Source organism: Ruditapes philippinarum, unplaced genomic scaffold (assembly GCF_026571515.1).
Source record: "Ruditapes philippinarum isolate M1 unplaced genomic scaffold, ASM2657151v2 ctg2967_1_1_1_1, whole genome shotgun sequence".
Taxonomy (NCBI): Eukaryota; Metazoa; Mollusca; class Bivalvia; order Venerida; family Veneridae; genus Ruditapes; species Ruditapes philippinarum.
The window spans coordinates 3,685-147,863 of NW_026851970.1; the positions used below are offsets into that span (position 1 = coordinate 3,685).

Below are 144,179 nucleotides of genomic sequence, written 5' to 3' on the forward strand. Positions count from 1 at the left end.
GAAAAAAAGGCAAAAAAAACGGGGCAAAAAAATTTGGACTATTTTAATTAAACATCTGCAAGTGACATCTGCTTGAAATGAAATTAAAAATTTTCCCGGGAAAGATAAATTATAATTCCCCCGGGTTTTTTCTATAAAAAAAAAACAATTTTCCCCCCCAGGTCAAGGTAAATTCCCCTTTTAAAAATTTAAAAATGTATAATTTTCCCAAACCCTTGGGAATTTAAAATTGGGGGGGGGGGGAAGGGGGGGGGTTTTTTGGGAAGGGTTTTTTTGTTTTTTTTGGGTTTAAATTTTTTTTAAATTTTTATTTTTTTGTGGTTTTTTTTTTTGTTTTCTTTTTCGCTCTCACAGTTTTAGATTGATAGTGATGAGTTAATGGTATGACTTTAATGGTATAATATTAAAACTTCCTGATTCTCAGTTTCCATTTGAATATTTTGTATAAACGACCTTGACTTTGATACCAGATCCAATATAAGAAGGGTTATTTTTGTTATTAAAGTATGAGGGAACACAACATTTTTCAGTGCTCCATGTGGTAATGCATGAGTTTTGTTAGAACATCTATAAAACAGTCGCGGAATGCGGTTTTATGTAACGCAGAGCTTAATTTTGCTATTAAATCGAAACGAGCTCTTAATAAAGTCGGTGAGCAGAGTTTGGAAGCCACGTTTTGCAGATTTTCGAGTAAAAGTACAAAAACCATTGATGAAATAGTAGATGTTTAATATCTACGCTCTTATCTTACGAACAACATGGCAGCCTCTTAAAACATTCTCTCGAGGAATTTTGTAGGTTTTGTAAATGGCGTAAAAATTGGTTTTAATGAGATTTTCAGTGTTTAGTTGACCTAGCCGCTCAGTTTTTTGAGCTTCCCCTGATTGGTTTTTACATTAGTTATTTCATTTTATGGTTTTAGGTAATTTCCCTTGGTGCCAGGGAAATATATAGAAACAGATTACGCGGTGTGTAATTACAAATTCCCCTGCACTAATTGCCAGTTATAGGTATATCGTGGAAGATACATCATGATAAAATGATTTTTGCCAAAAAAAATTGTATTTTAAAAAATGAAAGGAAAAAAAAACAATCTGAAATATATGCTTTTTTTCCAAGTAAAAATAACAATCTTTAGATACCGTCATTTTTATTTGGTAATAAATTATGACATGCTGAGCATTATGTTACAAAAAGTGTCAAAATATTGATATTTATTATATCATTCTTGTTTTTGAAATTTTTCATTAGTTTGAGATATATACGAGTATATATATTTTATTCATGTGTTCAAATATAACATGCAGAAGTACATTTTAAAAGCATATGATGAAGTGTGTTTTGCAGATGGTAAAGGGGTTATAAATTGGTAAAATGGATGTTATATATCAATAAACGATTGTTAATATTAAAGAACTTCTGCCCGAGGACTTAATGAAGTTATAGATAAGCAAAAAACTTGATCATACGTTCTGCAGACAAACGTTGATATATCACATTACACTTGGTTTGATTAATTGTTTAATAAATCAATTTTCCAATTTTGACTTAATGTATAAGATTACCGAGTGTTTCCAATCAGATTACAAGTGTTTCCATTTAACTCCTTTGTCTTCTGGCGTCAACTGAATGTACTGCGACATTCGTCCTCTGCAGACCAAGATCAGCCTGCACATCTATGCCCTCTGATCATGGTCTGTCCATAATTCTTATTTCATTTACTGAAGTCCATTTATAAATGAATTTCATAAAGCCATGATAATTAAATAATTTTTATTTTCAATCACTGTTAACTTTCTTTAGTTCTTGATACTTTTCATAATATAAAATCAATTTTACATACAAACCATTCCAAAAAAAAAATTATGTTTCTAGGAGCAAATAATTAAAAAATTAAATTAATCCGGTGACCTAGCAACATTGACTGTAATTAGTCCTGGAGAAAAAGAACGAAGTGTACATGAGCATAAAAGTTAAAACAAACAGGAGAGGAAATCACAAATAGAGGGGATTAATTTGAGATCATTATAAATCATCAATTCTCCTAGCATTAACATTTGATCTTTATTAATGATTCGCTGGCTTTAAAAGCTTTAACATTGTCACTGGAGGCCACTGTAAAGCTGTTCATTTCTGGCAGAGATAAATGTGGTGTTTCTTTCGGTGGCCGTTTTTTGTACAGTTTTCAGGGGCCTGACACACAGACTTAAGCTGTATGACCTCCCCCTCTGGATTTAAACTGATGACTTGATCCCCAAACGTTTCAACCTTGCCTCTTTTTCGAAGAAAAAGTCATGGTCTTAAGATTGTTGCACTGTCGTGGTGCACCACAGTGTGGTGCAAAAACTTTCATTTCAAAAGGTATCAACATAAAACTTGGAATACTTAATATCATCACAAAATGTAGTTGTTAGGCATGGGGGATAATTCTGAAAGCAATATATTTGAGTTATGCCCTTTCTAACATTGGACATTTTAGAAGAATGAGGGGTAACACTACATGCGGTGCTCTTGTTTAAACTAAAAAAAACTTTCCTCACATGAAATGTGATATCTTCTTGACTGGCCCGTATTTTCCACATGTTACTGTGTATCTTCTGAACTGGCAAGATGTCCCTGACCAATTGCAGGATTCAAATCCCCAAGGATGCATTGATTCAAATGTGGGCTAGCTAGCAAGAGAGTCCCTTAAGTCCCTAGAGGTATTCATTCCAACAGAAGTATGAGCCAAGTGATATGACACTACCTTTACCTGTTGGCCACAGACACCTCCTTTATACCTGGTTCAAAGATTTTACAAAAGTTCAAAGGAAAAACTGAAACTTTTGCAGATGCTTTGGTTGATTTGATTTATGTTTTTGCGTGATATTGTTCTTGTTCTTTATGTTCTTTATGTTTGATTGTATACTATTGTTTTTTTTGTTAGATGACTGTGTCTATACAAAAGACAGGTATAAATCATGGACTCTAATAACGGTATAGAATAATACATAAACAATGTAGATCATTTTCTTGTAATTACACAGTTTCTCAAGGCAATGTCTAAATATTGACAATATTGCAGAGATTACTCCTCTACATCTACTCCCAACATGATGATTATGGATGGATGTTATTCCTTTCTTACAGAAGATTTATTTATATTCAACAATGTTTTGTTTTTTTCTTTCGTGTATAATGCAAGTTTTGCTATGTAACTAGGGAATGTTTTATATTGCTTTTCTGTGGCAGTTCTTTATATATTGTATTGGTTTTCATTTCTACAACAAGTACTTGAGCTGGTATTGTTAGATTTGTATGGAAATATAATGCAATTATTTCTGTGCTTTTGAATGAATGTAATAGTAATAATCTTTATATTAAACACTCTACTGTACTTAAACACTTCAGAGATTCATTATCAACATCTTTAGATGTTTATATAAATTGTCATTATGAAAATACTTCTTGAACTATGTTTATTAGATGAATGGTACTTAATTAGAGCTTCAAGCCTTCAAGCTTCAATACTTATAGTTAAAAATGGAATTATTTTAGAATAAGAAATGTAAGCACACTTATTATACTGATATAGTAAATGGTTATGTACAAATAACCTTAGCAAAGGGGTTTCGTGTTAAAGAAAGGCAGGTGTTCAATGCTTATATTTGATGAAGTGTGTTGCTTGTTTATTTCAACTCCTTTCTAAATGCAAAAACTATGTCCATAGTGGTCATACTAGTGTTTTTCTTCACTGTTCACCCTGTCCGTAAGATGAAGAACTTTAATAAAACTCATATTTGTTTTACACCAATACATCAGAGGTCATAAGGTAGTTTTCAAGCTTTACTTGAGGTGGAAAATCTCACATGCAATCTTGACTTGTGCATAATTTCAAGCACAAACAAGGAACCAGTTTCTTGGGTAGATATCTGTGATTGTGTTTCCATGTCAACCACTTCCATCAGTGTCATACACATTTTAATTTGAACATTGTTTCATTCTATGATGATAACTACAAGTTCACTCTTTATTCATCCCCTTTTCCCCAGTATTCTTTGCATCCATCTGTTGAGATCCTACAGACAAGGTGTCTCCATTGGTGTAAATGACAAATTCATCAAGGTAAAGGGTCATAGACCCTTGCATTATGTGTTGTAATATTTAATGATTTAAGATCACTGTATATTTTGTAACAAGTCTACTGCAATGGAAATGTCATGGTCAAAGACCAGTCTGTTATTTGTTACAGCATTATATTAATTAGATCAAAGTCCACTACATTTTAAGAATAACAAGTAGTATGGAAAAGGAAAAAAAAACAAGACTAATTAAAAGTGTTAAGGCCACATGACTCCTGTCCTATTTCTTGGGGCATTTCTTTAATCCTCTATATTTCATAACAAGTGTACATTGACAGTAAATTAACAGACTAGACATAAAATGTCCTTGCTGTTTAATGTTGTGTTTTGTGAGTGGGGAAAAAGCTAGTTAGTTCCATGATGATTAACAGAGAGGGCCTGTTTTATATCTCTCGACTCCCTGTACATGGTCTGGGTACGATTGGAACTTGTTGATTACTGTGGTAGACATATTGATTTGAGATCACATTTTCGCTTTCCTCCCGAGACCAATTCACAATTCTTAAAGTAGATTGTAGTGAGCTTGTCAGACCTCATGTTATTTGATACTATCAGAGAATGCTGGTTTTCATGCTAGTTAATTTCATAGATTCTAGAATATTCTTGTCAGGGAAAAAAAGTTCTCTCCCCCACTCTCTCTCTCCCTCTCTTGAAATGAGGAAAATTGAAGAAATAAGATGGAATTAACTTAGATTTTGATTCTTTTACTAGCTATTATTTTTTGGTGGTCATGTTGTAAATAGAATGTAAAAGGTAGAATCTGCTAGAAGATTTTAAAATTATTTCATTTAAAGCTTCACTGTTTAAAGTATAGCTAAGTTGAGAGCTAAGTTGTATTCATCCTGACATTGGTGTCACACTTTGTTTTAGTTTGTGTGTGCAATTTGATATCTCCACAACTACTGAAAGGAATGGATTTAAACTTATTTGAGAGCATAATAGGAGGTCACTGTCTAAGGCACATAACTTTGGCACGGATTTTGTCAGAGTTATGGCTCTTTTTTGAACTTACAAAAGTCTGCATTTTCAAGGCTCTTGTATTACTATCTCACAAGCACAGGAAATAGCCAAGCACTCAGTCCTACTGACATCTCTTGTTAAATTAAGTATAATGTGACTGTTAACATTAAATTTAAGTAATTTGGTTATTTTGTTGACAAAGATTTAAAACTTCTATATGTTTTTAGTGCAGCATATGTAAGAAGTATATAACAATTAAAGCTGAACTTTGAAAAATTTTGAGTATGACTAGCAACAAGTAGACAGACTTCAAACCAACCACTCTAGAAAATTAATCAACATAACTGCAACAGTATGAGCACTGTGACCACACAGAGCTCTTTATGGAGGAAAAAATCACAATGACTGCTTCCCACAAATGCAATTTTCATTTTCCATCATAAATACAGTCATATATTACTTTTATATGTGACATCTACTTTATTTATGTCTTTAATTGAAGTTTTTAGTGAAAGAGCATATTGTTTACTGTTGCAGAAATAATTTTGGATATTCATTTTGCAACAAGCTTTGATTAATATTGTTATAAGAGTGTCTTTGTACAGACCGATCTATGGGATATCACTCATTTCTACCATGTCCTAAAATTCTCTTTGATGAGAGTGATTATATTAGCAAGTTTGTTAGGCATAATTTGTTTACCATTAGATACAAGTTACAGCCTCATATTCATATTTTATGAGGCTGTCATTGAGACATTTTCATGTTTCCATAAAGAGGAAAGATGTGCTAAAGCTCATTTATAAAATCAGAAAATACAGTGTCTGACAAAAGTCATTACGTAAATTGAAAAGTGCTGTGATGCTTTAATAACTTTCCTTTGCAAAGCCGTTGGTCAGAAGGACTATTTGCACAGCCAATAAAAGCTGTCAATCATTAATCAGTATTAAGTAATACCCATATTGGTAGCAAATTGAAAATGTAAGTTAATATCATAAAAAGGACCACATAATTTTAAAACAAATTATGTTATATTCTTAGTGATATAAGAAACTGTATGAAAATTATTTTGAATACCAGTGCAGCTGTACCATAATTTGCAAGTTTAATGCATGTTAGTCTATTATTTTATGATGGCCATGATGTTTATCAAGTTTAATGTAATATTATATGAAACAATAGAAGAGTTTTTATTGGAGACAAAATCTTCTGAACATTCTTATGAATTTAATTCTTCCTCTTTAGAATGAGGCCAACATTATATTACAAAAAACTGGGAATTTTTATTTGTTAAATCAATGCTGTCGTTATAAATTTACAGGGAAATATTTGAAACCTGGAACCTTAGAATTTGAACCTATCATTTCCATTCAAATCAGTCTGTGGCAATTTTGACATGCCCAAACGGAAAAGATACAGCATTCATAGAAAATATTTCCAGGAAAGATTCCATGGGTACAGCTGAGACCTAATTGCATTGTCACTTTCAGATGGTTGAAGAATATTTCTCGATGCCACCTGGGGCCTTTACAAGTGCTTCAAATGAATGTTCAAAATGCATGGCACAAATTAAGGAATGTTTAAAAGTCAATCACAAGCTTTTAAAACTGGCGAGGAAATTGAATTTTTGAATCTGCTTCACATATGCGAGTCAGTACATGGCATACTGATGAGAAGTGGTTTTCTGTGAAGAAAAAAATGCTTTCATGAAGTGTTGGCTCTCTTTTAGAGGAATGGAATCACAAGAGGTTTAAAGGAAAAACATGTATTTCTAGTAACAAAATAACCAGTAGTAATTTTGATGGTAATATTTTTCCCTGACTTTTAATAAAAGCCTTGGAAATAATTGTCTGTATGTGTAGTAATATATTTTGATAATTAAAGCCTGTAGGGTTACTCTCAATAATATTTGTAATGGGCTTCTTATCCTGGTTCTCTGGTATAATAACAGTTCTTATCCTGGTTCTTTGGTATAATAACAGTAGTAATAATAATAATGATAAGACAAGAAATATTTTGGCTTTAAACTATATATTATTTTTGACATAGTTTGTTATAAGATTATTTAGTAAAAATTTGTCTTTGATTTTAGATCATTTATTAAAACAATTTATTGCCTTGGGGATGGTGTAACTTCTTGTTTTTTTCCCCTAATGAATACACTGAACAATTGGGTGACCCAAGAGAGAGAGAGAGAAGCTTAGCTAGATGTAATACTACTTCTGTCGGAGAATTAGATTGTAAACATTTGTATTAAGGAACTTGTTATGATGGAGCAAGAGTTTTTGTCACAGAATTAGATTGTTTAATGTTGCTTGTGCTAGTGACAGGCTTTGGAAATTGGTCTGCAAGACAAATTGATTTTGATAATGTCACGGCGGCCAAGTGTCTCGAGAGACTGGCTCTGTTAACTATCAATATTACGGATTTAACAAGAGCCGTGTCCTTAAACTGTGGAATTATCATGTCTTTTAATAGAACATTCTAAATGCAAGACTTTTTTATGTACACCGAGGACAGACTATTAACAAATTATAGTTATGCTGTATTCAAGATAGGAGACAACTACTTAAGTTTTAATGCAATCATGCTTTGATAATTTACATTGCGAACCAGGGATGGTAACATCCGGTAAAATTGTTGCAATTTTAAAAATTTTGCAATACAGGATGTTGCTTTATTCAACTGTTTATAATTTTGTACTTTTAATTAAGAAATGCATGGAGGTCTTCCTCTGTGACAAGTTTTATAAAAGGCTTTAAAGAGCATCATACGACATGTGCTTAAAAGGTAAAAAAGGACGTACATGTACATGCGATGAAGGTCGTATGGCACGCACCTGGTACATTGTTGGATGCCTGAAGTAGACTCATGTTGCCTGTCCCAAAAATTCATAGTTGTATCACATGCACAAACAAAGAATAATTATTCTAGTTTCATTACAGTTTCACCATGTAGGTTTTTTTGAATGTTTAATAATTAATTCACTGTTGCTAATTAGGATGCATATAAATAAGGTAGTTAGATTGTTGCGTAACATTTCACACATGTGACTGGTGCAGAAAATATCTCATGTCTTTATGAGGTATAATTAATTATAAGACTGTGTTCCTAGAATGGATTTGAATATACCATTATTCGCAGTTTGGATTCCATTTCTTTGTTTGGTAATTACTCAGAAAGGGGGAATAAACATAATACTTTATCAAAATAGTTTGCAAATAACTCTTTCATGCAGTAGGTTTTACAAAATGTAGGACAGTGGTGAATTTTCCATGAATGATATATACTAGGGGCAGAATTAAAATTATTTTTGCTACCTGGAGTCAAGTGCCCTGCAAGAATCTTTACTACCTGAAGTAAGGTGTCCTGGAAGAATCTTTGCTACCTGAAGTAAAGTGCCCTGTAAGAATCTTTGCAACCTGAAGTTAAGTACCCTGCAAGAATATTTGATACATGAAGTAAAGTACTCTGCAAGAATCATTCCTACATGATTTAAAGTGCCCTGCAAGAATCTTTTCTACATGAAGTAAAGTGCCCTGCAAGAATCTTTTCTACATAAAGTAAAGTGACTCACAAGATTTTCTTTGCTACCTGATGTAAATTGCCCTGCAGGAATCTTTGCTACATGAAGTACAGTGCCCTGCAACTAATTTGCTTGATTTGAGAGTGTTTAAATAGATTATAGATTCCAACACAAACAAACTAAAATCAATTTGTATAAACTAAGGCACTGTCACATGTGAGCAAGTGCATTGCATAGTTTCATTAAAAGTGTTCAATTTATATTACATTTTTGAAGATCAGAGACACCTTTTGCAAACTTTAAATTGGATTTTTTTCGATTTTAAAAGGCAAGTGGTTGCTACAGCTTGTGCCATAAAAAACCAGACTATATGTAAATTAAATGTATATTTGACAGATGGTGTGACTTTGTTACTTAGTGAAAGGAATTTATTCAAATGAAAAGTTGAAGTTGCATCTTTGTTTATCACCTGGTTTGAAAAATGTGGGATTTTTTACGTCAAGGTCTTAATTTCTTTTGTTTCTATATTTAGAATATTATTGTCACCTGTTTCTTGTGAGTCATTTGATGTAGATGTCCTTGAAATTGAAATTTGTTGTTTTGTTATAAGTCCTTCATTTTCACACCTTTTAAATGCAATACTTATATTGGAAAATTGTAACTTCTGCATACATGAGTTATTGCCCTTGTCCTAGTCAATAGAGTAACTCTGGAATAAAAAGTTTTGTTTTGAAATTTCCTTACAAATCTGGGGGTGCAAACAAACGCCATAAAGTTGTGTTGTTACACTTATCAGTGATAAAATAAATCAAAATTAAGCTTACTATTTTGAGTTGTGGTGCACTGTGAAGCTGTAATAGTTGAAGTTTGTATGTACCACCAGATTTAAGATGGGGGAAAAAAAACCCTTGTTTGTTGAGTTCAGGGTAACAACTGATAAGAACAAAATCATTTCCAATAATTAATCCCCGTTTTTCTGCATTCAGTATTCTAACCGTTGACTTGGTTCAGCTGCAATTAAAGAATTTAATCAGAAATACATGCAATTGAAAATCGTCACATATTTCATGGGATATAAATTGGGGTTTCGGAAAAGTTTTGGAACAGCGTATATTACATGCCTTTTTCAACAACGAAATGTGTGGTAAAATTGATTTTAGTGCTGTGCATTCTTAGAGACTGTTACATTTGAGATGTTGATTGACAATTTGCAAATAGACGAACTACAAGTCGGGGACCTTTGTTGAGTTACATTCGTTCCAGCGTAAATCCAATCAATGGCTGTGTCAATGTTATTACATGACAATTTCTGTTTATTTCATTGCATTAATTCCCCCCCCCCCCCAATGCTTATTTTTCCATTTTAATCCTTTTGCCCATTTGTATGTTGATAGGAGTATAAATTATAGACTGCTTGTGTAAAAGAAGTTTTTTTTGAACGAGAGGAAGTGTATTAGAGCTCTTTCAGATTGAATACATGGTCTTTTGTTTCAGTATGGAGGTCTTCCTAATATTGCATGGTCTTTGATGATTGCATGGCTGTCCTTGTGATTGCTCCATGTTAAATTTCAATGTGACCTTACTTCATTCCAGTCCTCGTAATGTGGTGTGTGGAAATCAGTATGGTCTCTTCTATTTCCCTCCCCCTATTTTTTTTTTCTGGTTATTCAGTCTGCCTCTTCTAGTAAGTTAGTGTATATAATTTTATGTGGTAATGCATGTACTTAAGTTTTGTTTTTTTTTACAAGTGAGACAGTGCATTGCCTGTGTCATGGTGACACTTCTACATACAGCTTCCCCCCCCACCCCACCCCGGCGGGTAACTTAATGCATCTTGTAATTGATCTACAGATCAGATAACCAGTCAGCTTCAAACTAAAAGCTTTAGGTGCGAAAAGAGTGAGAGCATTTGTGTGAGTCAGTCGCTCCTAGTCTGTCTGCAACTTTATATTCCTGTAGCATCCCTGATTAGAGTATCGCGCTGATTAAAGGAAAAAGGCGAGGACGGTAAAATTCAATTGTTAAAACTCTGGCGTTATTAACCTTGGAATTAAGATGGTATTTATAGCAATTAGTTTGGCAATACATTGTCATTTTCTTAATTCTTTGCTGTGAGTTGAATTGTTTTAAGAGTTAGTGTATTAGCCCTGGTGGAGCAATAAGTTCGCTACTTGTTTTGATATTGAGATTGCAGGTAAAATTAATTAGGCGATTTTTTTGTTCTTATTAGTGCAAAGGTTGTAATAAAATATCTTGGCGCATTTTGAAATTCGTATGAGCATCAGAAAAAAGGACACTTAGAGTTGAACACATTATTTTCAAGTTATGGGTAAAGAAATAATTGTCTCAGTCAGTAAATAAATTCAGAGAGAGAGAGGTCGTGCACAAAGTGTTCAAAAGTAAGGATTTTTTTCCCTAAAAGATGGATTGTTTGTTAAAAGTAAACTTTCAAAATAAGAGAAAAGACTGAGTCAAATATGATTTAGAATGATGGATGCGAGTCTGGAAAATTCCCGAGAAGTCAGAAATTACGATATATCCTTTCCACATGCCTGAAGTAAAGTTACGGAGAATTGTCATATATATGTGATTAGTTTGTGCAGGTGAGGCGTGCAGTAATCGATATTTTACGGCTTTCCGATATTTTACAGTTTTCCGTCTGGTCTTGTAAGCTAGTGATTCATATCATTCCACAAGAGATGCATTAAATCGTAATTTTTTTTACGTGTGAAAAACGAGTATGAGTGATTCAAAGGAAGCTGCTTCAAAGAATGAAATGACTGTACAGTGATCGGGAAGTTTGAGAGCTCGCTAGACTAAGGATCCAAGTGCATCTATACAGTGATAATATCAAGTAATTTATAAAGATTTAGTCACTGTATAAATTAGATTATTCAGGTTTCATTTAAAGTCATTAAAATTTAATCTTATCTTATTGAATGCTTTGTATGCGAGCTCGATGTCACAGTCACCATTTTGTGAAAAGGTTTTTTGTTCCTCAGATGGATTAGCTGAAGTAAATGAACTTTTCGGAAAAAAAAAAAAAAAAATTACGGACATTGAACAAACTTATGTGCACGATAGTTGTTTATGATCTAATCATAATTGGCTGCGAGATTGAGTGAGATCGTAAGTGAGATCGCGTCATCATTGTGTATGATCCAACTGAGAGTGAAATACGGAGCTCATACAAAGGACGCAAACAGCGGAGTCAGTCATGCGTGGTGAATGTATAAAATATAATCGTCATTGTGCTAAAAGGTTTCTGCATAGAAACTGCTAAGAATATGTAAATGAATTGAGAAAGCCACTGGTGTTAAAAAGTTGTTTTGGATGTATACAAAAGTCAAGTCTGTAAATATAGATAGGTTTCATGAATCTCATTATGTATTTTTGATATCATACTGTGAATAGAATATAGCGATCTGAAGATTTTAAACTTCATCTTTTTTTAATATTTATATAGCCGACTACGTGCATGCTATAAAGACTTTAGTAAATTGAGTTGTATGATTTAAGTGGATGGTCATGTGAACACATTGTGAAAGAGGGAAATTAAATTATTGAAAGTGAATCTCGTAGGATTTATTTCGAATTGGGCTACTTCCGTGTAACTGTTGTTTTGTTGAACATTATAAAATTAGAGGAGTAAACATTTGGATATTTATTTTTACTCTGTGTTTTAGTTTATAAAATTAGTTTGCAAACAGTGAGTATTATTTAAATTAAAAAGAAAACGTAAAAAATTGCTTCGCTAAAATTGTTGTGCGCATTTATTTTATTTAACAGAAAAAAGTTAATTACATCAGTTTGAATTTATATCAGTAGAAAATGGGTCTTTGTTCCATCTAAAAAAATGTTAAAAAAACAAATTTTACTCATAAATAAAAAGAATAAATTATTCCTTCTAAAAAATGTAAAAACATTTTTTACTCATAAATAAATAGAATAAATTGTTCGTTATAAAAAAAAGTAAAAAAATTTTTTTTTACTCATAAATAAGTAAAATAAATACTAACCCTACACTATTCAGCACGGCAGACTAGATTAAAAATTGAATAGGAAAAATATTATAGTATGGAAATGTACATTCTTCAAAATCCAATCAATATATTGGAATCTATACAAATTAAACAATGTTTTATAAATTATTCTTTGCATGCGTAATGTTTTATTTACAAATATTCAATATGCGATGTAAAAAGTCTTTTCACAGGGCAAAATGGGGCAATGAATAATTGAAGTCTTATCATGTAATTTATAATTTTACGTATTGATTTTGTGTAAAATCTGAAAGGTTTTTTTTCTTCCTTTCTATTTTTTTTTTCCGCTAAGTTCGTTCATTTTACGCATATTTATCATGTTATCCTATTACTCTAAATAATTTATTTATTTGTTAATCGCATTTATTTGTTGATCGCATAATCGCAAATTTTTTTTTTAACAAATCGTTGCATATATAGTATATAGCAACAAATGGACTATTGTGTAAAAAGTAAACAGTAAAGTTGTTGATCGGGATTCATATAAGTGTCGTAGAACGTTTGGATTTAAAAAAAAAATGAATAAATAAATTGTAATGAATGCTTTAATGTTCCGATTCAAAGCCTGAATAGCTGTAATACGGTACCTGCATGCATTACGACTTCAAGAACTAAAAGATTTTATTATAAATTCATTTGTTAGCGCCAAATTAAATTTTCATTTCTCATTTTGGATATAATTGAAATTATTTTTTTATGTGAATAAAATTTAGAAGAGAAAAAAAAAAGTTGACTTTATATAATTAACATTAAGAAACTGTCATCTTAAATTATGAGTGTATAGGATGTTAAAAAATACCCATGACGAAAAAAAAAAAAAATGATTTATTCAAAACTGAGGGATATCAAGTTTTTGACACGCAAAATAATCTATGTAAAATAAGCCAAAGCCTGGTTTTGTAAGGGAAGACTGCATTTTCACATATTTTCTGTTTACAGTTGTATAAATTGTTCAAGCAAATAACTGTGAGACATTAAGATTTAAGATCTTGAGAAAAGATATCTTATTTTTTAGGTGTTGTTTAGTGAAATTGTGTAAAATATTGTGATACAAGTTGATGTATTTATAAATTATGAAATGCGCGCCAATCGTGTAGTCTGACCTAGCCATTCATGTAGTCTGACCATGCCATTCGTGTAGTCTGACCAAGCCATTCATGTAGTCTGACCAAGCCATTCGTGTAGTCTGACCATGCCATTTGTTTAGTCTGACCAAGCCATTTTTGTAGTCTGACCATGTCATTTGTGTAGTCTGACCATGTCATTTGTGTAGTCTGACCAGGCTAATTGTGTAGTCTGATCAAGCCATTCGCGTAGTCTGACCATGTCATTTGTGTAGTCTGACCATGTCATTCATATAGTCTGACCAGACCCGCATGTTTTTTTACAATACTGTGAATATTTTATATATTGATTTTTTTTTGTAATTTCAAATCTAAAATACAACAATTCCATTAATATGGAGGTTTGGTGATAAAACTAAAATATCAACCATAATATAAACAATCTATATGATGGGATTATTGTAAAGTGAAATTTTATACCAACAATTTAATAAAGGTGTTAAGCCATTAGAATTTTGTATGGTATCATATGAAATAATACATTTTTGTTTAAATATCGCGTTTCAAGCACCATACTGCGATAATAAATCTGTTTTCTTATTAAAATTAAATTTTTAAAATTCAGCGCCTACTCGTTTTAAAGTATTTGTTTAAGGGATTGAAAGAAAATATTAAATTAAAAAAAAAAAATATTACGAAGCTTTGCACAGAAGTTCGTTCGGAAATGAGTCACTTTTGACGACATCATGTGCACAGTATGCAGGCTTTGATTATCATTATAAGGATAGTTGAAAATCTCCATAAATATCGCATATATTTGAAACGAGTCTATGCTACAGACATGTTACATAAATGTCATGTCGGCAATTTATACTGTCTAAGGTCGGGACAACTTTCAGATTACAAGATTGATTTAATATTTTAAAGAAAACTTCAACATTATTTATGGTTTTCTTTCTCTAGTTTCATATGTAAGTTTTCAACTTCATCTCGGAGTTATTCATCTAGAGCTTTCTAGTTTCACAACAATCATGTTAGTTTTCAACTTCAACTCGATGTTGTTCCTTTGTAGCTTAATAGAACCATTGATTCCAATACTGTTTAAACATTTTCAGCGCTAACAGGTCTAAAATGGACTTGTCCATGCTTTTAATCTGTACAAAACAAGTCATGAATTCAAATTTTAGAGAAAATTTCAAAGTTAACCTTGTCTGAATAGCGAACAGTGCAGGCAAATGATCTTGGATAGATTCTCCAGCTCAAACCGCTGTTGGTTCGAATCCTGACAGGGACTCTGGATTCCTTCATGTGAGAAAGTTAGCTTTCAGATCGTTATATCGTCCAGCCGCTAGCAGGCAGAGGATTTATAGTGTTGATACTTGATATATTATGATTAAAAAAGACAGTCACAGAGCTTTGTAGTCCTTAGAAATAAAAAATGTCATAACCTTGATTTGCAATAGGATTCCAAGAAATCTGAATACTAATGAAGTTGATACAATATAGGGGGTGTGAGAGACGATACATTTAAATCTTTACAATTGATTTCATATGGCCAGACTTGGTTAAACTAAGTCTGTAGTTTTGCACGTGTTTCTTTCTTCGTTGTCGTCTTTGCTTCTGGTCAATAATACTCGGTGACAAATTCTAATTTCATCATTTTAATTCTGAGGTGGAACTTTGAAATTTTAAATCCTGCACTATTATAAAGTCCTGGTAAAAACAGGGGCTAATGTTTTTTAATATGTCAAGATTTTGCCTTGAACTCTCATAAAATTTTGTCATCGTGTATTTATGGAAAGTCAAGTATTTTAATGGCTAACATGATTAAATGATGCATTCTCAGGTGAATTACATGTTTTTAGTATAAAATTTAGCATAAATGTCTGTTTTGAAGAGTGCAGATGATTACGGAGTTCTTAGAAATGAAAGTGAAGATTTGTTACTGTATACAGTGGAGGTTTCTAAATTCAAAATTTCACCATTATTGTGTTAAATGTTAAAGTCTGCTTCCGCAGGTGCTAGGGGTCATGGACGTTAGCTTGCAATCACCACTACTGACTGTCCTTGAACTGTGGCTCAATCAAAACCAGCATGTGGTATTTTCAGTTTTGTCATTCTGGACGTTCTGTAGGGATTCTCTGTTTTTGCCTATTTTAATAATTCTAAATTAGTTGAAACTCGGAACGAGATAATCTGATTCATATAAAATAGAGGTCCAAAATTTAATATTTAATATGGTTTGATATTGAGGAAAAAAAATTAATAGTATCGAGAAATAATAGTACAAAGTTAGAAATATGTATATGCTTCGTCCATCTGTTTGTTTTAATGCTGATTTTAACACATATTATTGTCATATCCCGGTTCGCAATCCTTCTTTTCACCGGCTTTCCTGGATATCTAACCAGTAATATAATAAATTACCCATTTCTTTCGCAACTTCTAATTCAAACTGATTTAAATATTTACCAGTATATAATGAATATCAAATACAATACTTTTAATGCATATTCCGCAGATATACTGTAATATTAATGAATGACACTTACTGGATTTGCATTACTTGCATTATAATTTAAAACCTAAAAAAAATCTCTTATAAAGGGGCACACAAAGTAAAGTGCATTATTTATAAGCGGATGTGGTCTTTGCTGTTTATATCCCTATAATTAAGAATGAAGCAAAAAGGACATGAAATTTAAGGCATAATGCATTAAAGATGTAAGAAAAATCCTTGAAATAAACTTAATGGCTTTTATAGGGTTTTGTAAAATTGTGCACAGAAAAATAAGTGATTTTTAATAAATTTAGATACTAAGTTGGATTTTTTTTTGTAATTTTGGCTCATTTTTTTTTCTTTCTTTGTATTTCATTTTGAACAAGTTTATCTGTAAGAAGAGTTATTATAATATGCAGGTAGGTTGCAGTCAGGTATTTTAATGTGTTTTTAAGTATGTTTCAGTTAAAAATAGATTTGCCAAGTACACTTGCCACTGATAGTTAAGTGTTACATTGCCAGTGCCAGTGTCTCTGTAAGATAAATAAGTAAACATAGACAATATGTGCTTTTTAATGTTTTTTTCCGACATTTTTTTCTGTCCATAGTTCTGATATATAGCATGTTTTGTGCTATTTTTCTTAATTCTGAAAACTTCAGAAGCCAATTTACCTGTAAATCCAATGTTTCTGTAATGAAGTCATGTGATTGCCATCACTCTTTTAAAACTTTTATAAATGCTGCCATGTAGAAATCGAGGGTTTGGTGCAAAATAGTTGTTACTCATATGACATTATGAACATTATGAAGGAGTTACCTCCATTTTGCACCGATCCATTGAAATGCTGCCTCGCTTTTGTAGTATATGTACTGAAATAGAGCCCGAAGTCCAGCTTTCATTATTGTGCAGTGTGATCAGACTTCAAACTGTGACCTGCTCAGATTAACTGTTAAACCAGATTGAACCGAAACTGATCTTTGCCACCAGTATAGGGTTGCCACACACCTGCCTGCATATCATTAAAACGATATTTCTTTGAATTTACATTACATACAAGATTAGCCTACTAGTATTAAACAATTCTGGGTGGAAGAGGGCAGGAAGTTTTTATCCTGCTTAGATTGTGTAACAAATTTGCCTCGCTTGGAATTTGGAACAGTTCGTTAAAAGTTTTAAATACCCAAAACAGAAAAAAAAATTGAGCCGCCAGCAGTATAGGGCATGGTCGAGACTACAGGGATGTGCAGGCTGGCCTGGCTCTGTACTGGTGGCAAATCGTTTTCGGTTCCAGCTGCTGAGGTTAAGTGTTCATCAACAGCTGAAAACATTGCGAGTTAAACGGGAAACTTTATCCTTATTGTTGGTGTAGCCAGTAATCACAAGTTTTCCTCATTGTCTGGCATGACATAAAAAAGTACTCTAATACACTGAGCTGTCATAAATAAATCGTAAACTGATAAACAGAAGTATTATTTGCTGGAACTGTAAGGAACTGTATGGTGCTGTATTAAAGCAGTTGATTATTGTGTGACGAGAGGTACTGGTTCAAGTAACCTGCCTTGTTCACAAACTTTCTTCGCTTTTTTTATCTTCATAGGTGAGTCATTTCTGACAAATTCAGGAAATTTTCGGCTTACTTCATGCCAACACTTAACTAAGTTAGTTTGACATTTGTGTTGGAAAAAACCTACAAACGTCTGTGATTGGATTTTGATGGATATCATTTTGTGTTGCAGTTAGCGTTGCACGTGCATTCTATACGTGCATTCGTTTATGTTCGTTTTCATGAGTTGTATTGTATAGTTTGGGGAAGAACTTTGGGGAAGAGGATTTGTCTGTTGAGGATTATTTGTGTACAGATCTTTAAGAAAAATGTTCGATAATTTTTTTCTCTCTTTCTTAAATGGTTATTGTGTGGTTTCTGGATTTCTTTTTTTCACTATCTGATTTTGATTTATTGTAGTTTTATTTCTTTTGTTATCTTTGCTAAGAATTTTTTGTTTTACTTTATTAAGATAAGTGCTTGAATTAAATATTCATTATAAAATTAAATCTGGTGATATTAAGATTGCGGAAGGCATCTTGCACAATATGAAATTTGCCACACTTGTAACATACGATTAATATGCGGAATAATATTAGTGAAATTCAAATTTTAGCTTAAAATAAGATTTGCATAATTTTCCAGATATTGTGCATTTAAGTGAAAAGGAGTGGATATAACGCATACGCACACCTGTCTAGTTTTTCATCTGTTTTCTTACATGCATTTATATTTACTTTTTTTTTCCGAGGATGCATTTTCGATGATTCTGAATTTTCTGTTTTTAAAGAGTAAACTTTAAAGTTGTGATGTAATTAAGTTTTGATGTGAATAGAGCAGCGTGAAATCTAATGTGATTTGTGCCTCTTCACATCAGATCGTTAGGAATATTGTTTATTATGCACGCTGAACAATTAATAAATCACAATATAGTATAATGTTGTTTACATGCAGTCAAATGAAATGCAAATTAATTTTATTTCTTCGTCACGGCTTTGTAACTGCGGCTTGTGGTTTATATCGATAGAAATTACGTTTTAAATTTATGATTATTTATAGGTGGTATTCATGTAAAGTCATGTGAACATTGAGTGAAATAAGATTTATTTTCTATTTTCAGACATACGAATTACAAGGGGAGATAATCAAGGATTTTGAAGATGACCACGTGAACATGATACACGCTAAAATAAAGACTTCCAGTCATCAAGCTATTTGTGGAAATATTTAGTGCTGCGCCATAGTTTTTTTTGTTGATTAGTTGATTTATTATTTTTTATTGAGAAAAAATATATCGCTCCGTCGAGGAAAGTTATTTTTTTTGTTAGTGTATACACATTAATTGTGTTCCATATTTAGTCAATACTTCCAAGTCTTTCATAATAACATTGTTATGGCCATGGTCAATCCGGCAGTACTGAATTTGGCCGCTGCTGCCAATGTAAAAGACTCGCGTTGGTTGACACTTGAAGTGTGCCGCGAGTTTCAGAGGAATAAATGTACACGGAGTGATACAGAATGCAAATTTGCACACCCTCCGCCTCACGTAGAAGTACAAAATGGCCGTGTAACAGCCTGCTTCGATTCTATAAAGGTACGTACAAAATGTTATTGTTAATATATAATAAACTTTTATTTGCATACCATAATGCTAGTAACAGTTTGAGTCTGTGTTTCCTTTCAAAGAATCAGCAACTTAATGTCGGCAGATTTGTTTATTTTCCCTTTCACAAAGATAATTTTTGTAAAAAATCACCTACTCGATGATGTCGAGTATTAAAATAAAATTTAATATAATTTTTTCAAATGACCATGTATAATAACATTAAAATAAAATTTGCATATTGCGTATGCGGATAAAGTTTTTTTTAAAAAAATTTCTTTTGCGATCATTGTGCATTTGGTCGGAAAAATCTTACAAGGATTTTTTGCAGCTATACCTAAAGTCTAGACCTAAAACTATAAATAAGATGCATAATTTACGAATAAATGGGTAAAACATATTATGCAGAACATTAATTTTACGAGTAAATATTCCCTTGTTGTACGCCATTAGTATAAATTGCTCGTTTACACTTTCATTTTATCATCGTATTTTCTGTGCTCATCCAAGTTTATTAATTACTATTATGTTAAATGTTATTGGAACTGTTCGGGCAATCTCTTAATGCATGAATATAAAGATGCATTTAGTATAGAGAAATTATTACTTAATGTGAACCGTCAAATTTAAATGATCCAGCAAAGTCTGAGGTTTTTTTGTGTCCATTTATAAGTGATTTCAATTCTCATTGTATTTGAAAAAAAATAAACAATGTTTTTTTTTTCATAATTCTAAATTTCGTGTTCAATTTTGAAAGTAAATTTTTCTCAATATTGGCATTCTATTTCATTTTTTCGTGAAAACATATTTTTTCTTTTCTGAATAAAATGAATATAATTTTTTCATCTTCGTTTTTTCAAAGATTTTTTCCACTATTGTTTTTAACAGAGGTGGGACATGTAGGGCCCATTCTAAACTCTTGCTCCTTGCTGATTTCTAAGTGTAATTGATAAAATGTAAGTGTAAAAACTTCATATTGTCATTACACTTAAATAATGATTTAAGTATATTGAAAGTGCCTATAAGAAATAGTATAATATAATCATCATCATTATACTTACTGTAAAGTATTTTGCTGATAAGCCCATTGTTAAATATTTCATTGCTTCTTAGTATTGTTGTTTTTTTGTTTTTTCAAAAAAAAATAAAGAAAAAGAAATGTTAGTACCCATTTTGAGTATCACTTATAAATACTAAATACTTGACAATTGGCATGTTTTATTATTTTGTTATAATATATTTTTTCCAGTGTTTACGAGCATTTATAATTTTTCTAGGTATAAGCAATAAAAAATATTTTTAAAGAAAGGTTTTTGAGCAATTTTAATAATATATGGGTATAATAACATAACCTTCTTTGAGAGAGTATAAAATGATATATATTATAATTATATTATATCTTATATATATTTAAGTTTTAAAAATAAAACATTTTTTTTAAATACTTTTTTTATGAATTTCATTATTGTGTTTGGGTATTTGGCACTATTTTGGAATACTGTTTTGATAAAAATTAAAAAAAAATGAGAACTATACATTCGTAAAATTGTACTGAACTTCATCTTTAAGCCGACAAGACGAAAAGGAAAAAATGTAAATTTATGTTAATCGAGTCAATTTAGCAGAAGTTGGGAGCCATTTACAATAAATATATACATGTAAAGCACATAATATATATGTATTCATTACAATATGAGACCTGTTGTTTTCTTATGGAATGAGAATTTTAACCAGATAATAGAGATAATGTGCAATGTTTGATAAAATGTAGGTCAAAATGGGATACAGAAAATATGGTCTGATATTCGGAACTTCCTTATGTTTTACAAGTAATATTTGCATGAGTTATGGATTTGAATGTAAATTTTTGGCACCGAAAGTAGTTCTTATGTCTGCTGGAAGGAAAGATCGCAAATTAAAAGAGAAAGCAACTATTTTGAACATGTCGGGTAAATTGGACTGCCAGCCATTTCTAGGCTCGTGATTGGAACTACGTATTTTCCCCCAAAAAGCTGCCATAGGGTTTTTTTAAATGCTGTTAATTTTCTGTTCAACTTGTTACTGAGAAAAAGTCTTCGGGGGTATGTAATTACACATCAAAGTTTTAATGATTATGCTTTACAGACTTCTCGTGACTATTTTGTACGAATCTTCCAAAGTTATGCGATTCTACTTACTACAAGTGTATAGCAAAACGTGATACGTTATGAGAACATGGTTTTCAAATCGGTTAATTTTTTCCACGTTTTTTTTTCTCCAATGCAATAAAGATTGGCTGTCAAAATATAAAAAATGTGGCAGTAAAATTGATGGCAGGGTAGTCTTTAACGAGCAGAATGAGTTTTTCTGAATGTTTTTTACGAAGCGCATAGAGAACTCATTTCTTAGGGGGTAGTTTTTACGACAACATGAAATGTGAGTTGTGTACTTCAAAGTTACAATGTATTATGCATTATGTCATCTTAAGAAGCTTGTTCTAGAAATGTGAAATAATCTTTATGATGCAGGGTTTAATATTCAAATTAATTCAATGGCAGTCCAATATGTAAAATGTTTTCATTCCTTGTAAAACACAATTTTTTTTATTTATTTTTTTCATTCTGACTGGCTGATGATAAGCCTATGCTTGATGGGTAAGCTCTGAGCAGGATCTCTGTGGGTCAATTAAAGGGGCTTATATTATTGATAAAGATATTGTTTACTGCAAAAAATCGTCATCAATCGTGTTAATGCTTCAGGCCATATATCTAAATTTGTTGTGCTGTAAAAATGAACTTTAACAGCTGCTAATTGTGCTTACGTTTAACAAATTTTTTTTACCTATGTTCATTAAAATTTACGTTTGTTAGATTTACTATAATATTTGTTGACTAGAAGATCGACTGAAAAATTGTCATTGTGCATAAAAGGAATTAGTAGCTCATGCCGCAAATGTTGTTTGGGAGATGCCAATACTTTCCAGTATAATTTAGTACTATGTCTGGCAGTTGATTTGGTCTGCAGAACGTAATTACATTAAATAATTGCATCTTCTATTACATAATCAAAGAGAATATGAAATACAACACTTTTACCTATATTAATTATAGTACATGATTCAGCACATCTGCGCTGTGTGCTGTTTCAAAGTTTTGGAATGCAATCTCTAGCCATCCCCCCTCACCCCCCCTCCCTTTTTTCTCTCTAAGTGGATTAATGCAAAGATATGTAAGCACAAAAATCATGCATTGATGAGTTGCAGATCAAACTGTGCACAAATTTAGCTGTTGTTTTTTTCTTCAGTGAAATAGGTTAACTTTATGAAGAGAAGTTAATTATTTGCCTGTGTAGGAATTCAATTCTAGTTGACTTCTGACTATATTTCATTTGTCAACAGTACTTAACCTTCTGGTTAACTCATCACTTCAGGCAACTTGTTCATTAGGCCTGTTAACTGGTTAACTTACGTGACATTCACCACACAGTGATTGCTGCAGATTAACTATTTGCAGTTTCTGGTTAAAATCTAGTAATTTCATAATCTGCAAACACTGAGTACATGTTCTGATTAAAAAGCATAAGTTAGGAGCTATAACTCTAGCAAGAAACATCACTGAATTATTTCCCTTTGTCAAATTCCAGTAAGGCCCTCGTTTATACTGTCAAGCACTTTAGAATAGTGGTCAGGTTATCTACCAATTAACTGGTTAATTTCCTAGCTTTTCGTTAAGTTTTTGCTTAATTTACAGTGCAAAGTTAAATACTAAGTTACTCAATGGATAAAATGGAATTAAGAGTACCATTCTAATCTGACATTTATGGATATTTGGACTGGTTTCCTACATTGTTAGATGGAGAATTTATAGCCCATAGAATAAAAGGAGAACCAGTCCTGATACTGTGATCATTGGCAAATAACCATAAAAAGGGTGACTGTAAGAATCAGGTGTGAAATAAATTTCCTATAAAATGCAATGGTATATGTATTGTTAATGGCTCCAGATGGCCCTATGTTTGGCATATTTTTCTTTTATCACAATATTTCTGTCTCATTCTGAAGGCAATCCAAAGTAATTCCCCACAATGGAATAGGTGTTTGAAGTCTTGTGTGCAAAAAAAAAAAAAAGAAAAAGAAAAGAATATTTAATTTTAACATTGTCAATTTGAAAATGGTGAAAAATTCAAAAAAGTAATTGAATGTTTTCATAGTTATGGTTTTTCTATTTACATTAGGACTTGCAACAAATATATTTTATTTCAAAACAAGTTTACTGTTCTAATTGCAATTAAGGCAAATGTAATGGCAGACTCGCCACATTTGGGGGTTGGGATGGACTTTGAGTTTTGCACTTTCAAATCCTTTTGGAAGGCCCTGCTTTGCGATGACAGGCGGAAGGTAAAATTCAATAAATGTCAATGCATTGCAAGTATTCACATAATTTCCTGGCTATTTTGGAGTTTAAAAACTCCACAGCACCAATCGTCAATTCAAGGACAGACAGTACATCAAAACATGGCTTTCTACTCTACCTGACCCCAACACTTCCCCAAGTTGGGGGTGGGGCACGGTTACAATTGATTTGTTACTTATTCTGCTATCTTGATTTTGAAATTGGTTAGCGTAAATTCATCCCCATCCTTATTGTTACCAAAGATCAAAATTTAGGTTTTTCAAATATTGTTACATAAATCAAACCTGCAGCAAAAGTGGTTGGCATTTTTCCCCCAGTAACAGGTTTTTCAATTTTTCAACAAGAACTTATGTTGAGAGAGTAATTACGCAAGCTTGAAAATACAGATTGTTTTTAAAAGACTCCAGACAAAACTTGCAGACATTGTGCAGAAGGCGGGACTTCCGTTTGTCAAACCTATCCCTTTACATATGGAAGGAATGAGTTCCACTTTAAAAGTTTTTAGATAACAGTGGGGAAGAAAAAGTGAAATACATAGTCTCGTAATCAGAAAACGTTATTTACAGATTGTTAGATTATGTGGGAACTTAGACAATGTTTATATAGAGGCACTTAAAATTTAAAACACATGTCACTTTGAGGGGGGAAAAGAAAAGAAAATGAAGGGAGAGAAAAAAAAGCGTTAGCGAAATTTGGAAAATTACCCAGTGAAATGGCTTCAAACACTTAAAACTATCATAATAGACAAGTTTATTTGAAGTGCACTATGTTTAGATAGCGGAAATTGCAATCATTGTCATGTATATTCATGTGTCATGTCTGTATTTAATTTTTTCTTCATGAAAATCACGCGATGTGATCACTTTTTGGCGGCTGAAAAAGTCGGCCTTGGAAACTGAAAATTGTTTTAGCCTCCAACATGTCAGGGGCTCTTAGTCATATTTTCTAATCTCTTACCCAGACCCTATTTAATTTATGCAGTTTGTCAGGCTCTAAATTTAGAATTGTTTATTGTTTAAATGAGCGATTTTGGTAACTTATTATTGAAATGGAGTATTAGAGAGTCTTGGGTTGTGTAAGGCTGATGTGGCGCTATATATAGTAGAAATGTCTGTTATTGTGGTTACTTAAAGCTTTCAGAAACTTAAAGAAATTTTGCATTGGTATTTTAACTGAGGTTTAAGAATAATTTTCGGTGTCAAATAACACACGGTATCCTTGTATTAAACAGTTTTAACTTGTATGATACAACAGTGTATCTCCAAGCCCTGGAATAATAAGTACATTGGCTTTTTGCTCCAAAGGTTGACTTTGGGCTCCAAACATTGACTTTGGGCTCCAAACATTGACCCTGACCTTGGACTCCAAACATGGACTCTTGGCTATAAAACATTGACTTTTGGCTACAAACATTGATTTAGGTCTTCCAAAATTGACTCTGGGCTCCCAACATTGACTCTTGGCTTTGGGCTGTAAACATTGAAAGTGGGCTCAAACTCATAACTCTCTTGGATATAGACAAGAGAGAAATTGGAAACTTTTACAGAGTTTCCAAGATATAATTATAAAAACAGTGTAAATAAAATTCCTGAATATTTGTAGCTGGGAGTCATTTTACTTTATGACATTTATATCTCAGCTAGTTTTATGAATACTATTAGTTTGTACTGGTGTTATTTATATCCCCCATTAATTTATTATAACAGAGAAAATTCTGTACAGCATCGCAGTCTGTTTCACTGCACGAGCATTATAACAAAAAACTCGGTAGCTAATTAGTCAAAACACGATGTTTTTGTCATCATACATTTAATTATACTAATTACAATAATGCTGTAAATGGCCCCCCTTAATCAATTATTAAATAGAATGAGGGAGAGGAATTATTACCTCATGTTGATTTTGTCTTATTTGCCATTTAATACAGGCTCGTTGATCTTGTATGGATTTAGCCGGGATTTATAGGGTTCTGATATTTGCATTTGAAGGTCATCTAATTTATTTGTTTGCATTGCCGTTTTGTTCAAATTAATGTTTTTCCCTCTCCATTGTGTATTGTTTTATTGCCTATGTTTCACTGATTAAACAACAAGCACACACACCTTTCACTCTTTTTCATTTCCTGGTTAAGATTCATTGATTTTTAGAGTATGTTTAATTTACGTCTTTCTGTCCCCAACAAAACATGTAAAGCTGAAGATTTTAAGTATTGCATAAGTTAAAATTATCACATAAACCAGGGGCATGAGTGTAATAAATTTATGAAATGGAAATGATATAAGTAAGTGTAATGTAACTATGCAATGGGGATGTCATTTGCGTTATACAAACAACATAAAATTGTGTTAAATGTTAGCATGACACTATAGGTGTGTTTATCATAAAATGATTCCGTTTTTTTCCAGTAACCAGTACTTATTTTCTCATGAATAGAATATTATATCTGTGTAGATTCATTACAATAAATTGATTGAACTCCTTGAATAATTTAATAATATGCTCGCCAAAAACTCGCATAATATAATTTGATTCAACTTCTGCGAAAAATAAGTATTGAACCTACACTTATTCATTATCATCTTATCTATTTATAGAAAAAACAAAACAAAAAAACACTTGACTTGATACATGTACATATACGTATATTATTTCATCAGAAGTTTTGATTGGAATAAAGAAAATCCCGTTTTAAAAAGCAGTACTTTTAATATAGGAGGAAAAAAGTGTGAGCTCTTCATTTTGGAGGAAAAGTACAAGTTAGCTCTTCATGTATGAGGAAAGAAAAGTTTCTGCTCTTCTTCCAGGAAGGAGGAAAAATAGAAGTAAAGAATTTATATAGAGGGAAGCGAGAGAGATGTCATTTTTCTGTAACAGATATATAAACACAAAAGGTGTATACCGCTGTTGCTTCTAAGGTTCCATTGAAACCGTTGTCAAGAGATGTGTGTTAGGCTGAAAAATAATACAGCATATTAATTTGTCTACAAAGTCCCTGGGGCTCATCTAAATGGCTACCTTCACATCCAATATGAATCCATTATATTTACGGTGATAGCCCATAGTGTTTGTTGCATAAAAACACATTAGCCGGGCATTATTAATTCATAGACTTGCCGTTACAGAAATAGCTAAAATATGTCAGAAACAAAAAACGTGTTCTGGTAGTGTATTGAAATGTCTGTCGTTTCCGTAGGAAATACATTTAAATGACATGATGCATGTTTCGTTCATTTCCTATATTGCATTTTATTGTTAGGTACGACAAAATGGGCTGTGAGAAGTTATTAGACTTCCAGCTAGATTTCACATAAATATTGCAGCAAAGGACAACCTTTTAAAATATAAAAGAGTTATATGTCATACTTTATCTAATTAATGCACCCTAGTGACTTACATATGTGCTTTATACGGAGAGTGCTCTGCCTTAATTAGTAACTTTACTGGAATAAGGTTATTCATAAGGTTGATTCTTCTTTGAAAAAAGTTGTAATCTAAAATTTGAATTATATGTATAAAATTTGTATTGATGTCTGAAATTTGTATTGATGTCTTAGATAATATATGGCCTATGTTTTGTGTTTTGTTTCTGATAGGCTAAAGTTGGTGGTTATTCTCATTAAATGATGCATAGAGGGGCACTTCAGGTATTCTCCTCCATCAGTGAAGCTTGGAAGTTACACTTATAATAATCCAACAAAAGCAATAACTTATTGTAGTGACATTAAGTTTTCAATTTACTTTAAGCAACAAATGAAATTTAAAATAAAAAAAAAAAATAAAAATAAAATGTCATGTTTGCTAAAAGTGCTTATCTTGCAATTTTTGTGGGTTTAGCGAGTCAAGTTTTGAGTGAAACCGGTGCCTAGCATTTCTATACATTATATTGATCGCAGGAAGCTTTGCATGGAGACAGGGTTTCATGTATAACTTTACCCCTACCCAGCAGACAAGCAAATATTGACTGTTTACCTAGTAAACAGCTTCTATTGGTCTAGAACATGACCTATGACCCTGTATTTCCTTTTACAGACTGGATCTAGTGATTATGCACTGATTTAATAAATCAGTTTTTTGTTGACAAAATGTTGAACAAGTCTGACAGCTCAACTGCTAATCAAACAAAGTTTTTTTTTATTGCGTTTTGGTGTGTGAAACTTAAAAACTTCAAGAAATTGATAATCATAAAGTACATAAAATTGTCATAGATAATTTTACCTGTTGGGGCTAAAATTTTATTATTGCAGTAAGTTTTAAAAAATTTCCTTGGCAGAATTGATAATTTCCTGTTAAAATGGTCAGGTCCTCTTGATTATAACATGGAAACTTGATTTAAGAACAATGTTCCCTGCAATTTGACACATTTATTATGTTTTGTATGTCAGTGACCTAAGAATAGAATAACTAATTATGGACATGAACAATTATAAATATACTTGTAGAAACATAATTGTTGTTTATAATGGGAAACAAATTATTTATCATGCAGAGAAGCCTCTTTCTTTAACAAGTGCTTTAAAAATTGTTTCATGCATTAAAAAGAATGATATATAATAATTATTGTCTGATTCAACTGTTCATAGCTCTTTATACATTTATTTCATGTTTGAATCCTAGCACCCATACAACCATTGCAAACCAAGATAGGCCGGCACATGACATCCGTATCGTCTGATCATAATCTGTACCGTCTGCTTTTCATACTTCAAATGAAATTTTCCCCTAAAAATGATGAATGGTCTTGTCCAGGTTGAAGGATGGACAAGTCCATTTAAGATATTTAGTGAAGTAAGGGTTAGTGTATGATAAATTATATAACACAGTTTAGATTTGCATTGATTTTGATTTAAAGCCATGTAAGCATTATCGATTCCAAATCGTTATTGTCAAAACGTTTCCCGATTTATCTTACAATTGTTTCAAACAGGACTGATGGATATTTTTGCTTAACTTTTTTGTTCTGTGGAGTTTTTTTGGTTTGGCGAGCATTAAATTTAAATCAACACTTTGTAGTGGTTTGACTATGAATCATCTATTGTATGTAATTAAACAATTTAAAACCCCTCGTGTTAATTGAATGGTTTTTATATCAATTATAATGAAGGTCGTTGTCTTAAGGTCTGATGATTTTAAAATATCGTATTGAATTAAGTTCGTAAATACTTACTAAACATTTTTCAGGTCATTTGCATGTTGGTGCAGTAGTTTTTATATTTTAAAGGTTAAATGATATTTTTATGATTACAAAATATGCAATGTTGATGTATATAAAATTATTAAATTGTATTCATTAGTTGTAGGAACGCTGTCCATTTTTTCGATATTCTATTATGATAAGAAGAAGGAAAAAATGAAAAAGAAAATGTTATTTATTGATAAACATTTACACTTATCTCATTGTGTACATGTATTTTTTAAATAATAATTATGGTAAAAGTCTTTTTTTGAGAGAATTACTAAAGCGAAACTATTACGTTTTAATATACCTTCGGTAAAGTACACAAGACTATGTAGTCGTAAACTTAAATAAAAAAATATGCCTTAGCCAGATTTGGGATAATTATTTAAAAAAACTATTTTCTTTCGTCTTTATGAGGGGAATGATTTATTTTCGACATTGCCTCATTTGGTGTCTGAAGCAGACGACACGTTTTTACCTGACGTTTACTGTACAACTTACATTGCTGGTAGACATACGGCACGGTGAACAATGTGGACATTAAAGACGTTACAGGACAGATGATGTTGTCTCGCTAATTAATTGCACACCATGTATATACACATACACACACATACAAATTAAAAAATGGCTGCCCAAAAAAATAAAATCCTAAATTATCATGCAGATTAGCAGTGTATTTATTTATAAATATCCGAGGGCTTTTATAATTTCTGCAACTTGTATAAACTTTGTTTATAAGATTGTAGGATTTAATTTAACTCATAAAATTGTGCAACGCACAATTTCTGTTTAATAATTTTGGTGATTTTTTTGTCAGTCTCGGACATTTTTCATTACTTTATATTAAAATGGACCCATTTATGATACAGCTTTTGCTTTAAAATGACATCCAGCTTGGTATGGAAATATTCAGTTTCTTGTTAGTTAACATTAGAAATGTACCTCGTAAACTTACATTAAAGAATCTTCATGTAGATTAAAGAAACCCTTTGATTGCCTGGCTACATTAATTTAATAATACTGTTTCAGAGAACAAAAAAATACTTTACTGCTCTTCCAAATCACAGCAGTATGTATATGAAATATCAAAAAGTAAAATAAAAAAGTACAATTTTTCTTTGTTTGATTTATTTGCCTATATTACTAACATGCTATAATTATTCTATATTATGATAGGTCATTGTCCACTATTAGTACAGGTCAATGACCACAATTGCATTTCCTTGTAGAAGCTAATGCAAGTAGATGTTAAATTATTGATAACGCTAGATAGAGATTTACCGTGACTTCTGATCAATGCCTGGAATTTTCTATACAGCATGGTCCGTCTTTTTTGGCAAGCTTTGTAATCCATATTCTTATTTTTGATCTCTTTGCTGGAAATAAACTTAATTGCTTAATTGTCTGACTATATATATAATATGCTAAATTTGCAAAACGCAACTTGATTTGTAACCATAGATTGTTGGTTTATGAGATATCAAAATCATAATTCTAAAATGTTATAGCAAATTATATAGAGTCCAAGTTGAATTTGGTCAGACTGCACTATTAAATGTTGGTCAGACTGTACTATCAAATGTTGAATGTGGTCAAACTGCACATATGTTGAATATCTTCAGACTACATCAATTTTGAATTTGGTCAGACTACAGCAATGTTAAATTTGGTCTTGTTCACTAATGTTAAGTCTTAAATTGTCAGGCTGCACCTATGTTATAAATTATGCTAAATTAAGAAGATAAGTTTGTTATTTCTTTCCAAACTATAAATATGATGAAAGTAATAAGGATCTAGCATTAGCAGTCAGTATAGGAGGTAAACATCTGGTCAATGAGGCTGCACTTTGTAGTCACCTTAACATCAAGTCAGGTATTCATCAAGTGTAGAATTCTTTTTATATGTTTAATAAGGACCACATGAAATATTTGTTGCTCTTGATGCATGTATCTTTTAATCAATCACTACCCCCCCCATTCCTCCCAACAAAAAACAGATAAATCTGCTGTCATTTTAATTTTTTGTAGCATCTTTACTTTTCACAAAGAAGAAATATCGTAATAAATTTCGCTACGTGTTTTTCGTCCTGTACAAGATCAAAGCTATCTTGAAGTACTTACATGTATCAATTATTTTTCCGCAAAACTGATAACTAAATGGGGTAGAACTTAAGACGACTGTATCACCGTAGCAACAGTTTCGTGACTGGTGTTTCAATCAGACAATTTATAAGGTTTCTTTCATTGAAGATTTATTAAAATATGACAGAAATCCCGATAATGAATTCAGCAGGCTGCGAAGAGTTTTGATGTAAAGTCGAAGGCGTAACAAACATCATATAAGGAGAAATTGACCTTACAAGCTGAAAATACATCAATATTAGCGATAAAAATCATTTTGTCGTATTTATTCTAATAGACGAGCTTGCTGCAATTTTTTAATGTGAAAGTTACGGATTGTAAATAACATTTACTTTTCTACTTCTTATCTCGAATTGTTCACTTTGAAAGATTTTCAAGAACATTTGAGTGCACAAGGCAGCAACGTCAGGTTCAAGGTCAGCATCAATTTTGAAGGTCAAGTCCTAAAAGCCCTATCCTTGAACAATGTAAGAAAAGTAATAATGTTTACAGTCGATGTAATGCTTTACATCTTATAATGTAAAAATATGGGTGAATTAATTATCTTCGTCATATTATTGCCCTGTTATTTACTGAATGAAAGGTCGTTGTTTTGCATAATTTTTACAATTTTTATGTTATTTATGTGGGTTAATTGTATAAGTGCCTTAATTATGCTTACTGAAATAAACTATGTTCATTCATTTTTTTTAGTATTTGAGAAACAATTTCTAAATTTTCATGAAAATTTACCAGTTTCGTAAGGCGCGCTATTTTTAAAGGAGATTCTGCATCAGAATTAGATGAAATCCGGTACAGATTTGGAATAGTCCTGGTAATATAGATCAAGATGATAATAGACGGACAGAAAAAAAATAGAGAGTTATATGTCTGTAGCATCAATCATATGATGTAATTGGAAATGTTCGGCTTTAGAAGTTACATTGCCTTTTTATAGCGGTGCAGTTGTTAGACTTGTTTTATGTGTAATTCGCTTCCAATCGTAATATCCCCAAAAGGACATGTTTTGTTGTTTCAGTGTAGCAATTGCACTTTCTATGGTACAGATTTATTTTTATTGACAAAAAAAAAAAGAAATAAAAAAATAGAAGACGGATGAAATATAATCATCATCATCATCGAAATTTGATATTTGATGAAAGAAAATTGTAGTTAATGATATTAAAACTTTAAAACCATACACATTTTAGGCAACTGAACATCAAAAATTTATTTTTGAAAAGGTTGTTTCTTTACATAATGATTATCTCCCCTTTGTTAAAGAAGGGTGAACAAATGACTTATTGTTAAAATTTTATTTCTGCGACACTTGTGTAAAGTATTGACATTTACATTATATATACTCATACTTAAGCATCATTCAATTTTAACTAAATTCAATGTCCATGGCCCTCCTTTTCAATGGAGAGTGGAGGCTGGATGCGGTGGCAATTAGGGGCTGCAATTAGAGGCTGCGGTTGTAATGAATCAGCCGTATATAGTATATAGAGCTGGAGAAAGAGAAAAAAATCATATAATTAACAGTTGTAAAGAACATCTGCCTGATTATTATTAAATCATATACAATTTAGTCTCAACAAGCATTTTTTATGTTCTTTGCTATTGAAGTACTTTATAAAGCCTTTGAGACCAATGAAATTCTTCTCCGATACAATTCTGCTCGCATGTTTGGATATTTCATTTTTTCCGTCTGCTTACTTATAATAAATACTTACATATTTAAAGGAAGCAGTTTGCGAATCAATTGATTCTTGCCCGTCTGCTAAGAAAACATTGAACAAATTTCTTCGTTTCGTCTTTTTAATCAAGTAGTCGGTTTTATCAGATTAATTTTTTTTTCTTATTAAATATACCGAAATATAATATTCTGTCTACATTTTACAGACAGACTAAAGTTATTTCTCTTGCTAAAGAGGTTTTTTGATTTATTTGTGACAATTTCTGCAGTTGAAAATGGTAGACAACTTTCTTGATGGTAGAAATTGTTAGAATAATAATTTCTTGTAAATTGGGTTTGTATTTGGGAGCTTTTTTATGCCCCCGCCATGTAATGGCCGGGGCATATAGTGTTACCCCTGTTCCGTCATTCCGTCATTCCGTCCTTCCGTCCTTCCGTCCTTCCGTCCTTCCATCCTTCCGTCCTTCCGTCCTTCCGTCATTCTGTCATTCCGTCATCATCAGTTTCCGTTCATTATCTTAAGAACGGTTGGGCACATTCAACTCAAATTTGACATATGGATATGTCATGAGAAAATACAGGTCAAGTTCGAATTTGGTCATGGTTTGATGATTTTTGGCAGAGTTATGCCCCTTTTACTTTGAAAATAATATGAAATTTCAGTTTCCGTTCATTATCTCAAGAACGGTTGGACACATTCAACTCAAACTTGACATATGGATATGTTATGAGAAGATACAGGTCAAGTTCGAATTTGGTTATGGTTCGATGATTTTTGGCAGAGTTATGCCCCTTTTACTTTGAAAATAATTTGAAATTTTCAGTTTCCGTTCATTATCTCCCCAACGGTACAACACAATCAACTCAAACTTGACATATGGATATGTCATGAGAAAATACAGGTCAAGTTCGAATTTGGTCATGGTTCGATGATTTTTGGCAGAGTTATGCCCCTTTCACTTTGAAAATAATATTAAATTTTCAGTTTCCGTTCATTATCTCCCTCAAGGTACAACACATTCAACTCAAGCGTGACATATTGATGCGTCAAAGGAATGCGCAGGTCAAGTTCAAATTTGGTCGTGGTTCGATGATTTTTGGCAGAGTTATGCCCCTTTTACTTTGAAAATAATATGAAATTTTCAGTTTCCGTTCATTATCTCCCTCAAGGTACAACACATTCAACTCAAACGTGACATATGGATGCGTCAATGGAATGCGCAGGTCAAGTTCAAATTTGGTCATGGTTCAACGATTTTTGGCAGAGTTATGCCCCTTTCACTTTGAAAGTAATATGAAATTTTCAGTTTCCGTTTATTATCTCCCCAATGGTACAACACATTCAACTCAAATTTGACATATGGATATGTTTTTGGAATGCCCAGGCCAAGTTCAAATTTGGTCATGGTTCAATGATTTTTGGCAGAGTAATGCCCCTTTCACTTTGAAAATAATATGAAATTTACAGTTTCTGTTCATTATCTACCTAACAGTGTTACATATTCAATTTTAATTTGACATATGGATATGTCAAAGGAATGGGCAGGTCAAGTTGGAATTTGGTCATGGTTTGATGGATTTTTGGCAGAGTTATGTCCCTTTCACTTTGAAAATAATATAGATACATCTTAGGAATAAGCAGTTTAAGTTTGAATTTGGTCGTGGTTCAATGATTTTGGACAAACTTATCTTTCCTGAATGTTGGAAAAATTTTGAACTTTCAGTTTCAGCACTCATTCTTTTAGCCATTATTTTGGCTACAAATATGCAATATGCTTTTTCTAAAGGTTAAGACTGAATAATTTCAGTGCCTTGAACGTTGTATGGAAATGGTTTGTGTTAACATTGAAAAGTTTTAAGGGCTTTGAACTTAAAATGAAAAAAAAAATTAATGCACCATCTGAAATTTTGGCTGCATGCGGGGGCATCCGTGGCATGATGACACATTTCTAGTTTTCAGAATATTTATATATTAAAGAAATATATCAAATGGGTTTCTTGCGAAAATTGATAATCTGCCGCCATCTCGTGTTCTTTTGGGAACCGGTCTAGGTCCCCCCAATTGGGAATATTTTGAGTCGTGAAATAAGATAAATTTGGAGAGAGGTGGAAAACGGCTTATGATTTGTTAAAATAATTTGGAATTTTTTTAGCAACTATCTAGCCCGCTGGCGGCAACTGATTTTACCCTTACAACCGGTGCAGACCAAGATCAGCTGGCGGCACATCTGTGCATGGTTTGCAATAGTCTGACTTATGGGTTAATAATTATTTTGAATTTTCCCTAAAAATGTTAAATGCTTTTGTCTTGATTAAAATTTAGTGGGGTGTGGGCTAGGAAAATGAAGTCATTAAAATTATTTTTCAAGACATGAGTAATCTTTGGACTTTAATGTCATCCAAATATAGAAAGCAGTATTCAAAACAAAATTACATGAAAATTGCAGACTCAGTTTGATTGAGTCTGTGCATAAGTTTTAATGAACAAATGCAACATCCCTCTTGCCCCAATAGAGCACCAGCTTGAGTGGTACTCAATTTTCAACACTTAAGGTGTCAGAACTAACAATCCCGAAGGACAAGAAAAACTGAAGGGAAACACCATGACAGACGTTTTTCTTAGCAAACTGATAACTATCATAATTCTACAATTTCAGAGATTTTCAAATTTCGGTCGTCATGGCCTTGAGGAATAATACTTGAAATTTAGGAGATTGTAAAATTTGAGGCTGATGTAATAAAATATTTTAAAAAATCACCTTCATTTATTACAGGAAAAAGGCCCTTGAACAAGCGTAATTGACATTTGAGATTAATGTTTTGATTAAATATTTAGTATAATGATCCATTGACGAAAATGTAAATAGTAAATATAAAATACACTGATAGTAGTGGATAGTTTATCAAGTGATATATATAGAGAGCTTTGCTAGTAGTGGATAGTTTATCAGTTTCTCATTTACAGTGATTGACAAAGTGAACAAAGAGTCTTTAAGACCTGTAGATATAATACCCTGCTTGATTTTCTGTCTTTGATTTTTGAAATATTGAACTGAGGCCCTAATAGTGGTTAGAATGGAGATATTTCTAGAGAAAAATAGTATATTACTGTATATACATGTAAATGACATGACTAAATGCAACTACATGTATTAAAATGTCAGCTACAAGCATTTGAAACAATGCGTATTGATATGAATCATATTTTAAATCATTTGTCGAATGTTAAATATAAGGCCAAAAGATTAAAGAAAAGAGAGATTTGTTTCTGGTCCCCCCAAAACATTAAAAAAATTTATTGATGGAGTTTTGGTATTTATTTAAATGTTGGTCATAAGTGCTTAAAAATGCAATAAATTTCTTAATCTAAGTAATAAAAATTGCAAAAAAAATATATAAAGATTAAAATATTCAAAAGGTTTTGTTTTTCAAAAACTAAGGTTTACTTTTACTAAAATGGCATAAACAGAAAATGCAGTAAAAGCATTACAACAGCGCAGATGTTAATTGTCTTAATCAATTATTCATTTCATCAAATAAGATATACCTTTTGATAGAAGTTTCATGGGAGAATATTATTTACGAGGGTTTGCGGCCTAATTTACAAAGATTTATTACAGTCCTATGCAATATATATAGAAATCTAAGGAATGGAAATTTTTTCCGTCAAATTTATATCTCTATTAGTTCAAGCAATATCGTTATTTTTCTGTACAATTATGTTTTTCTTCTGAGATGTATTTCGCGAAATTTATTCATGTGAATATTTAAAGTTTTCTGTACAGGTGCCGATATTTTGAATGTTTTGTTGATGAAGGCCCTCTGTTTGGTGTTATGATTACTAAAACGGTGTACTTTTCGGCACGAAAGAAAACTTGTGCCAAATCCTCGGAGCCTTGGGGAAGCTAAATGTAATAAAATATTACAATAAAGTATGAATTTATTTGAAAAACGTTGGATACTCTTGCCAGAAACGTCTTGAGTTTGCGTAAAAAAGTTATATAATGGAATGCCGCTGTCTGCCGTTTAATCATTACGGGCATTATTTATAAAACATGTTTGAAATTCTTTGTAATAGAAAGTCTATTTGTCTATTTTTTGTAGACTTAAATTGATGAGAAGCATTTGGTAATATTTATGAAGTTGCATCTATAATTACGGCGTTTTCTCCATTTAACTTTTTACTTTACTCGTTCTTTGTGGCATTCTTCTTTTGTTATATTTTGATAAATTACTTAAAAGGTGGGGGTTGGGGGATAAAATATAGCATTGAAGCAGTTTTGAAAAGCATCTTGTTGATTTGTTTTTGAAAATTTTAAGGTCGTCTTATTTTTCATATGCAGTTGTGAAAAAAAATTCAGTTTTGCGTAAAAATAAGTAAACTTTAATAGGCATTAAATTTGAACATCTTCAAATTTAAAAAAAGAAGAAAAAGGTTGAAAAGTTCCATCTTGTTACAATGAATCCACCTTTTTACCTTTATCCACTTCACACAGGCACAAGTCTATGAACTATTATAAATTTTTTAAACATGAAAATGAACCATTTAAGTGCCCCCTACTTTTGTCTGTTATTTATTTCACATACCCCTATCACCACCTAAGCCTGTATTGAAAGTAATCTCGAAATTTAGAAACTTTTGGGCACTGATAAAGTATTGCTGTATTAGATAGCATAGAGAGAATGTGTTTACCCAGGGTATTAGTTTATGATAAGCCATAGGGTACTTAGATAAGTATTACATGTGTAGAGAATGCCCCATATAAACATTATATAGCCCAAATTATTGGACACTGCGCTTTTATAGATGTTAGTGACCTATTAGCAAGTGGACATTTATATAATTTTAGGACAATTTTTTATTTTCTTGTCGAATATATTATTTCACGATGCAGGTACTTATTTTATTATTATATATTATATACACGAAGCTGTAAAGTTTTGGCTTTAGAAAGGAAATGTTTGTTGAATATTATCGTATGAATTGTTTTTTCATATTTGAAAATTTTAAATTCTTTGCAAAAGAGGCTTAAAATTAATTTCGGTACTAATTTTCCTTCATTTACCACAGAACGCTATTTTAATTTAATCTGTTTAGTTTCTATTGTATTCGGTGTCATATTTTTGTCAAAGCCCATAATTAAATACAATTACAATGTCTTTTATTTTCCTGTTTAGTTGACAGTTTTATGGGTTTGATTAAAAAGAAAAATATATTTCCTTTTAATTCCATTTGTGTAGATAAATTTCCTTGTGATGCCAGATTAAGAATTGTCAGGAAGGTCATTTGTAATAAATTTTTTATGTCCTGTTTCCTGGTATACATATTTTCATTAACCTTATAATAGCCGCATGACATTAAAGAACTGGCGTTTTCTTCCGTTCTTGTATATTAATATGAAGCTTACGATCAAAGCAAGATGTTCGTTCTCGTATGTTGTATGCAGTCTGCGCAAAACCTTCATTTTTGTTGCATATTAATAGTTCAATGAATGCAAGATGCCCGCAGTTTTGTATATTTTATGCTTTCAGCAGATTGATAATTATATTGCATATTTTATGCTATCAGCACAGTTTATAAATACAGTTATAATAATCGTTCTATAAGGGAAGGGGGCTAAGTTTGCTAATTGTTATAATCCGAGCAAAGACTGTTGCCGTCTTACGCTGAATCATGTACTTTAATGCCTCATTTATTATACAGTGTTAAAGTTTGTTTTAACATCTGCTTTCAAAAAAATATGGAAATCCTTTTATGGTCAATTAGAATATCGTGTTCTCCGGTATAAATTTCCCCCGTTCATGAGGCCTAATTCTGTTAAAAGCTTTAAAGCATGACCATGTTTAAAGGGTGTAGGAATATAAAAAACGGATTCACTCGCTTGCAATTGTTTCATGAGAAAATTGGTCGGCTGTATTTTGTATTGGCAGTAATCATGATAAAACGCTTTTGTTATTTTACAATTTTTGTCATGAAATAATGTCCCATGATGATTGTAGTTCTACGACGCTTGGGGTGATTTTGCTTAAGAAGACGCACCATCGCTTCGTTACAAAAGTGTTATTTTACAATGTTATTTCAGTTTTATTATATCTGTTTAGGAAAATAATGCCATCGTTTTTGACATTTATTGTTGAATTCGTAACATTCTAAAGGGAGATCATCAGACTGACGTGACTGAAAGCAATGTAAAAGTTCAGAAATAATTTCTTTTTTTTTCATTTTCAATTTATTCAAGAAATATAATATCGTTTGGAATCGTTTAGAATTGATGTAAATTGCTCTTGTTCATGCAGTCAGTGATATGTAAAAGTTTTTTTTTTTCCGCATTGCATGTTTGTTGATTAGATACGTGTATGATGAAAATAATTATCAAACGTCGTAGGAAACAATTTTAGTGGTAGAATGCACAGTCTGTAAGGAGTTGAACAGAGTAATCAAGTTGCAGGCTGCAGTCTTCAGGGAATCGTTCCTATCCCATCTTTACCAGAAAGGTTGATTACCCGTCTTCGCGTAGAACAAGCTTTCTGACAAGTAGGGCACATTCTTTCGCAAATTTGATCTATTCTGTAGGGGAATTATGACTAAAACGTCCGAATTTGAATCGGTTGAAAAATGATGAACTTGACAGAAACAAGTGTTCTTGTCATAATTTTTGAAAAGCATGAATAATGCAAATTGTAAATGATTCGAAAATTGAAGTATCGATGTAACTTATCCCCTGAGATTCGTTTTCACAACTTTATACTGGCAATTTACTGCTCAATTCAATAAGGAAACACAAAATATGTGATTCATTTATAGCTCCTTTAACTTCCTCTTGTAAAATATTCCACAGAAATCTTGTCATTGCAGGCAAATAGTTCGAGAAAATGTAATAAGATATTTGGATTATCTGTATAAAAACCCAAATAGAGAAAATGAGTACAATTTTGTTGATACTTTGTATATATATTGACTTTGTGGTCATATTTTTGCCAATAAATGCTCGGTGCAACTTGACGTTTATTGAATTCCATGGCAGACAATTCCAGAAAATCCAGACTGGTTCACCAGTAAATGGATTTTATTGACTTAGATTATGCATGATTAAAAACAGCATTTGTGTATCAGTCAAACCACCATAAGAATAACTTTCTTGTAATAATTATTCTTTTGTGTGACTTAATTACAGTAATAAGGGTTGCCCACACCTAAAATCACTGAATATGAAAATCAATTAATAGAGCTAGTATCCTTATGAATCATGTCATGAAAATTGATAAGAAACATTTTATTGGATTTATTATTGCCATTTGTAGAAATTATCTTTGCTATCTGCTAGACAAAATTGGAAATTGGGGGTAATAAACTTTATTGTAGTCACGGTGACAAATTGGGGGCATCATTTGAATAGTGTCCTATCTGTGTTCAAAATAATCAGGAACATAGAGTACTTTTGCAATGAGATAGGGAAATATATTGTGTACTTTGATAGTTTGAAGGTTTCGCTAGCAACAGATTTAATACCCTGTCAGTGATTACTTAATTGTGTAAATTTTGGCCAGTTTCAATGTCCTTGAATAACAAATGAAAATATGATGTCACAGAACTGAATAGAACAGTTTTACAAAATTTTCATCATTCACCAATTTTCTTTTTACACAAAAGATCACAGTTTTCATTTGTTTCATAGTAAAAGCTTCAAAATCAACTGGTCATTTCTTAAAAATTCAGATGTTATATTTCATTGTATTAGCAAATTTTTGTTGATTTAGACAGAAGTGTTCAAGATAATTCCTGAATTAAATTTCATAAAATAAATGTTTTCAATACTGTCTCACGGAACTACTGGACTTGATATATATATTACACATTCAGCAATTAATAACAAGATTATAAGATTGCAAATTCAAGCTGCTCCCAGTATTATGTATATCCTTCTTAGCTCGCCAGGCTACCCAGTAATGTAAAAAAATAGCTGACCGAAGTTGTGTCTGGCAGGAAAAATAGTTTTATGAGAGGAGATAGATGTAACAGGCAAACAGCTGCCGGGAACCGAATCTTCCATTTTGTCGGGTTATATCAGGACGATGAACCGATGCTTGCCAACACCAATATTATCATGGGCAACAATGCCGAGATGGTAATCTATATAATAGTAGTGTTGATAGTTATTGTTTCCTGTATGCAACAAAGACTCTAATGATTAAAAAACAACAAGACTCAAGATTTTTTTGTGAGGAAACGAAAAAGTTAAGGTTTAACGATATATCGAGAGAAAAATCTTGGAAGGTTTCATTTTGTACTCGGTATTCATGTATAATATTCAAATTTATTTAACTAATGGTTTGGAAAAAAACCTTCCCTCATTGCATGCATGTTAAGCCCGAATATTCGGCTCCCTCGTTAAAATTCCACATGTATTAAATGCAAATGATCGCGTTTTTTTTTCTTTTTTTGCGCAAAAGCATGAGTCACTGATATTAGCAAGTTTTTAAGTTATCATGTTAAAATACCAGAATAACGCTGTGCCGGAATGACTTTGAGATCGAGACTGCCTCGAAGGATTAGTGTTAAACAGGCACGATTATCACCACTGATGTCAATAGACCCGTCATATCTCCCATCATAATTCAATAACTTTACGAGATATAATTTAATTGACCAGTTTTCAGGAGAACTGTTTCATGAAAAACGAGAGCGTCTGGTCGACGATTTGATCTCCGCTACTGCAAATGTGATTTTTTTGACAAATACGTTTTTTGCTTTGGTATGAAAATAGGTCTCTGAGGCCTGGATAATATTTTTAGATGATCTAAGATAGTAGTACGAAAAGGCATATGTATTGAGAGTAACGTGGATAATAAACTTTAAGAGTAAATATCGTTATAATAGTGCTCGAAGTTCAGACGTCAATATTTAAGAATAATGTCTCTCTTATGATATTTGAAAGTTTAAATAACAGATTCTATGTAACTATGAAAAATTTTGTGTATTTTTGAAAATCAGACGATGGACACATCAATGAATTGTTTGCAGGCGGACAAATATGTGGAAACTGGGTCGAAATAAAGAAAAAACAACATATTTGGTTATGACATTATGTCTGTTTTGTTTTATAGCAGAAATATGAGCATTTAAAGTTATGATGAAACAATTGCGAAATCACTCGAACAAAATGTGGGTGGGACATTTTCTTAAAACAATAATAGAACAGTAACTAGACACTGCTAATGAGTTATAACAATTGTGTTACCGCCCAGTTATTTGAAGAAGCAAAACGGCAAGTTCAAAATATAGCCGGAGTGTATTTACTTTAAATTCCAGATTAAACACTAAAAGGAAATTGCTCAACATTATTTCCATGAGAAATCGATGATGTTGCTTTTAAATCATTCACTGTGTCATTTGCAGAAGTCTCAGCTTACTTTTGTGTCATTGCTTTCCATTAATTTTATTTCTTTGGGTTCCATTTCATTTTATTGTTCCTGAGATTATTCCACATGTTTTGATGCCGCGGATTGAAAAAGACGAAAATAAAGCGTAATTTAATCAAGTGAAGTAGGTCATAGAAAGGGAAAAAAACAGAAAGAAAAGTTACATCTGATTTAAAACTCCGTGAAATTGATGTTAGATGTTTTATCAGTGTTATAGGGAGGTATTGTAAGGGTATTATTATTATAATAAGAAGGATTGAGGATCGAGCATGGTGGCCCGAGTGAGTTGATGTAACTATATAAACGGCCATAAAGCAAAAGATAGATTTTGTTATATCTTCATATAATAACAGTTTGTTCTTTAATATAATATTTGCATTATCTGTAATTAATGAATGGTGTAAGATGCAGTGGTAATTTCTGTGTACATCAAGTATGTTATGAAATAAGTATCATTTTAGGTTCGCTCACCTGAACGCATCGAGCACGAAGGTGAGCTTTTATGAACATTAATGCAGCCTGTTGTCAGGCCTGATCTGTCTTGTCTTTTTTCTGCAAATATTTAAAAAAAAAGAAAAAAAGAAAAAAGAGTAGATTTTGACCAAACTTCACCGGAATAATCCTCCAAAGAAAAATGTTCTCCATTTGTTCTGGAAATAAATGGTTATTGAGCATACGTGGTTATTGAGCATGCATCAGGCTGCTCGGAAAAATCAAAACATTATCCAACACCTAAAAAGCTTAACCGAAACATCACACACAGAAAAATTCACTGCTTATTACACTCTGAGATGCCTCATACCAAACATTTCTTTTGATTATGCTAATAATTAATTTTCCTTGGGTGTGAGAGATGAAAAACTTGGTCTGTTTGGCACATTATCGTCATAGTTTTGTCTTGTTGCCGTATTCTTATACTTCTTTACTGTAGTTTACACCTACATTACAGAACATAGTAAAAACATAATTTACATACCAAAGACACGCAGAAAACTGGTCAACTATGCTTGAAAAACATTTACTAAAAGTGCATTAATATTTTTTACAAGGAAAAATAAACACAAGCGCCAAAAAAAAAAAAAAAAGTGAAAAAAAATTGCTTTCTGGAACTAGGCTAAGCAAAGCGTACTTATCAAATTATTGTGTGGAAGGGAGAAAAGTACATAATCATTTATTCTTATGTGAAAAAAGAAAAAAACAGAACAAACACAATTGGGTCGGGAAATCGAAAAAATCACTTTCAAACTAGATGAAAAAAAAAGTAGAAGCAAAGCCGTACTTATCTAGTTATCATGGGAGAAGGGAGAAAGGTACGTGTTAAATCACCTATCATCAGTGGTATGAACAGAGATAACCCTAGGAGGCTTATCAGTTGATTATTACCTCGCCACATAAAAACAACATACACACACTGGACGGAATCTGTAGCTGCAGTGATTATCAGGAGGCTAATATTTGTATAAAACATAATAAACATGGTGTAAATCAGTGTAAAAACATCCTCGCAGAATCTTTAGATGATACCCCATCTGCCCTGTTGAGCCAATTAAAAGCCAATTATCTGGTATACTGTGTTCTATATACATTTAATGATTGGCAGTCTATTGCCGACCTGAGGTCTCTAATGATTGGTTGTTAATTTGACTGGTTACCTGGTTCCTTAACTGTAACCTGGTTCCAGGGGTCTTGGTACTCTCATTGCCTGAAAGGGCAGATAGACCCTCATTAAGCCTGGGATAGGTAATAACCTGGTTCCCATTGAAATAATCCTGCTTGGTTCTTCATGGTTCCCATACATTTGTTGACCCACTTGTCCTGTACATTTTCTGTATATATTTGACTGGTTCCTTTGATAACTGACACAGTCTTGAATGTGATTAATTCACTGATTTTATCTATAATTGACTTAGATAACCAGTCTGATGATTGAATCACAATTTTAGGGGTCATAGAGAAACTAGTCTTATCATTTATCAAGATAACTGTAGACCCAGTATAGTTTGTATCAAGCCTTCAAATTGCAACAATGGTCACTAGAGAGCTATATTTAAAATTTCTAGTGTTTGAGATACACTACTAAATATCATTAGATGAGCTTTCCCATCTTTCAATCTAAACAAAAGCATATGGACAGAATAGCAAACAGTGCAGACCATGATCGGACGGCATGGGTGTGCAAGCTGATTTTGGTCTGCACTGGTTACATATATAGATTTCTGTAGTCGCCACTAGTCTATAGGTAAAGGTTATACTGTCTTTGAGATTACCTCAGACTACAATCAGAAGTCTCCATTTGTCTATATATTTCTGTTGAGAATGATGTAAAATTACACTTGAAATTGTTGTTATTGTAGCCTCTCTTTCATACCAGATAAATAATAGAGTCACATAGACATATTTCGTACCTAAGTAAGCTACTTAGCATGGTCATGATAAATACATTAGCATATATGTGACACTATGATGGAGGAGAACTGTTTTTGTTCAAAAGAGACCGGGCAAAAATTGAAAGATTTTCTTCTTTTTTTCGGGGAGGAAATTACAGCCCCACTGTGAAGCTGATTGATTAAGTCCGGGGTAACTTAAAGCTATTAGTCGACTAATATACATTTTAAAGTGACTGGGGTAGTCGTTTAAAGATAAATGAATAAAGGGCCGAATGGAAGCTGTGGGATGTTCATGAATAAACTGCTTACATTCATCATAAAGTGACTGTTGTATAGAAAACTTAGTCATAAAATAAGTCAAATTTCATTGTGTTTTTGCCATGATATTTTCATTTCATTATATTTATGATAATGATTGTTAATAATATTGGCAATGTTTGAGTGATTAATTTTTTTTCTGCCGTGATGAAAAGCTCTACCAGGAGGTCAATGATAGTTGATTAATAATGATGCTTGAGTAATAGTGCATTTGACTTATGACTTAAGTAATGGTGCATTGACTTATGACTTTAGTAATGGTGTATTGATGTATGACTTAAGTAATGGTGCATTGCCTTAGGACTTTAGTAATGGTGCATTGCCTTATGACTATAGTAATGGTGCATTGACTTATGACTTTAGTAATGGGGCATTGACTTATGACTTTAGTAATGGTGCATTGACTTATGACTTTAGTAATGGTGCATTGACTTATGACTTAAGTAATGGTGCATTGACTTATGACTTTAGTAATTGTGCATTGACTTATGACTTTAGTAATGGTGCATTGACTTATGACTTTAGTAATGGTGCATTGACTTATGACTTTAGTAATGGTGCATTGACTTATGACTTTAGTAATGGTGCATTGACTTATGACTTTAGTAATGGTGCATTGACTCATGACTTTAGTAATGGTGCATTGACTTATGGCTTAAGTAATGGTGCATCGACTTATGACTTTAGTAATTGCACATTGACTTATGACTTAAGTAATGATCCATTGACTTATGACTTTAGTTATAGTGCATTGACCTCATGACTTTAGTAATGGTGCATTGACTTATGACTTTAGTAATGGTGCATTGACTTATGACTTTAGTAATTGCACATTGACTTATGACTTTAGTAATGGTGCATTGACTTATGACTTTAGTAATGGTGCATTGACTCATGACTTTAGTAATTGCACATTGACTTATGACTTTAGTATTGGTGCATTGACTTATGACTTTAGTAATGGTGCATTCAGATCTTACCTCATCTGTATCTTTGGGATATGGTATTCAATTAACTTGGAAGCTTGGAAAGTACAGAATCTGGGACAATGTCAGCAGCGTTAATCATTATAAGATTAGTTTATTTAGGAAGCTGGTGTAATTATAGTAGAAAATGTAAATAGTGAGTTTACAAGGCTGTTTTAACAATTGACCTGAATTTGTTTTTATTAACTTCCGGATATTTGAGATCTCTGAAGATTCTAATCCGACCTTTTCTACCAGACATTTTTAGTGTTATTGTATCGTTTGTTTGCCTGATAGAAAATGTAGATATGTTAGTTTTTGTATTTGTCTTGAGAAAATCCGATTCCGTTTGTTTAACTGAGCAGAATAAAAACTGTTCTCAATTATCAAGGGATTACTAGGAGTATTGTAATTGTTTGGTTTCTTTTATGGTGTAATTTTCAAATTTCTTCAGAAAAGAGAGATCTGTATCTCGATAGGTGGATATAAATTACCGAGATTTAAATAAAGCGGTAGAGGTTGTTTGTTTTTTTTCCCGAAAATTATAAAGAGTTGATGAATATGTGTGTTATATTAGCTTACTTTATTTGATTTCAATTTGGTATGTCGATGCATATATAGAGGATATTGAATGAGTGTAAGTTCAATACTGAATTTATTGCACGAGTTGAATAAAATTATATTATGCGAGCCTCTGGCGAGCATAATATTATTTTATCCAACGAGTGCAATAAATTCAGTAATGAACGTACACGAATTTAATATTCTATTTATCACATACCCAAAATAAAGACCGTTTAAAGTGAAATACTAGTCATTTTTCATTGACGCGCCTATAGTTTAACGCTAACATTTAGCGCGTCTTCACACTATGTTTGTATAACGCTAATGACGTCACGTCAAAATATATGCACGGCCGTGCAATACCATATTTACGGAGTCGCAAAATCGGCACGGGTGTGTGATAAATTATCTTAATCAGTTGGAGAAATGAAAATGTTGTGCATATAATATTATTATGGTTTACTACATACAAAAATTCATAAAGAAATCTTTTTGTTTAACTGTAAACATCTCTATGTCATTTTGTTGAAAGTATTGTGTAATAAATTAACTTTTTTTTTTTTTCGGGGGGGGGGGATGGGGGGGGGGAGTTAACTATAAACAGAGATGTCACTGCTTTCCTGCCTTTCAAAGTCCGCGCATGAGATATTGTCTTGTATAAAGGTAACAAAACGTCACGTTTTCTCAGACTACATTAGTGACACAAGCCTTGATGTCACGATGACATTTTGACATAAATAATGCCGGAATTAGTGCAGAAGCACTTTTTTAAATGCAGGAAAATACAAATTAGATTGTACTGTTGCTTGTATGAACTATATGGTCTTAATTTTGAGGCAAATTACATTATTTTGTGAGGTCCTTAGAACGGATAGTGTGATGTTTGGTGCTTAATACTGAGGTCTTTATTAAACCAGTTTGATGTTTGTCATGTTTGAAACTGAGGTCCTCTTTTAAAACTGTGTTATGTTTGGTGCTTAAAACAGAGGTTCTTTATAAACAGACAGCTGAGGATCTTTATAGTGACTGATTTCTAAGGTTTCAAATTGAGGTCTTTTAAAGTGTGACGTCTATAAGGCTTAAAACTAAGTGATCCTGTGTAGTATAGAGAACTAAACATATCGTTCAATTTACTTGTCTGTTCTTTAATTTGGGTATTTATTATATGTTCTTTAATTTGGGTATTTATTATATGACCATCTGAGTATGTAAAATTCTGCTTCTTAGTATGAAAAAACTTTGGAATTTCGAGAGTTTCTTAATTCCACTCTTATCAGATAAGCAAAAAAACACAACATTAAAAGTGCATCAACCTCAAATGCGAAAAACATGCTACGACAGATGGTGAATAATAAGTGATAAAACCCAGGTTTTTTTATACATCCAAAGTGCACAAACAAGCCACAAGAAAATAAAATGAATGAAAGGAACACCCTGCTGCGATTTATAATTGATTCCCAACGGAGCATTTTTGCCTAGTTTTTGCAGCATAAATAATTCTTTGGTGTCTTTGAAGGAGGGATATCTGCTTAACTTGATGTTAGGATATTCAGAACAGTATCTTTCTGGTATTACAATGAAAAGTGACTTCATTACATGCTTGTTGTATGGTATCTTGTGCAAAACCAACAGCATTCTTTGGCAGTGATTAAAGCAGGTTGCTCGAAGGCCGTTGGAAGCCATGCAAATGCAAGAATTTCGTAATTAATAAGTTAGTTAGCATGAAAGGTGTATCTGATATAGTGCAAGAGATGGCGGGGGTTTTATTGCAATTTACTGTATCACAAAAAAATAAACATTGTAATGCATACTGTTTGTAGTTGCTAAAATCCCATTTCTTAAGTTACGCATAATATAATACACAAAAAGTCATGATTTAGATGTACTATATATAATCTAGTGACAAAACATAGCTAATATGTTATGACATTTGGTCAGGAGATCACACACTTCGCCAACCTGTGCACATGCCCCCTTCTAGGGTCTCTACCCCCATCCCCTTCCCCCTCATCATTCCCACCCAGACAAAAATATTTTGTTGCTTATTCATTTCACATTGCTTCAGAGTTTTTGTCCTTGAGGTCAACTTTCTGCTTATAGATAATTTTTACTTTTTAATGAACAACTAAGTAAATTAGTCTCTTATTATACAAATGTATATCCGAAAAATATGCATTATCCGAAATAATGTAAGTGTCCAGATTTTTTCCTCTATTTACTCGTTAATATTCATCCAGATTGCCAGGATTTTGCATGTTATAATAACCGTTGATGAATATTTTTTTGCTGTTTGAAGGTTACTCATTCTTCAGGTTCAACTTAAACTGTGCACACTCCCTCCCCAACACCCCCCTCATCCAGTAAAAACCAAATTAGAATTATATACAACCATATTTATGTTTGTATTATTGTCTAATTATGTTTAATTGCAAGTTGCCTCTAATAACGTTGCAATACAATGGATAAACAAGAAAATCATTGATGCAAAGCATCAAAGGGCGACGCCAAAAGAATTTGATCCAGATTTGCACCTAAATACTTAACAAAAGATGTGTACTTTATAGCAGTACCATTACATGTGACCTGGAGGCTAGGGCCAGTTTAAGTTGAAACTTAAACCAAAGAATAATAGACTCTGTCTTGCCAAGATGCAAAGACAATTTATAGTCAATTAAGCAATCTTATAAGACTTATGCTATAAGAAAGAATTTCTTCAGATTTATTTATGAGACACAAGGATTCCTGAGTCATCAGCATATAATCACTGACACGAGTATCGGACCTGGGAAGAAAAAATATGACCAGATGACCAGATTGATAAAAAAACTGTACCAAAACAAAAAATGTAAATAATGATCCCCTTTAAAAATATACTATCAACTTGAAGTATATTTTTAAAGGGGGTCATTATTTACATTTTATTTTGGTTGTTGACACGTACTTTTAAGATGAACACAGGTTTTTTTTATCAATCTGGCCATATTTTTTCTTCCAAGGTCTGATACTCGTGCCTGTGCATTATAATAAAAGCTTATTGCTTAGGGTTGAAGACATGTAATTGACATATATTAGACATAAAAGAGGACCTAAAATGAACATCAGGGGGACAGCATAGGTACTCCCAGAGCAGTAGTAGAATGAGTACCAGCCACATCAACCAGCTACTATCAGAGATAAGACTTAAACCATGTAAGAATGTCATTATATATGGCAGATGCTTGAAGTTTCATGAAGAAGAAGAAAAACAACTTCTTCATCCCAGATATGCAGTATAGTGTGTTCAACTGTATCAAATGCCCTTTGTAGATCTAAAAGTATCATGCAATACTGCCTTTGTCCATTTCAAATAATGCAATCTGTTAAATGAATCAAACATGTGTCAGTTGAAAAACCACTTCTAAACCCTGACTGAAACTGCCTGACCATGACTCGAACCCATGACTTTCAGAAGACCAACTGAGCTATCCGGCCTGCTACACATTTTCTCTTTAATAATGAAACAGTTCTAAACCACCACATATTTCCCCACTATATCGATTTGTGTTCGTGAATTTCTTATGTTACAGAGCATAGGAAATTGAACTCATGCTTATATGCAGTCACAGGATGAGAAAAACTTTGAGCTTGACCAGAACTCAAACCTGTGACCAACATAAGAAATTTTACGAAGGCTGATTTGTATTTTGCATCAAGGGCACCGGGCAAAAACATGAAAATGCAACAAACAAACCACTTTGTGGTAGATTGTATTTTCATGTTTTCATCTGGCGCCCAGTTACTTTTTATACTATGTTGGTTTTCATGTGGCACAAATCACCCACTATAAATTTAGTGCACAAATTTATTCAAGGGCAAGTAACAATCTACTCTATGTACAGTCTGTTGTCGGGTTGACTCAGGAGACCTGGAGGTTGAGACCGGTGTCTCTTCATTACAAATAGATAAGACAGAAGCTGTTTTTTTCAAACTATATGCACATGTTAGAAAAAAAATAGAATAACTATTCAGAATATGATTTTTTGAGACTTTATTAATTACATTGCTTGATCCAAGTTTAAGGACATTTTCAATCAATACATGTTTTATCATTTATAACTTTAAATGAAAGTCTCATCCCTTTAATAATAATGAAATAACTGTATCTCTTTAAATGCAGAAAAAATATAAGTCTCAACATATCAATATACTACTGTCTAAGATATACATGTATGCACATAACATTAATAATTCCCAGTTTATATTAAATAAATATGAAATCCTAACATTAACATTAACATGCTTTTGATGACCTTACAACTGGTGAATTATATACAACAAAAATAGTATTATAAGTAATACCTAAGATAGACAGAAAAGAACAAATAATTTAGTAAACATGAGTTACTTCCCTTAAAATAAAGAAAACCTGAAACCCAAAAGAACACCCTAAACAGCAAAATTATGAAATGCTGCAGGTTCAGTTTTATCAAGCCATGCAAATTAATGGTAAAGTATTCATAAAAAAATAGATGGACATGTGTCAGCAGTAATTGCAGAAAATCGGATAGCTTTCAACATCCGGATACTGGTACACTTTGTAAAAACAACCATTCTGCGCAACAGATAAATGTAATAAGGATAAAATCAATAGGATAATCGTTTACAACAGTTCCATTACCTATCCTTATACTCAATTGCAGGTGAACTTTCTTCTTGTAGGAAAATTTTGAAAATGTATAAATGAATGAATGAACTGATACGGCCTCAATCTAGACCACAACGATATTCGAAATCCGGGTTTTAGTATTGTCATTAAAACTAAGGGACAAGCTGTTAAACTTAACCTGAAATTTCGTGAAAATAATATCACAATGCACATGCTTTTTATAAAAAGTTATTAAATACAAATATAATAACACATTTGTTTACTTGATTTTTTACGAATCAAAATAAAACTAATTAACACAACATGAAATTAACTGCTAATAATAACAGCTCCTTCCATAGGCAAAAATAAAAAGCGTTCCATAATAGACGACGCCGCTCACCGGCGTCGCCAATAAATATTTATACACCATAACAAAAGTAGAACCGATATTGTATGAAGTGAATATTACCCAAGTTAAGTGATATAATCGTCTTGTATAAGGACTTTTAAATATTGTGGCATCTTGCAGTACTTAAACTGTCTACCCATGAAAGTTTATGTGCTGTGTAATAGATAATAAATCTATAATAATAAAAATATATATGCTTTTTATGACACTGTTAAAAGTCAAGAGGACTTATGCAATTTTTATATGTTTTGTTACTTCATGGCAAGTATAACCATTTTTCATTGTCCATGGTTTTGTGTAAATTTCTTAACCCAGAGATTTCTTCACCTATGATTTTCTTGAAGTTTTATAACCCATGGTTTTGTTGAAAATCATGACCCATGGTTTTGTTGAAATTTTGTAATCCATGGTTTTGTTGAAATTTCTTCACCTATGTTTTATTTGAAATTTCATAACCCATTGCTTTGTTGAATTTCTTCTCCTATGGGTTTGTTGAAATTCATAACCTATGGTTATGTTGAAATTTCTTCACCTATGGTTGTGACCCATGGTTATGTTTAAATTTCAATCTTCACCTATGGTTGTGTTGAAATTCATAACCCATGGTTTTGTTGAATTTTCTTCACCTATGGTTATGTTGAAATGTTCTTGAAAATGATGACATATATTTTCCTTGTCAGTATCTCTCGGCTCATGCTGGTACTAGGATGTTTGCCCGACTAGGATTGTTTGATCATGTGACCATGGAAGTCGATATAATTGTATTGAAAGCTTACAAAAGCTCAACAGTATTTGTTAACAATTGGGCCAAAAAGAAATATACCGAAAAATTCTAGTAGAAAAATAAGTAAAAATAATATTTGGAATATCTTCTTCAAATTCTTTTGTGCTTACTCAGAAAATTCTTGAAAAGACATTGGGTCTAGAGTTTCTCCAGTCTATGTTAAATATAAGTAAATTGGTGATTGAAGTATTGCTAGTTGCGATTATTGGTTCTGTAAATAAGTTTATCTTCTCTACATGTCAAATACTTAATGGATGCATTGTCAGGTGAAAAAGCTCGTCTGGAATGAATATTTATGGCGCAAATACAAAGCAGATGCACCATTTTATTTTAGCAAAAACACTTGCAGCGCATCACCATTTATTGTCAGATCTTATTTTGCAATAAAAACAAAGGAAAAGATGAAGAATACCCCCACCCACCATCAGTGAGTCAGCAGAAAGAATGTGTTTATCTTGTCCTAAGAATACATTTTCTACATTGTCTTTTGTTGTTAATAACATTAGGAAGAATATTTTTTAGTCACCAGAAAATCAGTTCATGAAATTGTCTCGGCATTGTTACCTTTCCGGGCTATTTTTCTATGATTTCCAAGGAAAATGTCTAGATGTGTCAAGAATGCATTTTAAATAGCTCCACTATTTGAAGAATTTGGAGAGCTATAATTGTACTTGCCCAGCCGTCTGTGTCACACTTTGATTATTTTTTTTGCATGCAAGTTGGTCATCTCTAAAACTACAGAAGGGCTTCACAATTATTTGAGAGACTTACCAAGGCCTATAACACAGAATTGGACAGAATTATGGCCCTTCTTGAACACATACATTTTCCAGGCCCTTCTCTGAGAATAGTCGAGCCTGATGTCCTACTCACAGTCAGGTCTTGTTACTCTTTCTTTTGAATTTTAATCCTTCAATTATGAGAGAAATGGCTTGCCACGTTTTTGAATTATTTGCAGGTTTCTAATTTATCCCATACGAAATTATGCCAATATAATTTAGAATTTCATATTTATGAATTTTTTATTTTATTTCTTGGCAGTTAGCAGGGACACTGGTCCAAATGGTGATGATCATGATTTAATCACTTAACATTGATTGGTTGTGGCAATTACTGAGTATTGCATTCTGATGCAGCCTTTTTTTGTGTGCCGTGATGAGTAAACATTGAAATCGATATGAGCCACGTCATGACAAAACCAACATAATGGGTTTGCGACCAGCATGGATCCAGACCAGCCTGCGCATCCGCTCACAAACCCTATAACAACTAGAGAAAGTGATAGCGAACAGCATGGATCCTGATCAGACTGCGCGGATGGGCAGGCTGGTCTGGATCATCCGCGCAGTCTGATCAGGATCCATGCTGGTCGCAAACCCATTATGTTGGTTTTGTCATGACGCGGCTCAATTATTTTCACTTTAGAATAGATATGATATTTAATATATTTAATTTGTGAAATGAATACCAATTAAATTCTAATGAAGGCAGCCATTTATTGATGTAATGTCAAACATTATCGGAGTAAAGAATAGGTTAACGTAATTTGTTTCCAGAAATGAGAAGTGACTGGATAGCTTAGTCATTACTTGGGTGATTGGTTTAAAAATGATTGTGAATAATCATAAATAATTCTGAATAATCAGGAATGATCTCAGATGAATAATTATTCCAATTTGAAGTGATTTATGTTTAGTAATACATCATGATATAAAAGAGTGAAATGTTTTGAATTGTTTACAGATCTATAAAATAAAAAAAACAAAAAAACATATAATGATTTGATTTGATTTAATGTCAATTTTAAAGTGAATTGGTCTATAATGGTTTGTAAAAAGAAAAATTTAACTGGTTGCCCTGACATTACAACAAACCATGAAATAATTATAATATATGGCTGTTGTTGGCAAGTGTGAGATATATGAAATGATATTACATATATTTATATAGCAGATAATAAAATGTTCTACAACCAAATATTATTATTCATCATAATAAATGTTCATATTAAATCACTTAGAACTATATCAACATTTTTGTTTTAAGTAATAAAATTAATAAAAATATGAGAGTAATACATTTCTATTGTTTTTTATCAGCATTTGAAATACTTAAGATGTAGACCAATTCACTTTAATCTAATACCTCTGGAAAATGATGTTGTATTGTAGACCAATCCACTTTAATCATTTAATGTTTGTGATGATAATGGCATATGATTGCCTCGATTAAGGAACCAGGCCAGCCTGTGCACTCCATGCAGTCTGACCAGGCTCTTTACTGCAGCCCAGCTTATATAAAATTCTTATCTTGATCTCCCCAAAACATGATAATGGACAGGTCTCTGAATGAAAACTGGGCAAGTCCATTTTAAAAACAGCAAAATCAAAGAACTAATCACAGAAAATGTATCAAGTTCCTTACAAAATGGAATCGTACTGACTCAATAAAATTTCTGTAGTTTTTATTGCCATTTTTCATGTTTAAAAACATATATAATAAGACAATAAAGAATTTTAAATGAGATTTTATTGTCCCTCGCATATCTCTGGTTACCGGAAAATTACGATATCAAATTATGCAGATTTTATTGGTTAGGAACCAGAGAGTTTTCAGAATAATTATGTTTTTAGGTACAATTTGAAGACCTAGCAATTCAGATTCAGATATTAAAATATTCATTATAGAGGCCAAAAAATCTAGTGATTTTGTATAATTTCCGAATAATTTCAATGAAGGATTGAGACATTTTGGCTAAATTTCAAGTCTGCCCAGTAGTTGCATGATAAATTATACATTATTTAAATGTGAAATGCATTATTAAATCAAAACTGCACACTTCTTAGAATAGCTGGATGCCATATAGGCCAATATGAAATATATTTGGTTATCAGTCGGTCCCTGGCTATTGTTACAGCACTTGTTTGATTGGTTATCTGTTGGTTCCCAGCTACTGTTACAGGGCTTGTTCTATTGGTAATCAGACGGTCCCCGGCTATTGTTACAGGGCTTGTTTGATTGGTTACTAGTCGGTCCCCGGCTACTGTTAAGGGCTTCTTCTGATTATTTTATGTATAATACAATCTGTTTAAATTTACCAAAGAAAATCAACTCTGAATTTCTCATGTTGTGAATTAATGTTAAGTTTTAAATATACATGAAAGGTTAAGAAATTTAATATACAGCATCATCCTGTTGAGCAACTTCCCTTTTGGGCGACAAAAGTTTTGGTTGTTTTTTCGAGGTGTTTCTCTAGAGAGGTTAAATTTACTTTTGGAAGAATTGAAGCGATTGTTGTATAGAGGTGTTTATAGAGGGGCTGCTTAGTGGAGGTTTCACTGTAAAATATTGTAATTTTATTGACTTATTATCATGATTTATTTCTTATGTAATATTATTGAAAAGGTAAGTTAACTTATGTTATTGAAAAATTAAATAATCAGGAACATAAATATGCCTTGCATGATACTAGCATCAAATTACAATAAAAATCTATTGATCAAGAAATAAATTTCTGCCAAGTTCTTGCCTTAATTGTTGTTTCTTATTAAATAGGAACCTAAAGTGAAATTTCGTTGCCTATAATGATGTTCTGCTATATGTATTTTCATGGTGCATTTTGCGCAGTTTAATCAAGATATAATGCTCCCATATTTACTTTAATGAGAATTTAATGACATTGCAAACAATGTACACTACATTCCCTGAAATTCAGAACCGTATGTAATTACTTTAGCATAAAATGCTTATTTTTCCAGAAAATTGAAAAAGTTAGTTTTTAGCTTTTAAATGAAGGAGTTAAAAAATTTATACCCAAACCAACATGAAGTGTACAAGTAATCTATTTGCCAGCTGAGAAGTAAAGTAAAACAATGTCTACAAGCAAAAAACATTCATTGCAATCATCCAGAGTACATGGAAAAAAAAATCAAGATTTCTTGTTTCCAATTTTCTGCAACATCACAACTAGGCATGTCAAAAACATATCATACATAGCAGAAATAATGGAGGTTAATTGGAATAATGGTGTAGACAGTAGTGAGATTAAAACATTGTTTTCTTGTTGGAAAAAAAGTGTAAAAAGGTTATCTCTTTCATTTGGTTTATTTACTGTTGAGTATTGTCAGTGTTGGTTGCCAGTATTGTTGTGCCTCTGAAGAGTAAGGTATTATTTCCGAAGTGTTGCATGGATGCAGCAGTTGCCCTGCTTAAGAGGTCGACCCAACCTTTGACATGTCCTGATGGAAAGTACTAATACATGGTACCTTGGCTCGTCCAAAGGGGGGGGGGGGTGAGATGGGGACCAAATCTGCAACCTTTGGATGACAAAACCAGCTGGGTCAATAGATGTTATCTCTTGTTCATTTGGCAGTTTATTTTCAACTAGAAACCAGTCAAGAAATGAAGCTCTCTCATTGGTCAATTTGAAATCTGTGTTCTTTAATAAACCAATCACATACCAGAATTAAAGGTTAATGACAATATGTTAACCAATCATATGCCAGAATTGTAAAAATAGTTTCTGAAGTATGTTAACTTCATGAAGAAAAAAAATGTTCACTGTGGAAGATAAATTACTGGTTTTATTATTGAATTAAGTTAATTTATTAACCATAGTGCTTAAATTTCATCAAGATTAAAGTGCAAAAAAAGTTGAAGACTTACTATAATAAGATTATGTGAAAATTCTTTGGTTTTGAAAGGTAATAACTTATAAATTCATGAAATAACACAGCTTAGATATTATTTTCTAATGTACAAAACAGATATTAATGGAAGACAAAAAACTGTTTGACATTATTTATTAAACAGTAAAATGAAAATAATAACTTATATTAATGAACAAGATAAACTAGAATGGAGAACAATGGGGGAAAATTGGGGTAACAAAGTTAGGGCCTCCAATAAAAAAAGGATAAATGAATAATAAAAAAATATATATATAAATCATAGACAAAAACTGTTTGACATTATTCATTAAACAGTAAAATGAAAATATTAACTTAATGAATAAGAATAAGATAAACAACAATGGAGAATTAAACAGGGAAAATAAACGCGTAACCCAGTTGGGGTCTCAAAAAAACAACAACAAAACACAAAAAAAAAGAGTAATAATAAAGAAAAAAAAATCGTAAACAAAAATGTTTGACATTATTTATTAAAGCGTATAATGAAAATAATAACTTGATGAATAAGATAATCAACAATGGAGAATAATTGTTGCCTATAATGTATACTTCTACTTAATAAAATAACATCTTAACAATCTGACATGTTTATTGTGTAATGAAAGTTTAATATGCCTATATTCATGATACACATAAGGAAATTATTAACAAAGTAGCGATATGTGGTATTTTTGGAAATTATTTTTGAAGACAAGTAAAGTTTTCATGAATTTATTCGAAACTTGATTGTTATAATTAAAACAGCCTTTGCTTTGGCTTAGATTTGTTGATGACTTTTTTTGTAACTGAGGGACTTTGTAACAGATATGTTTGTTTTGCTCCTAATTCTGCAGTTCAAGGTTTTCACATATATCCATTGATAACTGTCTTGCATATTTAGATGAAGAATCGAGGTCCATAGACTTAGGCCGTAATGCTGGTGTTATGTTATCCATTTTTGTTTAGGATTTATATTCAAAACAGAACCTCTTGGAATTACTTATACAGTGTAACTTCCGAATTCCGGAACTTCTGAAATCCGGAAACTTCTAAAAACCGAACAATTTTTTCGGTCCCGATTTTTTCCCTTCTATTTTCTATTTATATAATACTTTGAATTCCGGAACTTCTAAATTCTGAAATTCGGACAATTATTTTCCATAAAATTAGAGTCAAATCAATGCAATTTTACCTCTCAAAAAACGGAAATATCCAAAAGGTGTGAAATACATTGTAAACCCTGGAAGATTAATCTCCCTATCAAGTTGTTTACTAGTTAGCGGTGATCGTGTAATTTGACACGCGTAAAATCACAAACCTGTGAAATGGTATGTTGAAGTGATTGCGGTTAATTGAAGTTAATTAACGGCGGTCATGTTAATTTGATAGTGTTTATTAGCGGATAAAATGACAATTAATTGGACAATGTATGCATCAAAAAGTTTTAAGGATTTTATTGCATATTGATGTAATAGTTTATTAACTAGCATCGGACGATATGTAAGTTTATGCAATAAACAACAATTTCTACAAACTGATAAAAATGTCAAAAGCCATTTGCAAGTAAGATAAAATCATTCACAATTTTATCTTTGAATAAAAGACAAAACAGAACACTTTTCTTTGACATTTTATTGATATTAAGTGGTTAGTCTTTCCGCTTATATCCCCCTTGAATTCCGGAATCTAAAACCCAAACTTTTGAAAAGCCCCCATGGGTTTTGGGTTTTTTGGGAAGTTAACTGAAATTAAAAGAAAATATGAGGGAAGGTATCAAGAGAATTAAATAAATTTTATTATTTTTTTAAATTATTAAAATTAAAAATTTTGCCCTTTTGTGAGGTTTGTTATCTCCATTTTCATTGATTGTTTTAAAGTTAATAGAAATTTATTTTAGTGATTGTGATGGAAGCTATAAGCTTATTGAATCACTCTCGAATCCGTTCCTGGAACCAACCAGTACTTATAAGCAATGAATGTTAAGTTTCTTGCTCAAGGGACCTGACAGGGTTTGAACCCACGCAGTCAGCAATCGATAGATAACAAGTCTGATATGTTTACCACTCGGCCATGCCGCTACTTCTAAATAGGAAATGATTGCCGTATACCCAAAAATAATTGTTTGAAGAATTCGGGGAAAAAATGGCCTGAAATGATAAACCAATTCTTGTTGTTTCTTTCTCGAATCTGTGTCACGGATAAAAAACGTAGAGTATGTACAGCCAGTAAAATGTTCTAATTGTTGTCGGAAAAGTTGCCTGCAATTGCACTATTATATTACAACTTTTATAGTTGAATAAAATGCTCGAATTACTCCCTCGGTCCATATTTTTTTACTGTAATAAGCATAAAACCAGACTAGGCAATTATTCTTTATTACTGCATTATTTTAGCAAATTGGTTAAACTACCCATTTATTTTTGATGGAAATTTGATGTTTATTTTATTGATGTGTACCCATTTAGTGACAATAAAAACAAAGCGTAATTTTTTTGTATTTCTGGAGAGGAAAAAAAACAACAACAATTGTGAAAACTATACTTGTGAAGGGCGCTATTTATTTTCTTGGAAATAATATTCTATGAAAAGATTACGAGAAAATGTTAATGTCCTCGCATAATTGCATGTACAGCTCGCATGTTCTGGAATCGGAAACCCTGAATACAATTTTAATATTAACAAAATGTATACATTTTTAAGACGTTTTAAATTTCTTGCCAACCTGAAGTGAAGCATTTATGGCAATGTTCAAATCAAAAGCAAAATAATAAAACTAGCCGGGAAATATTTCTTCTTGTATAGTCTATAAATCCAAAGTAAAACTCATTTCATCAAATAATGCATTTTACTCTTCCACTGCTTGAATGGTATCTGTAGACACAGTCAGTTTAAGTTTATTTATACTCGGCGCCGGTATAACCATCTGTCCGAGAATTCAGCATCCGTGCCGGTCCACTAAGGTAGTCGCATCGGGGACGCCTTCTTCAAGCTGAGTCTTGTAGACACAATTCAACATTTTTACCATAATACTATCCATGTAAGCCAATCAAAGTGGAGCATTTAATACCATGTGACTTGATTTGTATTTATTTCCCATCTAAACTGGTAATGGTTGAGTATATTCGTTATTTACCTCCAATTTAGAAGAGCATGATCTTGATCATTATTACTGACACTATCTTTCGATTGATGTCATAGTCATCGAAATTCAGTTGATATACATGGCTTTATGGAAATCATTTCCTTTTTAGAAATGCAAATGCATGTTGTTACTTAATAACTCCAGAAGAAGAATAATGAAAAAAAAAAAAACATTTCCTATAGTCTCTACACCCCAAAGTAAAAAAAATAATCTCGGAACCAAAGTAGAACATTTATATATGTCATTACTCAGTAGATAAGCTTTATAGGAATGTGGTAATTACGGAGGGTGACATATTGTAGCAGATGCTCGGTAACTTCGTTATTTAGAAAATAACAACAAAAAACTTATCTTTCCTTTGAAATATAGATGGGTCATGTAATCAGCAACATATGCGTTATCACTTTCCCTGTCGTTTCTGATAAATGAAGTAATTCATGAAAAAGAAAACCAAAAAAAAAGAAAACCAAGAACGGAGGAATGGAATGATGCTGTTTTGTTTTCTGGAAGAAAATTTATTTTATACCCGTACAACATAATGATAATATAAGTATAAAAGCTGAAATAATTCTACCTGAGGCAATAAGTAAACAATTTTAAGTAGAACAGATGAATTTTTGGTATGAACAATGCAATTATAGTGAAAATATTTTTGTTCTGTTTTCTCGTTGAGCATAATTTATAATTAGCAAAAAGTATTCTTAGATAATAATGACCAAATTGTTAACTGTTGAAAAATTACACAAAGGTATTTCTGCAGTTTGTTGTTTGGAAAGTTTATTATGTTGTTAAACACAGAATTAAGAAAGACTGTTGATACTTGATACATCTTGCGTACTTTGACTTTTCCTTAAATAGTTTTCTCCCCCCAGGGTAATAAAATTAAGGATGTATACAACTACTTTCAGATCGGAGCAAATCCTATGAATAATTGTGTTTCATTATTCAAGTTTCTATTCCCGAATATCTGGATTGAACAATGCCATATAATCACTTCCTTTGTGACGGGTTTATTCAAGACTTTTTATTCCGAATATAGTCCAACGTCTCCGCAAGTCTTTGATTCTTAACATTCATCTATTGTAATCAAGCAATAGTAACAACGTTGATTTGCATGATGTCTAGACGAAAAAGATTCTCCTCTCTTCAGTAGAACGCGTATTGATTTGACATCGGGGGCCGCAAATGGAAACTCCATCTTTCTTTCCAATATTGGTTACATGGAGCAATCAAGTCAAATTTCACTGCAATAACAGTTAATGTTTGGCACGCAACAATACTGGTTAGCAACAGACTGGGGAGCGGTTCATTATACACGGCAATATCTTGGTGACAATGTCTTCTACGGCATTTTTATTAAAAACCATCAGAGTTTTTGTAATCAAAAGTGAAAGCACATCTGTTGAGCCTCTCTATGGAGAGTTTAGAAGCAATTTTTGATTAGTTTTAAAAAATTTTTTAACAGATACTTGTTGTTAGGCTATAAACCAACAGATAGACTAACCTTTTTGGCATGTTCGGTTGATAATTTATACATCCTAATGTCCTAAAAAAGTACATATTTATTTGAAAGCCGAAATTGTTTGATTACCTTATAAAATAAAAAATTTAATAGTTTTTTATGAGTGAAGAAGATGCTTGCCCACAGCTACAGTGTTGATATTTCTATATATCGTGGGCTTAGCGCAAAACGGTTGTAACTCACTTTTTTCCACAAAATAACATTTTTAACATTTTCAATGTATTTTGTGGTTATGCATATCCTCAGTAAGTATTTTAAATGGATTCTGAAAATTAACAAGTTAAATCAATATTTGTCAAAAGGTTGTATCTCAAATTGCTCTTAATTTTCAGTGCAAAATGGTTGTATCTCAAGTTACAACCTTTTTGCGCTGAAAATTTTGATAGTGCAATGGAAGTAAATTAGCATTCTGTTTGTCTTATTTGAATCATCACATGAAAAGGAGGATATAAAGACAGTAGAAAAGATTTTTGTTTTGATATATCTAAATAAACCTTAAATATTGGTAAAAAACCCAACTAAATTGTGATTTTATATTATCTTCATGAAATATATTTAAATGTATATTACACTATATATAGTTCAATCTCATAAATTAATTCCAATAAATGAAAAAGATCCACTAGCTGCCACAATCAGCAATTGTTTGATATTAAGTAAATGAAATAACTTTCAAATATTGAAGGACAAATGTCCATATCCCCCCCCCCCCCCACCTACCCCAATAACACATACAGTTTATAAAATGACAAGGTGGACAGATTTAGCCCCTTATGGATCGAAAATTAGCGCCACACTTATTTTTACAGGGCAGACAAACGTTTCCATATTTTGAAAAATAATGCAAGTACATGTAGATCTAATTCAGAATATCTTCAGTTTATGCTCATAGTAGCAAACTTAAATTGTTGTAGGCACAAAGTCTGTTCATGGAAGGTATGTCAAGGCCACCTAGCTCAGACCCATAATGCTTCAGAAATGCTTTTATTTTTATTTCTCAAAAGCTTCTAAATTTTAGTGTTCTTATCAAGAAAGTTACTCATGGCAAATTACCTGAACAATCTTTTTCATCTTATGCAATTTTGAAAGAAGTACAGTAAACTGTTATGTACAGTGAATTAGTATTCTTTGTGGAAGTCAATAATACCAGTGCTTTGATTAAATTTTGCTACTTTTATGACAAATTATATTACATTTATCACCATTTTCTTCATGGTACAAGCATCTTACATTCTCAAAAACCATTTTATTATTGTGAATGGCTTAGAAACCTACTGTAGTATATCATAAAGGTATAATTAAAGATAAAAGAACAGACGGGGATATGGGACCAAATTGAAGGGAGGGAGAGGGGGGTGTAATCTCCAACTATACAGACTAAAGACACACTTTGAAATACAATGAGGAAAAACTGAGAAGGGAATGGACAAAGTTGCAGGAGCCAAGACCATTGTTAAAATCCCCAAACAAACCATTGAAGCAAATGACATACTTAAAAAGGAACCATAGAATGACACTGCCTTGAAACATGGAAATAGCAAAAACATAGCTTAAGAGTTTATAATATGAAGCCTTTTAAAAGCTTCTTTCCACATACAATGTAGATTTTGCCTAAAACATATTAAACTCTATATCACAAATTCAGGGTAAGACCAAATTTTAAGAGGACCTTGTTTAAATATTATAAACATCCAGTTTTAATTCCGGAATCAGTTTGTTCTGACAATCTATAAAGTCTTTAACCCTTGACATGTTGGAACAGAAAATGATCAGTTCTTGCCACAAGTATAGATCCAGGCCAGCCTGAAAACCTGTGCACTCAGTTCAGGTTCTGTACTGTGGACAGCTCAATTTTAGTACCTGTATATTGATTGATTGATTGATTTGATTGACTATTCCAAATACAAAGCAGGGCAAATCCATTACAGACATTCAGCAGTTTATTTTTATAAACAAATTGTTCACTAACAGACAGATAGGGGTATGTTTTTTTCCAACAATATTGACCATGCACTCTTCATTTGACCCTATAGCCTGTAAATTCGGTAAACTTTTGATCTACTTTTAAATCTGCATGAATGTTTATAATACTGAATGTTTGTAACGTCGCTTTTCATTGGATAATCGTGATGTTTATATAGTTTTATATACTAAGCTGCTGTCGATTTATAAAAACATCTTACAATTTACTTATTTCTCTAAGAAATAATGCTTACTGTATTATAAATTTGTTATAAAGATTGTTGATAGGTAATATGGCCTTATATAAACAGATGTTTGCAATATAACCCTTGTCTGGCGGCTGGGGTTATATTTACAAACAGCGGTTTATATAGGGCCATATAACCTGTCAACAATCTTTATAAATAATAATATAACCAGTTGTTAAATGTTAATTTTTTGTGTGTATACTATCTGTGTACTTTTATATTAACTACATCTGTAGTGTGTATGCGCTAAACCATATACGTTTGCATAATGTCACCAAGAAACCATTGAAAAATATGCATTCTAGAGAAAAACTTGCGATTGTCCAAAGTCCGTATGTCTGAGTACTTACGAAAACAAGTCATCTTGATAAAACAAAAGGAAACACCAGACTACTTAAAAGTTATCCTAAAAGTAGATATATTAAAACAATTTCAAATTAATTCAATTCTTGCAATAATTTAGTAAAAAAAACAAAAACACAAGAAGTGTGACTTCATAACGCAGTGTTGGTTAGGAATCAAACCAGAGACCTTCAGATCAGTAGTCCGGCATCTATACAAATATACCACCTTACTGACATGTGAAGATAACAAATATATCAATATATTCGTTTGATACAAGTGTTTATTCAATGACCTTTATGAAGGTTGAAGATTAAGGACATTATTGTTGGACAATATTACCAACCAAATTATGCCCAGAATTAAGTAAAAGAAAAAATTTTTTTGGATATAGAATGTACAACTTCTGCAAATTTAATGTGAACTGGTCAGTGGGTTGAGGTAATTTAAGGATATTCTAAGATTTTATGAACTTTCAGAAGGACAAAGAACATTTAATTGATATTATAACTGAAACAAGTAGAAATTGATTTATCAGCACACATCAATTTTAAGCTGTGGTCTCACTTACTCCCGGCAGAGCCCAGCTAGGACCAACCCGGTAAGTTACCAGGATGATCTGGGACAATCCGGGGTGAAATTATTGTTGCGGTCACACTAACCCCGGAAGCACTACGGTAATTCCCAACTAACCAACCAGGATGCGCTCCGGACCATCCAGGCAGAGCCCAGGTGAAGCTACGGTTAATATTATACAGGTGCTTTCCCGGTTGATCCAGGCAGACCCCTGGTAGATTGAAAACGCGCGAAAATGATAACATTGATACATAATTTTTATTTAATGTAATATCTATTGTTCCAGAACAGTAATTCATGATGCAATACTGAATAGAAGGGAAATAGGAAGGGTTTTAAAACAAACAAGTGTAATCATTGCAAATTGTTGTGATTCTTTTGAAATGAACTGGGCTTTGCCTGGGCTCTACCTTGATCAACCGTAGCTCCATCTTCATCCTCCAGGCTCTGCCGGCATCCTTCGGGGCTCTGCAAGCATTTACCGGGGCTCTGCCAGCATTCACCGGGGCTTTACCGTAGCTCTACTGGCTATATCATACCCCAGATCATCTCCGGTTTGTGCCGGCAGAGCTACAGTGCTTCCCCGGTGTAACCCTGGTCATTCCCGGCAAAGCTTAGGATGAAGTCTGCAAAGCTTTACTTCCCGGACCACCCTGGTGATATTAAATATTTTATTCCATCCAGTCAAATGCCAGATGTTCCCGGATCATCCCAAATGTTCCCGGCAGAGTTACGGATGTACCCCGGTTGTTCCCGGTAGAGCCCCTGATCACCCCGGACGTCTGCCAGGGCCCTGCCAGGATGTCAGTGAGACTGTAGCTTTAAGTCAAGACACATTATGAGGACCTTGTATTCACAGTTGCTATGATATCTCTGTCATATTTCCAAGTAAATATTTTTCAAATGTTACAGCTTAAACTCTAAACCTGCTAATGGTGCCAAACATTTTATCATGCAACCAGTAAAGATCAGAGCCAGCGTAAATATCCTTTAAAATATTTTGAAATCTAAAAGATTTTGAATGATTTCGCTAAAATTGAAGTCCATAATTTTATAATATCAATTGGGGTAAGGATTAAATGCCCAGCAGCTGAAAGGGTGGCTAAACCTTACTTTTTATCTTGAAATACATGTACATGTGTGTAAGATTATAGCATTTATACCATTCTATAGAATAGCATATAAATTTATAATTACCATCAAAAATAATTTTAGCTTATATATAATACATTTTTAAATAAAGTGGTATAGGCCAATTATTCTCTATTGAGGACATTCATTTTCTTCAAACTTATTACTTATTATTCTTACTTTCATTATTTTCATCATTCAAAACACGACTTGCACATATTATAATCTTATTTTATAATGGCTACATATATTTTATGTGATTTAGAAGTAATGTTTTATTTTATCCAATTATTAAATCCTATAAAAAAGATATGAGTTTGAGATACTTCCGTTTTGCACAAAGAAAATAATTAAATTTGCTCAAAATTTGTGCGGAAAACAGTTGTAACTTGAGATACTACCCTTTTGCACAAAAAAATATGTAACAAATTATCAAAATTTTATTTGTAAAACGGTTGTAACTTGAACTTATTCAAATATCTTTTTTCAAAAATAATTTGCTTCTTTTTTCTTATTTTGTTTCTAATTCCTTAACTAAAATGTATATATTTTCCTAAAATAAAACATTTTTATTCATTAACAAAAGTTTTAAAAAGTTTTTTCATGCTCCTGTAAAATTTGCTTAAATTGAGTTACAACCGTTTTGCGCTAAGCCCGCGATATGGCGATGATAAGATTTTAAGTGGGCGGACCGCGCTATGTTTTCACACAATTTGATAAATTATTTTTACCGCATCTATGATTTTTAATGAAGTTTTTATGTCCTTGCAAACCACAAATTATAGAAACTTTGATGTAAATAAACTCACTGGAGCAATATAAGATTAATATGTCCCCACGATTATGGAATCATTATATAATTTAGTTTTTAGATTTATTGATAACTTTAATGTAGTGTTTGAGGATATCTTCAAAGGTAATCCATATGAATACAGTCTGTAAAAAAGGGTGAATGACATTTTGATAATGTTTTTGAAGCAATTTATAATGGACGGTTTATAGACATGTAGACAGAGACTTTATGTATATAACAAGAGTGCAAATACATGCCTTTTCTCCCCAATAAAGGCCTCCCCCTTCAATATGGGCCTTCCCCTCAAATTTACTAATCTAATTTCACTTTCCTTTTTCTGATGACCAATTTTAGTTTGTTTTGGTTTTACGCCAATTTTAGCACATTTCTTTTTTTGATGACCAATTTTAGTTTGTTTAGGTTTTATGCCACAGTATTAGCACATTTTTTTGGAGATGTCTCGACAGTTGGGCCACGTAATGGGCTTTCCTGGATAACTTTCTAAGTATAAGCAATTTCTCCACAAGTGTTTGACTACTGTTGTGAGTTCCGAAATAAATATTTAATTTTGCTTTATATTTATTTTCAGGGTAAATGTCAAAGAAAAGAGCCACCATGTAAATATTTACACCCGCCCCAACATTTACGAGAACAGTTGCTTCAGAATGGCAGAAATAACTTGATATTGAAGAACCTTCAGTTACAAGCTGCTCAACAGGCGGCCTTGAACCAAGGCATGATGCCAGGTCTTATTCCAATAGTAAGTATCTAAAAATAGACCACCAATGAAATCTGTTTGAATTTTCAAATTTGTGTTTTTGTTATGCATATCATTGATGCCAGGGCCTGTTTTTACAATGTGATTCTTTTTCAGTCATTTTGGTTTGAATATCATTTTTAAGGTCAGATAATGTAAGTCCTTTAACTCCAAAAATTATCATTTCTGTAACCAACTCAAAGAAAAGAAAAATTTCTCTAAATGCTAAATTTAAATGGTACAAATAGAATTGAACAGAAGGGCTTAAATTAGACAACACAGAATCTCGATTTTTAAGTAAATTTGAATAAATTTACAAAGTTTTAGTCTGACAGGAACAAACTGCGGTGTCTAGGAATTATGAAAATGATGTGGGCAATGCCTTAATTGGAATCATATCCTTATGATACAAGAATGTTAACTTTGTAGTGCCCTGTAAAACTGGGGGATAAATAAAACAAGTTTGTATATTGTTCTTTAGTAAATGAAATGCTGTGAGAGAAAGGCTGAATGAATGTCTATTGTTTGCAAAGCATTATTTGTAGCCTGATTGTAAAATATTTGTGCTGAAAATAAGCTTGCTTCTAATATTTATAGTTAGAACATTTTACTGTAGGAAGATTTGCTTTAAAACAATATTGAATCATTTGATACGCAGGTTTGACTCCCATCTCCGCTCAAACAATTCAAAGCTTAATTACCTCAATGCTTGCACAATTACTGTTATATTTAATGTATTGGCTTTCTTTAGAGATCATATTAGAAAGTTAAACACATTACCTGCTACATAAGAAAAATTGGATATGAGACTTACATGATTACAATTAAAGGGCTGCCTTTGGCTGAGTATTTAAAGTCATAGACAGTTTAATCACTTAACATCTCACAGGTCTTGGTTCAAATCTGGCGTTGTACATCCGTTTTCTTTCATGTGAGGAATCTGGCCACCTAGCTTATAGAAAGGTCAATACAGTTCTACTAAGTGTCTACCAGTGCCTGAAGTAATGCAAGAAGGGGCACCCTGAGGTCTTTCGCCCCTTCCATCTTTATAAGCTGGAAAATCGCCTGTATGACATTAACATAGTCGTATAACTGAAACTCAAACTACATCATGTATTACATTAGAAAATGTTTAACAATTTGCATAAAGGGGTATATATTAATCTAAATGACAGACAAATGCATCAATATTTGTTCCACAACGTCTTCTGATTTGAATAATCTGTGCAGCGCAATTTGTAATTGAAAATGGAACTGTCTAAATAACAGTTGAAGAATTTGGTAAATTATTGGGAAGACATTTTATTGATGACTTTTTTTGGGGGGAATGATGAACCATTTTCTCTTATCAGAGCCTAGATGCAACAAATTTTCTCAGAAAAACATCCATTTTTTAACAGATAAATGTTCTCCATAAAATTTCTTCCCTCGTCTTACAATATTACATCATTAGTCTATGAGGTTATGGCCAATTCCAACAACCGAGGAAAATTTGATTTAATTCTTTCTATTGGCAAAGCATTGTAAAGCATTGATTTAGAGCTACAGAGTTAGGACAGTCATGCATGTTTCGGTCTTTCATTTGCAATTCATTGTGTCAGGCTCTGCCAGACAGATTTGGACAAATTTTGTTATTCCAATCTGATTATTCCGTTTTGTCTTGTGTTTTGCAAGTAAAATTTGACGTTTTTCTTATCTCCCCAATTTTTGAAGAGGATTTACCAAAGGGGAAACTTCAGGGATATATTTAAAGGATAAAAAGCAAAATGATCATATGAAACCAAAACTTATCAAAGTTTCATTAGGAGGGAAAAAAAAGGAAAACCTTTACAATTAGAATAGTCCTTCCCCTTGAAAGAAGAAAAAAATCCAGTTTTATATTTCTTGATTATTCATAGATGACATTTAGGGACCAAGCCAGATAAGGGACAAGTTTGGGAATTAGCCCGAATCTTGCAATTCAAAAGTTTTTTGACTCTTGTTAAATTGAAAAAAACCCCTTTCTTGTCTAAAGGAAAAGTTTTTTTTTTGAATTTTCCCCCTTTTGGAAATTTTTTTACTTCCATCAGTCAATTTCCTTAATTTAAAATTGGTATTTAATTGTTTCTGAGGTCTATTTGCACAATGTTTAATTTGATTTCATTTGATTCGAGACATTGACAACATCACAACTCACACTGTCAGGTACAGTGAGATTGTTTTGGCAGAATTTATCAGTTATTTACAAAGTAAATATATATGAAATTAATTAATTAATGTAAAATGATTACTTTAGACAGAGTTTTTTGTTGATTTGAATTCCAAAATCAAAATAGAATTGATATCATACCAATTTCGCCAATTAAAATAATTTACCGGTAAGCATTTGTTTCAAGTCAAACCAGTTCCAAGATTAAAGAAGAAGAAGAAAGAAATTGATGTTATTATTTAAATTGACAAATTTATTGGCAACTCTTTATCATGTGTAAATCCAGTCTGAAGAGAATGAATTATACTCTAGAAAGGATTTGCTTATCTTATTCTGATAATGCAGAAACAGTCCAGATACCATCAGTGTCTCATGCAGGAACAATTTTATAGAACATTTGGCTTGCCTCAATCATCAACAGAATATGTAGAACACCCACAAAAACAATATTTTGAAAGTTTCAGTTTCAAGATTTACCATAAATTTGTTTGATATACTTTTCCTGGTGTCTTTTCTCACCTGCTTAAAAACTCCAAGGCATTCTGGGAATGTGGTACTTGATTGAAATGTAATTACAGTCTGAAACTGACGGAATATGTTCCGAAAGTTTTGACTTTCACTGGCTCCTGTTCAATTCATACCAGAAAACATACTGGAACCAGAATAGACAGAATAGATGTTAAGATTTTCTTCATTTCTATGTTTTGCCAATGTTATGTTGACAACAGAGATTGTGCAATAGGGATTTTCTGACATTGTTTTTACAAGAAGATATATAAATATTGCCTGTAGAATTTGTGTGGAGAGAGAACAAAACATTGCAATAAGAATTATCTTCTGGATTTCAAGAAAATGGTTAAATAGATTGCAAAAGCAGTTCTGCGGAAATACTCGTCATACTTTTGGTGGGTTATATCAGCAGATTGAAACGATTCCAAAGAATTCTTTTATTGTACCTTATCATCGTCTCATGTTTTGTATTCTCTAAGTGTTTTCATTATAATTTTTTTTAAAAACTAAGACAAATATCACAATACTTGTGTATCTGAAACTGCTCAAACTTAAGTATGTCTGATGGCTTATGATTTTGTTGTTGATTTTTAGCTCGACTTTTCTATGAAAAGGGGAGCTATCCTACTCGCCCCGGCGTCGGCGTCGGCGTCGGCGTTGGCGTCACACCTTGGTTAAGTTTTTCGTACCACCCCACTTTATTTCAGAAGTATTACAAGTATGGCTTTGAAACTTACCATACTTGTTCACCATCATAACCTCCATCTACAGACAAGAGTACATAACTCTGTCAAGGTTTTTGACAGAATTATGGCCCTTTTTTGACTTAGAAAGTGTATTGAGCTTGGTTAAGTTTTTTGTACCACCTCACTTTATTTCAAAACCATTGGAGGTATTGCTTTGAAACTGACCATACTTGTTTACCATCACGACCTTCATCAACAGACAAGAGGACATAACTCTGTCAAGGTTTTTGACAGAATTATGCCCCTTTTTGACTTAGAAAATACATTGAATATGGGTAAAATCCACTTATTGCCTTAACCCTTTGAGATATTGCTTTGAAACTTTTAATGCTATTTCACATCATTACCCCCATCTGTACGCAAGAGAAGGTAACTCTGTCAAGGATTTGTTTTAAAAATTAAGGCCTTTTATCGACTTAGAATCTTGGTTAAGTTTTTAGTACCAGTCCACTTTTTGACTGAACTGTTTGAGATATTAATTTGAAAGTTGGAATACTTGTTTACAATCATGAGTGACGTAAAAATACCTTATTCTCTCAAAGTGGGTTTAATACTATTAAATTTATTTAAGGCTCAACTCAGTTTTTTTTTCTTTCTTACCAGCCCTCTTTTGACTTAAACATTTCAAACTTTGCTGCAGTGTTCAAGGGTATCACACAATTCAGTAAAATAATTCTTCACTAAATATCTTAATGCTCATGGCCATTGTTCACTTTAAAAATACAGAGATTCTTGTATTGCCTTTTACTGCAAAAACTTTTTTTATTGGCAAGCAATAAAAAAGTCGAGCGCGCTGTCTTACGGACAGCTCTTGTTTTTGGTTTCTGTAAATGTAATTCTTCCAGCCATGTGCTACAAACATAATAAATTCCATGAAATACTTAATGCATACAGCTGGCTGTTTTATTGAAACATATTTTATTGACTTTTCATCATATTGTTCAGCATTTTGTAGGCCTTGATTTTTGTGTTACATTCAAGTTTGTGTACAATCCTATTAAATATATGCTATAATACCAACAAAAATAAGGTACACAAATATATTAATAATATTATTTCATTCTGTAACCACATATAATCACAGATTTATATTTACTTATTTAAATTGATAAAAAGCAGAAATTCTCTTCCATTACAAAAGTTGCTTCCCTTGAAAGAAATGTGTAACATGCCTACAAGATTTACTTCCCCTTATTGCAACATCGATAAAATCTATTATGCACATTCTCACTCAAAAACAAACAAATATCTTGACCTTAATGTTTAATTAAGGACACATCATATTAATGCTCAAGGTCATTACAAGTTGAAAGGTCAAATATCATTTGTACAGAAATTTAAATTCTTAAAAGTGTTGCATTTATGTACACAGATTTGATGAACAAAAAATAACAAAAAGGGAATTATGGCTTAGTTTGAAAGGAAAATGCACTTTGTTGCTGTAAGTTTCTTGCATGTTCTATAAATAACAAATGAAGCAAGCTCTACTTCAGGCAGCCCTGGGATTTATATGGTACTAATTTCAATGAACCATTGCATCTTTAATTGGTACCTACAAATAGCAACAATATCCCATGTTGTTATAACTAAATATGCTATTGATGATTTTATGTGATTGTATGCATGCATGAAAAAAAACAACATGAGCTTATTGCATTTCAGATGAGATGAGTTCAGGCAGAAGTGCTTGTCTGTGTTCTCTTTAAGTTGCTTTTAATAGAGATGATAGTTAATTTAAAGAAATCATTATATTTTAATTGAATATTAAGTGACCCTTTGTGATGTTCATGTACTTTTTGGTCCTTTGATGTGTAATGTTTAAGATGGTACTTGTGAAATACTTGACAATGTCTGTTTTTTATGTAGTAAGGTCAGTTAATTATAAAATTTATAATATACATGTATATTTGTAGTATATTGGGGGATGAATCATGAAGAATATATATAATTTAGTAATAAGTGGATCAAAGATATTTGAAGTCATATATGGGTCAATTTTGAATAAATTCATGTACTTTGAAACCTTCTGTGTTATAAAATTAAGTTAAACATAACAGTGGTAGAAATATATATTTATACAAACATTTTAATTGATATGGTGTGATAAAATGGCATTTGTCTGCCTTAATAAGAAAAAAGAGTTTAATTTCTCATTATTGTTTGGAATTTCTAGAAAGAAAACCTTCTTAAAAATAAATCTGAAGTAGAAATTCTCTCATACTGTCTAATCAAAGACCAACTTTTGTTTATTTGAAACAGATTGCGTTCATTTGAACTTTTTGTCTTTATTTGAATTCTTTAGGTTTATTTAAACAGAAAAATTTAAATGTTTGTAACAACTTGTATTTATTTAAAACGGATTGTGTTCATTTGAACACTTTGTCTGTATTTGAATTCTTTGGGTTTATTTAAGACATGTGATTTGTCTACGACTGGAAGGTTTCATTGTACTCAAAATAATGTCATAGCTTTTTCATTCATGCATGTACATCACGTGGCTTAACATATGTTTGTATTGTTCTCTTCAATCGATAAAGCAGACAAGACCTGCGACAGAGTTAAGTGCCCCTATACGGCAGGTAGGATACCAGTGCATCTTGTTGTGGAACAGTCTAAAATAATAACTACAAACCATAATACTCAGATTATTGTTGTCATCCCTTATTTAGGTTGATACCGTTTAAAAAAATAACAACAACAAATAAAAACAAAAACAAAACAAGACATATTGACCATAGTTACAGTAAGGCAAACAGAATTATATTAAGAATTTTGGTTTCTGTTTGTAATATGACATTTAACATTTAGAAACAATCATCTGGTTCTTTCATGCCTGGAATAATGCACAGAAGGGGCACCTGAGGTCTAAGTCCACCGCCAGTAAAACTGGAAAGTCGTAATATGACCTATGCTCTGTTGTGCGACCTAAACAACAACAAAAACACCCAACATAGAATGAAATATAGTTTAGTCATTGTATAACAAAGTTTGAATCTTCCAAATGACTGTACCCCAAACCCACTGAATGTGTTATGGACTCAGTCTTAAAATTTAATTTGAAAATAAAGAAATTTTTCCCGTGTGCTACCAACAGTAAAGAGCCTGGTCAGACAACATGGAGGTACTGGCTGACCTGGCTCAGTACTGGTGGCAAAGAAGCACCCAGCATTGAAGTCAGGGATTAAAATTGACACAATAATCTGATGTATACTTTGGGTATATAATGTTGTAAAACTTAGATATTCTGGAAAACCAATAATAACATATGGGTGATGGGGATTTTACACAAAAAAAAATATTTTAAAGGGAAAAGTTAACGGTTATGCAAGTTAGAAACCTTATGTTTTGATTGACCTTGTTTTTTTTTACGAAATCATTAGTTTTGATTGCAATTTCAATTTTTTTTATTTTTTTATTTTGTTTTGTTTGTGAAGTAACACTTTACATTGGCAGTATATAGATAAAACTATCACTGCATTATTTTGTGTGTTTTGTTGTGTATTTTTAGTCCTTTCCTATATATAATAATTTCAGATTGGTTCTTAATACTTTTTTTTTAAAAAATGCTTTGGGTTCCTTTGATTTTGTTTTAGGAAGGCATGGAACTGTGGGTAAAATAGAATAGAATGGAAAGTTGTGATTGTTTTGTAAACATAAACGTTATTTTTAAGAAGTTGACCTCTAAGACAATTGTTCATATAGAATTATTGAAGTATTAATCTAATTCAGCTTTATTCATTTTGAGCTTAATTCATTATGAGCTTTAAATCATTTAGCTTTAACATTTTTAGCTGTGCTTTTTCGTGTGTTTATTCACCCTGGTAGACATGTAACTGTCATCAACAGATACACCAAAATGTACTGTGTCACACTGAATTGTATGTATTTTAATGTAAGAAACTATGGGTGTTTTAAACTTGATATGTTGCATTAAAATTGATTTAAATCGATAAAATTGAAATAATAACGTGACATGGTGCCATTGTTTCAGTGTACGGTTCACCAGGGTGAATACTTAAAAGAAATTGCATCAGTGCTTCCATTTGAAATAAGTCTGCATGATCAATTTTATCAGGCTTTATTATTAATTTTGCTCCTGAAATTTTCTGTTGCGTTTATCTAATAATAAAGTTCTATTATATTTTGTCATGGAATTGATTATGCAAAGACAGACTGAGCACAAAAATAATGATGATTTCAAGTTAAAACAGTGTTTGGTTATTGAATAAAATGTACCAATATATAATATTTGTATAAATAAAAAATTGTTTTTTCAGCCATAAAAATGACTATTTTAGCAGAAAGTTTCAGGTATTGCAGTAAAATCATTGCACATCTTACAACCATTAATATTTTCCTGTCTTAAGCCAGTAGCTCTGTAAAGGGGCTTGAACTTGAGACTGCCAGGTTGGCAATGATTTTACAGTGTTCTATATTTAGTTACATTGCCATGATTTGCGGTTTCAGAACAACAATGTCGCATACAGTAGCCCAGCTGTTCCCCAGCAGTTCCAGAGAGCCAGACCAGAGGTGAATACCTTCAGTAAACCAGTCTACTCATAATACACACAAGAGTTACTGTTCTTTTGCATATATAGAAATAGCAATTACCTCCCTTTAATAAGTAAAATAGAAGAAAACGTTTTGTATTATGAGAATTGTTTACTAACAGTACCAGAAATGTCTAAACAAACAAAATATTCTTGAAATTAATTTTAACAGATTTAATACAAAATTAATTTATCCACATTTGATTGGAAATTATAGTTAAAGGGAGGTAATTCACATACATTTCAGAGGCTTCCTTGAATGTTGCTTTTATGTTGTGTGTTTGAAGAATAAATGGCTTGATCATCCATTAATATATAATTTTCATAATACGTTATACTGTTATTATTTATTAGCTTTTTCAAAATACCAGTAGATGGTGTGTACATTATTATAGTTGTGAATGTCTTGTTATGCTAGATCTAGAACTATAACAAAGTATGCACAGGCTAAAATTGTGTTTTCTTCCATGTTTGGTTACTTATGGCTTCTTTGGGTTTATTTGAATACCTTTGGGATGAAAATATGACCTTTTTGGTTGTTTTGGGTGGTTAACTATATGGTTTACTTTCGGTGGGGTTAATTGTTAATCGTTTGGTGAGAAGTTAATGGGGAATTGGAAATGGACAGTTTGAGCTTCAAACTGGGAACAGAATTTTATTTTTCTTCACTTTTCTTTTTCAATTTGAGTTTTCCTGTATATTAAGCACTGTGAATTTTAATCATACTTTCATTTCTGTTAATGTCTTCTTTAAAAAAAAAAATATATATTTATAACACTACCTTCTTTTTGTCATTGTCATTAGATAAAAAATACTTCTGTTTTCCTGTCACTTTAAAATTTGATTATACTTGATTGAAATAACATCAATTTTTGTACCATACATGTACATAACATGTTCTTTAATTATTGTACCCTGAAAAAAAACCAGTTCAAATTGGAATAATTTATGAAGGTTGAACCACAGGCCACTCAGAAAATATTCGGACTTTTCAAAGAAAAATGTTTTTTTTTTTAAAAAAAGGTACACATGAGTGGTGAAATAAATTAAAATTGAATTGGTTATTTTTCAAAAGTACCATATTCAATATTGCATGCAGATTAAACAATTTTACAAATTGTATACATATATGTTTATAATATGAACGTTTATACGGACGTATGTTTACCTTAACGTAGGCTAGTAATATTTATATATAGCTTTTGTCTTTTAATAATCCATTTTCCAAGTTGATACTTTCATAGTTTGTTTCTATACAGTGCTACTTTATGCAATGTGCTTTGTTTTATTTATTTCCGTCACATTATAAAAATTGTCTCTCTTTCAGATTTGTTTTCGTTTTTTTGTATGAATGAATAAAATAAAAGATAGTCCATTAAAGATAAATGATCCCACCCCCCACACCCCATGTTATTTCAGATCGCTTGTTTTCACACTTGATTTGTATTTTACAATAATATCATCATTTAGTAAAAGTTCTCGTTTTTTTTTCCCCTCGTAATTTCTTTTTGTAATCCTTTGTTGTAAGGGGAGGACGATGATGGGCCGTCGATGATATGCATGTGTCCAGATTGCGTAATTAGTTTAAACGGAACCACTAATATAACACTAGTGTTTTAACGCTGCAGTTTTTAATTATAACTTGATGAAGCATAAAGTATGTTCTGTTTTGTCACAATGGGGACACTTACTGCACCATACGGCACCATACGGCAGGTTATTATAATGGTTGAGTTGCGGATTCATAATATCCAGGGATTCAGTCTACCATGAAAATTTTTTTTTTTTAAATTTAATTATTGCTTCCGATCAAGAAGACCTAGTGTATGTGTATTTTAACACCAGCTTACTGTTACATTGTTTGAAGGAAAATGTTAATGTGAAAATATATGAGAAAAAGTCTTTTAAGATTTTCTTTTATTATTAATAATAGTTGTTTTCTTAGAAAAGTTTTAAATGACATTGCTAAACAAGTCGTATTATGAAAGGAGCTTTTACGATACTATAGATTTCACCTTTTTTTTTACAGTCTTGGCATGGGTTGGCTAACTTTTTTGTTTTTCATAATAACATGCATATTTTAGCCACAACTCTTAGAGCAAATTTTCTGTGTGTTATAGTTTTTTCATGATCTAAGGGGAGTAACTCTTACATGATAATGCTTAAACTTTCGTAATCTCTTCAGAATATTGATTGAGGTAATAAATTTAAGTAGTAATTACATACAATTATTATTATTGCAATAATTTATTCTATGTCTCTTAAGAAAAAGTGCAGTTAATAAAAAAACAACAACGCACATTCGGAAAATCACACATTCGGAAAATGAATGGGTGTCTTTTTTTAACTAATTGTTATGCATAATTGTTATAAATTGCAAGTTTTGAAGCATTATATGTGTATGAGTTAGTTCTCATCAGACATTTTATTATATGTGAGAGTAAAATGCACTTATATGGTTGTTTATTTTTTTTCTTGAATATTTGCTAACCAAAGAAACCAAAAAATGAAGCACCCATCTGTGTTGATATAAGCTTTATATATACTTAGATCTTTCCATTGTGTTATAATTCGGATCTCCCGGAAAAATAATAATGTTAACATGGTATTTTGTGATGTATATATGATATAATATATAGTCAGAGGGAAAAAAATCTTGATATCGTTGTTTATCAAAAACATCGGTTCCCTAATATTTTACTAGTAAAAAGGTAAAAATTAAAAAAAGAACGAAATTAATGCGAGAAGGTTTATAATTATATATTGATCTTAAAGACTGCTGACACCAAAAAAAAGTTTTGACATTATTTTTTATCTTATTTTCTTTTACAAAAGTTTGTCTCCAAAACATTATACTTTCTTTTCAAATTGGCAATTTTAATCAGAAATTTACAGAATTTTGTAATGTTTGCACATTCACACATAAATCCATGTTAGCATACATTTTAATATCATATGAGAAATAATATTTTATATAATTTCTTCTCTTAACAAAGGTGTTTTCCTTCATAAACATTGCCTTGGTTATTTTTTTTTTCATTTTTTTTTTCATTGAATGTTTTATTCCTGATACTTGTAACTTTCTTTCTGTGATTCCTAATTCTTTGCACTGTTTAATTTAAATAATACATTTTAATTTTATTTATAGACACTCATTTTTACAATGATTTTATTTTAATTTGTACAACAATTTAATTAATTGTAGATAAATTTCAAGAACATTTAGATTAATAGAAAGGTTGATAAGAAATTCTATTTAAAAAAATGATTTTGCTTTTTTTTGAGAATTTTTAATTAAAACAAAAAAGCAACACTTATATTTCTTGATAAAAAATAACCAAGATCATTGTACTCAAATTAGGAAACAAAATATATTTTTTTGTCGAAATTGTTTTTCAAATAAATGTATTAAAACCAATTTTGCTGACCAAAAAAATTAGTGTTTTACAGAGAAAGTTAAACAAAAAAAAACAAAATTCCTACTTTAGCCTTAAAGTTTATTTTTGTAGTGTAATTTATCATGCAAATGAAAGGTTATTAATGAAATATTGATTATACTAAAATTAAAAAGACCAAGTTGGAAAAACCCTTTGTTTAGAGGACAACCCTGTCTTTAGAGGACATAGTAGAATATGTTTGATATAATGGAAGGGTCTAAGATATCTGCAGATTAAAGAATACTAATTGGTTTGCATGTTTTTCTTTATTTTTGATGTTTGAGGCTGGTTCCCAGAAGACTGCCGTGGCTCTACCACCTACGGTTGTGCCTAGTGCCGGGCAATACCCCCCTATGTTGGTTAGTGGTAAACCTTTTCTCTCTCTAAATATACAACAAACAAACAACGAACGCACATGGCTTGCTTAAATTTTTTTCTCTCTACACACGCACTTTCTCGTTTTTAAGAGACATCTTGTTAATTAGTTTTAAGCTGGTTAATCTGTTTTGCGATATTTTCTTCTTAATATTTAACGTTTTGCAAAGGGGTGTGTGTGATGGTTTGTTATGATTATAATGTGTCTGTTTTGCACCTAGGGACTACGGTTACGAGCCCTTTTTTGTGCCATAACCATGTTTGCTCCTATGAAGCCAGTATTAGTTTCTTCCAGGGAACAGAATTGAATGTGATTGGTGTATTTCATTTGCAAGAATTGTTGACATTAATATGTTAAAACTTCTTTCGCTTTTTAAGGGCTCAAGGGAAGATGGGGATGGGGGGAAGAAAGGTTTTAGTAGCCAGCTTGCTGGTTTCCAGCTGAAATTTAAATTATTTTAAACTACCCAAATTTAAATTTAATGATTTGAGTCTGAAACACTTGACATCAACATAAGCTGTTGGGATATACTGTTGAATAAACCTAAAAATAATGTTTGTTTTTTTCTGAGCATTTTTTTGGCGAGCATTTTTTAATGGTGAACACTTTTGCCTTTTTGTCTGCACAGTTTCAAGTTTATTTCACACCAAATTGAAAACAACTAAAACTTGTATTAACCTGTAAATTTTCAAAGCCATGTGCGTTATGTTTTCTAGCTAGTCTTTAAATTTTCTAAAACAAATCAAAACTTTTTGAAAAATGAGAATTGCTTTCATTTAAAGAAAATTGTTTGATATAATTGCTTTAATGGCAGCCATTTTGATAAATATTTGCAAATTAATTTGTCTCTTTTAAGATTTTAAAAGAAACTTTATTTCTCTGCAAAGAAAAAATAAAAACAGATTGTTATTTTGATGTCGGTCATGAAAAAAAGTGGGTGGGGTGTAATAAAATTTGAATTAAAAAGAATGATAAAAAATGGCTGTTCATTAAGTTTTCCATATATCATTATAATAAAGTTTGTATATCCATATACAAGAGTCCTAGCAGTTTGCTGTTTAGCTAGCTATTACAATAAGCATGAGTTTTTATACTGCTGTGTACTGCAATATGACATATATATGCTTTTTCTGGTCTTCATATGCCAAAATATTTTTGCTATGCACCTCTGTGTAAAATCTTTGGAAAAAATTATGTGTGTGAAATATGGGGCTTTGAATTTTAAATCTTCATATATAAATGTATTGAGTGTATAGTAATTATTTATCATATGGAAAAAAATTCAAATGGGGCTAATAATTCACTTGTTAAATTCATTTAAATATGCAGGGACTTGAGTTTCATAAAAAATTATGACTTTTGTGGGGTTAAAAAATGAGAAAATATATATATTTTTTTTAATCTGAATAATTTCTATGCACACATATTTTTTCTGTAGATCTTACACAACGAAAAATGTAATAATTTTGTGTCATTTTTGCTACATTTCTGAACTACATCTCGTAGACTGCACCGTAGATAAGTAGAAAATGTATCTTTCATTTGTGACGTGTTTCAACAAAAATGAAATATAAGCCATGCAAAATTTAGTTAAAAACCAAAGTTATTGCAAAGAAAAAGGAAAACAATCACACCATATACATGGTAATAGGTGAATATTTTTTTTTATGAAATATAGTAGAATTAAAGTCAGTGTAAACCAACTGGTAAACAGGATGTCTAAAACCTCCAGGTCACTTGTTTTTTGGTTAAACCCCATCATGGCCATGGTCAAAGTTACCTGTCAGTTTATTTAAGGCTAAATGTAAGCCCCTGTCACACTTGAGTGGTGTTGTCACCACATCCACAAGGTGGTCACTTTGAGCATGCTCAAAACTAACATTGTCACTTGGTGTTTCTGAAAAGAGACAGTGGTATTGTCTTAAGGGCAGTAAGGTCTCCTATAACTCCACACAGGAGTTCCACTAATATATTCAGAGGTCACAGTATAAAGGCTGTGTTTGCACAGAGATTGTTTGGCATGCTCTGAGATGTCACTGTGTCCCCTTTGCTTAAACTGTCATAAAAATGAAGCGCAAGCACCTCAAGATGGCCATGACAGCAGTGAGAGTGCAAGCAAAGACATTCACAAATTTTACCCATTAAGCTTCCTACACATTAGTTGCTGGGACAGTTAATTGAAATGTCCTTTTTCACAAAAATATCAAAAATTTTTTTTTGCTTTTAGCTCAGATGGTCTAAAAATTAGATAATCCCAATGCCAATGCAGTGGAAACCAGTATATTGTGACAGGGGCTTTGATACAAATTGCAATTATTATTCTTTTTTGTCAGAGTAAATTAGTTAATTACATCAATGCACATAATACATAGCTTTGCATATTTTGTAGTGGTGGCTTAAGCGTTACAATTGCCTTTTATGGTCACATTATGTTTGTTGACCTTTGGTCACCTTTTTGATGCTTATTGACCACTGAAGAACAGCTTTGAAGAACAGCTGCTTTTCTGTTGCTTTTCTGACTTTCTTCCATCATGAGTATCACTCATATTAAAACAATGCTACAATGTTTAAAATTTCTGTTGGTTTTTGTCCATTTCCATTTTTTCTTCACCCTTATGTTTAAGACCATTTTAAGACCATCCAATTATTCCATAGTCTTTTATTAATCATTACTGTACACAACTTTGTAGCATTGTTCTTCATTGACATTTCCATTTCCACTTCAATTCAATGTTTGATCAGCCTTTTCATAATGTTTTTGCATTGATTTATGAATAACTCATTTGTTAAAAAAAAAATTGAAATATGAATTTCTAACGTGACCTTTTGAATTTGACCTTTTTACAGGCACACCATTACCTAGGTGGTACCCCGACTCCCACATCCGCTGTTGCATTTAACCCGTATCTCAATGCCGGGGTCCAGACTGTGTCTGTTGCCCAGACAAATGGAGAGTCACCATCATTAGTTTCCCAGCATCCAGCTGGTGTCATTCCAACTGCGTTTTCCAACGTTGCTACAGCAACCAAGTTGGCAAGACCAGATAGACTAGAGGTAGGTCAAAGGTCATTGCCATGGTAACTGTGTTAAAAATGCCTTATTTATGTAAAGAGGTTATAGTATTTGAAAAAATTCTTGTTTTATCAGATTATCTACATTGTTCTATTTTTAGTAACATCATATGAGGAGGTCATCTGTTGCTATGGCAATGCATTAGTTACTGTTGAAAAAGCTCAGCAATGAGCTAGTGTGTTTTCTAATTTTGAACTATTTGCTTTAGTTTTTACACAATTGCATTTTGATAAAAATAGTTTTCTTTGAATGTCCTTTTTTATATATTTTGAAAATATACATTATTTACTTAGACTTCATCTAAGGACTTTGTCACCATGATTTATCACAAAACACTTGACCTGTTACTATAGAGATGTTCTGTGTCCATGGCAACAGGAAAAAATTGTTTTATTTGTCATTAGTCTGCATTAACTACATCAGTCTTTTAGTGGGGAAAAATGTTAAGAGATGTTCATAATTATGAGGGTTTTTAAATTGTAACAAGTAGTGAGTATTCATAACCTTGACCTTGGACTTGAATTAAGCCCCAGCCTTGACCTTTTCTTTAGATACATTGTCTCATAGATTGAGATAACATTTATCATGGGGGGGGGGTTAATGGTGTCTTAAAAAATCAACAAAAAGAATAACTGAATTGGCAAAGATGTAGTGCATGCATACTTGTGACCCCAACAAAAAAGGGACTCAAATTAAGTCCTTGGTATAAGAATGGTAATTAGCAATTGTAAATTACATAACTCAGACATGGTGCACAAAACAATGCTTTTTATTCTCACTTCTCTTACTTTTATTTTCCATCTCTGACAATGTATCAGATGTTAAAATTGAAAATGCCAAATAATTTTTTTTAATAAAATGTAGTGCACAAATACTGGGGAAAAACTAAAAAAGAAAATTAGAATTATCAGAAGAAAAAAACAAAACAAATGCTTTGTGTGAAAGTTGCAGATTTGTTTGTTTACTGCCTAACTGTGGGACTGCCTAACTATGCATTTTATTCTTACTTTCTAATGTGTTCAGTTCATAGTACATAAGTTCTAAAAAAGATTTGAATTTATTTTTGGGACATAAAAAGAAAAAAAAATATGGAGCAAACTCCTCACAATCTGGCAGTCAGCAAAATTATGAATACATGTAATTTGGTCCTGTTAGAAAATCTCAAGCATTTATGTATTGCAAAATGTGCATTAGACAAGAGACCATGTATATTTTATATATTGGCACTTTATTGGCACCTGCTACATTAATATAAGCCAGTAATGTTGGCCTTTACAAGCCTTGCTAGTGATTTAGTCAAGTTAGTGCTGTAAACTAGAAATGCATTATGGGTATATACTTGTTTTGTGATTGTCCACAAAATACAAAGTTTTTGTTATGTGAAAGTCCACAAAATATTTATATGTTATGTAAAAAAGCCCTGCAATATACATTTTTTTGTTCACTCCCAGAAATTTTGATTAATTTTATTATATATATATAGAATATTTGTAAAAGCAATTTTTAAGGTTTCACCTTTTAATAGATGATGCAGCTTTCCTGCAATTATTGCTTTATATAAATGCTTCAAGTATTCTAACACTGCCTAGCAAAATATCACCCTGTCTTTATTAACACCCACATATGCTTTATTACTCGATAAACTATTGTAACGAAAGAAAAATTGAAAACGAAAGAAAATTCCGAAGAAAAATTTGATGAACTGCAGAAAGAACAATTCAGTATAACTGCAGAAAATAAAAATCTTTCTAAAACAGCAATTGTACAGAAATAAAGAAAAACAAAAAGCTGTTTGACATGCTGTTTGATTGACATAAAGTTCTGGTCGAAATTTTTGACCTTTGACCTCCAGCAATGGACTCGTCCAGCTTCCATTTTTGGAACTGTTCATTATTTATTTTGAGGATGTCAAGAAAAAAACAACTTAGCATTGGTGGAATGGACAGTATATAATCAAGTGGGACTTATCTGAGGTGCACACCAAACTGGCTCTATACTGGAGGTCAAGGTCGATCACTTTTAGGTCAAGCAGGTTAAAGTTCAAGTGAACTTATTCATGATTCCAAGAGACAGTTACACATATTAAGTTACACATATTTGGGTGTTAACATGGTCAGTTACAATTGTGGATATTTTTATTGTACACTTTTCCCCTTATTTCTTCTGTTCTCAACTCTTACCCTATTATCTTGCTTTATAGATCGTAAAGTTGAATTTTTTTCATGATCAAAATGTTTTTAAAAACAAAGAATAAAAAAAGAAAAAAATAGATTTTTTTTTTTTAATTATGTAGGTAAATAAATCAGCGAGGACAAATTCAGCAACTGTATTTTCTTGATATTAAAGTAAATTTAACTTCAGGAACACAGTAAGATATTTTTAGTATCAACACAGTGAGATATTTTTAGTATCAATATGAAGAATCACACATGAAGACATGGCCTCCATCAGAAAACAAGGAAAAATTAAAATATATTGTGCTGTAACTCAGTATTTTAGAAAGCACATGACATTGTTGTCTGCTAAAAATGTCACATAATTGAAACTTTTAAATCTGAAGAATGGTTCATTTTCACAAAGGTGTCAATTCACAAAGGTGTCAAAGCAAAGCTTCAGAGATGAAAATTTAAATATATATATTCGCAATTTGAATTTTTTTTTCTTCAATCATTAATTTTATGAGATGGGAGATGAGTTTTAGGTCTCAGCCATATTGTTAAGAATAAGTCTATGGGATGTACTTTAATGGAGAAATATTTGGACAAAAATTATTCTTGCAAGGAGGGGCATCTGGGATATTCTTGCACCAAAAGGCATCTGGGTGTTTTCTTGCACCAAGAGGCATCTGGGAGTAATTTTGCAAGGAGGGGCATCTGGGTGTATTCTTGCACCAAGAGGCATCTGGGGGTATTTTTGCAAGGAGGGGCATCTGGGGGTATTCTTGCAAGAAGGGTCATCTGGGGAGTATTTGTCCAAGGAGAGGCATCTGGGAGTATACTTTCTCTGAAAGAATCTGTCGCCATATGACCATCACAGTCTTTTATGTGGAACTGTAATAAAAACGGTATAAAAATAAATTGTTGAGAACATGGCCACAGAAGCATTTAATTTGCGGATATGCAGCATATATAACCCTGAAAAATGATCAGAATTGGCTATCGATGAATAAATAATTGATTCTGCAAGCTAGACAGACTTATGACAAATGTAATTTCAAATACAACGAGATAAAGTCACGCCATTTTCTTGTATGATGCTGTATGGAAACATTATCAATAACATATAGAACCAATGTTTCCAATGTCACTATAGACAAATGACATCTAATGTCTTGCAGCCATATCGACTGGTAGGGCATGGCTTTCATCTTTTTAAAAGGTCCATTAAACAGATTATCTGCCATGTAATGTTGACGGAAAAAAATAGAAGTTTCCTTTCAGAAATACATTTATAATGGGAATATCATGTGCCTAAGTCCATTACTTAGAGATCTTGTCAGGGTTATATTGTCTGGAAATACGGATCTTGTAAAATATGGCTGTACCTGTTTTAACTAGGAAGAGAAATAAAAATGGAAATGTGTGCGGATTGAATTCATTTCAATAAAAGCCCCATCACATGACGGCTGTGTGTTTTCAATATTAACCATTAATACATATTTCTTTATGTAAAAACGCATTTGATATAAAAATGGTTTATTTTTTGGGTTTTAAATTCTGAATTTACTGGTTCTATGATGACATGTGATAAAATGAATCTTAAATCTGTGTCATCAAATGAAATACTTACATGAAGCTATTGCCATTTCGAGATAGCCACAGGTTTGCTTCAAAGCACTTCCATGGACTCTGTTAATTATTTTAAGTCTATATAAAATCAAATATAATTGATTACAGTCTATATATAAAATCAAAACTCATGTAAGACCTTATCATTCAATACATGCCAAGGCATTTCTTGAAGGCTTTAATAATTGTTAGATTTTTCTTGAGATTTTCTTAATAAAATGAGAAAAAACTTTTACAATTTAGAATATCTTTCAAGGGAGATTACTCTTAATGTCTTCTTTTTTGATAAAACCTAAGGGAAATTACTCTTTTAGTCTCTAAAGTTTCTGTATAAAAATCCTCTGCAGATTTCTGAAGCTTTACTTTCTCTCTTCATTCCTTTTTTTCTTGTCACAGGTATGTCGTGAGTTTCAGCGTGGTTCCTGCACCCGTCAACCGAGCGAGTGCCGTTACGCGCACCCGCCAGATAATGTTACGGTTGACACATCTGAAAACTGCGTAACGGTGTGTATGGATTACATAAAAGGGAAATGTACACGGGATTCGTGTCGTTATTTTCACCCTCCTCCTCACCTTCAAGCGCAAATCAAGGCCTGTCAGCAAAGAGCTAACGCAGCAGCTGCGGCGCAGGCTCAAGCCTTGGTAGGGTAATCTGACCACCCACCATCATGTCATTACCCTCTGACCATACCTCTCACTGCAGCCTTCACTTCTATCTTTCTCTTTTCACCATTGTAGCTGTAGGCTAATCTGATAATTCATTGAAAAAAGTTTTTTAAGTTCTTTCTAAAAATTGAACTGGAAAAAAAGGCTGATACAAAAGAAGCAACATATTTTTTGTTTGTTGCTTTTCAATTTCATTTAAAATCTGTTGTTTTTCAATTTCATTTTAAAATCTGTTAATCACTAAGTAATGAAATCTTGTCTCAGATCAATTTTTGTAGAAAACATATTTTTTGTTCTTTAAAATTTCATTCAGATTGGTTAACAGCTATTCTTTTCTGCTTTTACCTGGGGACAGCCAAACATGTTTAATAAAAATTTATTTCAATTTTTATTTTCCCCATTAAATAATTTGAAAATTTGGACAAGAATTTTTTATTTCTGTCTCTCAAAAAAGTGCTTTAAGGTTCATTAGTTTGTAAAGTTTAATTGTTTTGTTGTTGTTTTTATAATTTTATTAAAGTAAGTACTTTGTTTTTCGGAATTGGCTTTAATCCTAAAAGAAATCTCGTGAGACACTGTTCAGTTATAGAAAAAAAATGCCTAAAAAATAATCTGAGCAATTTTAAAAAAGCTTAAATTTTTTACAGCAGAAATAACTTTTTGAATATGTTTGGTTCCCGTCTTAGAATCGTAGATGCACTTGCTAACCTTGGACTAAATATTATACTGGATAACAAACCTTATGCTATAAATAGTATACTTCTAAATATAGATGCAATTCTTACGTATTGACTGCTTAAATTTCTTCCTTACAGTACTGAGGCATTGCATCTAACTGACTTGCGGGGGTCGGCAAAATGCTTAGGGCCTAAGCTTTCATATTTTATACGCGGCTATATTAAAGCTCAGCTTTTCTTTGAAACAAAACGACATGCTGGACTCATGTATTTCATTTCTAGAATTAAAATAATCAGAAATTTGTATACAAACCAAAAGAAAGAATTAAAATATAGTTCTTTCAGACATTTAAAAAAAACTTTGGCCATCCTGATTGTTTGTTCCAAAATAGCAGTCCTCTAGTCATACAGGTCAATCCAGTATAGTAAGGCTTTAAAATCCCCCTTTCATCTTTTAAAATGTATCACAGTTTTTCCTTGCCTTTTATCAAAATTGACCTATTTTCATTTTAATGATATCTATTCCCAATGAATTTTTTCTTATTTTTCCTTTGAACTTAACATTTGACTACATAAAATAGCCTCCAATCTTGCAATTTCCTCCTGATTTAAATAGCCTCTAAATCCTTTTATATTTCACGTCTGCTAATATAGTCTCCAAGCCAAAGTTGAAATAACCTCTAAGCTTGTTCATTCTTTTTTGATCTTCAAATAAAATTGTGATGCATTTTAAGTTTCATCTGTTTTTCACGATATTTTTTTGCTGTTATTAGTTTTCTATTCTCTTTGAATTTCTCATAAAAGCTCCAGCTATGTACATTTAAAATTGTTCAATTACTAAAAATTTAGATACCTTATTATTCCCTTTTCCACTTTTTCTTTGTCAAAATATTCTACAAAAAGATCTGGATAGAAGAATTCAATACTTCATAGCTGAAGGTCTTATGGGGGTTAATTTAGATAAAGAAAAACCATAGAAACAGTTACAATTTACAGTTTCTTGTTTTTGCCACCTAACAAAATTTTATATTTATTTTCGTTTTGAAGTTAAATAAGACTAATCTTCATAATTTTAAGATGAATATTTATTTTTTTTGGTTTCTATGGTACCACATTGCTACTTTACACTGCTAGTCTATCTTATAAAAGAGGTGTTAACGAGTGGTTCAACTTGACCCAATCTAGATCTTTACCCCCTCACAATTCTTCCAAAATGTAATCTTAGTCATTCTTTTAGTTGTTCACTTTCTTTACCCTATTTTTTGGTATGGTTTGATACATTTGTATATATTTCCTGTCTTTTTACCTCACACAAACCTTTTTACCAAACAAAAAATAGGTGATTTGATTTCATTCTAAGGTATTTATGGCATTGATGTTATAAAAACTTGCACTGTTGCTCAAATTTTGTCTCAAGAACCCTGATTGGTGGAAAGATAACTTACATTTTAAATATCTAACCAATCAGATTTCTTGTTGCTTTGAGTTCTCAAGTAAAGTTTTTGTAACCTTCACTGCCATTGGTTATGGGGCAGTAAAAGCACTTGCTTCTAAAGCTTGAGCAGCTTACACTTTCGCCTCTGCTTCAAGGTTGACACGTAGAAATAATATAAATTAGTTTACGTAAAGGAAGCTTTCTAAATAAGTGTCTAATTCTGTTTTTTTGTTTTTTTTTTACTTTTCAAAATTTGGAAACTTTTTTTTTGTGCATTTTGATGCAATTTGTGCATCATGATATGTGTTTTCGTTTTTAGTTTTTTTAAGTTTGAAATTAGAAAAATTTACATCTTAGTTTCATTTTGTAACAACTCTGGTGATTGGATTTATTGTATTTTATTCTTACACAGTAGAAGAGCTTTTAATATCACTTTTGCCTATGGTAGTGCAGTAGTGCCTTGTCTATTCACCTTCTTGACCTTCAACCTTTTGCCTTCCGCTTCCTCGACACACGAAACACGTGTACATGTTTTGAGAAAGAAAACAAAATTTTACGGAGAACTACAAAAAAGGGCCACACATGGATCAGTATACAATTTGATATACTGATAGTGTCATTTTTGTAATTCTTGTTCAGCTTTATGGAAGTTGAAAATGACCAAAAAAAAAAAAAATGAACGCAAATCTTCCCGGGGAAGGATTAAATGAAGTACCCTTATTTTAGGGAAAAAATAAGACCCGATAATACTTGAGTTTCAGAGGCCAAGTTGGGACCTTTCGCATGGTCTTGTTGATATTTACGTAGCAATGTTTTTTATGTACTTGTAGACTATGGAATATGACTGCAGTAATTTGTCTTTGCTTTGTACATTTGTTAATGAAATTATGTACCAATGTTTATATTTATCTTAATCTCACAATTTATTATTGCTTGTATTTCAATATACTCAGTTTTCTAAGGTATATTTATGTAAACATTTCATCTGCGTATGTTAAGTGTATGTTAAATTTCTTACGAACCAATTAAAATTTGAAAAGATTTATTTTTCGATACAAAAAATGGTATAATATAGCTTTACAAATTTATGAAAGGCCTAAATTTTGAATTGAGCAGTAATGTGCAAGAAGATGCATTGAAAATGTTTACATGAAATATATCTTGATGATTTTTATTGTTCAGCTTATTGGCTTGACTTAGTTTCTCCTAGATGAATTATGCTAATCTTGCAAGGATCAGCTTTTAACGTATCAGCAGGGAATACCCCACCTACCAGTTCCACAATTGTACAAAAACAGCTAAGGTATTCCAAATGATGCACTTCCTGGATACATGGGGTCATGTGACTGGCTGAACAGCATGGAGGCAGCCATTTTGAATAACTTTTTGAAATGTCCTTTAATTTAGGCCGAATCAAATTAAAGAATTATTTTTGTTGCAGGAGTTTGAGGACAAACTTTTTTTTCATTTCAGGAAAAAAGCTTTTGTTTGCTTTTACACTAAAAAAAAAATCCAATGAGTTGTTTTTCATTGAAATATTTTTGCATCTTTTTTTGGACAAAATTGATCTATACCTCTGACCTCTTAGCTATATTTACTCATTTTTACCTTGACCTTTGCACACAAATTTTACAAAATATTCTTGCCAATGCTTAGGTGTTGAATTTAATCTATATAGTATTTTGTACAAGCGATTTGGCTTACGACTAGATTTTATTTCTCTATATTTTTCTAAATCATCGTTCATTTAGCAAAGATGTTATAATTTGAGCTTTTTACATTTTAGACTATCATTTTTGTAACTGTTGCTAAGTTACTTGTTGCTAAGGAAAGGCGGCATGTTCAGTTTTGTCTGAAGCTTTAATATACATGCTAGGATGGACTCTTTGTAAATAAATATGGCCGAGTGTTAGGCTTACTTTTTAAAATGCAAAGGTGCGGAACTGTGTGCTACAAAAAAATGTTGCCGTTTAGTAGATACCTCTTTAGTGAATCACTAGCTTGCAAGAGTTTTTTAAAATCTTTTAAATGAGTTTCCACTAACAGTCTTTGCTTTCCAAGATCGGCTTGAAAAACGGAAGATTCGTAACAACTGATCAAAAATGTTCTTTTCACAATTCATTTATTTTTTTAAAGGCTCGACTATTGTAGCGTGATTTTTATCGTACTTCAGACTAAAAAAATAACTTACACAAAGAGTCATTCTTGCATGAACACACATAACCGAATTTATAGTTTTTTTTTTATCGTTATGGGAGAAGTTACATTACAGCATACAAAAAATACCACAGTACCCAAAACCATTGGATGGAGATAGACTATACAAAAAAATTAATATCTTATGCATGTTGGATTGAACATTTTTTACCGATGGTGCTATTTTATTTTTATTTTCATCACAACCACTACTACCCATAATGCCTTGTGCTGCTGTGCTTGTGTTGTCATGTGCCGCCAATTCCCGCCAAAATCGCCAACATTACGGCCAATCAAACATCCTTGACAATGTTGTACAAACATTCGTACGTTGTGCTACATCTTCGCTAATTTTTTCAAAAAAATTAGCCGCAAGTGGTCGAGGTATTGACGGGCAAGAAACGACCTCGTGACCCTAGCGAGGATCTTATGCTGGTACTTGTAACTTCAAATCATTTTTGAAATTTTCTAAGACCTGTTCCAATGCATTTTGTGACTTTTTATACCTGGGTGGGGAAAAAACTGGTTGGAAAAAAAATGCAGAAATTCCGATGTACAAACATGTAACGGTGTCAGAACATTTCTTTTAAAAATAAACTGATAAATAATTATTTATTTGTGAACTGTTGTCAAAAAGATTCTTTTTAATTGGAATGAAACATTATACTCTATCCATTTCTAAAGGACTTTTTAAAATCGTCATTGGTTTAAATATTGACAGTGGTTTTTTCGGGGTTGTTTTTTTTTTTCGGAACAAAAATTATTTTTTTCTGCATATGGTGAAAACAGGTCTCAGAAAATCCAATTCGTTTTGAAAGCAAATGTTCTTTTTAAAGAAAAAAAAAATCTAAAAAAAACGAGAAATGAAAATTTAAAAAAAAAAGATTTCCCATCATGCTTTTCGCATGTAGATGTAGTCAGCTTAGGATGAAATTGCACAGTCACATGACAACTTATATTGTGTATAAACGTATTACTCCGCTCTCTATTTTTCTGCTTGTAGAGTTTATTTCATTCTTTAATACTACACAACGTGTATATTGGTGATATGAACTTTAACTCCTTAATTTTTATACCTCTGTATACAGCTTAAATATTTGATGGTGGTGTTATGTCATATTTTTTTTGGTGTGAATTAAAAATGAAGTATCATTGCTTTTTTTTTCCTTTTCATTTTTTTTTTTGCGTTTGCTTGATAATGTAAATTTTTTTTTGTATTTGTGTAATTTACATGTAATTTACGTTACATGTCATGTTATGTAACAGATTTGAAAGCTATTTTTTTGGATATATATACGATTTTTAAAACCAAGTTTGGGAAACATTATCATCATGTTTCAATAAATCAAAAAAAAGTTTACTTCTGTAAAAAATAAATGGTGAGAATTATTACAAATATTGTGGTAACGTATTTGGTAACGTAAATGGTAACATAAACATGAAAATATGTTAAAAATATTTTTCATAAGTGAACTTGACATAATATTTGGTCAGTTTTAGGTAACGTGAATGGTAACGTAAACCGTAACGTAAACATGATAACATGTTAAGAATATGTTTCAAAACTTAACTTGACATAATATTTAGTCAGTAACTAAACGTAAATTTTTTGATGTTTGTTAAATAAAAATGTAAATGGAAACATAAGCTTGCTAATATTGCTGTGAATGTAAACAGTAACATAAGCATAAAACTTGTATATTGATGTAAATGGAAACATAAACTTGCTCATATTGCTGTGAATGTAAACATTAACAGAATCATGAAACTTGTATATTGGTGTAAATGGAAACATGGAAAAGAAACATAAAATGCTGAGTTATCATGCCAATTAACATGTTTGTCAATTTAATAGGTAACATAAAAATGGTTAGCAACGTCTCTTTTTCGGTAATTTTTTTGACAACTCAATCAAGTTCTTTATATAAAAAATGGAAAGAGTTTTATATTATTTAATATAAAAAAGAAAAGAGTCGCATATTTTTGTCTAACATTTTATGATTTCAACTAATAGATATTGATAAAACACGTCATCTGAACTGATATTACAACAACCATTCTGACCAAAAAAAACTGGTATAAATAAAACAATTCAGTCAATTATGTAACCAATAAGAAATAATTTCTATGTACAACTTTCCCACCTGATTATTAACAAAAAACAACAATCACAACAAAAAGTAGAAGTTCTCCATTAATATAATTATAAAAGCAAATTTACAAAACAACAAAAAACAAACAAGAAAAATTGTAGACAAATTACACTTATTAAAATATAATTATATTAAAATATATAATTTCATCAGTTTATTAGTTTTATCATTGTAATATATATTAAACATGAATAAGTATTCAAACAAAAGAACTAGAGTAACATAAATTGAAAATTAGAATATTTAGAAAATGAAAAGGAAAAAAATCCCATACATTTTGAAAACAAAATCCTTAAGTTTTTAAATTTAAATACACGATGTTTCGGCCAATAGTATTACACCACCATCAAATCTTAGTCAAGCCGTCTACAGTGGCCATGCGTGACATTTTTTCGTGTAATCGATGCTAAATCGTGGACTTTTCACGCTAATGCATGTTGGCTGGAATTATAAAAACTGAATTGGCTTGTGTATTTATTAGAAACTAAGACCAGTATTTATTGTTTGGATATTTATAACGAAATTTTGCTAGAAACTTGCTTGTATTTTTTGTCCATTACCGTATTCATTATCTGTCCTTTTTGGAAAGCTTTTTTTGCCGTGTAGAAATTTTGAATCCATTCTTTTGTAATATTTTTTTTTTTACTGTTTTGCTCTTTCAGCAATGGAAAATGAAATTTTTTTTAGAACAAATCGAGATTAAATATTTGTCATGTGATTTTGCATTTTTTGGTTTTTCATACATGGGCAGATTCTTTTCATATATATTATTGGTAAATGAATACAAAAAAATCTTCCTGTAATTTGGTTAAGCGATCTTCACATTTCATTATGTAAAGAACCATTTAAAAAAAGAAATGAATTAATGCCGTGAGATTTTTTTTTACTAAACAAATTAAAAAAGTTGTCACGGAAAATGAATATAATGCCAGTTTTTGGTATTAATCTATTAATTGGGATTTATTTTCATTTTCTGTTTTTAAAAGAAGAAAAAAAAATCTTTAAGATAAAGCTATATGAAATTTAAAAAAATGTTTTAATATGTGAATAATCTGCCTTTGCATGAAATTCTTAAAGTTTTTGATACTTTTATGATTTGGACATCTTTATGTTATATATATGTATATAGGTGGCTACTTCTTTAATTAGGGAGGGCATTTACACTTGTTTTTAGTATATATACGGTATACCCAAGTGACATTATTAAACAGAAAAGAAAACACCATTTGTGCTTATATAGAAAGCAAAGATGTTTTATTTTACTCTGTGTTATGCACTGATGATTTAATTAGTATGCTTTAATGCTTTATATGGAATCTATTTATAGATGTTTGGCTCCAGAGCGGACTATTATAATCAGGTACAGAAATTGGGTTGAAAAATCTTGACGAAAGTCATTCTTAACCCCAATCCTGCTGTATTCGTCTAATGATAATAAATTTGAGCCGCGTCAGAACAAAACCAACATTGTGCGTTTGCGACCAGCATGGATCCAGACCAGCCTGCGCATCCGCGCAGTCTGATCAGGATCCATGCTGTTCGCTATCAGTTTCTCTTCTTGTAATAGAGTTGGTAAGCGAACAGCATGGATCCTGATCAGACTGCGCGGATGCGCAGACTGGTCTGGATCCATGCTGGTCACAAATGCACTATGTTGGCTTTGTCGTGACGTGGCTCATTTGTCCAGCTTTCAATTTGTAAGCATCCATTCAAAGTTTTAAGTTTCAATATCAAAATATAAAAATAAAGCTACCAACAGTATAGAGCCTTGTCTAACCCCAGATATCCAGGCTGGCCTGGCTCTATACTGGTAGCAAAGGTTTTATTTTATTTACCATCCCAGCAGGGTAAGGGTTAAGATATTTGGTAAATAAAAAAAAAGACAATCATATTTGTTGTGCTTTATTTTAGTTAATTATTATTATCATCAAAAATTCAAAATTTATTGTCAGAAATAAAATTCTTATTTGTCATAACATTGAAAAAAAATCATTTATTACACATGACCCTAAACCTGCTTGAGCCGAAAATGATTAGCCTTGCCACCATACACTATGCTGTTGGTAGTTCAATTTTTGTAAATTTAGTATTGAAATGCCTGAAAGTTTGAAAAGGCTGTTCAAAATTCAAAGCAAGGCTTTTTTTATTTCGAAAGTTCTGCAGGTTGAGGGATAATATGAAATTTTAGAAGAAAAAAAATTCAGTATGATTTCCTTTTGGTGTGCTAGAGTTAAGATATCATAGGGGACAGATTGATTATGATTCAGTTTTGATGTTAATTAAGTAATCAGCTGTATATCACAGAGTAAAATTTACTCACAGTCTCACTCTGTGATCATGTCCTCATTGGACAACACCCTGCAGTCTAAACCAATCACACTGCTAGACCAATCAGTAGTGGAGCAAGAACTATGATAGAAACTCACTCATTGGTTAAGGCATAATTAATGTGCCAATCAAATTTAAGGTTTCAATATCTGTAATACATGAGCCAATCAGATATGAGGTCACACTTGTAGGCTGAATTAGAAGCCAATCAGGTTTAAGGTCTCACTTATTTGATATAAAACACAAGCCAATCAAATTTGAGGTATCACTTATTGATAAAACACAATTAGCCAATCAAAATTGAGGTCACTCTTTTAGGCTAAAATTAGAAACCAATCGGGTTTGATTTCTGACTCATTTGGTGTAACACATGTTTGATCTAAATTTTCAAATATTTCAGAAAGAACTTCACTGTAAAATTGAAGTGAGTTCAAGATATACTAAAGTACATTCTTTGTTATTATAGAATATTTTCTGATTTGGAAGAGCAATTTGTAAAGAAATACTACATTATAGATTTGTCATTTTCAGGTCTCAGAGAATTCTCAGTAAAGTCATTATGTGGTAACTTGTCAAAATCATATCAGACAGTTTTATACTTTAAAGTACATTTCATTCATCTGCAAAATATAAGAGGATATTTTGGTTTCATCCTCATTCTGTTTGTTTCAAAGAATGATAATTATATTCTTTTTGATGTAGAATGTAGGAGTGTACCTGAACAAATATTTGTTTGGCTGATGTATGTTTCAAATGAGTGAAAGTAAGAAAAGTAGGTCAAGGGGAAAGTAGGATGAGACCATCATTGAATTGATTAATTTTTCCCATTTGTAATATGAGGGGACTTCTGCATTTATGTAATCTAAGTCATTTTACAAATGAAGAAAGTAGTTGCTTATGCTTTATTCTCAAGGGAAATGTCAGAACTTTTGATTGTCATATTGCATAGAACAGTACTCAATTTCTTCTGATATTTGAATTCCTTTTTTGACTTTTAAAAAAACAAAGGGATACAGTCTATGTTTGATTTGGGTCATGGGTAAAAGAAGTGCCAATTATTGTTGTCATCCATCTTTTAAAAAAGACACAGTAGAGTTGTCCAAATCTCTGATACAAACATTTTACCAGTGTTCTATATTGTTTGATATTTGTTTTATGTGTTACCAAGGAGATAGCAATTGTAAGGTTGTGTATTTATTTCCAGTCACAAGTACCAGGCATGGTGGGGCAGTATAAACGTGTCGCGGTGGCTGATGCCAAGGGTTTGCCGATGTATCAACCGATCTCTAGTATGACGTCCTATCAGCAGGCTATTGCTGCGATGCAGTTAAATCAGCCTCAATATATACCGGTGTCGTGTAAGTATACATACTCATGAAAATAACTAGATTAATTTCACGTTTATATGTCTGCTGTCCTTATAATGTTTGCTGAGTTTGCAGAATATGATGATAAGATTTTGATATATTGGTCTATATTTGTTTCCGAGCTCTCATATTACCAAAGTGACCACCTGCGTCTCTTCTTGATTGACCAATAAACTAGCTAGACTGCATTCATTTCCCCGACAGTTTCCGTGGTAACAAGCTCCATTTATATAGGAGTAGAAATACGATGTGCATAGATACTTCCCAAGACAGCTCGATAAGATGGTGAGCAGATTGTAAGAGCATTGGTTTATATGTTGAATGTCCTAAAACGCAGCACATATATTTTCTAAGTCGATATATGATATCTGATGATACATAAAGAAAAGCTTAGAGATTATAACTGGTACAGAATCTTGGAATAGTTACGGAACTGCTAGCTGATATATATGACAGTGGAAAATTGGAATGACTTGTCCAAAATGATCAAAATGGAAATGTTGCAGGCTCAGTTAGATTGGTCCCATGTTCATTAGACCCACAGTGGTAAATGCATGCTTGCATCCAACCAAACCAAACCATAGCACTTCAGGCTACTCCTTTAAACTGGTGCTTCACCCAATTATATGATTTAAATGTTATTGATGATGATGATCATGATGATGGTGGTGATCATGATGATTTATTATAGATGCACCTCAAAAATACTACCATTAGTTTCTACACATTAGATCATATAGCATTAGATACCATTACCATGTGGGATTTTGTAAAGACACTTTTGTAATTTAGTTACGATAAAAAAATGTACATTTTATTTATCTTGTTATCTTATTGTTATCTTATTGTTATCTTATTGTCTCGGGTAATAAAAAAAAATCAAAAACAAAAAACAAACAAAAAAATCTTTCATTTGATAAAAATGCAGTAATCATTGCATCTCAAATATAAATTCATGTACATGTTTTTGTTGTTATAAAGAAAAAAAGATTTTAATGGTTAATTGTTGTAGCTATATTTTTTCTCAGTTTATTTTTTGTAATTTGTAACATTATGTTATTATATGGATAACCTTTCTTGTGTTATGCATGTGATGTGCTAAATAAAAAAAAATCTATATTTTCAATATTAATATCAAGATATTCTAAATATAAATGTTCTAAATTATACAAATTTTGGCTTCAATTTGTCTAAATTCGAATTATTTAAATATTTTTTACTTTTGACATTTTTGAACATTTTTCAAGAACGTGCATTATTTAATAACATTGAGTTTCATTTTGAACTACACAGATATTGATTCATATATAATGAAACAGATATATTATAATATATACACTATATGCATCACAAGAAAGGTGAAAGGAATTATTAATTCAATTTTTAAGTTGCAATTTTAACCTTTATACTGCTTTTTATTAACACAAGTGCCATTTCATTGCATTCAAGGGACCATACATACCTTACCTTACTTGTCGGCAATCTTTAGAAATATCAAAGTTTTTTTAATTCAAGTGTAAAGCTCTTAGTCTGCTGAAGCTAGGTACCAGCCTTTATGTTTAGTAGTAAGCTCATAGTCTATGGAAGCTGGGTTCCAGTCCATTTCAGTAAGTTATGATCCATTCATTTTATAAAAAAGTAGAAATGTGGATTTTCAATATTCAACAGAGGTTTTGTCTATTAAATAAGTGTGTTAAAATTTTTATGTCTAGTCAGCCCAGGAACCAAACTTATTTGGTTTTGACAAAAAAAAATCTTGACAAATAATTAATGGGAAAAGTTATGGATTTGAACAAAATAAGCTTTGAAGTGGCACTTAGAAATATTTAGTTGACACACCAGCTAACATTTGTGTTGTATTTATCTTTTATTTCATGCTCGTTGCACCTGTTCATCTGTCCGTGTGCTTTATTGCTTCAACACCTACTCTTACACCTGCATGTGTATTAAACAAAACAAAAACTCGCTGCTGCTTGAACAAAACAAAACAAAACAAAAAAAACGTTTTGTCATAAATTGAACCCTTATTGACATTTGAAAAAAAAAACAAACATTTCTTGGCCCTGCCCATATTTTGAATGGCGGTGGTATATGTGGTTTATTTACTGTCGTCATGGTAACAGTACCGATGGTTGTTGCCCCGGAGATGGCAACGACAATGGTGACGGGCCCGCTACCAGGGAGCATTGTATCCGGCAATGCACATAGTGTTAATTACTTTGATGATAATAAACAGGTATCATACTAAACTTCTTTTAACTTACATTTTTTTTCGGTCTGTAAATCAGGGAAAAGTACTCGGGTTTTGGGGAAAAAAATAAATTTTTTTTGGCCTGTGAACTTGGATTCTTTAAAATTTGAATTTGCTTTAAAAAAAAAAGAAATATCTTCAAATTGATATGGTCTTCATGCTATTGAGCACCAAATAAAGAACTTTCTATTGGCATTTTGTATAGAAAAATCAGGGATTGATGCGGTGACTGAAGCGGACAAAAATAAGCCCTTTTTCCCTGGTTTACAGCTTTTTTTTTAAAATATACATTTGAATTAAAAGTGACTGATATTGTAAATATTAAATTCCCCATTTTATCCCTTAAAATGTTGATTCATTCTGTAAACCTACAGATTAAAGTGGAATGATTAATACAATTATATAGGTTTAACAACCAATTCTATGGGAAGCTCGAACTGGTTCGGGGTCTTACAACCTTCCAAAATGAATAAATTGTGAGAGGAACGAGATATATAGGATGCCTTTGCATAGTTAAAGTCCTATTTTAGCACATTTAAATGTGGGTCCTATTTTGGCAAAAGGGACAAAACCTGATATATCTATTTTGGGCAAAATTAAAACCTGATAGTCCTATTTTGGCAAAACCTGATAGTTGGGCAAAGTTAAAATTTTATAGTCCTGTTTTGGCAAAAGGGGCAAAACCTGATAGTCCTATTTTGGCAAAAGTTATTTTGGAACATTTGAAAGTTTAGCAAAACCTAATAGTTTTATTTTGGGTATTTTGGCAAAATGGGCAAAATTTAGTAGTCCTATTTTGGCAAAAGTTGTAGTGGAACATTTAAAAGTGGGACAAAACCTGATGGTTCTATTTTGGCAAAAGGGGCAAAACCTGATAGTCCTATTTTGGCAAAAGTTATCTTAGAATATTTAAAAGTGGGTCAAAACCTGATAACCTGATATAACCTTGGCATAAAGGGCAATAATAATGATAATCCTGTTTTGGCAAAAGTAATATTTAAACAATTGAAAATAAGGCAAAACCTTCTGTTTTGGCAAAAATTTTAATATTTAAAAAAGTTGGGCAAAACATGATGATATGATGTTTTGGCAAATGATTTGAATATGGGGAAAAACCTGATAGTTCTGTTTTGGCAAAAGTTATATTGGAACATTTCAAAATGGGGGCAAAACCTGATAGTCCTGTTTTGGCAAAGGTTATATTGATACATTTCAAAGTTGGTCAAAACCTGATGCTCCTGTTTTAGCTAAAAGTATATTGATACATTTAAAAGTGGAGGAAAACCTGATATTGCTGCTTTGGCAAATGTTATATCGGAACATTTTAAGTGGGGGAAAAACAAATATATTTGGAAAAACTAATATTATTGGCCAAAACTTGATTTTCCTCTTTTTGGCAAAAAGTCATATTTGCATGATTGTAATTGTTGTGAATGTTGTGTATAAACTCTGAATGAATCTGAACATGCATTCAAATCCCCTGTAGTAATCGGTGTATATGCTGAAGATGAGAATTGCACTCCTTGCCTGAAGCACATGAATGTTATCTGTTGTCAATTATATAATATGCTCGAAATATTTCACTTCACACATTTCCATTGTTTATGGAGTGTATTCTCAAAGCTCATCAACTGTTACAATGTTCCCTAAGATTCAATAGAAACTAATGTCACTGAAGTTAGCTTTATGGCTGTAAAGTTGTTTATGCTGCTTTTGAAGTATTTTTGCTATTTTGGCAAAATATTTGAGCATTTTAAAGTGGGGGAAACCTGAAAGTCCTATTATGGCAAAAGTTATATAGTCCTATTTTTTTTTGGCAAAGGCGTTATTTGAACATCTGAAATTGGGAAAAACATGATAGTCTAAAATTAACCTGAAAGTTCTACTTTGGCAAAAATAATATAGTCCTATTTTGGCAAAAGCAATATTTGAACATCTGAAATTGGGAAAAACATGATAGTCCTAACTTGACAGTCCTACTTTGGCGAATTTGATATAGTCCTGTTTTGGCAAAAGCAATATTAAATTTGAACATCTGAAATTGGGAAAAATATTATATTCCTATTTTTGCAAACCTTTTATCTGAAGAAAAAGTCTGATTTGGCAAACAAACTAATTGGATAATTTAGTGGGGCAAAAACCTTGTATATTGGTAATTGTACCTGGGGCAAATGCCAGTCCTCCCTAAAACATCCCTGACTGCCTTATTTACTGCATGTGGGTATATTCCTATACTATATACTTATATATGTTATAATTAACCTTACAAAGCTAGTAAAAGCAGCTTGAATCTTTGGATTGCCACTAAAAACCTTTTAATAAGTGCTTTTGCAGTGCCGGATATCTGACAAAAACTAACAACCTTTTTAGTTGGAACTTTATTATTTACTAATTTTGCTAATTTTACTTCTTTATTTAACATGCACCTTATTATATCAGTAGGAAGTAAATGATATTATTTTTTTCATTTATTGTTATATATATTTGATGTTTTATATTGTTTCTATTCAAGGTTACCTCCCTTGTTAGAGATTTTTTTTATCTCTAAGAATTGAGAAAAATTTAATTTGGCTCAAGGTCAGATGAGGAGCAGCTTATAATTGTGTCTTGTTACTGAAGTTGCTTACTGGACCAGCAATCTTGATATTAAAAACAGGGGGAGGTTGGGGGGAACATTTTTGTTTTAATATTTTAAGTCAAACAAAGTTTCTCTAAAATTTATAAAAGGGAGGTAATCACAATATTTATTGTTCCTTTAACATTCTACTAACCAATTTGTTACTATGGAAACATTTTACATGTGACCTTCACCTTGTTGCTGTTACAGTTGCTGGACACCCTCCCAGTGTGCAAAGATTTTAAGTTAGGCCTGTGTCAGAGGCCAACATGCAAGTTTGTTCATGTTATTGAGGGTATGTATATTAATTAACCTTTCACAAAGGTCATTTGGCCAGCTTAAATGTAATTGATATACATAATTGTCAAGTGTATTTTTATAATACATTTATTTAGGTCATAAATTGAAGATTTTGAGAGAATTCCTATGAGAAATGGAATCATGATGCTGTTTTTAGATTCTTTGATAATGTTTTTTGTCTGTTCCCTGAATTTTCTGATAATTAATATCAGTGTAAAGATATAGTTGTTGCAGATTTGTCGGTAAATAACAAGCAAATGTTGTCAGTAAATAATAACAGGGCCAATGTTGTCAGGAATTTACTGGTCAGTGTTGGCAGGAATTAACTGGCCTCTGTTGTCAGTAAATACCTTGCCAATGTTGTCTGTAAACAACTGGCAAATGTTGTCAGGAATTAACTGGCAAATGTTGTCTGTAATTAACTGGTCAATGTTGTCTGTAATTAACTGGCCAATGTTGTCAGTAAATAACTTGGCAATGTTGTCAGTAATTAACTGGGCATATGTTGTCAGTAAATAACTTGCCAATGTTGTCTGTAAATAACTGGCAAATTTGTCAGGAATTAACTTGCAAATTTTGTCAGAAATTAACTTGCAAATATTGTCAGTAAATAACTTGGCAATGTTGTCAGGAATTAACTGGCCAATATTGTCAGTAATTAACCAGACAATGTTGTCAGTAAATAAATTAATGGCCAATGTTGTCAGTGAATAGTCAGCATTTAGGAAGCTTTGAAATTTAAATTCCTAACTTGCAAAGTTTCTCTCTATATGAAATAACACTTGAAAAGTTCTAATTTGTAACATTAAATGAACTTTTATTAGGATTTTGTAAAAATTTGTCAAAAAAATGTTTATATTCCTGAATTAAAATATAGAATATTTTGAAAATCAAGTTGACAAGGCAAAAAGCAACTGGTTTTAGATTGCACTGGATATCTTGACTTTTGTATTGAGACGTTTTTTGTCTTAATTTACATAATTTATTCATAGATTGACAACAAAAAAGCAATTAATTTGCATATTAATAACTACAGACATCTTGTAAAGATGTGAAAGATTTGCTAATAATATTGACTTGAATATTAAAAGATGAAATTATTACATTCTATTTTGATATGCAGATAAGTCGATAAAATGAAATAGATATAGCTTGATAGAGAGATGGCGAATAAGTGATATGAAATTGATGTCTGAATCAGTTATTAAATAATGATATATTTAGAAAAAAATGACCATGACAAGTTGACCTTGACACTTGTCTATGATCTGGTTCAGTAAATTTTGTAGATTAATGATTACCCAGCGTCGTAAATCTGAATCATTAAATAATAATAACATTTAATTAACAGTATTATTTAATGTTATTATAAATTTCTTAAATACATAATTTGTTTAGGAGCCCACTGGGTCCAAACCACGATCTAAATTGAAATTCTGTTTAGATAATCTCAGCCTTTTAACAACAAATTATGCGCAAAAATTTCAGATATTTCTTTATCAATTAAAAAATCTTATTTTGTTGTGTGATTCTTAACTCAATTTGAGTTTAAAAGCTTTTATTTAATGCTTATTATCTTGAACAGTTTAAATGATTACCCAGGAAAAACTTTTTGAGCAAATGATCTGAAATTTTGCACGCCAGTTATTGGTCCAGTCTTCAATTTATGATTTACTAATCTTGAAAAAAATGTTTACAGTCTGGACATGTTAAAAAAAACTCAGTGGAGTCCCTTTAATATAAATTTAAATATTTTGTGATGTCATCTATTCAATTCTATGTAAAATCCATTGGTGACATCATATTAAATATGGCACATCACACAATGATTTTTGACATTTATCTGAGATGAAAAAGAAGATGAAACTTCCGTTAACATTTCAATTTTCATATCAACTTACATGAAACTTTTCTTAGAAATGTAAAACTAGTCACAAACTGGCTAGAACTGGTTTTGATTGTTTGACTAAAAAATCATTTGGTTCATTATAAATCGTTATTTATTTTTCAGATTATGTAGAAGTTAATGATGGTCGAGTGATCGTCTGTAGGGATGCAGTGCGTGGGAAATGTTCGCGGCCAACTTGCAAATATTATCATATACCAGTTGCTCTCCCACCATCTGAATAAAATCAACAGAGTTTCTATAAATAGTAACAATTTAGGTTTCTCATATAATCTACGTGACTGTTTCTTCATTAAGCGTTATTTTTTTAACAAAAAAACGGAAAAAAAACGTTGAATAGAATTGACTATATCATCATCACAACTAATTTTAAACGTAAAGGAGACATAATTCTAACAGTTTTTCTAGTCAAAATTGTTCACCGATAAAAAAACCCAACTTTTTTTCATTATCGATTAAAGGAGAGTTACTTCCCCTGTTTCAAGTGGCCGCAGCAGTTTATTGGAGGAGTGGGACAGTCTGCAACCAACCAATGAAAACCAAACATTATGTGATAAAAATAGACATTTTGTATGTTAATTTGTGGTTAAAAACCACTTAAATACAAATGCCATATCCGTACCAGAACAGAAATCTGTACCATCAACGTATGAAATACGTGCAAAATGGCATAGATTCCTGTCCTAGTATCGAAATCTCTCTCTCAATTGTGATATTACTGGTGTAAAAAACAAATGTCATCAGAGTTATTTTTCTACAAGCTTGGGGAAGTGTCGGGAATTATATGCCATCTGCTTGTTGATTTTTAAACCTGCTTCACTATATCCCAAGTTGTTTTTTAAGCACTGGATGCCTAACTTCCATGTATAGCTTTAAAAGAAAACGCATAACAATTGTTCAAAATGAGTAAAAAAAAAACAGTAAAAGTAACTAACAGGCGGCTCTGCTTTGTTAATTCTGTCTATTTTGTATAGTAAAGGTTTCCTTTGTGAAGAAAAAAATAGTTCTTGCTTTGGTGATTGCAGAAGCATTCCTATTGAGAACATTTGTATTCCTACACAGTGCACTGATTGGTTGATTTGTGTTAATTTTCTTTCGGGGATTTTCATTGGTTAATTTCAAATTAGTGAATATTGATTTTTGACCAATGACTATCCAGTTTGGTTATTAACATGATAAATACCAAAATGACAACTGCATTACTTCTTCATATTTCATGATACTTTGAGAAAATGGCTTCCATGATTTTGGTGAAGTGAAACTTTACCAAAGTCATGAAAGCAAAGTGTTTATTTTTTTTGTGATGGTTCTCAAAGCATTTTTAGTTGTTTTAATATTATTGTTGTACACTTATTATTTTTGTAACATAACTGGTGCAATGCAGTATGGTGCACGCAAACTTCCGACATAACGAAACCCTGTTCCAAATTTTAACAGTATGTGCCATAAATTATAAACGTCCCTAAAGCATTGGGACAAAACTGTTTCCTAAAATGCATATTTGTATAATTTTTTTTTTTTTTGAGAAGGCCAATATTGGTTTTGCTAGCTCCAGATTATAATTCTGTCTTATGAAATTAATGGGCTAGACTTCATTAATGGATTGAAAGATAGATTTCAACATCATGTCTAAAAATATTCTTTAGAATTTTTCTTGTTAAATTTTTTTACATTCATTTTTTTTGTGTGACAGCCCGTTCAAATAAAGTTAGGTGTTATTTTTTGATAGTCGTAAATCTGGGGAAAGAATAAAGTTCGTACTTTTGTTTTGAATTGACAAAAACTGTTTTGGACACGGCAACTTTTGTTTTTACCTTGTTACTGATAGTCACAGCTTGTGTTTAATTATGTTAAGTCTTTTTTTTTATTTGGATTAAGACACATGCATTTATATTTATATTTGTTAAGTAAGTCATGATATTTTTTTTTTATGAATTCATCTTTCATCATCCAATTATCATCATGATAAACCAAATTTCCGTTCTTGTTTTTTTTTTTTTTTTTTTTTAAAGAAAAAGTGCCATGATGTTTTATTACATATTGTAGGTTGATTATGATAGATTGTCAACTTTTTATATATGTTTTACTTACAAATTACTGAGATACCATTTACATATTGTATAGTGAAATATAAGTTGTTGTTATTATTATTATTGTTAATTTTTAGTCCTTGATTTTGCTGAATATCTTTGCAGCGTTGATAAAATGTTAATTATTTAATATCGATAAAAAGAGGAGTCATTTTCTGTTGGGATGAAAAATTCACTTTTGATTTGTTACATCACTTGATTTGTTTTTAGAAACTGAGTTTTTATTTTAGTTAATATATTTTATTTTAGCAAAAAGCAAACTTTTTTATTTTACAAAAAGTTTTAGATATTTAGCAAAATTATAGGGCTGATTGAATTTAGTCTCAAATTATTTCACTAATTAAAAATGCTAATCAATTTGATAGTCTTGTACAGTCTTTTTTTTAAGTGCTGATTATTTTGTAACGGTGATTATGATTGGATGTTTATATTTCATGTTTAGATACAAATCTTCCTATTGGTGCATGAGATGATCACATGGCTCATGACATTAGCCAATGAGAATCTCTTTTATTCAATTGTTTTGTTTTTGCAGCTCAATCACATTGAAGAGTAGTCCAACTTGATTTTAATGAGTTTTATTCTAACTGGAAAAATAAAATCAAATTTTAAAACTTATTATTCAGATAAAATTTGCACAGTTTGAAAAGTTAATGGAAAACATCTTCAAAATTATGTGCTGTTTTTAATGATACTGTGAATTTTGTATCAATTTTTTCTTAATATGTATTGATATATATTAAATTTTATTTTTTGATTAGATTGACAAAAAACATTTAATGAAAAGTTTTTTTCTTAACCATTGAAGGTATTTTATTTAGGTTGTTGGTGTTTTCAACAACTTTGGTTTCAAAAGGTTGATCCTATTAGTGTTGTTATTTCAATGATTATTTTCATGATTGGGCTGTAGTCAGATTTCATCTTAGAAATAACAAATTCTTTTTGCTGAAAAATGGATAAGAGTAATTGTTCTTGGGAGATACTATTTAAAGCTTTAAAACCTCAAAAATTTATTGTCACCATAAAATTCCAGTCTTTAGCAGTTTGAATAATCAAGGTTTGACTGTATATAAAACAAAATTATTAGTAGTAACTGGAAATTGGAGCCTGCTTTCTGATTGGTTCAAATTTTTGTGAATATTAATTTGAAGTTAACCATTGACAGAATTCCAATTTGAAATTACACATGTATTTCTAAGTTAATGTTATTCTGCTTGAATTTAAAATTTGAACTGATGTATTAGTGATTCATTGTGAAGGCATGACAATAGTATGGAATTTCTGATTCCTAGAAAAAGCTGTAATGGATGTTACATACAAAGTTAAAGCAAAATAATGAAACAAACTTATTATAATGAAAACTGATTGTATAAAATAATCGTATCAGAATAGTGCTAAACAATTTTGAAAAGAATTTGTTATTTTTCAGATGAAATCTGCATGTTTCTTTGTAGATGTTGAGTTTAAAAGTTCCATTATATATTTTACACAAGTTTTTTAACACTACAAAATGTGTTTCTGAAGTAAGACACAAGAGTTATGTAAAATGTTCTTTTTATATGTGATATGTATGTTTTTATTATATATGTCCCAGTGACTTTGTCTAAAGTTGTGGATTCTATGTGTATATATGTCATTTATAGGCAAAAAAATGCCTTTTATATTAGATAAATAATTATCTCCATTTAAGTGTTATGAAAGTAGCTCTGAATTAACTACGTTACTTTTACGTTACTGTGATGTAACATGTATGTTACTTTAATGTTACGTATTTTGTTACTTTTACGTTACAGATCACTTACCATGGCGTAACTGTTGATAATTGAGGAGGTTATTTTTAATTTCCTTGCTTTAACCCTTAATCGGCTATATTTTTATAATGGACTAGTTGAGCTTTGTCTTTGGAACAGTTCATTTAATGTTTAAGGGATTTATGTATCTGCAACAACAAAAAATAAGCTTGCAACCGCACAAAGCCTGGACGGACTGCATTAATGTGCAGGAATGCCTAGCTCTGTTCTGGTGGCAGAGGCTAACCTCTTTTGTTTCCAGCTGGAGGACTTGGGATAAGAAATTTTATATATCAGTTTCTACTTTCATAAAATTTAAATGTAGATTTAATTTAACATTTACATTGGTTATGGTGATGATGATAACAATGTTCGGTTACCTCAATCAGGCCAAACAAATAATATATTGGACTCTTCGTCAACTGTCCTTTTCACAAAGTTTTGATCATTGTTTTTTTTTTCATAAAGCTTTAATTCATTAAGAATTTTTGTATTTATACATATAAGCATTTATATTTGCAAATTTCTTGCAGGATTTAGAAAAGAAAGAGAAGATAATTATGATTTTCATTGCGTATACTTAACATGCAGTATTCTAAATGTTCAGTTTTGATGAACGTGAAAGTTACATCTTATAGAATAGAGAATGGAAAAAAAAGTTAACAAATATGTTGCTGTGTTATCTTTTTTCACTGCTACGTTACTTTTCTTTCTGCGAAGAAAATCTCGGAAGGCATTGGACTTTTTGATAGCTTTAGCTGAGGCATAATTATTCAACACTGCAATTTTTACATTCCATAAAAATCTGAATGCTCTTAAATTAGCGACTTGTGCATATATAATTATGCTTACAATATATATATTATATCCTTTTTAACATATATATTATATTACTTAAAGTTTGTTTAAAAAAAAACAGGAAAAAATAGGACATTAGTTTTTAGATTAAGTTTCACTTATTTAAAGCAATAAAAAACAAAATGAACGATGTGTAAGCCATTATGATTGGGGTAACTTAATGTTTTTTTTTGTATTGTAAAATGTGCTGTTATATGAATAAAAATTTTGTAAATAGAAAAAAGTATGTAACTCTGCAGTGTCAGACATTAAGGATGTTACATATGTATGGAAGTTGTTACAGTGTACGTTACTGAATACGTTACTACGTTACTGAATACGTTACCTGATGTGTTGATTTTTTGAGTCAGATTTTTTTGTATGTTATTTTAGAGGACATTTAATGTCCTGTTATGAGTGATTGTATTAAAACGACATTTTTCTTTTCATTTTTGAGATATTTTTAGTAATGTAAAACATGTTCTTTTTTTGTAAAATACAAAATATTAGATATCTGTTTTTAACCCAAAGTGTAATTTCCGCTACGCTTCTCGCTTTTTGTGGCTCTCGGGCTGTGTAACAGCCATTGCTATTCTAGCCATATCGCAGGTAGACTGTATTCTAACAAATTGTGACTAATTTTTACAAAAAAACCTTTTTCAATTGGTTTTTTTGTGTCGCCTTGAAAAGGTGACATATAGGGGTTACTTTTGTCGGCGGTGTCGGCGGCGGCGGCGGCGTCTGTGTCGGCGTCGTTGTCGTTGTCGGCGTCGGCGTCCGCTAAAGCTTGTCCGGAGCATAACTCAGTCACTATAAGTCTGATTGACTTCAAACTTGGTATGCATGCTTCTTTCAATAACCCGAAGTGCAGTGCACAAGGACCGGTACTCTGCAGTTCTTATTTTTTGAGTTATTGCCCTTTGTTAATTTTCATACTTTAATTTTGTCCGGGCCATTTCTCTTCAACTAAAAAAGCTATAGACTTGAAACTTCATAGGATGATAGATCTCATTAAGAAGAAATGCAGTGCACAAGAACCAGTACTCTGCACTTCCTAATTTTTGAGTCATTGCCCTTTGTTAATTTTCATACTTTATTTTTGTCCGGGCCATTTCTCCTCAAGTATAAAAGCCATGGACTTGAAACTTCATAGGATGATAGGTCTCATTAAGAAGAAGTGCAGTGCACAAGAACTGGTACTCTGCATTTCTTATTTTTTGAGTTATTGCCCTTTGTTTATTTTCATTTTTTAATTTTGTCGGGGCCATTTCTCCTTAAGTATAAAAGCTTTGGACTTGAAACTTCATAGGATGATAGATATTATTATTAAGAAGTGCAGTGCACAAGAATCGGTACTTTGCATTTCTTAATTTTTGAGTTATGGCCCTTTGTTAATTTTCATACTTAATTTTTGTCCTGGCCATTTCTCCAAAAGTATAAAAGTTATGGACTTGAAACTTCATAGGATGATAGGTCTCATTAAGAAGAAGTGCAGTGCACAAGAACTGGTACTCTGCATTTCTTATTTTTTGAGTTATTGCCCTTTGTTTATTTTCATTTTTTAATTTTGTACGGGCCATTTCTCCTTAAGTATAAAAGCTATGGACTTGAAACTTCATAGGATGATAGATCTCATTAAAAAGAAGTGCAGTGCATAAGAACTGATACTCTGCATTTCTTATTTTTGAGTAATTGCCCTTTGTTGATTTTCTTACTTTATTTTTGTCCTGGTCATTTCTCCTCAAGTATGAAAGCTATGGACTTGAAACATCATAGAATGATAGATCTTATTGATAAGAAGTGCAGTGTACAGAAATGCTGCTCTGCACGTATTATTTTTTTAGTTATTGCCCTTTGTTATTTTCCATATTTCATTTTTGTCCTGGCCATTTCCCCTAAACTACATTGTTCACAAGGCGACACATCCGACTCGCGGAGTTCTAGTTTAGCTAAGGGAGACAACTCTGTTAGAATAATATTTTAAATTAATGATCTTGAGCTAAGGGAGGCAATTGTGCTAGAACATTGATTTTTTTTAAAAATGGCATTTAGTCCCCTGATAAAATATTAAGAAATTTGTTGATTGAAGGCAATAAATAAAACATTATTATTCTCAACTTCATACAAATATTTTGATTAATGTACATGCATGGTGACTGTACAAGGAAAGGATTCATTGTAATAAAAAAAGAAAAACATTTTCAGAGTTGTCTTGAATAATAGTTTTTAAAAAACGTTAGTATTTTTTTTTTTTTTTTTAATTCAAAGCTTACTCAATTTTCATCTAGCAGAGCAAATCATTTTTTTTTTCAATTAGAACAAGTTTGAAGGCTCAAACTTTGAGATTGGTCATTAATATCATGGTACAATAATGATTTTGCTGTTAATGAAAATATTTTGTGTTATTTCACTGATTACACAGTTTAAAAATAGATTTGAGCCGTGTCACAACAAAACCAACATAATGGGTTTGGGATCAGCATGGATCCAGATCAGCCTGCGCATTTGCGCAGTCTGATCAGGATCCATGCTGTTTGCTATCAGTTTCTCTACTTGTATTAGGGTTTGAAAGCGAACAACATGGATCCTGATCAGACTGTGCGGATGCCAAGGCTGGTGTGGATCACTGCTGGTTGCAAACGCACTATGTTGGTTTTGTCATGACACGGCTCAAATAGATTTTTATTTTGCTCTGTTTGATGAAAATTATGACAATTTAAAATTTCATACATGACAGTTTATCATTTTTTGGTAATAAATTTTGAAAATGTCAAATTTTAGGTAAATGGTTTTTCAGTTTTAAATTATTTTAACACTATATATAATAGGGAGGGTAAAAATATTTAAAACCCTTGAAGACACTTGTTTGTTTTTTTAAGTGACATTAAATTCCTGAAATATTGTTAGACTCTAGTTTTACTTTTACGTAATTTGACAAGCATTTTAGGGGAAATTTCAGTTTTTAGTGTGCAAAATATGCATTTTACTTGCATTTATTTTAAAATAGGAAATTTAAAATGAAAATATCATGTAAAGGAAATATTCACTTTCATTTTAAATACAACCTTTCTCATAAATGACATTTTGAAAAACAAAAAAGTAACAATAAATGTGGATTTATAAAAGTACAAAAATGTGGTACATTTTGTATATAAATTTGAAAAGTATACATTGAAAAAGTAAACTGTATAGTGATTATTTTCGGGGGATTAGGTAGAAAATTGTATTTTGTAGATATTACATATGTTTCAAAGATATTACTATTTTACTACATACAGATATATGTTTTCAATGATTGATTCTTTTAAATTTTTGTGGAAAAAATTTAATGTAGTTTACAAAAAAATACATTTTTTTCCAACAAAAAAATAACCACTCGTAAAATATAGATTTATGTAGTTTCCTTTTTTTTCTTTTACTTAGCTGTACATTGTTGTTTTTTTTTTAAAGTCCAAGCTGTTGTTAATGATGATGTAACCATTTTATATTAATTTTGTTTTATATTACCATGGTAATAATAGTTGCCAATGATTATTCTGTTTTATTTACATAATTTGAAAAAGTTTGCCATAAGTGTGCCATCTTGATGTAGCAATATTTTCTAAGAAATTTACACAAAAGTTCAAATTTTTCTGAAATTGAGAGAAAAGTGTGCAAGGATTGCATTGTAATAAATATTCATATATATTATTTTTTTGCACATAATTATATTTTTTTTTTCATAATGTTTAAACAAAGCCAAATTATTTTTTTCCATTTCATTTCAAGGTAAAAGATAAGATTGTAAAATTTTATTTAAAAGTAAAATACCAACGTTAAAATTTTAGAGTCTCTTATAAAGACTTGCATATCATTTTGAGCTTCACATCACTTACTGTAAGCAAGGAATCAGAATTATTTCTAATCTAAAAATTTTACTAGATTGTATCATACGGGCTTTCGCAAAAATTTATTTGACGCAAAAAATTATGAGACAAAATCGACACTTGCACACTTTCTCGGCTTCAGAATTGTCTTCCTTCTCAGTTGCCATGGATACCATGATTTTACACTTTCAAACAAGAACCGGTTCACGTATTTTCATGTACGTGTTGTAGTTTGTAATCATATGCTACTATTATTTGAAATTGCACTTAGTACCTCCTACTTTTAACATATGATCGTGCCATGTGCGCGTTTAATTGATTTATGTTTCTTTGAAGGTGGGTTGGGAAATTTTTATTGAAATCTGTATTATTTATTCAAAATGAATAGGAATCATTTGATTTACAAATAAAAAAATGTAAATTTTGTAAAAAGAAAAAAGTAGGAGATATTAAGGATGTAGCAACCTTGACTTTTTTCCTAGTAGTTACTATATGTTATATTTTATGCTTTTTGCTTACGCTAGATGGGAAAATATAATTGGGAATTTATTTGCTTATTATTGTCACGTGTCAGCTTGCTTACATGTTTGAACTCTTTAAGAGAGCTTTAATAAAGGCAGACTTCATATAATCTACAGTTGAGGCAATTTGCGTCCCGCTTTTTCATTTTCTTTGCATGACCTTGAACTTCTCAAGTGACCCTTCCAAGGTTTGAATCTCTGATTGCTATGTTATAATTACAAACTCTAGAGACTGTGAAGGCAGAAATATTGTAAAAATGCTATCGTGTCCCCATATTGCACAGCCGTAGTGCATTGAGGCCAACCAGTTTGTACTGGATTTACATGCTTTCCGACAGTTAACATGGTATTACAATATTTGTGTTTTCTCTTCTCTTTCTGCCAGTAGAGCCATCCAACACTAGTTTTTCAATTTGTTAACAGGATATTGGGAACACAGTGGCTTTCCATCTCTCACTAACCTATTCCTTCTGAAATAACAACATATATATAAAAAATAGTACTAAAACTTTTCTGTTGTACTTTTAAAGAGGCAAATGCACTTCACTTAACCTAACTTCATGACGGCTATGTTTTTACTTTATTTTTGTCACATATGTACTTTTGCTAAGTACAGTGTTTCAAAAATCTGTTTTCTTGAATTGCTTATTAGCTAACCTGCTAGAGAGAAATGTTACCTAATCGGTGTATGTGTAAACTTTAAGGTAATAAAAGCACAACAGAACCCCCACCAAAGAACAAAATAATGGACGCTGGAACAAAAATTATATTAACTTATTCTCAAAGGTGATCCTAAAATAAATACACAGAGTAGAGTATATATTTAATCAAATAAGATTTATGATATCAAAATACCATATTTGTGGCTGAATCTCTTTCTGTTTTTATAAAACTGGTTGGGGAAAAAAATAACCTATTAAGGGGAGTTAAGCAAGTATATCTTGACAGATTAGAGAAGCAGCTATATCTTGTGTTGTCTCCCTTTGCAGTTGTAGTTAAGGCATGAGTAGAAATATTTTCTGATGAAAGTGGTGCAATCAGGTTTTAAACAAACATTTAAGTTCAAAACTACATGTACTGTACATCGCCGTCTTGAGGTTTTTTTTCTTGCAAGTTAGTTAATATGAAATTACAAGATCTGAAATTATGAGGTTATTTATTTTAACAGTTAGAAGATGATGTTGCATCTGCATAAAATTTTAATGTTAATGATTGTTCAAATACAATGGACATTCACATTTCATCAATAAAAAAATATTCCTCTATATATCACAATAAAAATTTAACTTTAAAGATAAAATATATCTGTGATTGATTGAATATTTTAAGGCGTTAAGGCAGTTATGTTCTGAATAAGAAGTTTTACCATGATTATAAAGATCAAAAATATAACAAATAAGATATAATGAATAAGTAATAGGTTAAAAAAAGGGCAAATTATCCGATTAATTTTGATGTATGTATATTTTAAAAACGGATTAAAATGTATGACTTGTAGCCTTGGGATTTGTGGGTTCAAGTCCCTAACTTGACGCAATTGTGTTATTTATGCCTTATACCACGCTGAATATCTTAAATAGACTAGTTTCATTTTGGATAAAACCTTTCATTAGTTTAGGAATTTTTCAAAGTAAGTACAGACTGAAAAGTGGATAGTGCAGGCCTTGATCAGACCGCACAGATGTGCCAGTTGTTCTTGGTCTACACTGGTCATGTGGGTTATATTAATTGGCGCCGGCAGGCTTAAAATTAATCGCCGCACCAGTACTGGTTAGTTCCGGTAAATTTTAAACTCGAAAGTGGTTCATTTAAGCTTCAAGCTTTTTCTCTCACGATCGAGTTTAAATAAATATTATGACTGTTTTAACTTACTAAATTAAATAAGAAATTTTTATGGGATGTTGAATGATAATATTATAATAACAAATTTTTATGATATAAAATTTTTCCGGTGATGTTACTTTTTGTAAATAATATTTTTATGTAGATGTAGTTTTTTAGCTCTAGGTGTTGTTTCTAAATGTACACATTTTAAACAAAAGCTCTTGAAAATTCTTCTTAAAAATGTGTAAAATTATATACATAAGTTCGTTATTTGGCAATTAAAATTGACGATGAAAAACTGAATTTTTAATAAAAACAAATACAGGGGGGTTAGGATAAAGATAGTAACAACTGCCTTTAAAGCTTTAATTTGTTTGCAACTCAGTTCAGCTTCTATATGGCTTAGCTTGGCTCAGAGGTAAAAACCCATGCTGCACAACTAGGGGTTTGGATCCAGACATTCCCAGTCAAAAATTTGTTACACCGCAAAATTGAAACCTTAGATCCAAAAGGAAAAAAAAAAATTATACATATACAGTCAAGCCTGTGTTTAAAGGCCACCTTTGAATGAAGATCACCCTGTATATGAAGGCCACTCTTTGACAAACATTCATTGATAAAAATTAAAGATGTAACCTCCAAATAAAGACCATCTGTCTTTAAAGGTCCTGTCTGGTCTTTCTCTTTCATAGGTTTGACTGTATATCATATGAAAGGTAAATATCTTCCAGGAAGAAGCAATTTTTTTTAATCTGTTGAAAGTATTTATTGCGAAGAGAAATATGGTGTTTTTTTTCAATGAAAAATGAATGTAACATTTAGTGGTGATGAACCTCCTTTCTGGATCCACCCAACTGCACTTTAAGCCCCCCCTGTAGGTCAGATGATGAAATACAAGTATATGATTTCAACAGCACTTTACATAGACTGCTTAATTCTAGAATATATATAATATATATATATATATATAGACATTTTTTATTGTAAATCCTGTTAATTAATTGATTTAAGTTTTAATTGGTGAAAATGAACGGATGTCTGACATAATAATTCATTATAGTTTCTAAGTATGCTCTTTAAGAAGCTTATACTTTAGAAGAAAAAAAGATGTAAATTTATTTCATTAAGTTTTTGAAATTTCATGTAAATGAACACGAGTTATATAAATATGAAGCATAATATTGACAAATGTACATTTTTTTATGCAAACGCACTAATGAATTCTTTGCTTAAAAGCCTAACCAGTCTTCATTGGACTTTAAACATGGAGCTTTTTTGAACAATTTCCTTTTTTGAAATCTTGCAAAAAAAATAATACAAAAATTAAATTCTAGATCTCCTATGCTAGTAAATAGTAATTCTGTGTCAGATGGGTTTTCATGAAAATTTTAATTATTTTCAAATTATTTTGTTTTTAAGTGGAACGCAGTAAGTTCAGTTCTACGTTTTTCGACTTTTATCTAAATGAAAAGATTCCTATGTGACTAAAAGAATACAAATCACATTAAAAAAGATTGAATTTTAATACTTGAAAAAGCAAGTAAAAATATTTTGGAAAAATTGCTGCCAATAAAATAAAGGTTTGAGCAGAATTACGTTTTATTAGTTCTAAGGCAGCATGTTTCAGTTTCAAACTCTCTCGCTTCAAGCTTTCGCTAAATTGATGAAATCGAAATTTGTGCTTAGGCGTTGACTTAGAGGAGATGTAATTGCAACATTGTTGCTCAACTTTCAAGCATTTATCTGTAGGTTTCAGGGATCAGTTATTAATTTTTTCGAAAATCAAATAAAATTTGAATGAAAATTTAATAACTGATCCCTGAAACCTTCAGTTTTGCAATGATAAACGTCTTTCGATTATTTTATGTTTTTTTTTTAATGTCAAATTCATGGTGCTATATTCTTTGAGGTGAGAAAAATATTTCAAGAAGTTTCACAAACATTTGATGTTTACAATATTGTAATGTGTTAGTTACAAAAATTAAACTTTGTTTCTCCACAATTTGTTTTCATTTTTCTACTAACAACTTCTCCCTTAAAAGGAAAAAAAACCAGGTTTGAAATGTGTTAAACATAGCATCAGAGATTCAAAATATTTTGTGTCCATGAATTTCCACAAGCCCTGTCCATTATCAACACTGCTGTTCATGTCAACAGCTTACAGTCCCAAGAAAATTCAAAAGTATCAAATCTTGCAATATCGGGCATGTAAGGTCTGTTCTGTTAACAATACAGTGAATGAAGTCTCAAGTTGGCCCTACTCAAACAATGCTGGAAATGGCCATCTTCCAAAAGCTTGCAAGGCCCGTATTGACTCAAGGTTGAAGACAGAAAAAAAACCACACCATGACAAAACCAACATAGTGCTTTTGCGACCAGCATTGATCCAGCCAGACCAGCCTGCGCATCCTTCGCAAACGCACGGTCTTTTGTCCTATATTTTAAGTGATATTAAAAATGTGAAGGTCGTATGGTGACATTCCAGCTTTATTGGTGCAGGAAGACTTCATATTGCTGTTTGTGCAATATTTCAAACGTAACCTTGCACCAGGGTCATTCAAATAGAATGGTTTAGAGTCCGACCAATTTTACGAAAAAGATTTCTCTGCTGTGTCACGTGATTAGAACCTAATCTACCGACCATGATCTGGTATAGTACATCACCATTCTAAAATCAAATTATTAGATAATATTTTGTTAAATTGATTCTATTTGAAAGACCCTGTTGGCACACAACGTCCTGTGAGCTAGCCCAAAAACTTCCTCCCATGTAAGTGCCTTTTACATTTTTAAAACCATTACAAAGAGGTTCAAGTGCTTTGAGGAGGTTTGTTTATATAACCACATGACCACAGGTCATGGATGAACAATTTTTTTCTTCAATGGAGTATCATTGTTGATAATTCTAGTTGAAAAAGTTGGAAACTAGTTACCAAATGTGATAATTTGGTTTATTTTGTGGAACAATTAGACTGTGTGACCACCATGTCAAACAAAGTTTCTACATATTTTCAGTATGTAAGCAATTACATTCTAGCTTATTAGTATCAAAGTTGCTCAGGAAGGAAAATTGATAATAAATGACAAATGACGAAAGGACAAAATAAGAAACATTTTTTCTTTGAGGTCACATGATGCATTTCTAGCTTTATTTGGTGGATGAAAACCTCTGGAGCCCCTCCATTCATTACTCCTGGCGGAAGTTCGAACTGGAGTAGAACCACAAACCAAAATGGATAATTTGTTATAGAACAATCTAAACTGAAAATGCCAGGTAATTTAAACAAATGTTGAATGTGCGTCTCACTAGTCTAAATCCTCAGCCAGACCTGAGATTTGTCAATCCAGATGTTTTTCTCAACATGTTTGAACATTATCCTATCCATTGAACCGTGTTGATATATAAATCAAACTTAAAGCAGCACACCTCCAGATTGATGTTAATTTTCATGAAAATTTTGGAAATGTATTTAAAAGTAAAATATTGTGAGGTGAATCATTAAATGTAATTAACATTTTGCAACCGACACTTGCAATCCACGAAAATTACCAAAAAGTGGTCAACATATGTAAAAACAGCCTTTACTGAGTTAGTAACCCAGTAGAAATATGGTAATAAAATACTGCAAAATCAGTCTTAAACTACACATTACATGTAAAATATTACTTTTACCTTGAATGTTTTTTCCTTTCTTAATATTTTAGTACATTTTTGTCAATATTGATTTTCTTGAAATATTTTGGCTCATCTGGGGGCATGCAACTTTAACAGCACAATTATATCAAGGAAATATGTCGGCATACTTTAGAAAACATGAAAATAAAATTTCCCAACATAATGGTTTAAAAAATATCAAGAACTCCTATAGTTTGTCTGCAAATATTAGGAATTTTCCTAAAAAATTGGAAATACTACTTTTTTACTATGTCACCAAAGTGACAAAGTAATTACAGTAGTGATTCCACTAGATCAAGACAATTTTTGCTGTTTGCAATGTCTCAACTCCCAGAATTATTTAAATGGACAAGTACAAGTTTTATTTTGGGAACAGTCCATTATCAAGTTTAAGGATGTCAAGATGAAGATTTGAAGTTAAAGACAGCCGACAGAGTAGAGACTGCACGGATGTGCAGGCTGGCCTGGTTCTTTACTGATGGCAGAGGCCAACCACTCTCAGTTCCAGCAGTTTATGATGTTAGAAACAATTTGGTAAAGCTATACTATATTTATTACATGCTTTTCAGTGGAACGGGGAATTATATTTCAAATTGATATTTTCCACTGTAGCCAGACTATTTAAATGCGAATGAAAATATATATTTTCAGAACTAAAAAGAATTATCAACAGAAATAAATTTCATCACATGTATATTTTGCTTCTTTAGGAGAAACGAGTAAACAACTGTATACATTGTGTTTAAATGTAACAAAATTAGAGAAATTTTAACGAACTAAATTTCAACATTGGTGCCGTGACATCACGTGAGGACATCAAGAAGAATGCATGACAAAATGCTGCAAAACAAGTACAAATGACTTCAAATCACTACAAAGGCATGAAATAAATAGAAAATTTGTTTTGCATGCAAGATCGAAATATATTTCACTCGTGAAGATCAGCTGCTCACTCCGTGAAATATATTTCGATCTTACATGCAAAACAAACAAATATCCCCTATATTAACTTGACCAACACTAATACAATGAAAGCATGATTTCTGTGACACATTTATACAGTAAACAATATTTTTGATACAGGAAACAAGAATAATACAGGTTCAGGTAAAGGTTTATTTACAGATCTATATATTGTATAAATGGCAACAAAACAATGTATCAGCAACAAAATGTTTGCATAATTTCTTTGAAATTCATTAGCACAAATAAAAAACACAGTCCTGGAAACAAATAAATTACATTTTAAGTGTTAATTTTCAAAAATTGAACTGTACAGCTTTAATTCATTTGTAAATATCATTTTTCAATAAATAATGAATATTCTAATAAATTAACTAGATGCATGCAAGTTAAACATCATTTCAAGAACATATTAAATATATTCACATTAACAACGGACAACCAGGAAGCAAGCTGACTATTACATAGCATTAAAGGCGCACTGTATAAATCCAGGGCATTAATCAAATACGATTGTCATTTAATTTCACATCCTGCTGCAGATAGTACTTTTTAATAAAAGCGAACCAGTGTAATTTTCAAACTCCTGTAAAGTTTAAAAACTTACAGCCCCAGACACTACCATTGTAACAAGAATTTGTAACAGAGATACCAACGTCCCCCGCCTCGTTGAAGTTTTATATGAAGCATAAAATTGTGCTATTTTAAAAGATTGATGTATGGATCAAAGAACTTTCAGTCCAAAATTATGATCAATGCTAGATCTGCAAATGCTACAATAAATTCATTAAAGAAATAAAATGAATGTTAAGCTTTGACCTCTTAGTGTGACCTTGACCTTGGAGGTAGGGGTCCAGGTGTTGTGCATGACATATCGTCTTATTATTGTAACTATTTGTACCAATTATTTTCAAAATCCATTGAACTATTAAGTTGTAGATGGGACAAGAAATATACCCTGTAACAAACTATGTTAATCTTTGACCTCTACATGTGACCTTGACCTTGGAGGTAGGGACACTGAAATTACACATGACATATCATCTTATCATTGTGACTATTTGTGCCAAGTATTTTCAAAATCCCTTGATCTATGAAGAAGTTATGGACAGGACACAAAATATACCAAATAACAGACTCTGTTAATTTTTGACCTTGGAGGTAGGGGTGCAAGTGTTGTACTTGACATATCATCTTATTATTGTGACTATTTGTGCCAAGTTATTTCAAAATCCCTTAAATTATGAAGACGTTCTAGATCAGACACAATATATACCCTTTAACAGACTATGTTAATTTTTTTTTCTCGAAATGTGACCTTGACCTTGAAGGTAGGGATGCAGGTGTTAAGCATGACACATCGTCTTAGTATAGTGACTATTTGTGCCAAGTATTTTCAAAATCCTTTGATATATGAAAAAGTTATGGACCAGGAACAAAATATACCCTATAACAGACTATGTTTATCTTTGACCTCCAAGTGTGACCTTGACCTTGTAGGTAGGTGACCAATTGTTGCACATGACACATCATCCCATTATTGTGAACAATTGTGGCAAGTATTTACAAAATAAGAAACTTATAGACCGGACACGACATATACCCTCAAAGAGACAATGTTGACCTTGATTGAGCAAGTGCGACCTTGACCCTGGAGGTAGGGTCTTGTTGTTGCGCATGACACACCGTCTTATTATAGATTCCTTTAATAAATGACAAAGTTATGGACAGGACACGAAAGTGTGACGGATGGAAAGACGGACGGAGCCTATTTCTATATCCCCTTTTTTCTTCGAAAAGGCGGGGGACAATAAAAATGTTTACACTGATGTTACTATGATGAAAATGAAAAGAATAAAGTTCAGTCATGTTTACAAAAGCTGTAATAAGGACAGCATGCTCGACTATTCTCAGTGCTCGATAGTAAAACAAGAGCCAGGATAATGCAGATTTTCTTTTTTAAGGTCAAAAAGGGCCATATTTCTGTCAAAACCCACATTTTAAGAGTTATGGGCCTTAAAAAGTGACCTTCTATTGTGCTCTAAAGTAAGTGTAAGAAGTTTCAACCCATTCCCTTCAGTAGTTTTGGACAAACCAACTTGCACACAAAAACTTTAACTTAAGTCTGATGCCAATACGAGTACAAAAGCTCTTCCTAGTCCTAGAAAAGTTCAGCTTATATCAGGATCAAGAGAAGACAGTATTGTAAAATTGAACATTAACCCTTTCGCTGCCAGAGGGTTATTGTTTTATAGATCAACTATTTGAGAGAGGGTTTTCTAAGAAAGTACTATATTATTAATTAATATAATTATCATTTGTTATTAGTATAATAATAATTATTGTCGATTGTATAATTTTCTTCATATTTATTATTATTTTTTTATTATTATTATAGAAACGGCAAAAGCCGTCCATATGGCAAATACGCTGAAAATAACAGGGACAGCATAAGCCGTCCCTATGGCAGTGAAAGAGTTAAAAAGAACAATAACTTTGTTATAAAAAGACTTGGCAAAACATCATATGATGGCAAAAGATACCCTTAATGAAGATCCAACTAATACAACTAATACAAAAGCAAAGATTAGAGCTGTCATTGATTCAGTGCAAAGCATATCAACAATATATCGATATCTGATGACAAATATCACTGATATATGGATAATTACCTATAATAACTTGTCTGTCATTTACATTCATACCTGTTAAAATGATTTCAGTTAAAAACGTTCTGTTCAGTGTCTTGTACATTAAAGCCCATTTCATGATTTTTTCCAGACCATATTTTTCCATCATCTGACATCATTGCTGTGAAATATTTCCACTATATAACAACAGCATAATGCTAGAAATAGACATAGATAACTGCTTCTGTATATATGAGCCGTGTCATGACAATACCAACATAATGCGTTTGCGACCAGTATGGATCCAGACCAGCCTGCGCATCCGCGCAGTCTGGTCAGGATCCATGCTGTTCGTTTACAAACCCTATAACAAGTAGAGAAACTGATAGCGAACAGCATGGATCCTGATCAGACTGCGCAGATGCGCAGGCTGGTCTGGATCCATGCTGGTCGCAAACCTATTATGTTGGTTTTGTCGTGACACTGCTTCAGTATGTTTTGCATGAATTTTCATAATTTCTAGACATTTAATTAATTAGTCAAAATTATCGATTTTTTTAAATGTGTATCGATTATTGATCAACAGAAAAATATCAATGAGACATCGATATTGTCTCTATTGATGACTGCTCTATTTGGGATATAAAAATACTAAAATTTCCTATAGAAATACATTACATAAACAAGTGCACAACATGCGATGTTTATGCAAGTCTGTTATGTATAACCAATTATGACAAAAATTCTAAGTTATAAAGGGCTATAACTCCAAAAATGTAGCTTTTAGAATTACCCCCCTTGTCTAACAACTGCATCTTGTCATAAAAATAAAGTATTTCAAATTTCATGTTGTTTTCTTTTAAAAAGTTTGAATAATGGGCTACATACAAGTTTTTGAATGACAATGATGATGCAGTGATCATTATAGCACAACTTTTTCTTCATAACAGACAAGGTAAAAAAAAGTTCATATCCTTCTGAGTTAGACATTCAAGCTTACTGCCTTCTAGATTTCATAGCTTTTGTCTATACTGTGTCACAATCAATAACATATAATGTCAGTGCAGTAAAGGGTTATCTTCTACTATAATCTAATAGGAGTTAATCTATTATTGCACAAAGATGGCAGTATCTTAAGTACAAATTGACATGAACTACCGTAACTACAATATATCAAATGTACAATATATACATGTAAGTTGGACATATCACATAACATCCTCAAAAGTATACTTTTCGAGTAATTACATATTTATCAGAAAACTTAATAAATTAAATTCATTACAATATCTAATGCCACAAAATGCACTGACATACAGATTTTATGTGTCAAAATCATGATAGAATGTGATATTTGCGGAAAAAACCTCCTGAACAAATATCCGAATATCACAAAAATAGACTTACTCCGAATAAAGAATATTTGGTTTTTCCCAGCTAATTCAGAGGTACAAACAAATTTAACAGTTACAGCTACGAAATTAAGCGCAACAGGTTGACTAATCTATTGTTACCATGAAGCTTATAACAGTAAAAGTTTGTTTGTACCGGAGGTATTAGCATAGAAAAACCCACATTTGACAAGTTTCAAATAACATCTTCTGTTGACAACGAGCAATGCACGTGTGAGTCATCATTAAACACAGTTAACCAATCACTATTGAGAAGTCAGAATTCATATCATTGTATAACAAAGATTTAGTGAGAAGGCACCATCATGAACTAGTCGAATCCAGTCTACACCTGTCTAGTAATGTTGTAACGTGTTGATAACTGTTCACAGTCTGTCTCATCTCATGTGATTGTGCCGCTACTGTAATATACAATAAACAAATATTCGTAGCATGTTAGTGACAGAAAGAGCATCGAAACACGGGGCTATCTAATTTGTATGAGGGAGCGTAGCCCCCGAGTATTAATCAGATTGCCGAGTGTTTTGATGTTCTTTCTCTTTTGTATCATAGTCAAACATAACAAGAGGGCCATGATGGCCCTGAGGTCGCTCACCTGTATATAGGCCCTCCCCAGCCCCCCCCCCCCCGTCAGGGCCAATTTTAACCCAAGGGCTTTTATTTGAACAAACTTGGTTGACACCCATAAGAAGATGTTTCATGCTAAACATCTAAGTTCTAGCTCATTGGGTTTTTTAAAAGAAGATATATAGTTAAAAACAATGACATCCTTGGGGCGGGGCCAGTTTTGACTCCAGGGCTTTGATTTGAACAAACTTTGTAGATATTTACTAGAAGATGTTTCCTGCTTAATATCTAAACTCTAGCTGTTTGGGTTTTTTCAATGAAGATTTCTAAGTTTTTGCTATACACATATAAGGAAAATCAATGACCCCCGAGGCGGGGCCAATTTTGACCCCAGGGCTTTTATTTGAACAAACTTTGTAGACACTCACAAGAAGATGTTTCATGCTTAATATCTAAACTCTAGCTCATTGGGTTTTTTAAAAGATGATTTTTTAAGTTTTTACTATACACATATAGTTAAAAACAATGACACCCCTGGGGCGGGGCCAGTTTTGACCCCAGGACTTTTATTTGAACAAACTTTGTAGATATTTTCTAGAAGATGTTTCATGCTTAATATCTAAACTCTAGCTATTTGGGTTTTTTCAAGTTTTTGCTATACACATATAAGGAAAATCAATGCCCCCTGGGGCGGGGCCAATTTTGACCCCAGGGCTTTTATTTGAACAAACTTTGTAGACACTCACTAGAAGATGTTTCATGCTTAATACCTAAACTCTAGCTATTTGGGTTCTTTAAAAGAAGATTTTTTAAGTTTTTACTATATGGATATAGGGAAAATCAATGACCCCCTGGGGCAGGGCCAATTTTGACCCCGGGGCTTTTATTTGAACAAACTTGGTAGACACTCATTAGAAGATGTTTCATGCTAAATATCTTAGCTCTAGCTCTTTGGGTTCTTTAAAAGAAGGTTTTTTAAGTTTTTACTATATGCATATAGGGAAAATCAATGATCCCCTAGGGCGGGGCCAATTTTGACCCCAGGGCTTTTATTTGAACAAACTTGGTAGACACTCACTAGAAGATGTTTCATGCCAAATATCTAAGCTCTAGCTCTTAGGGTTGTTTAAAAGAAGATATTTAAAGATTTTTCTTTTGGTTGCCATGGCAACCAGAGTTCTGCATGGAATTAAATTCTTTGAACAATTTTTAAAGGTGACCACCAAAGGAACATTCCTGTGAAGTTTGGATGAAATTGGCTCAGTGGTTTATGAGGAGATGTCATTTAAAGCAAAAGTTTACGGATAGACGGACGACTGACGGACGCCAGACGAAAAGCGATCACAAAAGCTCACCCTGTCACTTTGTGACAGGTGAGCTTAAAACACATTCCCTGTTGTCACAGTATGAAACCCCGGGAAAAAGTAACCAATGAGCGAGCATCTGAATATGATATTTCTGTCCCTCTCCCTACCTCTTCCATCACAATAAGTAAACCCCAGCAAAAATTAGCCAATCAATGGGCATGCTCTGGATTGCAGGTAACTAAATTTTGTGTATCGGCTGAATAAAAAAGAAAGTAGTCTGGGAAGGCACCAGTGAAAACATTGAAAATATGACTGCAGTGAAAATAAATTTTTATAGTAAAAATACGGAAAATGAAAATAGTCATTTTATTTCATCAATATTTCATTTATAAGTATTTAATAAAGCTGTTTATCTGATGCCTGTAGTAAAAATAAATAAAATAGAAAATAAAACCCTACTTAACAGCAGCATAATATATTGTTCAAGATCATTTTATGTTGTTTCATACAACATTCACATGCCTTAAACAATAAAACATTTTACGTTATAGCGATTTCGAGAATCTACCATAAGATTAATGAAACAATAATTGCGTGGCCAAATGGTTAACACACCAGACTAATAATCTAATGCCTAGAAGTTGCGTGGGTTCAAACCCCGCCAGGAGCGAGCCATTGCTTAGGTCAGCAAGAAGCTTTACATTCAATGCGAATAACTGGATGAATCCCGGAATAGATAAATTTTGAGAATATTTCAATAAGCTTATAGGTGTCTGCACAATCGAACTAAATTTGTATAAAGAAAAGAAATAACATCATTTTATTGTTTATAACTATCGTTTAATAGAAAATATTTCACAAGATAGAGCTTTATACCTTAAATAAGTGCAAAAACCAGGTTTTAAAATTGATATACAGAATATTTTCTAGTTTTTAGGGAAAAGGTATGTTTCCAAAAAAAAAACAAAAAAAAACAATAAAGCAACACACAAATAAAACACACACTTCTGAATTTCCTTGTTCATGTATGCAAAATTAATTTTAAAATCCCCCTTTTAAATATCCTCCAACCTTCGAGTGTTGTTATCGAGTGTTGTTACTTTAAATTACATACATGGTTCTTCTGTGCAACAATACAACAAACTAAGTTGTCATTGGCCAGAAAATTCAAATGTCAGTTTTAGTACATACAATGTAATGTATCTGCTTGAGATGAAATTATTGCATATGTGACTGCCACATCATAAAGGGAGAGCATACATTTAGTTAACGCTTACACAGCTGAGTTTTGGGTAATGTCCCTTTCCTGTTTTGATAATGGAACAGTTCATCAATACAGTTTTTATACTACTTTAAGGGTTTTCGCTATAAAACTAGAAATTTGTCTGAATGACACTTAGCTATCACTAAAAGAGCACCACAAAGGCGGGGCAATTCAAGTCTTTAAGAACTTATGATTATAGAACATTTCATAAATAATACTTTAAGGGTTTTCACTATAAAAATTGAAATGTGTCCCTAAAACATTTCAGCCACCACTAACAACAGTAGGGCTGCAACGATACACCAAATGTTCGATTCGATTTCGATTTTAGACACTCTGAATCGGTTTTTTCTGATTCGATACATTTCTGATTACTAATTTATCTTTGGTATATAATTCTGCTTGTCTGCTCAAAAAGTGAGTGGCCTTCAACTTAGTGCTTTGCTTTTCTGTTGTAATATAACTATTATATAAACTTATTTGACTTAATAATTCTGTTTATGAGAATACAAAGCTCTTGTCTATTTAGAAATAATTTTAATCAGGCAAATAATCATTCATCTCAGTTACATGACTATCACAGATACCTTCTGCTGACTAGGAATTTAACAAAGTATGTAAATTGTAAGGTAAATAATAATGAACAAAGTTTAACAAGGTTGTCAGAACTGATATTCAGATATTCTGTTTATAATTCCCATAATATGTAAAATGAATAATCAATCCTAATGTCAGTGTTGTCACACAATACTTCTTAGTCTAGTAAACAATACAGAAAAAATAAAATTCATGAAATGTTCACTTTTTTTCACACTTGACTAAAAAAATAATAATCAATCCCAATGTCAAATATGCCTACTTACTGTAGTACTAATCAAACTTACTTCAGGAAGGCCAGGACACGGATAAAGCTGACCAAACAAGTCCACATTGTGTTTTCGTTTCATATGTTGCATTAAATTAGACGTACTGTCGGACTTTGGATATGACACGTCCATAAAGCATATTTTGCAAGTAGCTTTATCCGTGTCCTGGCCTTCCCGAAACCCAAAAGTGTTCCCAAACCTTTGATTTTAATTTTTTAGGAGGAATTTTTAATGTTATTTTATCAACATTGATGTTGGTACCCATTTTGACTTGTTTGCCGAAAATAAAACATTACGCACCCACTGATTGGATGACCGAGTTTTAACTGGCCAATCGTATGTAACGTGATAAAGCGCGAAGGGAAAGACTAAAACTCTCACTTTTTTCCATGTTTATTTTTGGGTGGGGAATCGAATCAAAAATGTTACAGTTGGTATCGGGAATCGAATCGGCGCTCATAAAACCGGTTTTGAATGCATCGAAAGGTATCGTTGCACCTCTAAACAACAATACTACAAAAGCGGGGGAATAAAAGCCCCGCATGTAAGTTTGTTTGAGTAATCTATGCTCTAGGCATTGTAGTTGCACAAAATAAGTCTCAAATTTATGTGTTTTTTTCCTATATTAGTCTATTTAAATCAAGTGACCCCTGGGGCACGGCCAATATTGAACCCAGGGGCATGAGATCATACAAGTTTTGTTAAGGTCAATAAGGCAATTCTTCATGCTAAATATCTAAGTTGTGGACATTGAAGTTTCACACAATAAACATGCAAGTGTTTTCCTAAAACAAGTCTATCAAAATACAGTAATTCCCTAGAAGGGGCCAATTTTCCCAGCTTTTCTGGCAAAGGAAGACCTCAGTTGTCCCATAGGAAAATATTTCAAGCACAAGTTGGCTAAGTAAAACCACTGATGAATCAAACATCCCTGTTAAGATTCAAACCGACAGCAGTAAGGGGCAAGTGGCTTGACCTCAAAGGTCACAGTGCCCCTTTAACTAGTATTTTATAGAAATTGGTTTATTTACCATCTGTATGCATTTTCTCTATGCTGTGTAGTGTTGAATCTAATTGTTTTGTAAGTGACTGCATCTCAACCAGTCTGTCTTGTAGCTGAGCATTAGCATATTTTACCTATAAACATTGAAACAAATTTCATAATATACAATTATTGTACGAAGACAAGATGAATATCCAAGTCTATGAACCTGTTTAAAGTGGTATTCATCGAGGCCAAAGTAAATACTATATTAGCCAGGTCCACCGACTTGGATACTTAAAGTTTTCTTTTCGCTGGCCAATTTTGATGACCGATATTGGGTCATGTTAAATTGTTCCCAATGCCAAAAAGTATGTTCCCACTAATTGTAAATCCATTTAATTCTGTATATATATATTGGGAATAATATTCCAGTCATTGAATTTAAGATTTTAAATTTACTGGCCCGAATTCCAGTTTTGAATTTATTCTACTACAGTGTTCAATCTAGAGCGCGCCATTGCGCCATTGACCCCCTGAAAAGGCCGCCGGCGCAAAACAAAATCAACTGTGGGCCCGACGGGCGCACTCATAGAAAATACCCTAAATGACATTAGAATGCTTTCTTAAACCTGATTAAGTACATAAAAGAAGTTTCTTGTGAATAATATTAATAAATACTGAATTCAAAACTGAAGTTTGTATTGAAAAACAAGAGCATGTTGGTAAGATAGTTTACCGCACTTGGTAACCCATTTAAAATCTTTATCGCTACGCTCTCTCGGTCCGCGTCCGTAAATACTATGTAGACTTGTTCTTCGTACCGTAACTATTACTTACTTTTGAGTCACAGTTTTTATAAGCAAAACAAATTGTCACAGATAATCCAATACGTGCGTGTAGTTATAGTTTTTTCACGGTCAAAACAAATAAATATGTAATTACTTTCCAAAGGAAAAATTTTTTTACATATTTGTGAAAAGTGCGAGTTAATTATAGAGAAGTGTGCATAAATTATTACGAACACGCCTTCATCCAATTAAAAAAGTCTTAAAGATGGAGCAATCAAACACGATTGGCTAGGGAGTGTCTGACAATTTAGTAAATTAACTTTGATTGGTCTTTGGCTGGTCGGCGCTAAAACATTGTGCATATCATTAATCAATACAGACATCTTAAGCGTGACGTAAGAACTGCTGCCCTGACAAAAGATCAAAGGTACCGGTATGTCAATATACATTGTCTTAGCACCTGTTGACACTTTGTTTTTCGCTTGGATATATTGAGAAGGGTAAATGTTTTTAGCGACTATTGTAAGTTTATATTCTTCATAAACAAAGCTGATTTCAAAATATGATTTTCCTTTATATATCGGGCGCTGATTAAAAAACCGAACATTATTATCAAATATCCCTTGTAACATTAAAATAAGATTCATATTTTTCTTTGATCATTATGTCATCGCGTTTCTTTACCAATCAGTTTTTAAAATTATGCCTGTATCAACGCTAATGTCATTTTTTTTTAGTTGAGTTGTTTTGGAATTTTGCAACCGTTTTTGGTCTAAATATGGTACGTGAACAAATAACTTAAAAGATACAATACCTAATTTGAATTTCATGTTCATTTTAAGTGTGGGCCCCCTTTTTTCTCAAATGACCCCCTTTTGAAAAGTTTATGGGCCCGAAGGGCCCCCTGGGAATTAGTTCTAGATTGAACACTGCTACTATATGTTTAACTAAATTTTCTTAAAATTTTCACTGGCCCAAACTAATTTTCACTGGCCATGGGCCACCAGGCTTATGCTAAATATGATGACTGATAGATAGATAATTCAAGTAGAATACCTACTGCTACAATTCTATCTAAAACATGTTTAATATCATCATCAAGCATGATCATCTCCTCCTCGGTGCAGGGATTATCCACCTGTGGTCTGTCACTAGGCAACACAAGATGGTCGGGTATACTGAACACATTCTTAAACAGGTAATTCTGAAATTTGTCAAAAGAAAAAAAATTAATATTTATCATGTTTAAAGATCCTGTATGTTGTACCACACTTGCATGAAATTTTGTATATGTATATAATTATCCTTCTAAAACAATTTTCAAACAACATCAAAGAATATGTAAAATATGTACTGCAAATATTTGTCCACATTATATGTAATCATTAAAATATATGCATTCATTTCTCATTGAAAATATGAAGCAGACTTGATAGAAAATAAATTTCTAATTACCTCCCTTTATTAACATGAAAATGTAAATTCGGTAATATCTTTACAAATAATGCTTTTTGGAACTTACAATATTGATAAATCTTTATTAGAGCATTATATTTATGATATAAAACCATAAAAAAAATTGAGTTACAGGATCTTTACAAACGAGAGGTCCAGTTGTTTGGAAGATGGAAATTGTTGTAGATATGTTCTACATAATTGTGTGCTAGGAAAGAAAAGACTGTTAATATACAATATACACTCTGGGTCAACATACACCTCTGCCAGCCCGCATAGCTCAATCGGTTAGAGCGCGAGACTTGTAATCTCGACATTGTGGGTTCGATTCCCGGGCTGGCCAACTAAAATTACTAATCAGTCTTTCGGATGAGACTTTAAATCGTGGTCCCGTGCATGGGTGCTTAAACACAGGAGAAGCTTCTGGAATTGGGGCATCTTTCTGTATCTGTTATTGCACTATCCTCCAAAAATCTAAAATGACTAATACTCTTCTGGAGGACTCGCCCATATGGGCAACCGGTGGCGAGTATAAATAAACGCAAATACACACACATACACCTCTATCCTCCAATTTCTACATTCAGAACAATATTCTTCAAAGCAGATTAAAACCAGCCACTTGTTGTTTTTTTTGCGATATTTTAAAATTTGAATGTAAAGCATTTTTTTTAAGTTTAATACTTAACTTTTATAGACTACAAAGAATATCTTTTAAGTGACTTTAAGCTCATTTTTTTCGCTGTCAAATTGAGTTGAATCAGTAATATATAATTATCTTTTTTTTTAAAAGAAAAAAGTCAATTATTACTATCATAGCGATTGACCAATTGTTAATAACAATAACTGTTTTCGTTAAAATATAAGAACTTCCCATTCTTTTTGAGACATGAATGTTACAGATACATTCCGAACTATATTTATAGAAATTGCCGTTGGTCACGTAGATTATTGTTATTTTTTCATTGCACTATTCACCGACGTGTATTCAATCATTTTGTAAATGAAACAAAATCTTACCTCAGCTTTATCAAATTTCCTATCAAGTCTATCTATGGCAATCTTTCCTCGTTTATGTGACACCTCCTGTAGTTCAGTTTCCGACACAGTTCCCTTAAACTTGAAAACAAAATTAACATAGTTCATTCAATACTGACTAAACTCAGTTCACTGTAGACAGAATAATTCAAGTTGAAATGGAAGAATACAAAGAAACCATGCATCAAGACCGGATAACAAGAGCTGTCGGTAGGACAGCAACGCTCGACTATTCTTAGTGCTTGATAGTAAAAAAAATGCTTGATACAGTTACCTCCTCCTGTTTACAGGTTGGGGTCAGGATGGTGAACAAGTATGCAAAGTTTCAAAGCCATATGTCAATGGACTTTGAAAATATTTGAACTATTACAAAAACTTTAACGTAAATTCTAAGTCGAAAAAGGGGCATAATTCTGTCAAAATGCTTGATAGAGTTACCTCCTCCTGTCTACAGGTTGGGGTCATGATGGTGAACAAGTGTGCAAAGTTTCAAAGCCATATGTCTTTGGACTTTGAAAATATTTGAACTATTACAAAAACTTTAACGTAAATTCTAAGTCGAAAAAGGGGCATAATTCTGTCAAAATGCTTGATAGAGTTACCTCCTCCTGTCTACAGGTTGGGGTCATGATGGTGAACAAGTGTGCAAAGTTTCAAAGCCATATGTCAATGGACTTTGAAAATATTTGAACTATTACAAAAACTTTAACATAAGTGGTTACGCCGACGCCCGGGTGACAACAATAGCTCTACTTATTCTTATCGATTAGTAGAGCTAAAAAAGGATTTATATTTTAATTAAGATCTCTCCGTTTCGAAACCATCTGGTTTTTCATAAGAATAATTCAGGTGAAATGTTTATGAGAACAGTATGACTTCAACTTCCTTATGAAAGAGTTATTGATAGCAAAAATCATTTTTTTTCTTTTTTATTCTAACAAAAATTTCGGTTCAACCACAGGATAATGGTTTGTTTTTTGACAAAAATCTTTACATCTTACCTTACCCTGACCAAGAAAATCTCTCCTTTTTTTTCCTTTACCCTGACAAAAATCTTCATTTTTTACTTTATCCTGACAAAAATCTTTATATTTAACTTAACACTGACTAAATCTTTACATTATACTTTACCCTGACAAAAATCTTTACATTTTACTGTTCCCTAACAAAAATATTTACAATTTACTTTACCCCAACGGAAATCTTTACATATCTTACTCTACTTGACAAAAATCTTTACATTTTACTTTAGCCTGAAGAAAATCTTTGTATATTACTCTACACTGAAGAAAATCTTGACATTTTACTTTACCCTGACGAAAACCTTCATATTTTACTTTACCCTGACAACCATCTATATTTTACTTCACCCTGAAGAAAATCTTTATATTTTACTCTACCCCATCGAAAATCTTTAAAATTTTACTTTACCCTTATGAAAATCTTTATATTTTACTTAACCCTTAGGAAAATCTTTATATTTTACATTACCCTGACAAAAATCTTTGTTTTACTTTACCCTGACAAAAATCTTTGTTTTACTTTACCCTGACTTAAATCTTTATATTTTACTTTACCTTGACATTAAATCTTTTTATTTTACTTTACACTGGTGAAAATATTTATATTTTACTGTAACTTGACTAAAAACTTTTTATCACACACCCGTGCCGATTTTGCGGCTCCGTAAAAATGGTATTGCATGGCTGTGCATATATTTTGACGTGAAGTCATTAGCGTTATACAAACATAGTGTAAAGACGCGCTAAATGATAGCGTTATACTATAGGCGCGTCAATGAAAAATAACTCTTTTTTTCGCTTCAAACGGTCTTTATTTTGGGTATGTGATAAATAGAATATTAAATTTGTGTAAGATCATTACTGAATTTATTGAACTCGTTGAAAAAAAATAATATTATGCTCGCCAGAGGCTGCTCGCATAATATAATTTTATTCAACTCGTGCAATAAATTCAGTATTGAACTTACACTCATTCAATATCCTATATATATTTCACTTTATCCTGACAAAAATCTTTATATTTTACTTAAGTTTACTCAAAGCTACAATATTAAACACCGTTTACTTACTGTAATCAGAATACTTTCATTGAGGGCTGCCATCGCTTCTTGTAAATACTCCCAAAAACCATTATAAACTGAAATAACATATAGAAATAAACGATTTACACCCTGTTATCACCGTACTTAATCTTTTATTAAATTGCTAAGTGATAAATTTTCTGAACCCTAGACCTGTTGGAACTGGACCGATGAGCTTTCGGACTAGTAGAGCCAGGCCAGCCCATATATCCATGACATCTGACCAAGCTTTATAATGTTGGTAGCTTAACTTTTGTAATTTTATACTGAAATCTATAAAACTTTTAAATGGATTGTTTCAAATTCAAAACTTGGTAAAACCATTACACAAATTACGCAGGATAAGGGTAAATATCAGGCACTTAGAAAACAATAGTTCATCCTTAATGAAACATGAAAAAAACTTTATATTCTAAGGGTAGAAATCCATAGATAAAATCTACATAGCAAATATGCTTTTGTTAGTTTAACTGTTTAGTTTCGTTGGGTTTTATGTCAATTTATAGTGATTTTTTTTCACGGTATTTTACAGCCGAATAAAGGCTGTTTCCCCTAGTCCAAAAAAGTTATATTTTCCCCTAACATGCCTCGTGCTCTTCCTTACTAGAACTATGACTTAACAGCATCTGACTTGCAGACTTCCCGAAATACATCGGTCCGACGGACATGTCCGATAAATTTTGATCAGGTCCGACAATTTTTTATTCCGGATCGGTCCGACTGTCCGGCTTTTATCCAAGCCGCATATATACAAAATGGCGTCGCTAAAGGTGCCAAACCTGGGAAAAAACGAAAATCTACGTCAGAAAAGTGCGCAGAACAGCAATAAAAGGATAAAAAGAATAGACCTGAGACAAAATTTAATGAAAAATGGAAGCAGAACCATGAATCATTGGTGTATGACAGGGAGGAGATGAAAATGCCCTGTACGGATTGTGCCGATTTTTACGGCAAAAAAATAAAAAACAAAAAGTGTCTTAGAAATACAAACACAAGTTTTTCATTGATTTTGATTAATTTTATTTGGTCTGACAGATTTTGTTTCGGTCCGGCAGATTTTCATGGTTTGTCAGACCGAATGTCTGACAGTTTTTTTCAACTTTCGGGAAGTCTGGACTTGTATCATCTAGAAGACAGAAATCTGTCCCTATAGATAGCCTCTGCTATGTACAATACATGTTAAATTGTATTCATAATTTTTTTCATAAAAGGTGTGGGTAAATTCCATTTTTGGACTTTGATTTCAGGTTTTCCCCCTTTTTTATTTATTTATATTTTCCCCTTCAGAAAGCCACAGGCTCTTTTGAAAATTAGAAGAAAAAAAATCACTGCTTTATCAGTCACATGGCATTTTTCCAGCTTTACTGGGAGAGGAAACCCTCCGGTGCATCTTTGCTCATTACTTCATGCATCTTAGTCGTTGGCACCAAAGAAAATATAACCAAACAATTATAAGCAACACTGAAAAATTTTCGAAAGCAATTTTAAAAGAAGATACTTACTGCCATTGAGCAAGGATTGTGGGAGAAAGCCAAAGAACTGAACAGCATAGGCATCATCTACACATAAAGGATCATCTACTTGCTCCGCCATTTCCTTTCAATATCTTCTTTTTCTGAAAAAAAACCATAAATTTTAGCTTTCCAAATGACTAGCACGAGGTATTTTTTTTTAGTTGCCTGGAGTAGGTGCTGATAATTTTTAAGCATTTACTGTTACTTTTCAGTAAAAATATGACCAACACATGTCATAATACATTTCCCTACAGTGATTTTTCTGCTCATATAACAGACTCCGAAAAAGGGCCTCTTCCCAATTGAAATTTTCTTCAAAATCATGCAGTTTTCCCAAATATCTTAACTTAAACCTGCTTTTTTACTTCCCAAATTAGCAATTTTAGCGATAATTTTTCCCAAAAACAAAAGGCTAAGGCCTCTTCCCAATCAAGTAAGAAAAATCACTGCCCTATGTCTGTTAACAATTACTTATCATTTTGTTTTCCGGTCTGTTTCTTCTGAACCTTTGGAAGGACATTGAAAATAGTTGGCAGAAATGTTAACCATAATGAGACAATAATATATGCAGAGCTCAGGTTTGACCTCTGTCAGGTCAAGGTCATGCTTAGTAATTTTGTATGAATTTCAAAATTTTCTGCCCGATCTGTGTGACAGTACCAATTGAACTATTGATTAGAAAGAAATTAAACACGTTCGGCAAAAATATTACTTATAAGTTATAATTAGTCATTTATGTGCAGAACACACGTTTTGGCTTTCTAAGATCAAAATTGGCTATTACTTGATTTACAAAGATTTATATAGGAAATCACATATAAGTCCGAAAGAGTGAAACTATAATGTCTAAAGTTAGACACATGTTCAAACTCATCCAAGCAATTACCTAGACAAACATCCTGACAAAGTTTGATGATGATTGAGTCAAAAATGTGACTGCTAGAGTGTTAATGAAAAAATGTGGATGGATGACGGACATTCACCTACCCTAAAAACTCACCTTGAGCAAGCTCAAGTCTTGTTATGGAAAACACATTTAAAACATTTTGTGAAAGTACAGTACCTACAGGCTCAGATATTTAGCATTGCCTTGGTTTGCCTTTACAAAACTCATGCTTCTTTGATCAAAATTTGTCAACAAATCATTCATTCTAAAAGACCACGATATCACACGATATCACAAATCATTTACATGGTATTACCTAAAATCCTATCTACTAAAATCAAATGAACACTGTTTCTACATGATCCATGGCAAGGGTTTTAAAACCATTACCTACAAGATGGTTCAAGATTTTGTTCAACTGTTTGAGCACTGATCATAAAGGCAGGTTATTAAGTTTCAAGTGAATACCTAGTCCTTAAGTAGTTTTGAAGATTCTTGATTGATGTTATTTGCAAAACTTTAACCAAAAACTTTCTAAGTTCTCCAAGTCAGTGATCATATGTCGCTTGATGATAGCCAATATTGTGACTACTTTGTAGCATGTTGCAACAACTGAGTAGAAAGAGACAGCAAATTTGGGATATTTGTGCAGGTATATATATTAACATACGTACCTGATTTGTGTCATAAAATTTTACAATTTGGGAAAAAGTTATTGTGAAATTTGCCACTTTGCTTGGGAAAATATGCTAGCATTCAAGGTGTTACCATTGTTAAAATAAATTTAAACAAGCAATTATCATAGTATTGCAAGCAATCCATAAGTCCCCTACCGGTTAGAACACCATCAACATTCTGAAGGGCCATTGGCCATTCACTTATGTTTCAATTTTTCTCTATTTTAAGTAAACTTGTTGGAAAAGTTCTTTAAAAGTGATCACAGGAAACAGTTTTTATGAACAGACAGACAGACAGACTGAAGGACACTCTAAAGTTAATATTTGAAACATCCCTGTTACCAAAATATAACATTTTAAAAGCAAAACTCTTAAAGAGGAGATAACTCTTGAATTAAAGATCAATTTCATAAAAATTTTCAGCTCTTTTTGACTAATCACAAAAATTGTTATATTTGCCATGTTTTAAGCCTATTTGTTGCCAAGGCAACTGATATTTTTTCAAAATAGGAAGAACAGATAAAACATGCATAATCTCAACACTGCTATCTACCCATATGTCAAGTTTCATAAAAATATTTCCAGTACTTTTTGAGTTATCACTGGATTCAGTGTATGTGTAAAATTTGCCATATTTTCAGTCTATGTGTTGCCATAGCAACCAGAATTTTCAACATAAGAAGAAAAGAAAAAGACTTGTATAATCTCAACACTGCTATCTATTCATATACCAAGTTTCATAAAAATATTTTCAGTACTTTTCAAGTTATCGCGGGATCCAGTTTTGTGGACGGACGGACAGACAGACGGACGGACAGACAGACGGACGGACAGACGGACGGAGGGTAAACCTAAAGTCCCCTCCGGTAAACCGGTAGGGGACTAATAAATCTTACTTAAACTGTTCAGCTTTTTCTGTCATATCAAAAATACAAGGACAGGCTTAAATGTGTACAAATGTAAAACAGATATTAATTAAAAATCTTGTTTTTATTCACAAAACATCAATATTTTCCGTAACACTATTTCGCGACACCAAAATTGAAAATGCGGTACCTTTTCTTTCAAAATGCCGACTTCTAGATTGGGAATATTTTTTTTGGATTGGGAAAAAAAACACATATTTTGGATGGGAAATGGGGGCCATATTCGGACCCGTGAGATAGGAGGGAAAAGACCTGTAACCCTTCTTTTTTTAAACAGCCAGACAAAAAAAGTATTCTCTTTGATATAATCATATATGCTGGTGCCTCATATTTCCGTGGTACCCATATTTCCAAGGTATCAGGCATAAACAGTATAAAGTGCCTCCTAGTCCAATAGATTAGACGTTACAGGCTTGTTATAGTTTTATGTTGGTCAAGCCTTTACTTCAATAGTTATTGCTCAAAAACGCGTAGCATTTTGAAAAATTAAAAAAATGTCTGTTGACTTGCCTTTCAAGCTTTATTCAAAAGCTTATCTTCTGTTCTTTCAATTGCATGGTCTATCATTAACAAAAACTTTAAAACAATGTACTTATCAATTAAAAATAATATATAAATATCAGTCTATTTCGCTCATCGGCCATACTGGTTAAGTAAAGCGTTTTACAGATTGATTCCAATTTTTTGAACGGAAAAATATATTTGAACACACTGACTGCATGGACAATTATTTCGTTGAAAAAATATTCCGTTAGAAACTTCTGGACTCATTTAAACGCTTGCATTTGAATTAGCCAATCAGATTTCGCGCACTGTATGGCGGCCATTTGTATATCAGCTGTACAAAGAATTTAATTAAATGAGAGGATTTAATCATGACTTTTCGGTTGTGACAGTTCAATTATTTTGTTTAAAGGTATTTATTTTTTAGTTTTGTTCATAAATAGGTCAAAATTAATGTAAATACACGCTGTTTTAATTGTTTAAATTCATTAGATCTAAATCGATGTCTAATGTCAATTTTTTTGCTACACGATTTTGCAAAGATCTGTTAAGACCTAACGTAACATGGAAAATGAAAAATGTAAAATATCAGATTAATGAATGATAAATATGAAATAGGTTACGTATAGGTCTTATAATGAGGGACAATAGTGGATTATCTTCCCTTGATAAAAACCGAGGTTAACTAAAATGTAAGTAGGTCCAAATATTTGGAATCCTTTGGTTTTATCGTTGAGTTTTATGTAAGACAGGTTGATATGTTTTAATCAATTATTTCCACATGCATCAACAAATATGTAAACAATAAGAAAAAAATGTTTCATTTATGTCAATAGATTCTACATCTTATTGCAATATTTAATCTGAATATTACAAATGATAATAATTAGCCCTAATTAATTCAGTTTGCTACAAAGAAATAGGCGATAAAGTCCGAGTAATCCAAATGCTTAGGACCTATCTATTTATAGGGAGTACTCAGGGGAGGTTATTCACTAATGTCCCCCATTAGGACTAAGTGCCTCCTAGACTTCATGAACTTGCCAGGAGTTTTACCTTTTCTATTTTATTGAATTTTTTATTGAAATGTTACATATAGATCTCTGACTGAAAAAATATATTATTTTATTTAGAAATGATCGGTAATAGGACATTTCGGAGCAGACATATCCAGTCTGTACGTACACCCAACAAGGAACAAGCACAGACACTTGGAGTATAGACCCCGCCCTTCTCCGCCCCTGAATATAAAAAAGTAAAAGTAATTATCTATTACAAGAATAAGTTTTAAATTTTTGCTTTTATTAGTATGAGACGGTTTAGTGTCTAGCACGTGAACAAGTTTCAACCGAATTTCATAACATATTAAAAAAGTCAATTTTTTACCAACGCTTAAATTTCCTGAAGATACCAAGCTTCGAAATGTAAACACAAGTGACCTACATATATTTCAGGTATTTATGTTATCGCATGCCATTTATTTCTGGTGTAAATCAGTCTATGCATATATTCCTTTAATAAATGAATGCATGTTATTTTCAGATCGTACCTTTCTTCCAAGCTTTGCACTTTAAATTACATTTTCCTAACCGTGCCACATGCTTCTTTCCGAATTCATGACGACTGGAATGTTTCCCGTATATTACAGCGGGAAAATCGCTGGGAAAAAGAAATTCAATCGCAACTACTTGGCCCTTTCCGTCAGTCTTCTTGATTTGGTTTCTGTAGTACAGACTGTACTGATTAGGGGAAATAACCGCTGCGGGGTTTTGGTTCTCGGCATGAAAATGAAAGCGCAAAACAGTACCGAAACTCATTCCAGTCGTCTCACATCAAAGGAAAGCGTACGTTGTTATCTTCATGAAATTATGATATTTTAGGGACTTTTTTAAACGTTGTTAAAATAGCGGAAAACAAGTTTTATGTTCAAGACATGTGACCAGGTCGTAATAATATGCAAAAATATTTGGACGTACGGTTTGCACGATAAAAATACACAAGGTGTATACAAGTGCGGATCAAGGAGGGGAGCCACGCACATAACTCCAAGCGTCTGTGGGAACAAGTTTCAAATTCAAGATCGCGAAAACCCGAGACAACAGAGCGACATACTTCCTGATTTAAATTAATCATCATATAAGCTACAATATAAGACAATTTAAGCAAAATTTACAACATAAAACGTACCATAAGAATACAAACTTTAAAAACAACTTTCAGAAGCTTTCGTTTCTACTGTAAAAAAAAATCATATCCGCGCCAAAATTACGGATTATTGTGATTTGTTCTCATTACTGTTCGTACTAATTTATCTTTCGCACCCGTATCGAACGTTGCAGTATATATTATAGGGAAGTGGTAGAATACTGTATCCTGTTCAACACGATTTATTTTGTTTGTTTGTTTGTTTGTTTGTTTGTTTACTTATTTATCTATTATTTATTTATTTATTTATTTAGTAAACTGGTAAAGGTATAGATTAGAATAAAACTGAACGATTCAACTTATAAAATCTTATCGTAAGTCACAGATATGGTTGATATAATTATTGATATGATTATTGATTATGATAAAATGAACATATATTATACGTTTTGAAAAACTCAAAATCTTAACAAAAGCGTGTATACTTTATAAAAATTATGAGGTGTTTATGTTTTCTATGTTTGGGCACACAAATAGGCCCTATACTGTATGGAAATAAAGAATATTTTATCTCAAAGCAGATTTGGTCTGATAAACACGTAGAATGTTTACTGCTACAAAGTTTATTGATCGCGGCGCACCATTAAACAGATCACGGTAACTGATTTTCAACCTATTCCATGAAAAAAGTAGATCAAGCAATGGTAATTGATCGCATTTTGAATACGCAAAAACATAACTTATGACCGCAGAATACCGAGGGAAATCCCCTGATTTTTATATGGTGTAATAATATAGATCTATATTTAGATTCTCGTGTAGCTTGTAGAAAAACAAAGATATATTGTTATGTTTACAACATATCTACAATTTAACAATAAAACAATTAAGCCTTACCTTCTGTAATGTATGTAGTCTATGCATGCACTATCTATTAGTTGTATTTCCTGTTACTAGTTTGTTTGTAGTTTTTTTGTTGTTGTTTTTTTGCAGTTTTCCCCGTGCGACAAAATTCCTAGTAAAATAATATACACATACGTATTTGAACACACATATCTAGCACAAACGTAAGTAACCAGTTTTTAATCAGACAAAAATTGTTTTCAAATGAGGTAGACGTTTTTTTCGACTGCATATTAACGAGATTACATCTTTGACGTTTTAAATCACATCAAAGAGAAGGCTGTGGCAAATATTTTGCCACTAGTTTGTCCATATAGTTTTGTAAATTTATCTTTTCAACTTCTTTGTAGCAGCCTTCATCTGTCATCTCTATCGCTTCATTTAAATAGGCCCTTGCCAAGGAAGGATCTTTTGATTCATGTAATCTTGCAACGGCCAACTTATAGAACATCTTTCTCCGTACCTCTTCCGGTTCTTTAAATCGGTTTATAATTGCCCTTGCCCGTTCTATATTTCCAGTGGGTATGTTTTCTATGTCACACACTTCTAGATACAAATTTATTCCAAGCAATGAATGAGACATTTCAAGTGTCGCAATAGTGCTCCATACGCGTCTTTCTTCATCACTGAAGGTTACACAATGCTGCATACTTCTTTCAAAATCAGTATAGGCCCTGTCTAGATAATTCCTCTTACCGTTTTCATAAAACAGTCTATTATTTTTGCACTGCGAATTCAAACTCATGGCGGCTGTTGCCAGGCATGGACTACACATGTCACATGCCGTTTTCGCAATTTGTTCGTGCTTATTGGCTATTTCAGAATCGCCTTGAATGGCCCAATTTAGAGCCATGTGAGAATGAAAGACTGCATCAAAGGTTGTCCGATCAACGTCATGTGGCATTATTGCACGTAACCTTTGAAATGTTCCCATTCTCTCCTTTACATCAGAATACTGCTTTGCCAAAAGGAAAAATATAGCCACAAGCTTGTCTGATATAAGTTGTCTTTTCCCGGCACTTTTTGAATTTGAAAGTTTAAGGATATACTCTGATATCATGCTTTCAAAGTGCGACCGTGCACTGCCCATAAACGCATTGTCGTCTGCTAGCATTTTTAACGTGATATAAAATTCATGAACAATTTCAGCACGAGGCAACTGCCTTTTCTTAATCACACTGATGTTCGTATTTCCGATTGAAAGAATCGAGTCACAAGTGTCCGAGTATCCCGCATCCGACAGAATCAGAGCAAAGTCAGTAACGCTTACAATAGGAAGAATGTCTTGAAGATATAGACACAGTTTATCTTTATATGGTCCTTTAAAAGTTGCATACTTTAGCAGAATATGGTCAAATTGCCCATCGTCAATTAAACCAAAGCGTTTAATTCCGCTGGTGACCTTGTTAAAGTCAATCATAGGGCTCCAAGGGTGTTCAACCATTTTTGTGAACACGTTCAAAACTGTTGTCATAACAACATGTGTCGAGGATTTGGGTAGGCTCAGTTGTAGGTTAAATGACTCCATCTTTGTTTCCAAGAGAGTTTTACCTTTCTAAGTTATGTTTCAACAGAATATTGTTCTCACTTTACAAATGAATAATCAAATAACGTAATCCACCGTTGTCTATACACTGTATATGTCAATGAACTTTGAAAGTACATTAGTATACATTTTTTGCAATATGATTACGTTAAATACAGCGAAGTTTCATTTGTTTGATAGAAAATACGTATCTCACTTTGTATACTAAAAGTTTAAGACCATAACACTTTGTTACTAAATATTCCATGCATTATTCGAATCAGATCTATATCAATGTCTTTCCTTGAAGAAATATTTCATCAGCATAAAAAAAAACGAAAGTAACAATTTTAACTTCGCTGAGTCATTTCTTTTTCTTCTATAACTGTAACGGTCACATGTTACTATATTACCACTTCTTTTGACGTCGCAATATTATGAATGTGCCTGGTGAATATAAGTGTAATAAAGATACACTTGAAAGTTTAAGTAGTGTTTTTATTTGATGTTAAAACCGTTCATTGAACTAGAAATATGTAACATTTGAATCACTCCTTAAAACAATCCCTGTGTTAAAGTTTAACTGAAGTAATAAATCCACTTTAAATCAAGAAGTATAAATGAATGTCAAATAACCAAATACATACTATGATGTTGTTTTACCTATAGAGATAGTTTACGTTAATTATCATAAAACAAAACATATCCTGTTACCACGATCTTGTCAGTGGCATTCTGCATGCATGTTTAAATGACAGTCCGTATTTAATGTTTTGAGTTGGAAATTCTATTTCCGTATTTATTTTTTCTATTATTTTGTTTTGAGTTGGACTCAACAATTGTAAGCTCTATTTCTTTTGAAGCACTGACACAACTTTTTTATACTAGTATAGTCCAATACATGTATTGACAAATCTTCGCAAAATGCTTATAATATCACGTTATTTGACGATAAGGATTTTCGTTACATCTATTTCACGACTTCTTCACGTCTCATTTGATCAAAAATATGTATATCAAACCAAAAAGATTGTGCTTGATATTGCGAAATAAACAGATATTCAACCCCATTGATATGCTCTATTTAAAACTATACTGGTCGATAGGTACAATATATGCATCAAAAGAAAAATTTAAATGTCGGAGTCAACCAGGGGGTCTAGTTTCCTCTTTGTTTATTAATTGA

The 144,179-nt window shown here is 31.9% G+C and overlaps 2 protein-coding genes across 30 annotated transcripts; one reads left to right on the forward strand and one right to left on the reverse strand.

The window, feature by feature from the left end:
* Positions 1-11,283: 11,283 nt before the first annotated feature.
* Positions 11,284-105,934, forward strand: LOC132744206 (muscleblind-like protein 3). 27 transcript variants are annotated; one of them, XM_060732884.1, is made up of 14 exons: positions 11,284-11,461; positions 18,879-19,352; positions 67,200-67,370; positions 73,349-73,390; positions 75,279-75,340; positions 79,073-79,157; positions 82,022-82,228; positions 86,431-86,676; positions 91,378-91,443; positions 94,489-94,521; positions 96,694-96,847; positions 98,980-99,092; positions 101,935-102,019; positions 104,036-105,934. In XM_060732884.1, the coding sequence occupies exons 2-14, from the start codon at positions 19,152-19,154 to the stop codon at positions 104,152-104,154; spliced, it is 1,584 nt and encodes a 527-aa protein (XP_060588867.1). In that variant the 5' UTR covers positions 11,284-11,461; positions 18,879-19,151; the 3' UTR covers positions 104,155-105,934. The 27 variants fall into 27 exon arrangements, 26 of the variants coding, with proteins under 26 accessions (XP_060588867.1, XP_060588848.1, XP_060588822.1 ...); XM_060732865.1 differs by lacking the exon at positions 11,284-11,461 and adding an exon at positions 11,661-11,831; XM_060732839.1 differs by lacking the exon at positions 11,284-11,461 and adding an exon at positions 11,822-11,961.
* A 13,282-nt stretch (positions 105,935-119,216) lies between these two features.
* Positions 119,217-141,598, reverse strand: LOC132744347 (protein MIS12 homolog). 3 transcript variants are annotated; one of them, XM_060733037.1, is made up of 7 exons: positions 141,463-141,598; positions 135,416-135,528; positions 133,902-133,969; positions 131,792-131,890; positions 130,377-130,520; positions 128,575-128,680; positions 119,217-123,940 (listed from the first exon to the last, which is right to left on the reverse strand). In XM_060733037.1, exons 2-7 carry the CDS (start codon positions 135,504-135,506, stop codon positions 123,843-123,845), a joined length of 606 nt encoding a protein of 201 aa, XP_060589020.1. In that variant the 5' UTR covers positions 135,507-135,528; positions 141,463-141,598; the 3' UTR covers positions 119,217-123,842. The 3 variants fall into 3 exon arrangements, with proteins under 3 accessions (XP_060589020.1, XP_060589033.1, XP_060589026.1); XM_060733050.1 differs by lacking the exon at positions 141,463-141,598 and adding an exon at positions 140,623-140,688; XM_060733043.1 differs by lacking the exon at positions 141,463-141,598 and adding an exon at positions 140,608-140,708 and having other exon boundaries at positions 119,218-123,940.
* Positions 141,599-144,179: the final 2,581 nt, after the last annotated feature.

What these genes read in the sequence shown, in the direction of transcription:
- LOC132744206 (XM_060732884.1), top strand. Translation starts at nt 19,152, where the DNA reads ATGGCCATGGTCAATCCGGCAGTACTGAATTTGGCCGCTGCTGCCAAT. An exon ending in GGCAATACCCCCCTATGTTG is followed by an intron (nt 79,158 to 82,021) that starts GTTAGTGGTAAA and finishes ACCTTTTTACAG; the next exon opens with GCACACCATTACCTAGGTGG. An exon ending in TCAATATATACCGGTGTCGT is followed by an intron (nt 96,848 to 98,979) that starts GTAAGTATACAT and finishes TCATGGTAACAG; the next exon opens with TACCGATGGTTGTTGCCCCG.
- LOC132744347 (XM_060733037.1), bottom strand. Translation starts at nt 135,506, where the DNA reads ATGGCGGAGCAAGTAGATGATCCTTTATGTGTAGATGATGCCTATGCT. An exon ending in ACAATCCTTGCTCAATGGCA is followed by an intron (nt 133,970 to 135,415) that starts GTAAGTATCTTC and finishes ATGTTATTTCAG; the next exon opens with TTTATAATGGTTTTTGGGAG. An exon ending in GGAAATTTGATAAAGCTGAG is followed by an intron (nt 130,521 to 131,791) that starts GTAAGATTTTGT and finishes GACAAATTTCAG; the next exon opens with AATTACCTGTTTAAGAATGT.